This window comes from Triturus cristatus, chromosome 12, assembly GCF_964204655.1.
Source record: "Triturus cristatus chromosome 12, aTriCri1.1, whole genome shotgun sequence".
Taxonomy (NCBI): Eukaryota; Metazoa; Chordata; class Amphibia; order Caudata; family Salamandridae; genus Triturus; species Triturus cristatus.
In genome coordinates, this window is record NC_140595.1 from 156,568,524 (window position 1) to 156,712,702 (window position 144,179).

At 43.4% G+C, this 144,179-nt stretch overlaps 1 protein-coding gene across 1 annotated transcript; it reads left to right on the forward strand.

Annotated features, from left to right (window-relative positions):
• Positions 1 to 31,038: 31,038 nt before the first annotated feature.
• On the forward strand, positions 31,039 to 97,100 carry LOC146772962 (toll-like receptor 2). The gene is made up of 3 exons (XM_085636965.1): positions 31,039 to 31,413; positions 77,418 to 77,478; positions 90,192 to 97,100. Exon 3 carries the CDS (start codon positions 90,224 to 90,226, stop codon positions 92,681 to 92,683), a length of 2,460 nt encoding a protein of 819 aa, XP_085493091.1. The 5' UTR covers positions 31,039 to 31,413; positions 77,418 to 77,478; positions 90,192 to 90,223; the 3' UTR covers positions 92,684 to 97,100.
• The last annotated feature ends 47,079 nt before the right edge of the window (positions 97,101 to 144,179 follow it).

Below are 144,179 nucleotides of genomic sequence, written 5' to 3' on the forward strand. Positions count from 1 at the left end.
CAGTTTTCTGCTTATGAGTGCGTGGGTGACGGGCTTCCTGGATTCAGGGGGGGGACATTTGAAGGTCTTGCGGAGGATGGGGAGGGTTTGAAGCACGTGGGAGACACGGCGTTGATCTGTCGGTTCATGGTCAGAGAGGAGTCGAGTATGATGCCAAGGTTACGGGCGTGGTCCGTGGGAGTGGGAGGGTTGCCAATGGCAGTGGGCCGCCAGGTGTTGTTCCAAGCAGAAGGGGTAGATCTGAAGACGAGGACCTCCGTTTTCTCCAAATTGAGCTTCAGGCAGCTGCTGCTCATCCAGGATGCGACGTCTTTCATTCTTTACTGGAAACTGTGTCTGGTGATTTTGGGTTCCTTGGAAGGAAGAGGATGAGCTGGGTGTCGTCGGCATACAATACTATGCTGAGTCCATGCTTTCTGACGATGGTAGCAAGGGGGCCATGTAGATGTTGAAGAGCGTGGGACTGAGCGATGATCCTTGGGGTACCCCTCAGCTGATCTCTGTGGGTTGGGAGAGTAATGGCGGGAGTCTGATTCTTTGGGTTCGGCCGGTGAGGAAGGAGTGGATCCAGTCTAGGGAAGTTCCCTGTATGCCGGTGTTGTGGAGGCTGGTGGTGAGTGTGTGGTGGGAGACGGTGTTGAAGGTTGCTGAGAGGTCTAGAAGGATGAGGGCCGTTGTGTGGCCCTGGTAGAGGAGAGTGCGGATGTCATCTGTTGCGGCTAGGGGGTCTGTCTTGTTGCTGTGGTTGCTGCAGAATCCAGATTGGGAGGATTCGAGGATCGAGTTGGATTCTATGAAATTTGTGAGCTGGATGTTGAAGATCTCCTCAGTGACTTTGGCGGCGAAGGGGAGGAGAGAGATGGGTCTGTAGTTCTTGAGGTCCGTTGGGTCTGCAGATGGCTTCTTAGGGAGAGGCTTGACTTCTGCACATTTCCAATCATCGGGGAACATGCCGGGTTTCGAAGGTGAAATTGATGGTGCGTCGTAGTTCGGGTGCTATGGTGGCGGCAGCTCTGTGGAAGAAGTGCGGAGGGCAGGTGTCAGTGGGGTCTCCTGAGTGTATGCTCTTCATGGTCTTAGCAGTGTTTTCTGTGGTGACAGGGGTCCAGGCGGTGATAGTAGGCTGGCTGGCATTGCTGGTGGTAGGTGCAGTGTCGGTGCCTTGTTTCTGTTCATTGAAGTTGTCGTAGAGAGACTTGCTCTTGCGATGGTAGTAGGAGCCGAGTTTGTTGGAGAGGTCCGGGGAGGGAGGGGCGTTTGAGGTTTCGCTGGGGGGTTTGGTGAATTCTTGTACGACGATAAAGGGTTCCTTAAGGTTGCGGGAGTTGGAGATGATTCTGTCCTGAATGAAGTCCCTCTTTGTGGATCTGATGCGTTGGTGATGTTCTGTCATGGCGATTTTGTAGGTGGTGCATGCTTCTGGGGTTTTGCTGTTCCTCCATGCTTTCTTGAGATGTCTGCACGTGTGTCTGGATTCTCTGAGGTCGGTGGTGAACCAGGTGGATTTCGTGGGGCGTTGTCTGTTCTGTCGGAGGGGGGCGAGTGTGTTTGCGCACTCGGCGATCCATCTTTGGAGTTCGTTGGATGCGAGGGCGGGGTTGAGGTGCTCTTCGGTGATCTTGCTCCAGTTCCTGCGTGGGGGGGAGATGTAGTCTTGTGTGTGGTGGGGTTTGAGAAGGAGAAATGTAAGCAGTGGTGGTCCATCCAGAGGGATTGCATGGTGTGACTGAAGCGGATGTTGTTTCCTACTGCAAAGATAGAGTAGAGGGTGTGTCCTGCCTTGTGGGTGGGGGTGGTGACAAGCTGTTTCAGTCTGATGTTGGCGAGGTTGTCCAGGAGGGCGGTGGAGTTGGGGTCGCTGAGGTTGTCGAGGTGGAAATAAATTTGGATAAATACTAATAAGATGACCAAAACATAAACATGTATAACTACAGACAAAAATGATGAAAAACATAAATATCATCAAACCAGGAGCCCTACTTATGATTAAAATGAATGCCTTCACCATCCATGTGGAGCAAGAAAAATATCCCATACAAGTTACACCTAGAGAGAACTGGGAAGATTTGTCTTTGTCCTGAAGAAGGTAGTTGTTTTTGAACTACAAATATGCCATCAAACATATGTCAAATTTTTTTTTTTTTAAATATGACGTCTACTTTCTGGTTAACAGAATGTAGCAAGAAGCATTTTTATATTATCTCTCCTGCATTTGGGATTATGCTCTCGGACAAAAAGCATATGTTTTTCATATTTTCTAAATGCAGCTTATAGTGTGATATTTTGTTTTGTGTAAGAGTGGGGTTAGTTAAAGAAAATAACTTTGTTCAATACACATTGTTTTAATATGTAAATTAAAGATGTTGTGCTAATTACAACTAGTATGGTCAAATGCTTATTATAACATGGGAATTATCTTTTACATTTTCTTTGAAACAGTATAGGTGTGTATAGGTTTATAGTTGTATTGTTACATTCTTTCTGTCTCCAGTGCTTCTAATCACAGTGTAAATATGAAATGGATACAGCCATACCTGAGATACAATCATACCTGACTGAGTGACCCTTGCTCCACTGTTGGACATGGCCCTTTCTACAGAGTCATCCCAGTATTAATGCCTTTGCCCTCTACTTGTTGCTGATTTCTGACAGCTGCCAGTGTCCTCTGTTGATTACTGTCTTTAAGGACAGTTTTCGTTGGGTTGGGGACAGAAGTTTGACCCAAGGGGTGGAATAGGCAACATAACTTTGTTGGCCATAGTGGTACTGTCTGCCTACTGTGATGCATCTGTGAGAAAGCTAAGGTTAGGTGCTGCACAGATGGGGTCCACAGATAAAGAGAAGGGTTCTCCATGGGTCAGTTCAGTGGCTCAGGAGAGTACAGACATAGGGGTCAACAGAGTTGAGAGAGTCGTAGAACTGACAAGTGCCCCTGCAATAAAGGGCCATTGTCCACGTTCTATCGCCAAAGCAGGGACGTCCATCAAGGTATTGATTAGTCTCCCCTGGCTTTAGGCTGGAGCAGCGTTGTGTTGGACTTGGCCCTTTCTGCAGGGTCATACCCAGCCTTAATGCATCTGCCCTCAACTTTTTGCTGAATTAGTTCTTGCTGGCCTTAGGACTCTGTACGATTTCCCACTGCTAACCAGTGCTAAAGTGCTTGTGCTCTCCTCTTAAAACATGGTAGAATTGGCTTTCACCCAATTGGCATATTTCATTAACTTATATGTCACTAGTAACATGGTACTACATGTACCCAGGGCCTGTGAATTATTTGCTACTAGTGAGCCTGAAACACTGATTGTGCCACTCATTTAAGTAGCCCTTTAAACCCATCTCAGGCCTGCCACTGCAGAGACTGTGTGTGCAGTTGTAAAGTGCCATTTCGACCTGGCCAAATAAGCCTTTTGTCTGGCCTAAACCTTCCTTTTTAATGCATATAAATCACACCTAGGGCATGCCCTGGACAGCCTAGAGGGCAGGGTGCAATGCATTTAAAAACCAGGATGTATATATTTACATTTTGTATGCCCTGGTAGTGAAAAACTCTTAAATGTGTTATTCACTACTGCAATACCTATCCCTCCTATAGGATTATCTCGGAGTTGCCTTGTTACATTATATAAGTGTAATTTCCAAATGGGAAGAGATACCCAGTTCATGTTTGGTATCTCTGGACGGACTGCATTCCGACGGTCGAGTTGAAGCCCAGAAGATTGTGTTGCACGGCGAATCGGCACATCTCTTAAAGTCTTTTAAAGAAGTCTGTAATAATTTATACCATGCAATATTTAAGACATCACGAGAGTCATCTAATTCTCCAGAGAACTGCATACCGAGCCGACGGTATATCTGTCTAGTATAGGAAACTCATGTTGACAGCCTAACCATTAAGTCTGGAGCACTAAGAATGGCCGCATAAAATAATAACAAACGAGATTGTACTAGACTGCTTAGGTGCAACAAGGTAGTGTTGGAAAACACCATAGCCGTCTTAAATACTATATCCATCAGATAACTGCTTATATACCAGTACTATCTGTACCCCTTGATTGTTGTGCGAAACCATACTATTTGGGAAGGTCCTGAGGAAGGTGGTTTTCCATCTGTCATACTCCAACGAAATGCGCGTCACCCTTATTGTTACAGACCCTGTTGAACAATTCCATCCAACATGGTCGTGGAGACTTATTAGTTCTATGTCTCCATCTGAACCAGATGTGTATGATGGTTTGGGTTATGTATGAGTGTGCCAGGTTAGATTGAGTGAGTCTGACAATTGTGATTTGTCTGTATTACTTTTTTCATTTAGGGGTCCAGCGCACCGTGTTGCATTTTAATATGTCTTCAATGCATTGGTTTGTGTACTATTTTGCATAAAAAGACAAATTTGCTAAAAATAAATATGTATTTTATTCTATGAAAAAAAGAAAAAGTGAATGGATTTTGATACAACTGCTTTGAATAATAAACTATGAAAAACGAAATACAATGTTGATTTGCTCTGATATTGTTTATTAATATGTTTAACCCATGCTAAATTTTTTCTATAGAAATATAGGTCGTGAGGAAGATATCATTGTTTATTATATTGATTGTTGTTTCCCCTCTTCTCCCTGACCTTAATCTCCCTTAGAGAGGGTCCTCTTTTCTACATCAGTGGTGGCTCTGGAATCACAATTTAAAATCCTAGCTTATTGTGATGTTGGATTTTGAATTGCAATTCTGAAAATTACACTTTTATAAACTTGGAATTCTCTTGCCTCATCCATTTAGTGCCTGTAGTTTGTCTCTGGTCACATGACTGGGTGTAGCTGACAGTTGTGATTTGTGAATTCCTCCTAGACAGCCACACACAATGGGGAGCTTAGGTGTGCCTGGATGGGCCATCGCTGGCAGTGTGGGAGGGAGGAGCTGGGCATAGCCCTACTTTCACCTGAATAGGCTGTGTCCTACCTTCACACAAAGGGCTGCATTCCCCCTGTTGTTAATCTGGAACCAGGACAGGGAAGGCAGGATGTCTTAGGACTTCAAAGGGAAACCTCTAGAAGTTTCTCTCCTCATTTCAAAGGCACAACTGGGTATAAATACTGGACCTCAGACACCAGCTCTTCAGTACACTTCTGTACCTGAGGATACTCTGCTAGGAAGAAGGGCTGCTGTACTGCTACAAGGACTGCCACTTTGCTGGACTGCTGCTCTGAAGGAACTGCTGTCCTGCTGTGCTACCCTGTTGCCTGATGCCATCTTGCCTGGGTGAGAAGAACTGGACCTGCAGCTCTTGAACCCTGAACCAGAGTAACCCCAAGGGCTAGTTGGCTGGCCTCCTAATCGGAAGCCTCAGGGACGTAGCAGGTTTCCAAGAACATAGCATCTGCACCTGGACTTAGCCATCTGTGAGTCTACCCTGCCAAATGGTGCCACCCCAGTCTGGACCTTGAAAGTAGGCTTAGGAAGCTTTGCCAGCAATTGTGGTACAAGTGGAACTGACGCATCTTCTCTGCTGCTCAACCCCGACCAGAACCAACGCATCTCTGTTGATGTGTGGATTGGACCGGCTGCAAAGACTTGTATCGCAACCACAGCCCACATTGCCTTTGGAATCGCCACTGCAGATGCACCCTTGGTGCAGGCCCTTGCATCTGACATCGAGAGCAGCCTCAACGACAATGCCGGACTACGTATCACAGCCGTGCAGCTCTTTGGAACCAACGTAGTGCCCTGACTGAATGCCACATCCTCGATGCCAGATTTCGCACTGCATGCCCCGTCGACAGGATCCTTGATCATGACACAGGCCCTCTCCCCGTAGCCTCGCCCCATCTCGGACCAGACGCATCACTTTGGCTGCGCATCGCATCTTTGACGTGGACCCCAACAACGCTCTGCAAACAAGGAATAAAGGCACTCTGTTCAACGGGCCGAACTGGGTCCCTGTAGCCAGCCCGTCCTCCATTGCAGTTGGTCTGAATTTTATCCTGGTCTGGCGCAACCAGAAATGCACAGTTGGCGCTTTACTCCTTTTGGTGCTATTTTCTCTGAAAACCTTTAAAATTCATAGCTCCACTTCTACCAATTAGATTTTTGTTTGTTTTGATCTTGTTTTTTTTATTAAAGGCTCTATTTTTCCTAACCTTTTCGTGTGGTGTTGCCACTGTGTTACTGTTTGTAGTGTCGCACAAATATATTTCACATTGCCTCTAAATTAAGCCTGACTGCACTGTGCAAATCTACCAGGGGGTTGAACACAGGTTAATTTGGGGTTTCCTTGTGCTTTCCCCTGACTAGGATTGTGGTTGCGGCTTTGTAGGAAGGTGGAATCTGACTGCATAGTTACCCCCACTTTTTTCCTGTTGTTTTGCTGGTTTTTGACTAGTCTGACTGGGATCCTGCTAATCAGGACCCCAGTTTATCTGCTTTCTCCCTAAAATTGGTTGTGCATGTACTTTAGGTACACTACAGATTGGATTCTGGGGTATCCTTATCAGTCCCTAGAGTATGGTACACCATGTAGCCAGGGCATAGGTACCCCAGAGGCCTCCCAGGGTCTGCAGCATGTATTATGCCACCCCTGAGAGGACAATCAAAATGACACCACAGGTCTGCTACTGCAGCCTGTGTAAGGTGGTGCATGCACCCCTTACTTAGATATAGGTTCACTATATCTATTCTAAATCACTGCGCATATAAACCTAGCAGTCACCCCTATGGCAGGCCTTATCAATCCTGAAGGCAGGATGCTGGGTTTTATGTGAGAGGGTGCCCTGCATGAGCAGAGCCCCTATGCAGCCTTCGGAACCTATTTTCCGGGGTGTGTTTGTGATGCAGCCAACCATATATATTTAAGTGCATTATAACCTTACGGTAAATGCTAACTTTAAAACGGCTGCTTAGAAACATGTCGTGTTTGGTGTCAAACACCTTGGAATCATACCTCTACGCCAGTAACTGGTGTGGAAGGTATGATTCCTTCCTTCTAGAACCCGGTACCAGCTTTATCGACCTGGGCATCACTAAATGGATGCTGCCAGCCACAGACACGAGTCTGCCCTCCTGCTGCTGAGCCAAGCTCGAGCAGGGGAAGGCCTGACAATAGGTGTCCTGTCACAGAGCGGTGTTACCACCTCCCAGACAGGCTTTAGTGTATTGAGGCTGGGTGGGTGCACTCTGAGAGTGCCAGAAATTCTGTACTGTGGGCACATTTGGTATCTCTGTGCATAGTCTAGCTAAAACCAGTTGCAGGAGCCATTTGCTACTGCTCTGGTGCGAAACTGGACAAAGGACATGGGTGTAGCCACCCCTCTGTCCTGTCCCACCCCTTCCTTGGGTATAAAGTAGGAACCCTGACTACAGGACTTTAGTTTTTACCTGGACTAAACTCTGCTACAGAAACCAAGTACTTCGACGATCTACACTTTGCTGGATGACTGAAGAATCTCCCTTGGAGTGAAGGAGTTTCTCCCCTGCAGCAGCAGGCACCTTAACGCATCTGACCGGTATGCATCACCCAAGCTCCTGAGGACTCCGAAGATTTCTGCAACACAGGAGGTGGGTTCCTGAGCGTCTCTTAGGTCAATCTGCTCTCTCAGCAATCCTGAGACCAGTATCCCTCGTGGGGACAGTGCAACCCAAACCCCTGTGCACCGTGTTCTTTTGCAGCAGCATATGCTTTTTGGCGATCCCTGAGACTGTGCTTTAGGCTACGTGTGGTCCTGACCCCGAGCAGTATTTCCACTGAAGATTTCCAGCCTACATTCCATGAGTGTTCCCTGGGCTGGCATTTTGTGATTCAGCTCGAGGTCCCTTCGCGATCCCTGGTCTGTTGGCCTGTGGTTCCCTGTGAACGTAACTTTGACTTTCCTTGGGCTTTCCTGGTTGCTCCAGACGTGCCCTGACTCTCCATTGCTTGGAGAGTCCCCGGGACCTTGCTGGTCCTCACCGTAACCTGTTTCCTCTGCCCCCGTGGGTTGCAGTTGCAATGGCTTGTTGGTGTTCGATCCGGACACTGACCCCTCAGCACTCGACATCCTTTGTGGGACAGGTCACCTCTGGACTTTGGTCATCGTCGACATCTCCTGGTCCCCGTGGCTGCAGAGTCAAGCATCCAATCTTCCCACCTGAAGCACCCGACATCGGTGGGCATTCGTCTATCGTGCCCCTGGTCACTCTGAAGTGACCCAGACTCTGCCCCCTCTGCTTTCAGGTTCTTCTCACCTCGGATCCAGGCTTGGATTCCCCTGGACACTTTTCATCTTCCCAACAACAGCACTTTCTCGCATCACGCCATTGAAAACGACGAGGGCTTCCGACACCACTTGACCCCTATGCACCCGGCTCCTCTGGGATAGGTAACACGGTTACCTCAGTACACACAAGGGTGCTGGCCTTAGAAACTTCTATGTTCCAAAGGGTTTGCTTGAAGTCCTCTCCGAAGTGTCCTTAAACTGTAAATTTCCAACCGCGACTTTCCCATAGAGTTGTACGGAGCTTCGCGCCTGTGTTCTCACACTGCACCCGTCCTCCGTGGGTCCCCTGTGTCACTACTTTGGGTGGTTCCTTGAGGTCCCAGCGATTCTACGTGCTCTAGGCACTGTGTCTAGTGAAGTCGTGGTTGTTATACCACTTTCTTAGTATATAGTTCGGTCTCCCCCGGAGCCCGCTGTGTATTGTGCTATTTACTGTTGTTCTATTGATTTAATATTGTGTGCTTTGTGCTCTAATCTCATAAAAAGATTAGTAGAGAGTGTTTAGTAATAAATACTTATTTTCTATAATAACACTTGTGTGGTTCTCCTTTCATTTGGTCATTCAGGAGGTTCTGTTCTGGTAAAACAAGCTGCTTTACATTCTTTCGAGACTTAGCCTGAAGGCTGCTCTCCACAGCTACCACTAGGATAGCTTTCTATAAAGGTTGTCTTTAACCTAATCATCAACAAGCATTGGCATAGCCAATAGGTCTCGCCTTTGGGACCTTATAAGTGTTTAGCCATGCAACAGTTGCATAACTAAATACTTATAAGGTCCCAAAAGCGAGACCTATTGGCTATGCCAAGCGGCCGTGCGGCCGCGAAAGTGAGCGCGATCGCGATCAAACATCAAAGCGGCTGTGCGGCTGCGAAAGTGAAAGTAATAGCGGAAAAGCGCTGTGCACGCGCCCGCGCTCATGCACTGTAGCTCTAGACTGGCCTGGTAGCACTTTTTGGAGCCCTCTCAATAAGTCTCGCCATACCAGCGCATGCGCTGGGTCAGGCGAGACCTAAAAAGGGTTGTTTGGACTGGTGCAAGGTGCCCACTTTAATTAGTGGTACACAAAAATATAGTCACAGTGGAGACATATTTAAAGGAGTAAAAGAGCATACATTTGTTAGTGATTCGAACAAATTTAACGACACCACCTATTTTCTGCATGTATGACCATAATTTAATCGATTATCCAGAATTTCAGTCAAAAGGAAGATCAGCAATTTAAATCAAGGCCAAATGCATCACAATGTCAACATATTCAAATACATATAGGTGTAAGGTACGTGATAAGTGCAAGATTTGGGGATGAGTGCAGGACGTTGTGAGGGAGGAGGGTTGCGTAAATATAGGAACATCCACAGTTTGTTGCAGAGCCTAACCTGCCAATTGAATGGCCACAAAACTTAAATCAGACAACACAAAATTAGAAAGCAGTTGTGCATTCACTGACAATCTCCTGTGTTGATTGTAGACAGAAGTAAGTCGACGTTTCGACCCCTGTTAGAACCAGCAAATTGGTTTGCTTGGAGTCGGGGTCTTCATCAGGACCAAGGGAATGGGCTTACACCTAGGGGCAAGGGTCAAAAATGTAATGAAGTGAGGTGTGTCTATCATAACCATTATAATTAAGAAAAAGAGAATAATAAAAATTAAAAATTACCAGCATCAGCAGCATGAATCAAGCTGGAAAATTGGGAAGGGGCCAATCAGTGCTCCTGGGAAAAAGGAAAAGAGACGAGGAATACCACTGAAACCGCAATTTAAAACCACACTAAGTGTCGAAGATGCCTGGGTGACAAAGATACTCACCCAAGGTGTAGTATTCACCACTCGGTAAGTGAGTCCGGGAAAGGCTGAATTAATCAGCATAAGCAAGGATCCGTTAATGTCCCAAGCTGAAAGAAGGGGGGGTGGGGGGAAAAAGAGGGAGGAAAGGAGAATTAATCTCCAACACTCGGATCATTAATTTCTATAAACATGTCCGAGAGCGCAGCGCATATGGAATGAATTGAACCATTAATTGTAATACGCGGGAGAGAAGGGAGTTGTGAACCTATCACTCGGATTGGAAAGTCATTAAGAGCATGTCCGAGATCGCAGCGCATATTTAACTCGTCATTGGTCATTACTAGAACATGCGGGAGAATGTACATGAAACCTTGGAAACTAATCTCCACACAGGGTGTTAAAAACCGCCATAATGCGATGACTGGAGAGAGGGAACCACTGAGTCAGCAGGATGTAACATACCTCAAGGGCCGCGTCGAGCGTTCTGACAGCTAACCCTGGTCTTGGTCACATGACCATTAAAATACCAAACAGACGCGCGCACAACCGGAAGGATTGCGCCCTGATTGGTAGGAACTAAGGGGTGTGTGTGGCTACGTGTTCGGATGTGATTGCACATTTAAACAGAGCCGGGGGTTCTTCAAGCCGCAATAATGCGTTAATAAGAGAGAGGGAAGCGAAAAAACTGAGGCTGCAGGGTGTAACTTACCTCTGGGGCCGCGTCGGACAGTCTAACAGCTAACCCTGGGCTCGGTCACATGACCTATTAAATACCAAACAGACGCGCGTACGCCCGGAAGGATTGCGCCCTGATTGGTGGAGACTCGGGGGTGTGTATTACTGCCTGTTCGGATGTAAACTCAAGCAAAGCAGGGACCAATTGCTGGTTCTAGGCTCATAACCACAGTACAAAAGATAATATAATCACTGCAATGAATGATACGAAGACAACCATACCATCGAGCATAATTAATACAATCCTTGTAAGTGGTAGAAAAGTTGTTGCTGATTCCCCAACATACAGAATATTATAGGTCAACGGAACATCATTAAAAGACTCAGCGATTAAAGTGCGCAATAAGGTTGTCTTATGATGTAAAAAGGACACAGAACATCACCTATTACTGTATACAGTGGGGTTGTCTATGATGTGAAATGGGCAGTGTGGGATGCATAACCCTCAGTATTGTGATGCTTAGCCATTATTTAATAAAGATAGTTGAGTGTAGGTTGCATCAAGTTCATTAAGGCCACTAAGGACAGAATCAAACCGGTCCATCCATTTACACTCCCTGATGTTAAGAATTGAGCCAAGGTCACCACCCCTAATGCCCAGTACAATGGCTTCAATTACCAGCCATTTTATCGATTCAGGGGAATGGTTGCATGTTTTAAAATGGTCGACCATGGGTGCTCCAGGCGTGGTACATCTTATCCTGCTGCAGTGTTGGAGTATCCGGCATTTCACTTTCTGGGTAGTCTGGCCTATGTAAATCTTATAGCAGGGGCAGACTATTGCGTAGATGACGTTCTTAGTATTACAATTGGTGAGCGTCTTTAAATCCACCGTACAGTTGTTATGTTGGAACGTCTTTGTTTCAATGGTCAGATTGCAGGCTTTGCACTGTCCACATTTGACATGGCCCGTAGGAGCGGGAAGATGCCAGAGCGATTCAATGGTTGGTCTAGTAGGTATTTCCAAGAGAGACTTGACCACATGGTCACGCACATTTTTGCCCTTCTTGAAGGAATGCATTGGGGGTTCGGTAAGCTGTAGTTCTGCTGACACCAAATGCCAATGTTTATTCACAATCTGGCGGATATCGTTACTTCTGGTGTTAAAAGTAGTAACACATATCAGTCTGTTAGGATCATCCGTCCGTACTTTAGGAGTAAGGAGGAGGTCTCTATGGTTGTACCAGGCTCTCTTGCGAGCCCTCTTAACAAGCCTCCGAGGATAGCCGCGTTCGATCAATCTCAGGATGAGGTCATCAGATTCCGTGAAGAAATCATCTTTTCTGGAACAGTTCCTCCTGATCCTAAGAAACTGGCCGAAAGGAAGGTTATCGCGTAGTCCTCTGGGATGGTGACTTCCATACCTCAATAAGGTGTTTCTTTCCGTAGTTTTACGGAACAGGGTTGTATAAAGACAGTCATCCATAGCCTTGATGGTAATATCAAGAAAGTCAATACTAGACTTGTCCTTAGTCATAGTAAACTGAATATCAACCAATCTATCATTCAACCAACGGAAAAACTCCTCCAATTCCTGGTCATTGCCTGTCCAAATCATCAGGACGTCATCGATATAACGTTTCCAATACGTGACCTTTTGACTGAACGGATTTGTGATGTTATTGACAAAGGTCTGCTCAAAGTTGTCCATATACAAAATGGCCAGGTCTGGGGCAAAGCTGGCACCCATCGCGACGCCTTTCGTTTGCATGAAGAAGTCATTTTGAAAGAAAAAGAAAATCTGTGTCATTGCTATATTGAGCAATCGAATGATGAAATCCGAGGGCACTTGCATCGGTTGGGTTCTTGTCTCCAAATATTTCAAAGTCACCTCCAAAGCATGTTGTTGAGGGATACTAGTATACAGTGACACGATGTCCAGTGTCACTAGAATTTGGGTGGCTGGATCGAAAGGCATCCCATCAACTAGATTGATAACTTGCATGGTGTCCCGCAGGTACGAATCTGTATTTTCTGCCAAGGGCTTCAAGAAAAAAATCGATGTATTTACATAGTGGCTCAAGAATTGAGCCACACCCCGAGACTATGGGGCGGCCGGGTGGCCTTTCCTGGTTTTTATGTACCTTGGGTAAGGTGTAGATTGTCGGAAGACGAGGCTGAGGCTGATTCAGAAATTGGAACTCCAGGTTCGCCTGGAGTTCCAATTTCTGAATCAGCCTCAGCCTCGTCTTCCGACAATCTACACCTTACCCAAGGTACATAAAAACCAGGAAAGGCCACCCGGCCGCCCCATAGTCTCGGGGTGTGGCTCAATTCTTGAGCCACTATGTAAATACATCGATTTTTTCTTGAAGCCCTTGGCAGAAAATACAGATTCGTACCTGTGGGACACCATGCAAGTTATCAATCTGGTTGATGGGATGCCTTTCGATCCAGCCACCCAAATTCTAGTGACACTGGACATCGTGTCACTGTATACTAGTATCCCTCAACAACATGCTTTGGAGGTGACTTTGAAATATTTGGAGACAAGAACCCAACCGATGCAAGTGCCCTCGGATTTCATCATTCGATTGCTCAATATAGCAATGACACAGAATTTCTTTTTCTTTCAAAATGACTTCTTCATGCAAACGAAAGGCGTCGCGATGGGTGCCAGCTTTGCCCCAGACCTGGCCATTTTGTATATAGACAACTTTGAGCAGACCTTTGTCAATAACATCACAAATCCGTTCAGTCAAAAGGTCACGTATTGGAAACGTTATATCGATGACGTCCTGATGATTTGGACAGGCAATGACCAGGAATTGGAGGAGTTTTTCCGTTGGTTGAATGATAGATTGGTTGATATTCAGTTTACTATGACTAAGGACAAGTCTAGTATTGACTTTCTTGATATTACCATCAAGGCTATGGATGACTGTCTTTATACAACCCTGTTCCGTAAAACTACGGAAAGAAACACCTTATTGAGGTATGGAAGTCACCATCCCAGAGGACTACGCGATAACCTTCCTTTCGGCCAGTTTCTTAGGATCAGGAGGAACTGTTCCAGAAAAGATGATTTCTTCACGGAATCTGATGACCTCATCCTGAGATTGATCGAACGCAGCTATCCTCGGAGGCTTGTTAAGAGGGCTCGCAAGAGAGCCTGGTACAACCATAGAGACCTCCTCCTTACTCCTAAAGTACGGACGGATGATCCTAACAGACTGATATGTGTTACTACTTTTAACACCAGAAGTAACGATATCCGCCAGATTGTGAATAAACATTGGCATTTGGTGTCAGCAGAACTACAGCTTACCGAACCCCCAATGCATTCCTTCAAGAAGGGCAAAAATGTGCGTGACCATGTGGTCAAGTCTCTCTTGGAAATACCTACTAGACCAACCATTGAATCGCTCTGGCATCTTCCCGCTCCTACGGGCCATGTCAAATGTGGACAGTGCAAAGCCTGCAATCTGACCATTGAAACAAAGACGTTCCAACATAACAACTGTACGGTGGATTTAAAGACGCTCACCAATTGTAATACTAAGAACGTCATCTACGCAATAGTCTGCCCCTGCAATAAGATTTACATAGGCCAGACTACCCAGAAAGTGAAATGCCGGATACTCCAACACTGCAGCAGGATAAGATGTACCACGCCTGGAGCACCCATGGTCGACCATTTTAAAACATGCAACCATTCCCCTGAATCGATAAAATGGCTGGTAATTGAAGCCATTGTACTGGGCATTAGGGGTGGTGACCTTGGCTCAATTCTTAACATCAGGGAGTGTAAATGGATGGACCGGTTTGATTCTGTCCTTAGTGGCCTTAATGAACTTGATGCAACCTACACTCAACTATCTTTATTAAATAATGGCTAAGCATCACAATACTGAGGGTTATGCATCCCACACTGCCCATTTCACATCATAGACAACCCCACTGTATACAGTAATAGGTGATGTTCTGTGTCCTTTTTACATCATAAGACAACCTTATTGCGCACTTTAATCGCTGAGTCTTTTAATGATGTTCCGTTGACCTATAATATTCTGTATGTTGGGGAATCAGCAACAACTTTTCTACCACTTACAAGGATTGTATTAATTATGCTCGATGGTATGGTTGTCTTCGTATCATTCATTGCAGTGAATATATTATCTTTTGTACTGTGGTTATGAGCCTAGAACCAGCAATTGGTCCCTGCTTTGCTTGAGTTTACATCCGAACAGGCAGTAATACACACCCCCGAGTCTCCACCAATCAGGGCGCAATCCTTCCGGGCGTACGCGCGTCTGTTTGGTATTTAATAGGTTATGTGACCGAGCCCAGGGTTAGCTGTTAGACTGTCCGACGCGGCCCCAGAGGTATGTTACACCCTGCAGCCTCAGTTTTTTCGCTTCCCTCTCTCTTATTAACGCATTATTGCGGCTTGAAGAACCCCCGGCTCTGTTTAAATGTGCAATCACATCCGAACACGTAGCCACACACACCCCTTAGTTCCTACCAATCAGGGCGCAATCCTTCCGGTTGTGCGCGTGTCTGTTTTGTATTTTAATGGTCATGTGACCAAGACCAGGGTTAGCTGTCAGAACGCTCGACGCGGCCCTTGAGGTATGTTACATCCTGCTGACTCAGTGGTTCCCTCTCTCCAGTCATCGCATTATTGCGGTTTTTAACACCCTGTGTGGAGATTAGTTTCCAAGGTTTTATGTACATTCTCCCGCATGTTCTAGTAATGACCAATGACGAGTTAAATATGCGCTGCGATCTCGGACATGCTCTTAATGACTTTCCAATCCGAGTGATAGGTTCACAACTCCCTTCTCTCCCGCGTATTACAATTAATGGTTCAATTCATTCCATATGCGCTGCGCTCTCGGACATGTTTATAGAAATTAATGATACGAGTGTTGGAGATTAATTCTCCTTTCCTCCCTCTTTTTCCCCCCACCCCCCCTTCTTTCAGCTTGGGACATTAACGGATCCTTGCTTATGCTGATTAATTCAGCCTTTCCCGGACTCACTTACCGAGTGGTGAATACTACACCTTGGGTGAGTATCTTTGTCACCCAGGCATCTTCGACACTTAGTGTGGTTTTAAATTGCGGTTTCAGTGGTATTCCTCGTCTCTTTTCCTTTTTCCCAGGAGCACTGATTGGCCCCTTCCCAATTTTCCAGCTTGATTCATGCTGCTGATGCTGGTAATTTTTAATTTTTATTATTCTCTTTTTCTTAATTATAATGGTTATGATAGACACACCTCACTTCATTACATTTTTGACCCTTGCCCCTAGGTGTAAGCCCATTCCCTTGGTCCTGATGAAGACCCCGACTCCAAGCAAACCAATTTGCTGGTTCTAACAGGGGTCGAAACGTCGACTTACTTCTGTCTACAATCAACACAGGAGATTGTCAGTGAATGCACAACTGCTTTCTAATTTTGTGTTGTCTGATTTAAGTTTTGTGGCCATTCAATTGGCAGGTTAGGCTCTGCAACAAACTGTGGATGTTCCTATATTTACGCAACCTTCCTCCCTCACAACGTCCTGCACTCATCCCCAAATCTTGCACTTATCACGTACCTTACACCTATATGTATTTGAATATGTTGACATTGTGATGCATTTGGCCTTGATTTAAATTGCTGATCTTCCTTTTGACTGAAATTCTGGATAATCGATTAAATTATGGTCATACATGCAGAAAATAGGTGGTGTCGTTAAATTTGTTCGAATCACTAACAAATGTATGCTCTTTTACTCCTTTAAATATGTCTCCACTGTGACTATATTTTTGTGTACCTATCTATACCCGAGTCCAGTGGTCTACCGGGTTACCCCATTGATACATAACACTTTAATTAGTGGACAGCATATACAGTGGAAGAGGTGTGGCGCCGTGGCCAGGGCGAGTGACTCTGGGGATCACGGTTCGATCGCTGGTGCCGGTGGCAGATTAGCCCAGCACCATGTGACTCTGGGCAATAGCTTGCTTAATCTTCCCGACGGCGCCTAGAGACCCTTATGGGTGATTGTTCACGCTTTACAAATGTGGATTATATACCAACTTCTCACAGGCTTGACCAGGGCTCACACCCCAATTTCCTACATCCAATTATCAAGTAGAAGACACTCCCTGAAACTACATCCCTGATTATACCTGAAAACTACTCATGCCACAAGAACCGTCAATGTGTTTTCTCACTCTGCGCCCCCTGCAAAAATCAATCATTGAACTCGCTGTGCAGAGCATGCCAGCAAATGCCAACTGTAGTCACCACACATATCGTAACCATTAAGAACGGTGCTCAATCTACACATAGGGTGACCTCTAGGAAATGTAACCCATATGCTCATTTTATACACACCAAGGCCCGTATCAAGGGCCTTCTCAACATATAGAGGATCTAGCTAGGGGCATGACACGGGCCCCTGCAGAACAGGGGCCCCTCAACCCATCAGAGAGTCCATTTAAGCCCAATGCAAATGAATATCTGTCAGATACGGAAGACTCGTGCCCCCTCATCCCATTCTGCGGGGGGTGGGTCAATCTGCGTATTGCCACAGGACAGGGCGTAGATTACGCCGCCACTGCAGCCAGACAGGTGGTGTCTCGCGCAACGGTGCGGTGCTGTGTGTTTTTCCGTCATATGGACTTCATTAAGTCTGTGAGCCACGGTCATGTACTAATGTGTAAAACGAAACGTGCTCGGAAATGCTGCTCTGCTGCATTTTTGGTCGCGCGCTGAGCTGCGTGCTTCCCTTCCCCTCCCCCTCTTTGTTGACCCGTGGTTCTCCTGGAGACTCAGCCGCGCAGCACAGCAACACTGTTCCCTGCTGCCTCCACTGAGGAATGTAGAAAACGCGGTACTGTCCCGGTGGAGGCTGCTTTTCTCAGTGCTGGCCTCTCCACAGGGTCGGCCTGGCCAATCGGGCAGCCAGGCAGTGCCGGAGGCGCTGGTCTGTGAGATCACTGTGTGGGCTGTTTTTTTTGTTGTTTTTTTTTTAGCAGCTTGAAGGTCTGTTTTATTGACAGGTGGGGCGGTTTTACTTTTGATTCCCTTGATATTACCTGTTACTACCACAAGTATTGCCTGCAGCAAACACAAAAGAATGCAATCTACCGTGCCTTGCAAACTACCCATACAGTTTGTCTCCACCAGCTCAAAACTGGCATGATTTGTGAACGTGGGCCACTATACTTTTTTATCTATCTGGTTGACTTTTATTTCTGTGCCCAGACTTATTTTTATTATTATTACATTTATATTTTATTTATTTTTTGTCCCAGCCCGATCCTGCCTCTCCACTCACCCTTGCAAACAAAGGAAGCTTTCAAGTAGACCACAGGCTGAAACATAAGCCGATTGGCCCAGAGCTTCTCAATTGTTTTGAGAACAACAGACAACGGTCATATATATTGCACAGCGGGTTCAATCAATCAATCAGTACTTGTTAAGCGCGACTACTCTCACTCGCCAGGGTCTCAAGGTAGGTTAATATTCCTGCTCTAAAGATTTACAGTCACCCTGCTGGCTACAACAGATCGATTACGTTTTTACTCCTTTAAAAATTGTTCAAATGCATTCATAGTTAGTTGTCTAATGTAAACACTTTGAGGGCCTCATTTACAAGTTTTTGAAGCACGGCAATACAATAAGTCACTTTGCCGCTCTGCCCCGCGTCAAAAGGAAAGCGTAGGAACGCTTTGTATGTATGATATACAGCGCATTCTTGTCCTTTCCTACAGCGCTGGTACAGTTTTGACTGCCCTGCGCCAACCCAGGCATCCTTGTACCATTGCGCAAGAGTGTCTGCGTTGTAGGAATTATTGATTTTGTAGGGACACGTTCCTGCACAAAAACAATTCGTGGATGCATTGTCCTCCTTCTATGTGTGCTGCAGAATGCAGCACACATGGAAAAAGAAAAAAAACATTTCTCCTCATTACACCTGCTCTGAGGAGGAGTAAGGTTTTGGCGCTGTCCCAGGTTTACGTGATCTTGTAAATCTGGGGCAGGGTCAAAATTCATGGATGTTTGCTTGGGTACACCCACCGCAACGCCCATGGAACACCTCCTTGAAGCAGAGTTAGGCAACACAGCACTTTGCGCTGCCTTGCCTTAATCCATATCTATGAGGCCATGCAAAGCCACCCAGGGTGGCTTTGCATCACCTCCTAGATATGGCTGAAAGGTCCGCACAACCAGAGTATCACAAAAAGAGATGCTCCGGCATTGCAGGCCTCTTGTAAATCAGATCCTATGTTTATACTACTGTCAAAACGTGACTGTGAGTGCAGCAAAACTATAAAGAAATAAGTTCGAATCATACCTCCTTAAGCAAAAAGGATCGAGGAACTCCCTCTATCTAAATATGAATTTGATTCCATGCATCTACCTCCTTACCTGTGAAAATTAGAAGTGATTTGTAAAAAGGGTGCGTGTGTGATGTACATACTGTGCCTGTTGTAGAGTGATGTGTCGCAGTGTCGTACAATGCAAATGCATAGAGTGCATTAGCTTAGAATGGAGTAGAGTGGCGTAAAGTGAGTGGTGCAGAGTGCATTAGCGTAGAGTAAATTGTTTCAGAGTGGAGTGAAGTAGCGTAGAGAGGAGTAATGCAGGGTAGAGTGCAGTGGCGTTGTGTAGAGTGGCGTAGAGTGCAGTGGCATAGAGTGGATTGGCATACAGTGCAGTGGCGTAGAGTGGATTGGCAGAGAGTGCAGTTGCATAGAGTGTATTGGTACAAAGTACAGTGCAGTGGCATAGATTGTAGTGGTACAGAGTATAATGCATTGGCATAGAGTGTTCTGGCGTAGAGTACAGTGGCATAGAGTGCAGTATTGCAGAGTAAAGCGGTGTGGAGTGGTGTAGAATAGAGTGAAGTGGCGCAGCATAGATTGTTGTGGCATAGATTGCAGTGGTGTAGAGTGAGTGGCGTAGAGTGCTGCCGCGTAGAGTAGATTGTTTCAGAGTAGAGTGAAGTGGCGTAGAGTGGAGCGGTGCAGGGTAGAGTGCAGTGGCATAGAGTAGGGTGGTGTAGAGTGCAGTGGCATTGAGTTGAGTGGCAAAAAGCACATTGAGGTAGAGTGCAATGGTGCAGAGTAGATTAGAGTGGCGTAGAGTGGATTGGTGTAGGGTGCAGTGGCATAGAGTGAAGTGGTGCAGTGTAGAGTGGGTGGACTGGAGTCGAGTGGTGTAGAGTGCAGTGGCGGACAGAACAGTGGTGCAGAGTAGAGTGTATTGGCATTAAGTAGAATGGTGCACAGTAGAGTAGAGAGGTGTAGCCAGAAGTGGCATAGACTGCAGTGGCGTACAGTGGAGTGGCATATAGTGGAGTGGAATTGTGTAGAGTGGAGTGGGGTAAAGTGGAGTCTGCATGGTGTGGTAGCGCACTGCAATTACAGACCACACATTTTCAGTTGAAATGACCATTACATTTGCACAGACGTACAGTCTTCCTGATAAACGTATATAGCGCACAAATGATAATGTGTGTAAATATCATCACCTAGTGCAGGGATACTCAAAGTATGGCCCGGGGGCCGCATGTGGCCCTCCTGAGCTTTAAGTGTGGCCCCCTGGTGAACAGCAGTACTGGGCTGCCCCCATTCTTTAAACAATGCCATTAGTGAACTAAGAGACAAGTCATTTGTCAGGTGCACCTTGTGTGTAGCCTTGGTTTTTATATAATTGGAATAACATTATAGTTTAGTTTTTAAGTAACATTATAGTTTATTAAATAAAACACAAGAGAAGGTTCTGTACAGCACTCATCCTGAACTCGTATATTTTAAGGGGCTCTCATATGTGGTAATGTAGAAATAGGAGACAAAATGAATTTAATCAATTGCCTAGGATCACACAATTTGGTTAATTGGGGAAGCCAGGACTGATACCAGGTTTTCTGGTTTCACGTTTTTCAATTCAGCAACCAGATGAATATCTCTTTCCCTTTCAGGATTTACATGCTTTGACTTTAATTCTTGGTGCATGAGAATAGAGCGTTGGTGACAGACAGAAGTCACACGAAGGCTTGGTTCATTGTCTACACCATTCATCTGCTTTGCGTCCCCCTATGCCCACCTTTCATCACCCCAACCCTCACATTACTGGCATCAGTGTGGCCCTTGGGCATGCCACAGACAGTGCTTTGTGAACTCTGGGGAAATGTTTGCAAGTACCCATAATCTAATGTATTTATTTGTTTTTATCATATTAAAATATTTGTTTCCACCACACTTCAGAATTACACACAAAAAAGTGATTCATTTGTGCTTTCCTATTTCTGATATATTCTGCGATATCTGCACAGTTAATTTACAGATATTTAAATTGTGTTGTGTGCTAGAAAAACCTTTCTTTCACAGCAAGATTGTCGGATAAAGCCTCTCACTTTGAAGTCAGAGAAAGAAAAGTAAACATGAAGTCCCCTCTTAGATCTCTGTCTTTGAGAGCAGAACAAATGTGACAAAATAGGAACACGATTTAAAAGCCTGTTTACAGAAAGGGAGCAATTAAACAAATAAAGCCAACAGACAGAATTTAAGCAAATGTGAGTTACAAACCACAAAGCCAATGGTAAGCAATGGGCGGAATGTATTCCCAGGGAAGGTTTCTGAATGTTCTCTAGATGTCTTTAGCAAATGGTCTGGTACGCTTTGACATAAAATGTGCACATTCAGTGCTTTTTGAGAACTCTTTACTCCACTGCATTCAGTGCTGTGAATACATGTATTTTGAGTGCTTTTAAAAGCGGGAGAGTCTACAATCTCGGCTTTTTAGGTCTCGCCTGACAAAGCGCATGCGCTGGTCTGGCGAGACTTATTGAGAGGGCTCCAAAAAGTGCTACCAGGCCAGCCTAGGGCTACAGTGCATGTGCGCGGACGCGCGCGCCACTTTTACCGCGATTACTTTCACTTTAGCGACCGCACGGCCGCTTTGATGTTTGATCGCGATCACTTTCAGTTTTGCGTTTGATCGTGATCGCGATCACTTTCACTTTTGCGGCCGCACGGCCGCTTGGCATAGCCAACAGGTCTCGCTTTTGGGACCTTATAAGTGTTTAGTTATGCAACTGTTGCATGGCTAAACACTTATAAGGTCCCAAAGGCGAGACCTATTGGCTATGCCAATGCTTGTTTTCATATTGGTTCCAAGAATATCTACTTGCACTTTCTCAATAAGGTACGTTTAGCTGGAGTTAGGGGAGCTAGGATAATAAATCTATACTTATCTTTACAATACATAGGCAATTGATATTAATGGTCCAATATGTGTGCAGGTTGATATTTATGTCCTAGATTTTGTGGCATGCAACCTTCATACAAATGGAGCTCATTACCCATAGTTCCATGCTGCTTGACCTCAGAAACCTCCTATTTAGCCGCACTTCTCCAAGCACTTGGTGCATCTTGGCAATTCCCACTTTCAATTAATGATGCATCATTTGAACAGGAAGGGGTGCAGGAGTCAGCAGGCTTGGTTAGCGAAGGCAAGAGACATGTGCCCCTATGTCCGTTAGTTAGTTAGTGAAAAGCACCCACCATTGGGCGCCAAAGTCCCGTCACAGCCCTATGGGTGCCTGTGCCACTGCCCCTGGTCCACTGTTCATAGCCATGGCGCTGGATTGTAGGAAGGTATCTGGAAGGTGCAATTAAGTATTTTACACCTATGGCTGTACATTCTGCTTTTTTTAAAAAGACGTGAACAAAATATGGAGTAAACTATAGTACAAAGGTGTGTCCTAATGATCATTCTGCCATCTCTGGATCCAGAAGACAAGAGTTCAAATCATCGCTTCCCCTTTTTATTACCAAATTGTGTGATCTTCAGCACTGGCATATCATTTTATATCCCATATGTGCCAAAAATGTGGATGCTTAGAAATAAGCTAAGTATGCTGGTTACAATGGTGTATGGAAAATTATATTAATTCTAAAGGTGACAAAACTAGCATCTGGAAATATTCCCTCGAAAAAAATAATTATTTTATTTTATGTTATAATATGTTATATTAGTATATTATATATGATCCTTATACAGGGCTTACTACCCTGGTTAAGGTGCTTTATGAAATAATAGCATGCTACTCCCTGGGTGTCAAACATTGGAGACCATGAAACACAAGTGATTGCGATTGCTCATGCTGCTTATCACGTATTGTCTTACAGTTGGTGTTTATCATACAGTTTGCTGTTCAGTTTGTTAAATACATGCTATTGGCAATTGTCATACGTATTGAATTAAGTGGATGTTTATGACATTAGGTACTTAGGGCCAGATGTATGTAGCTAGCATTTTGCGATTCACTAATTGCCAATCAGAAGGATTCGCAATTAAGAAATCGCAAAATGCAATGTATGAAGGTGTATAGTACACCTTTTGCGATTCCTAAGGGGTCGCAAATGACGTAACTCATGAATATTAATGAGGTAGGTCACAATTTACGACCCCTAGGAATCGCAAAAATCACGGGGATGTTGGCCTGCTGAGATCAGCAGACCACCATGTCCGTGATTGCTTTTCAGTAGAGAAATCTTATTTTTTGTAAAGCAGCCTGTTTTCCTTAAAGGAAACCACAGGACCACTGCCTGTTCTTAAAAATAGTTTTAGAAACATTCAAAAAGGGGAAGGGGTCCCTTGGGGACCCCTTTCCAATTGGGAATGGGTTTCCACCTACTTGAAGTAGGTGGTAAAATGCAAATGTTTTGCGACCGCAATTGAGGTCAAAAAACATTCATACATACCGATTCGATTTGGTATCAGCAAGGGACGCCCTAAACACGCCATTTCCTAATACCGAATCGCAAACCCATTTTGCAATCCGGTAACAGGTTACTGAATCGCAAAATTAGGTTTGCTGCATCGGAAAAGCAATTTTTGCTTTCGCAAATGGGCAGATTCTGTGAATCTACCTTTATGTGAACTTAAAAATGCTTGATACATCTGCCCCTTAGGCCCTAATTACTGGCCGGGCGGTGGCGGTCCAGCCACTACCGCACCTGCGCTCTGATTACCCAATTACAACTTTGGCAGTCGGAACGCCATTGCACCGCTGCTACCATCAGGAAACTGACATTCAAGGGCTCAGCAATTTGCTGGTGCTGCCGCTGCCGCTGTGGCAGCGCCATGCATATTACGAGTTTCAGGACTGCCAACTATGACATGGAGGTCTTTACTCCATGAAAAGGCTGGTGATCCTGTTGCCCATGTGCATGGGGATGCATGCAGGGAGGCACAACATGTACCCCCGTGTGCATGCACCCCAGTCCCTGCACAGCATGGACTTTACAGTCCATGCCATGCAGGAACTGTTTTTGGCGTTCCCACGGTGGTGTCAGTTTTCAGAGGCACCGCCATGGGCTCACCAAAAAAAGCCTGCCAGACATGGGAAAACTCGTAATCTGGTGGGCAATGCGCACAAGGGTTTGGTGTGCTGGAGCAGGCAGCCGGTGTGACGGACGACTCCCGCACCACCAAACTCATAATCAGGCCTTTAGTCATACATTAGTAAAATATATGTTTCGGTGCATATTTTCATTCTACATTGGCTGCATAGGTGTCATTCACATGGTTACTCAAATGGTAGTTCATGCTTAGTGTGGCCTTCTTCAGACTCATGCAATTCTGTTAACTGGATCAGCATGGTTTTGGGTCATGGGTGGGTCACGTATGGGTATGTTTTGGGTCATTATCACACACAATTGCAATTCAGTAATAAGAAGTTTATTCTTGTGAAGCAGCATTACTCTTTGAGGTCATCAAAATTTCTTTCTTTCGGGTTACCAAAAGAAATACAAAAAGTACATCATAAGTCAATGATTCATCACACCATCCAAACAATCGAATCACCAGTACCCAATACATTATCATACAATGCATAAAACAGATAAATGGTATTATTATAAAATATTAAATAAAATCACGTTAAAAAAGTTTTAAAATGTTTAAAAACTTATGGCGGTCCTCATCAACCAGACCAACGCGATTACTTCAGCCACTTTTGAGTTGCTTGAAGTGGCTCCGTATGGAGAATGATCTTTACAGTTCTTCAAAGAACGTTTGTGCTGTGCATTGATTGTTAATGAGTAATACTAAGTAGCTGTGGATTATTCATTTCCTCAGAGGCAAAAGGGTACATTTTTAACATCCTTCTGAATTTCACGTGGTTGCTAAATGGCTCTTATCCTTGTTGAAGTGGGTTACGTAGTGTGAGGCTTGCACTGAAATGTAGGTGCCACCTGCAGTTTTTTTGTAAGGTGGTATGGTTATCTGTAGTGTCAATCTGGTTCAGATAGTCTTTTGAGTTTTACGTGTAGAAAACTGTTCCATCCCCTAAAGCAGTGTATCTGGAAAGTGGCTATCCTAGCAACAGAGAGTTGGTGAAGACACTTCAAAACTCTTAGGTTTGCATATAGGGGAAATATCGTAGCTGTGTTCTAGATTCTTTGTAGGCTTCTTTTAGTTGAAACTCAAACCCAGAACTACAGTCTTTTAGCCTAGGTCAGTTGTGGTATAATGAGGAATGTGGGGCGAGGAAGGATCTTTGATCGAGATTACAAGTAGTGCAAAACACGGCGGCCTGTCTGGCTTTGAACAAACCTCCTCTCACACCATCGGCCCCGCTCCTGATAGACTTACATTGGCTGCCGATTAGAAAAAGGGCTCTCTTCAAACTCCTCTGCCTAGCTTTCAAGGCACGGATAGGACAAGGACCGACATATCTCACGAATAAGCTGGCCTGGCACTCTCCGGCACGTTGCCACAGATCTAGCGGCCAAAGATTGCTCCAAATCCCTAGAATCAGGAAAGCGAAGATGGGTGGGCGTGCCTTCTCCTGTCTGGCACCCAAACATTGGAACTCGCTTCCTTTTGAGCTACGCTCCTGCACAGATCTAGCGCTCTTCAAGAAACATTTAAAGACCTGGCTGTTTATATAAACTGTTGGGTTCGACGAAGTCTGCCTCCACGAGCGCCGAGAGATCCCTCTGGGGATGATTCGTGCGCAATATAAATATAAATAATAATAATAATAATAATGTGGTTGCCAAAATCGTTTGAGGGAACCCCAGAAGTAACAGATAATTCTAAGTCCTAACATAGTGTCACAACTCGCTCCCTGCGTTCTCGTGTCCACCACCAGGGGGCTGAATTGTGGGAGTCTCCAGTGTTCTAATACGCTTCTGGACCCCTCCCCCCTTCATGCATATACTGAGTTCCAGCCATTTGGAAACTATTTATTTATTTATTTATTAAGGAGTTTTATATAGCGCTAGCCTGACCCGAGGGTATCGGAGCGCTTCACAACAGTTTTTGAGCAAGATTCATACAATAAGCAGTATTCAACATATAAATTCGGCAATTGCCATGTATTCCCAATTCATGCCCGGTTTTGTGGAAGCCAGCCTGCTCATGCCTGAAACTCCATTCCCTAGAATTTTCTGCTCACTGCTTCATCTCCACCCCTGCAGGCCAAGGATGGGTGGAGAAATTCATCCTGGGGCTGGCTGCTGCTGGCCTGCTCACACCTGATGCATGTGATTACTGTGAGCTCTTTAAGCACCAGCTCCCTTCAGTCAAAGGTTGGTCATTGTAGCTGTGCTCCGGAGAGACCGATCCTTGTTTCCTGAGCTTTTGATATCCTTGTTTCCTGTGCTTTCTATGTTCCTTGATTCCTGCGCTATAGCTATTCCCTGTGCCTAAATTAGCGCTGCCTGCAGTGCTACCTTGTTTCCTGAGGACCTGAGCTTTAGTTCAGTAGCCGCCCGTCCTGTGCCAAAGTTGGGGGGGGGGAGGTCAAGAGGAAGGAGGTGTGGAGGAGGGAGGTGGGGAGGGTTTGGGTACAAAAAAGAATGGAAAATCTGAGCGGGATTATTTTGGAAAAGGCTGTAGTTTAATCCACCCTGTGCTAATTTGTTCTTGATTTGAGATTTTAGGGGTGCTTTGAGATCCTTTATGGTGAGTTTTTTCCACTTCCTGTTAAATGTGGAGAAAGGGGGTAGCAGAGTTAATGAGTTTTTATTGGATATGATGCTTGAAGGGGATGAGAAAGTTGTCATTCAAGAAATTGAATCAATTATTTTGATTAACTATGTTCCAGAACTACAACCAACTTTCTAAGTATGTGCTGCTGTAGTTATAGGTCCGTGATAAATTGGTGGAGAATGGTGATTTGTATTGTGCTTTATGGTCAGCTCAGTAGCTAATATCATGTGAGTTTCAACTTCTAGCAGTGTAGTGTGAGGTCTCACTTTGCAAGAGGTGTTGCCTTTGACAATATGTTTAAGCCATGTTGTACACCAGCGTGACTGCTGTTCAGCATGGCTTAAAGTTAGTGGGGTAAAGGAGGATGGAGTGGAGTGTTGTACAGTGGAGTAGAGTGAAGTGTTATGCAGTGGTGTAGACAGTCGTGAAGTGGCATAGAGTGGCGTAGAGTGGTGTAGAGTTGAGTAGCACAGAATGGAGTGAAGTGGAGTGTCATGGAGTGGAGTGGTGTAGAGTGCTGTGGAGTGTCATGGAGGGAATAGAGTATCAAAGAGTGGAAGGGTGTGGAGTGAAGGTAAGTGGCTTGGAGTAGTGTTGTAGAGTGGAGTGGCAAAGAGAATGTTGCGTAGAGTGGAGTAAAGTGATGTAGAGTGACGTAGAGCTGAGTAGATTGTCGTAGAGTGGAATGGCATAGAGGGGAGTAGTGTAGGAGAGTGGAATGAATAGAGTGTTGTAGAGTTGAGTGGCATGGAGTGGCATAGAGTGTCAGAGTGGAGTTGCATAGAGTGCAGCAGTAGAGTCGTGTAGAGTGGAGCAGTGTGTCATTGAATAGAGTGGAGCAAAGTGGCATGGAGTGTTGAAGAGGGATTTGCGTTGAGCATTTGCAGAGTGGAGTAGGGGCATTGAGTTACATAGAGGGGAGTAGAGCGCTGTAGAGTGGAGTGGTATAGAGTGGAGTAGAGTGGCATAGAGTGTAATAGAGGGAAGTGGCATAAAGTACAGTGATGCAGAGTGGACTGGCGTAGAGTAAATTGGTTTTGAGTAAAGTGGTGTAGAATCCATTGGTGCAGAGTGCAGTGACGCAGAGTAGAGTGATGCAGAGTAGATTGCAATGGTGTAGAGTGCACTGGCGTAGAGTGGAGTGGCGCAGAGTGGAGTAGAGGGACGAAGGGTGCAGTTGCATGGAGAAGATTGTTTCACAGTAGAGTGAAGTGGCATAGAGTGGAGTGGTGCAGGGTAGAGTGCAGAGGTGTAGAGTGGCGTACAGTGCAGTGGCATAGAGTAGAGTGGTGCAGAGTGCAGTGTCATGGAGTGCAGAATAGGTTACAGTGGTGTGGAGTGATGCAGAGTACAGTCTCATGGAGTCTATTGGTGTAGAGTACAGTAGAGTGGCATTGAGCTGAATGGTGCAGAGTATAGTGCAGTGGCATAGAGTGCAATGGTGCAGAGTAGAGTGGTGTTGAGTTCAGTGGAAAAGAGGGCAGTCTTGCAGAGTAGAGTGTCATAGAGTGCAGTGGCATAGAGAGCATTGTCATAGAGTGCATTGGCGTAAAGTGGTGCAGAGTAGAGTGATACAGAGTATAGTGATGCCGTGGTGAACAGTGCAGTGGTGCATAGTAGAGAGGGAAAGAGTGCACTGGCATAGAGTCAAAGGGTGCAGAGTGTAGTATGCATGGCGTAGACTGATGTGGTGTATTGTGCACTGTCATAGAGTGCAGTGGTGCACAGTACATTAGATTGGCTTAGAGTGTAGTGGTGCAGTGTGTAGTGGCAGAGAGTGCAGTAGAGTGTTGCAGAAGAGAGTGCAGTGTCATAAAGTGTAGTGACACAGAGTAGAGTGACATTGAGTTCAGTGGCAGAGAGTGCAGTGTTGCAGTGGAGTAGAGTGTTCTAGAGTGCATTAGTGTAGTGTGCAGTGGCATAGAGTGGTACAGGGTAATGTGAAAGCGTGCAATGGTGTAAAGTAGAGTGGCATACAGTTGAGTGTTGCAGGGTAGAGAATAGTGGCTTAGGGTGCAGTGGTGCAGAGTAGATTGGCAGAGAGTGCAGTGGTGTATAGTGTATTGGTTTTGAGTGTAGTGGCATAGAGTCCAGTGGTGCAGAATGCAGCGGTGCAGAGTGAGGTAGATTGAAGTGGCGTAGAGTGAAGTGCCATAGAGTGGAATGGCGCAGATTGGAGTAAAATGGTGAAGAGTAGACTGTTTCATAGTAAAGTGAAGTGCCGTAGAGTGCAGTGGCATAGAGTAGAGCATCGTAGAGTGGCAGAGAGTGTAATGTTGCAGAGTAGAGTGGCAGTGAGTGCAATAGTGTAGAGTGCGTGGAGTGCATTGGTGTAGAGTGCAGTGGCATAGAGTGGTGCAGAGCAAAGTGACGTAGAGTGCAATGGTGTAGGGTAGAGTGGCGTATAGTGCTGTGGCGTAGAGTACTGCGGAGTAGAGTGGACTGCCATAGAGTGCAGTGGGCACAGTAGAGTAGCAATGGCATAGAGTAGTGTGGTGTAAAGTAGATAGGCGTGGATTGAAGTGGCTGAGAGTGGAGTGGTGCAGAGTAGAGTAGCAATGGCATGGAGTAGAGCATTGTAGAGTGCAGTGGTGCAAGTAGAGGCGTGGTGTGAAGTGGCATAGGGTGCAGTGGTGCAAGTAGAGGTGTGGAGTGAAGTGGCATAGGGTGCAGTGGTGCAGGTAGAGGCGTGGAGTGAAGTGGCATAGAGTGCAGTGGTGCAGGTAGAGGCATGGAGTGAAGTGCCATAGAGTGGAGTGGTGCAGGTAGAGGCGTGGAGTGAAGTGGCATAGGGTGCAGTGGTACAGGTAGAGGCGTGGAGTGAAGTGAAGTGGCATAGAGTGCAGTGGTGCAGGTAGAGGCATGGAGTGAAGTGGCATAGGGTGCAGTGGTGCAGGTAGAGGCGTGGAGTGAAGTGCCATAGAGTGGAGTGGTGCAGGTAGAGGCATGGAGTGAAGTGGCATAGGGTGCAGTGGTGCAGGTAGAGCCGTGGAGTGAAGTGGCATAGAGTGGAGTGGTGCAGAGTAGAGGCGTGGAGTGAAGTGGCATAGAGTGGATGGTGCAGGTAGAGGCGTGGAGTGAAGTGGCATAGGGTGCAGTGGTACAGGTAGAGGCGTGGAGTGAAGTGGCATAGAGTGCAGTGGTGCAGGTAGAGGCATGGAGTGAAGTGGCATAGGGTGCAGTGGTGCAGGTAGAGGCGTGGAGTGAAGTGCCATAGAGTGGAGTGGTGCAGGTAGAGGCATGGAGTGAAGTGGCATAGAGTGCAGTGGTACAGGTCGAGGCGTGGAGTGAAGTGGCATAGGGTGCAGTGGTGCAGGTAGAGGCGTGGAGTGAAGTGGCATAGGCTGCAGTGGTGCAGGTAGAGGCGTGGAGTGAAGTGGCATAGAGTGCAGTGGTGCAGGTAGAGGCGTGGAGTGAAGCGGCATAGAGTGCAGTGGTGCAGGTAGAGGCGTGGAGTGAAGTGGCATAGAGTGGAGTGGTGCAGAGTAGAGTGCAGTGGCATGGGAGCGCACTGCCATGACAGACAACACACCTGCAATTGAAATAACATAAGATATATGTTGATTTGTAAAGGGCACGTTCACCCTAGGGTATCAAGGCACTGAATAACAGAAGTTTATTGTTACCCAACTCAATGGTACTCATTTCATCGACCTCAGGAGGATGAAAGGCTGAGTGGACCCCTTGGGATTTGAACCTGTGGCCATGATGCCTAACACATGCCTCCACGGTGAAAGTAGTGGTCCACTAAGCAACCAGCACTGGCTCCCTTCAACCCATGACCATTACATTTCCACAGGCATGCAGATAAAAGTATACAAACGAGAATGTGAGGAAATGTTCCCCACCTAGCGAATTCATTTGTTTTGATTATGTTAAAGTTTTTGTTTCCAACACATTTCGGAATTACCCAAAAATGTGCGTCAAAATTAATTCATAAATATTAAAACACGAAACCAAAACAAAAAGCCATTCTCATCTTTTAAATGTTTTTTCTAGATATAGATCGTCTTTAACAAAATCAGGACTACCTTTTGTATATTTGGACTTCTTAACGGGAGGGCGCTTTTCAAATTCTAATACTTTAAATGAAATCCACCTTAAACAAATAGCTATTTCTCGTGCCAATTGACTTGTTTTAGAGTCGGGGTTTCGGAGCTGGTTCCCCCAAGGCTCCCAGCACAGAAGGATGTTCCGGTCCCCAGATCCAGTTTAGAGCGACACAGTTCCAGTCCTCAAAGACACGCCTTTCTTTAAATCATTTCAGAAAATGTTTGCTCGCCCAGCCGGGCGCCCGCAGTAAGCCACGCCCTCCCCAGAGGTCTCAGAGAGTGTGAGATTCCGCGAACTGTTCGCAGCCAGGAAGAGCCCGTCCGAACTCCAAAGAAAGTGCAGATCTGTGCTGCAATCCGGGCAGGCTCGCCCGTGCCGCGTGGATGACTGACCAGCACCCGTGGGAGGGAGAGAGCTGGCCCAATAAATAGACCCCTCGGCAGGCCCCAGGAAGGAAGGCGCTATCCCAGTCGGTGTTCGCTGCGCCGCCGCTCGCTTCTGGCTTTCAGATGCTGCACGAACCATGGAAACGGGAGAGGGAAATACCAGTTGCGGCTTAAAGCAGGTCAGCCCCTCGGTGAATGGGCAAGAACCGCAGCTGCGGCCTCCGAGACTTACGGAGTGACAGCCATGCCCTGGGTCCGGTAAGTAACTCCCGTTCAGTCACACAAATGTATGACTGCTTGGAAAATATTGGGGGCGAAGTAATATTTAACATTCCGAAGTGAACGTGTTGCTGTTCAGAATGTGTATAAATGTGTCCTTGTGTAATGTAACTGGTGCTCATGTAAAGCGCTCCGAACCCTTCGGCCCAAGCTAGCGCTTTATAAAACTGCAAAATAATTGTGTATAGTTAGGTAATCCACAATAGCTGCCAATGTTCTAGGGTCAGTGCGTGCTGTTCCGTTAGCTTGCATGTTGTTGTGTTATTTTATAATTTAAGTTATGTTGCATTGAGCGCCTTAGTACTTTGGGGTAGGAAAAGGGCAATTTGAAGGGAAATTTTGAAGGATCTAAATAATTTCTCAAAATACCTAAAGAGACAAAAAATCTAAATAAATCATAATGTTAATTTCTTTTGTGGGCGGTTATGGAAAGGGTGTTGTCTTTAAATCTTCCTGCCTTTTAATATACTTTCATAGAGAGATTTATTCCATTTTAGCCCTACCTTCAGGCTTTCAAATTAACAGTAACTTTCCGTTCAATCCTTGCCTGTTTACCGTTTTGGGTTTGCCCGAACACCACCATTCAACTTTTTACCTACTTACACATTTTAGTACGAAAATATAAAGTTTTGATTTTTCTTTTCTTTTTGCTGTTACGTTTGTATTTTTAAACTTTGACAAAATATGAGGTTTGTTTTCAATTTTTGTCTTATGGATAGTGTTTTTTTCTATGATGAAATTGGTACTAATTTGAAAAGCTCTGTGAACATTCAGTACCAATTTACAGGTATAACTGGGGCCACGGGAATTATGCGGCAGGAGAGGACAAATTATGAGGAAGGGTTGACTAAATTATGCAGGAATAAAAACGCAAGTTATGCAGCATAATGTGGCCCATTTCTTTGATAGTATTACTCCATTATTTTGTCATTTCTACATATGTTAACTCTGTCTGGACAAAGGTTTCTCCTCATTAGTTCAAGATTGACACATAAACACTTCGATAAGCAATTTTAAAGTGACCAGTCAAAACTTTCAATGGCCTTCCTGATGCTCAGCAACACGCGTTGCTGCCGTTTCAGTAATTTTTGATCCATTTGAACTAGAAATTATTTTTTTTGTTAAAATCTCCAGATTATGAAGTCGATGATGGATTATATGGCAAATGTGCCTAACCTGTAATTATGAGGAAAACTCTGGAGATTTCATAAATTCAGTGGCTTTGGGTATAACCAACAGAAAAGGGTAGGTGGTGTTGCAGCTGTGCTCATCACCGATGTGGTCACGTGCATTTTACCAGACGCAAACAAATCATGCCGTTTGCGACAGGTAAAATGCGCTTTGGTATGTATGAATTCCAATTTGCGATTCGGTAACATGTTACCAAATCGTAATTTGGAATTGCAAATACATACCGATTCAGTATTAGGAAGATACGTGTTTAGGGAGTCCCTTCCAAATACCGAATTGCAGCGGTATGTAAGAATGTTTTGTGACCGAAATGCGGCCGCAAAGCATTCACATCAATTCGCAAATGGAAAGGGGTCCCCAAGAGACCTTTTCACATTTGGGAATGGTGACGTAAACGTTTTTTAGATGCACCAGTGGTCCGTCCCCACTGACCACTCACTGCCTGCTCTAAAAAAAAAAAAAAGAAAACTTTTCATTTTTCTTTTTTAAACGCAACCCGTTTTCCTTTAAGGAAAACGGTCTGCATAAAAAAGAGTGCTTTATATAAAAGCAGTCAAGCACGTGGTTATCTGCTGACCCCAGCAGGCCACCACCCCCTTGAATTTAGCGATTCCTAATGGGTCGCAAATTGCTACCTACCTCATTAATATTCATGAGGTAGGCCGATTTGCGACTAACTAGGAATAGCTATATCAAACTCATGCGGCCAGATGCATCAAAGGGTTTTTCCCATTTTGTGTCTATGGGGAAATGTGTTGATGCATATGGCCCATGGAGTTTCATACATTAGGGATAGCGATTTACTGATTGAGATTCGCTGAGAATCGCAATTAGGTCATTGCTATTTCCACTAATGATACATACGGCCCAAAATTTTATAAATTAAAGATTAAGAGTTATTTTTTAAGAGTTACTCCTTGTATTCAGGAGTAATATAGGAGTACTGTAAGAGTAAGGCACAGGACATTTTTGTACATTGGGTACTAGGAGAAGCAAAACTTAGAAAGCATGTAGTGTACATTAATTAATTGTTGAGACTGACTGATCAGACTGACTGCGCGGGTCTCAGTGGGATTTTAAGATGAGCTGCCAGCAGTAGGCACTGGGTGTAGGCAGTGAAGGTAGGTGCGCTGGAGCAAGGGCCCCCAAGATGGTGCGCGATCTACAACCCAAGATTGCAATAACAGACATTCAGTTACGCCTGCAGTGCAAATGTTGCAGAAGAGGCCGTTTCGGTCCCTTTTAGGAAAAAAGAACCGAGTCTTCAGAGCAGGACAGGCAATGTTGAAAGTGAGTTGAATACTTGAGTTAAATTCCAGTGGGTTCTGAGGTAAAACTAGGAGCAGATTTTAAAACAAGCTTTGCCAAAGCAAATAGTTCTGATCTTGGCCAGCCTTGCAACTTTTTAAAAATGATTTCTTTGTTTTTGCAAGCACGTACAAAAGAGTTTAAAAGTGTGAAAAAGGTATCAAAATACAAATATGAAAATGTGTAAAGGTGGTGAATAGATTGTGCAAAAGAAGTAAATGAAATATGGCTCGTCACAAAAATACGTTAAAAAACCGAACGCGGAGTTTGGCCTACCGACCTGGTTAATGAAATTGGCTGCTTTCCAGATAAGTGGGCATATGTGCAACAGAAACATGCAGTGAAGAAAGTCAGTGGCTGAAGTGTGCTGCCCCATTGACCAGTGATGTACGCTGTGGTGGGTGGAACAACAAATATGATTGCGACTCGAGCAGACTAATGAATGGAGAGGGTTAACTGAGAGCCTCTCCACACATTGCGTCGCCTAAAATGGTCTAAGGTGAATTCGGATCAACTATATGATAAGATCCATAAAACCTGTGCCCCCGAGTTATCATTATGTGTGTCTTCTGTATCCCTTCCCACAGATATTCTCTTAGCATTTGACGGGATTGTCTTAAAAGTAGGCGAAATGTTAACTGTACCAACGTCGGGCCCTCTTTGTAGGGACCCGAAATGGTTTGACCATTCCTGCTCAAAAGTTGGTCGAGAGTTAAAGGCGGCTTTGAAGATTAGCCCCAGGGATCCCACACTGATCAGGTCGTTACGCCTGTCCTATAAAAAGGCCTTGGCAAAGCGCAAGGCAGAAATAAAGACAACATTTGGCAAGAACTGTTAGACCCCAATATCCTTTGTAACAGCGAAAGATTATGGGGTATTATCAACAAACCCGTGTTTGATATGGTAGGGGACAATTCAGTTGGCACCAATATCACTGAAGATGAGTGGGTATCCCACTTTAGTTTCATCTTCAATAGCAATATTCCTCAGATAGAGGTGGACAGAGGTGATCAAAGTGTAACTCTACCATTATTTACAATTAGCGAGGTTGAGAAAGGTATCATGGGGTTAACAAGTAATAAAGCTCCTGGCCCAGACGGTATGCCCCCGGATTTATTTAAATCCAAATTATCTCTTTGGGCGCCAGTTCTTACTGCTATGTTTAACGCAGCTGCAGAACATGGCTGCCCCAGGTCTTGGGGGACATCTACGATAGTGCCAGTATTTAAGAAAGGTGACCGTAATAGAACTACCTGTTACAGGCCGATCTCGCTCATCGATTCTGTGGTCAAGGTAGTGGGTGGAGTAATCCTGAACAGGTTAACAGCCTGGGCCAATGAGCACGGGATCATCTCCAGAATCCAATATGGGTTTCGGCCTGGCCACTCAACAATAGCGCAATGCCTTAACCCCTTCCATGCTGCGCAGATTCCGCCGCTGTGCTGACGGAATCTTGCGCGGGCGTGGTCATGACGGAACGGTTCCGTCATGAGCACAGCTCAACCGTGGCTCATGACGGAACCGTTCCGTCATGAGCACCGAAGGGGTTAACCTGTACATGGTCCTAGGGAAATATACCATGGCTCGGCAAGGCACCATCCACATGGCATTCATGGACCTTTCCTCCGCGTTTGACTGTGTCAACCGGGGGAAGCTCTGGGAGGCCATGGGAGCCATGGGGGTGGAGCCTAATTTGGTTAACCTTCTGAGGGACCTGCATCAGGATACTAAGGCCAATGTGAGGTATTCACAGGATCTAAGGGTGTCAAGGGATTTTAGTGTTCATAGGGGTGTTAGGCAGGGCTGCATTTTGGCCCCCTTTCTTTTTAATTTATATATTAATAATGTGGAGGAGTTTTTATTAGATACTGGTACCGATTACCCCTATGTCGGCCGCAAGTGTCTGCCAGTATTATTATATCCGGACGACGCCGTCCTCTTGGCTAGGACCGCAAGAGGTCTCCAAACCCTATTAAATGCTTTTCATAGTTTCATGGAAGCTCGTGACTTATCGATTAACAACACCAAGGGGCATATGTATCAACATCACCATTTGCGATTCTCAAATAGCGATTTTTAAGGAATCGCTATTTGAGAATTGCAAAACGGGATGTATTTAAAAAATTGCAAACTTTTTGCGATTTCTTAAAATTCCTTAATTGCGATTAGCAAATTGCGAAATCGCAATTAAGGAATACCTGCCCATTCATTCCTATGGGCCAGGAGACCTATAGGAATGTATGGGAAGTAATTCTCAAATTGCGAATCGCAATTTGCTAATCGCAATTTGAGAATAATTTCAAAGGTGCAAGGGTGTCAAGATGACACCCTGATACACCCCTGAAATTAGCATGTGTGGTCATATGGCGCACATACATGCCCTAAGGGCATGTATGTGCGTCACGTGGCACTTTGTAAAATTACAAAACGTGCATTTTTAAAAGAAATCGCAAATTAACACCAACTAGTAGTTGGTGGTAATTTGCGATTTCTTAAGGATTAATCGCAATCCTTTGGTGAGTGTTACATCTCATTTAAGAAATCGCAATTTGCGATTTCTTAAATGCTTACGCAAACTTAAGAAATCGCTAAATTAGCGATTCCTTAAATTTGCGTTGGGATTTGCCTAATACATCCCGTTTTGCGAATTTTTAATCGCAAACGCTGTATTTTGCGAATCGCAGCGTTTGCGACTAAAAAGTCGCTTCATACATATGCCCCCAAATCTTTTATAATGCAGGTGGGGCAGAGCCCTAAGAAACCGTATTTATTCAGGGTTAATGAGGAGAAGGTCCCCACAACGAGAACATTCTCTTATCTGGGAGTGTTGTTCGATGATCAGTTGAAATGGGGACCACTACTCCAAAGGAAAAGGGGGGAGATAACTCGGGTTAACGCTGCAATATTTAATTTTGCCAGGAAAATGGGTAATCGACCTATTGCTGCACTATTAAAGATCTATCAGGCAAAGAGTGTGGCAATAGGGAGTTACGGCAGTGAACTTTGGGGGTATGCGGCTGTTAATGACATCGTGGTGGCAGAAAACATCTTCCTGAAACAATTGTTGGGGGTTCCAAAGGGGACTCCCAACCAAATAGTGCATGAAGAAACTGGTTACACCTTTTATTAGTGACATTCTAGCACTACGACCACTAACTTTTTGGTTAAAATGTTGGCTAAATAAAGATCTGATTTTAAATCATCTACTCCTAAGGGAAGCAATATCTATGGATAATATGCTCAAAATCCCTTGGCTAAAATATCAGAAAGACTGCTTTTCTGCTGTGGGGCGCTCAGAACTTTTTTAAAATCCTGAGTCGATTACACTTGCTGATGTAGAGTTTGTGAGGAAAACCTTTTCCTCATCACGACAAATAAATCGTGAAGAGGTGGAATTAAACAAACCGAGTGTCCGAAAACATGCCACGTTGAAAACTACACTTTTAATGGAGCCTTATTTATCTTGGCCCCTGTCGGGCTTCGAGCGATATTTGTTAATTAGGTTCCGGCTGGACTATTTTCACCTTCTTTTAACTTTTCCAAGGGGTTGTCATCGTGGTCAAGTGCTACCAAACTGCGGCTGCGACAATGAGTCTCCGCAGGATTTGGTGCACTTTTTATTTATTTGTCCCTTTTACGATTTACCCCGGAGGTTCTATTTAAAGCCCCTATGATACATGCTTAATTGTGTCTGCTGTTATTTTTACATATTTTAATACTTGGGTATTTTATCTCTGTACATCAAGTTTTCCTTTTGTGCATTATGTTTTTATCTGTCATTGTGCTTTTATGGTTCTTTCTGTCTGAAAAACCGAATAAAGATTTTCTACTACTACATTGATATGTAATATATGCTGTACAGAATTTTGTTATTTTTTGGGGAAACGTGAGGCTTTTGAAACAGGTAAGACAGGCCTAAAAAGGACGGAACCTGATAGCAGTGCTATCACAATAAAATACTATTTGTAAGGGACATTTTCTGAAAACGTTAACCTGCAGAGGTTTTGAACATTACCCTCAAGCACTTAGTTGAAAAACACATTGATTAAAAACACAAGCAGAGCGTTTGCTAATACAGTAAGTAGACAGTGCAATGGAGTCACTGGCTGGAATGGGCAGATCCTTTGCCCCATGGGAGAGGAGTTGGCCTAACGATTAGGGCGCTCAACCTCGGACCTGGAGAACTGGGTTCGAGTCTCTGACGCTGAACATCCTGTGATTCTGGGCAAATCACTTAATCTCCCCTTGCCTAACAAAAAAAAATGTGTGCCCTCATGTAACGTAACTGGTGCTATGTAAAGCGCTCTGATACCCGATTCGGGTCAAGTTCGCGCTATATAAAACTCAGCAAAAAAAAAAATATGCTGTGGTGGGTGGAATCAAAGTTTGACTAGCACCAATGAATGAAGAGACCTGACCCAAATCCCCTCTATTTATGTAGAAATGTAAATATTTTTAAATATGATTATTTTTTTTTTTTACATGAGGCTGGCCAGGCTTAAACAAGAAATCTTGCTAAACCATCATGGACTCTTACTCCAGTTTTACAATTTATTAGTTAAAGAACCTATAATAAACAAAGAGAAGACCCAGCACCCAAAGCAGTGACACTGCTTCATTGAGCCCATTCCGCTCCCAGTCTCCCACAGTGAGTTTTGCCCCATGCCCACCTGCTGTAGATAAACCCAGTGTTGTTTACTACTTTTTAGGTCTCGCCTAGGCTGCGCTTGCGCTGTCTCTCCGAGACATGCTGTATTCCGGATATGGGCGTAAAGCTCCTCCCACTTTCCTGCTATCTTTTTAATTGGCTCCTGTCCCTGTCCTTTGTAAATGGTGGCTTTTCATTGGTCAATAGGTTTAGTAGTCCCTCCTTAGTACCCTCTTGTCTCTTCTTGTAAACTCCCTTGAGAACACCCCCTGTTACATGTGTTATTACTCCCAAGGTGTTAATTACAGCCTTAAGACACTATTTTCTTAAAAGGCTTCAAGCAGAACACACACTTGGTCCTAAACTAGGCTGGCAGTGGCTACTTCACTCACTAGAACATCTCACATTTATATGAGACCGTCTATAAATTTCCCATTATCAGCTCCACACAGAGTACAGCCTAATCCGAAATTAATGTAATAATTCTTTTGTCACATTTCAAAGCTACTAATTGTATATATGAACATAGCTATTTGTATCAAATATACTTTATTTCGGTCATTATGACCATGAAAGTGCAACGCATGCAGTACAATATGAATAGTGCAGGCATATAAAATCAGCAACAGAAGGTTAGTCAAGACTATTTGAATGTCCTCGTAGTACTGTCTTGCATGCAATGCATTATGGGTAGGGTGAATTTACCATTTCTTCTGTAGGGTGCAGTACCATATGTGACCAAAGAAGGTACCCTTTTGCCACATATGGTACTGACCCTGCAACATGGCTAGGTAAAAAACATTGCCATTTATAATGCAATTAATCCAACTTTTTAGACATGCAGTGCTGGTGCCTTGCTCACTAGTGACCTCTAGGAACAGCTTGCGGTACAGTAAAGAGACATGCAGTGCAGGTGCCCTGCTCACTATGGACCCCTAGGAGCAGCGTGCGGTACTGCACCGAGAAATGCAGTGCTGGTGCCTTGCTCACTATGGACCTCCAGGAGCAGCTTGCGGTACTGCACCTAGACATTCAGTGCTGGTGCCTTGCTCACTAGTGACCCCTAGGAGCAGCTTGAGGTACTGCACAGAGACATGCAGTGCTGGTGCCTTGCTTATTAGGGACCTCTAGGAGCAGCTTGCGGTACTGCACCTAGACATAAAATGCTGGTGCCTCGCTCACTAGGGACCTCTAGGAGCAGCTTGCGGTACTGCACTGAGGCATACAATGCTGGTTCTTGGCCCACTTCGCAAGCATTTACAATGCACTAGGTCTTGCATTACTGAAAGTATGAGCTATTGGCGTTGCATTATTATTTGCAACGTCAATACCTAAAACTATCAGTAATGCAAGACCTATTGCATTGCAAATGCTTGTTATTGTTTGAATCCCTGCAGCAAGCCTGAATGGTAGGCCAGATCAATGGCCTTGGAGGTGGCATTTAGCACCTGGCTATCAGATATTGACAACTATACTTCTATGGTTCATTATCTAATACAACTGTTTAAATCTAACAGCCAAGAGAGACATTCTTTGCAAGCTAAAATGTACAGAAAACAATCATTGTCAAAGCCAGTAGGTCTAGAGTTGGCTGCTGATTTTTTGTTTGTGAGTGTTTTTTTGTTTAAAGACTCATAACAGGGAAGCAGCTGGCAGCAGTGTGTGGGGATCTACCAGACCCTTTCCTAAGTCAAACAAAAGTTAACTTTATTTTTAGGTTGAAGACTACTAGACAGTGCACCTGTCCGGTTGTAAAGACACAATCTGAAAGCTTCCCTAGGAAAGCAATCAGCCCATCGCTTAGCATTGGCCTTTTGGTTTTTGTCATTCACAGATGCTTTCTTTCCATTCACTGGCTCTATGTCTTTTAGCACTTCCAGCACATGCTTGTTCTTCCCTTAGAACATAGCTTCTTTATCACCTCTCTGATTGTCTTCTTTATTTCTCCCACAAGTGCTTGCTTTTTGGGAACTCTTTTTAGGTTTCGCTGAACAGCATGCATGCGCTGTCAGAAGAATCTATTGATAACCAAAAATACGCTTTAAAAAAGGGCCAGGAGCTTGCCTATTACTTACTGGTTGTCGGTTTCCATGTCACTCTTGTTTTCTTGCTTCTGTTTGGCCAGCTCCTCCTGCTCCTTTCTGTTTTTACAGGTGCTTATGGTGCCGGTCCCTTACATGGAGGATGGACCTACTACAGTTTCCTCTCTTCAGCCAGTGTCCTTCCACTGGCTGTAGGCTCCTGCAGGAACTTTTTTTTAATACATTTGTACATGCACTCTTGAAAAGTGTATGTCTGCAGTCCCTCTCCCACTCCTTATATTTACATGTTCTTGCCAAAATGCATGTGAACAGAATCCCCAGTCTTTGTAATTCAAGCTACCAGCATTTTGGTGTTCCTCGTCACAGTTACAGAGTGGGATGTAAAAGAGATCTGACATCCTAATTAGAGTACTGTCTAAAAGTGGCCTGCGTCACAATAACAGATCGGGCCAAAAAGTGGCACAGCAGCATAGAATCAGGCCTAACAGTGCCCCGGTATCATGATTATAGTTGTTTTTAAAGGTGCTCCTGCATCACAAAAGCAGGCTAGGGCCTAAAAGTGTCCCTGCATCACAATGACATTGTCGGGGTCTAACAGTGCCCCCGAGACACAAGCAAGCATTGGAAAAACCAATAGGTTTTCCCTATGAGAGATCTATTGGCTTTGTCAGTGCTATTTTACAAATGTTGCACAGCAGTGCGAGCTGCTCTGCAACATGGCTTAAAGTAACGAAAAAAAAACATAACGATGCGGCCAACATTAAGCCCGCCATAGAGCTTTTTTTCTAAACGTTGAGCCTTGCTGAACAGCAGTCCACGCTGCTGTGCAACATGGCTTACAAAGCATTGATGCAGCCAATAGATCATGCATAGGAGAAGCCTATTGGCTTTGTCAATGCTTGTTAACCTTTCCCGAAGCACTCCATAACAGTGGATTATTAGGTTTCGCCTAGACGGTGCATGTGCTGTCTCTGCGAGACATGTTGTTTACACACAATAGGCTTACAGCTCACCCATAGCTTACCATTTGTTAACTTCAGCGTCGTTCTCATTTCCTTTTTCCCCGTTTCTCACGGCATGGGAACGCCATGTCTTCTTATGTTTGGCCCTCCCCCGGAAAAAGGACGGGGTACTTGTGTCCATTCACAGCTCCCATTTTTGGAACTACTTTTTTATTTGAGTTCAAGCACTCCAAATGAGTGCTTGTGTTTTTAGTCTGTCTCCCATATCCCCGTCCATGCAGCTTCTTTTCCCTTCCACTTGCCTACCCTGCACTCTACACAACTGCACTCTACTGTACACCACTCTACTCTAAACCTCTGCACTCTACCCTACACCACTGAACTCTTACCAGATCTAGTTTACTCTGCACCACACTACTCTATGCCACTGCACTCTGCATCGCTGCACTCTACGCCACTGCTCTCTACTCTACGCCTCTACACTCTATTTAAAACCACTTCACTACACACCACTACACTCTACTCTGCACCACTTTATGCCTCTGCACTGTATGCCACTGCACTCTTCTCTGCACCACTCTAGGCCAATGCACCATACGTCACTCTGCTCTACGCCGCTGCACTACATACCACTATACTCACTCATTGCACTACACGCACCTACACTCTACTCTGCACCACTCTACACCACTGCACTCTATTCTGCACCACTCCATACCACTGCACTCTACTTGGCACCACTCTGTGCCACTGTACTCCAAGTCACTGCTCTGTACACCACTCTGCTTGTCGCTGTACCATGAATTTGTTCTCACTGCACTGTGAGGCTTGTAAGGTGATTGACAAGGATGCCGGCATAAATGTTATTTGGGCTTAATGTGAGCATTGTGAGGCACAGCTTTAAAAGTATCAGTTTTTAACAGTAAGGGAATTACACCTGAACAGAGTTCTAACACAAACTCGTCTACCACATACAATCCATTTATTCTCCAACTCCGCAGTTGATCTTGCCCTTATTTTTCCTCTGTTTCTGTCCTGTGCATTTCCGATCTCTGAGAGTAGTACTGGCCTTTGTTACCACCAATCTTTTGAGAACCTACCGACCTCGAGAGATCGCCCAGCTCTGTGCAGAAGGAAACACAGGCAGCCAATAGGAAATAAGCCTAAGCCCTTAATGTTTGTGCATCGGTGCGAGGGAGGCACATAAAATATACCCTGGGCATTTGTCTGAAAATATGTGTACTGAGGGTTATGTCGTAAAAGCTGGTTGTGAGGAAAAGCTTGGACAGTGGGGTGAGTGGCGCCAGACTTAGGTACTCTGGTATTACAGACGGGGCTACAGACGCATGCGCTCCCCCTTCTGTAATACAGATAGTGCTGGCACACATATAGCACCAGCCCTATCATTAGAGCATGTGCCCTCATTTACATGGGGGCGTGGCCCCATGCAAACAAGGGAATCACTTTGCCTCTGCGTCCGCGCCATATTATGGACAAGGAGGCAAACATACGTTTAGGAGGCGCACTGAAAGTGTGACACAAAACGATGCTGCACTTTCAGTGCGCCTCCTAAATACAGCCCTCTGGAGGGGAGAAAGGGGGTCCCATGGACGTAAGTGCAGTCACTCATTGCACCCACCTTCAAGGGATCTCTCTCCCCTCTTGAAAGTGCAGGCACTTTGCTGTCTGCACTTTCAAATAAGGGGTGGCTTTGAAACAACCACTCCGAATTTCACTTGAATGAGCCGTCCCCAGCGCAAAGTGCGTTCACGGCTGCCCTGAGGGCATCGTCTACACCATAATAGGATCACTTTCCCTGTTTGCACCCAGTGCACCTGTTTTAAGTTGTGCTGTGGCACAAACAGGTAAAGTGTGCCCTGAAGGTAATACATGCCCAAATGTTTCCGGAACGTCTCAGATGCAAGGCTGTTGATTAATTTTCGTCATGGCCACTGAAATTATGTGACAAAGATGGCGCAAATGAAACATCATGGTTGAATGAATTACATGTCACGAAAAGCCAAACTATTTGTCATACACAAGTTATATAGTATACTTACCTGAATTACGTACCATATTTGACATTTGAACACACAGTCCTTGTTACACAAATAGATTGCAGTGCTTTAGAATAAAGAGGTTTACTAAGAAAGACAACTAAAGACATTCCGTTGATACTACACAAAATGATATTGTTCAACAAATGATATGTTGCCTTACATTGAAGCACTGTAACACAATGTTATCACTGCTGTGCTTAGAACCTCCCAAAGTTAAGTAGTTTGGATACAATTTTTACAATCTTCACTGAGCAGGAGGCAAAGGCCCCCTTACAAGCCACTTTTGAAGTAGCGATTCATCTCTGGAGGACATCTTTCGAAAGAGGTCCATTTTTAAAGCAAAAATAAATCAATAATAACACCTTGATGTCAACCAATGTCGTTCATGTTAAAACACCCCATTAGGGGTAACAAGCGCTTTATAAATGCAAAGCACTTCTATCCCGTCGCACTCCTTCTCAATTCAAATAACTTACTAACATCCACCACTCAAATTACTTTCATATTTCACTATACTAATTCACCACTAATCCAGTTTGGGTTCCGGAGTCGCCTGCTACTTGCCAAAAAAAGTGCTTTAACACCCCATCGGGGGTAACAAGCGCTATATAAATGCAAACCTTTTTCCCTCTTCGATCTCGCCGCTATCCTCCTGAATCCAAATAACTGACTAACCTATCCACCACTCAAATTCCTTTCATATTTCACTATACTAACTCAACACTAATCCTTTATGGGTTCCGGAGTAGCGTGCTACTCGCTGAAAAAGCGCTTTGACGCCTCACCTGGGGTAGTAAGCGCTATATAAATGCAATTACAATACAATACAATACAATATACCAAAAGTTATGCCTCTTTTACATTGCTCATTCCTACTATGACTTAAAACTTTGCACTCGGAATTCTTTATCTGGTTTATTCAGTGTTCAGACTATGGGGTGTCTAACAGACACCTCAGCTAATAGCGATTTTGCAAACTGCTATTTTACCATGAAGTAGGTGGAGGACTGCAGTGACCGCAATTTCTAACACAAACACAGCTTCGAGACATTCTGTTTACTTACAGGGGGCTTAGAGCCCACCCATTGCTTACCATTGGTTGGGTTCATTGTCACTCTCAATTGTTTGCTCATCTTTGGTTAGTGCATGGCAGCTTAACTTCCTCTTCTTGGGTTTGTCCTCCCATAGAGCATGGCCCAAATACTTCTCCCTTGCCCATTGTCCTTTCACTGTTCACACTTTCACAGCTACTTTGTTCTTCTTGTAAATTACAATTTCTTTTATTTATCTGGTTTGATAATTAACATACAAATTAACCCCTTCCCTGCTCATGACGGAACCGTTCCGTCATGAGCCACGGTTGCGCTGTGCTCATGACGGAACGGTTCCGTCATGACAATCCTGTCGGCGGCCGCTCCGCCTGCGCGACGCTGTTTCCCCGCCTGTGCGGGGCGACAACGCAAATGGGCGGAGTCATGACGGAACCGTTCCGTCATGAGCACAGCTCAACTGTGGCTCATGACGGAGCGGCTCCGTCATGAGCACAGGCCCACCGCGCTGCCCCCCTGCCCCCCCCAGCGCTGCAGCGGAATGTCCGCAGCAGCGAAGGGGTTAAAGGCATTGTTATTTACAATGCCAATAGCTCAAACTCTTGTAAATGCGAGATCTATTTATTTTCAAAGAAGCAGCCGCCATTGTCCGGGGCAGCTCACAAAGTGAAAGTGCCCATGGCGTGCTGAATGTTGCTGAATGTTGCAGGAAAGCATGTTGTGCCTGCAGGAGGAAACACTCATTAAAGAAAATAGTGCTTACAGACTAAATAAGACATAATCAATCAATTAGGGAATTGTCAAGCGTGCTACTCACCCGGTAGAGTCTCCAGGTGCTGGGGGGGGGGGCGGGGGAGAGGGGGCTAAGCAGCTCCAGTCAGTCTAAGAGGTAGGTCTTGAAGGTCTTCCTGAAGATGTGCAGAGAGGGGTTGCGCTGCATCTGATGTCAATCGGGAGTTCGTTCCAGGTCTTGGCCTTGATGTAGGAGAAGACATACTGTGTAAGAACAGAAGTAAAAGGGCCAGTCCTCGATGGGAGGTTACAAATGAAGACAGGGTGGTACTAAGGAGGGACTTACAAACCTATTAACAAATCATAAGCCAGCATTTACAAAGGACAATGACACAAGCCAATGAAAATTATGGGCGGAGCGTGAAAGGAGCTTCAAGTCCATACTCAAATACAGTATGCTCGCAGAGCAGTGCATGCACTGCCCTGGCTCTACCTAAAAAAAAACCTTATGACATGGCCAGCGCTTTTTTTCTAATGTTACTCTTATTTTTTTTTACTTAAGCTGAGGTCCCTTCCCCATTGTTGCTTGTCACCATCCCCTCCGACCCACATTTTTGTGTGCCCCTCGAACCATCCTGCCCTGTCTGCATTGTTTTTAACCCCTACTGCTCTCCCACATTTCTTGCCCCTTTCGGCAGTGTATATATATATATATATATATAAAGCCAAATAACTCGCAGTGAACGACAGACGTCAAATGTCAGACTCTGTCTTCTGAGGAAGCTTGGTGTTTACTTTTCTTTCTCTGACTTCAAAGCAAGAAGAGGCTTTATTGACAATCTTGCTGGCCACCGGAGGTGTGAAAGGAACTTCTTTTTTCTAGCACACAATAAAATATAGATGTCTGGTAATGAACTGTGAAGATAATACAGAATATATGAGAATGTGGAAGGCACACATGAAGCACATTGTTCTGTTATTCTGGAAACAAATATTTGAATACGATCAAAAAAATCAATCCATTAGGTGATGCCATATTCTCACATTATTGTTTGTGCGCTGTACAGTTTTATCAGTAAAACTGTATGTCTGCGCAAATGTAATGGTCATTTCAATTAAAAAGGTGATGTCTGTTTTGGCCATGTGCTACCACACCATGCTTACTCCACACTACACCTCTCCAAAACACTATACTACAATCTATGCCACTCTACACCCTTCCACTCTGCTCCACTCTACAACATGCCACTCCACTTTACAACACTCCACTCTATGAAACTCCTCTCTACAATAAATCACTTCACTCAAGGACACTTCAGGTCACGCCAGTCCACCCTGCGTCAATCTACTCTGTGACCCTCCACTCTACAACATGCCACGCCACACCACTCCATACTGTGCCACGCCACTTCTCTCTATGCCACTCCACTCTACGATACTCCACTCTACGAAATGCCACTCTACTCTAAGTCACTCCACTCTATATTCCTCCAATCTATGCCACTCCTGTATACGCTCCTCCACTCTGACACGCCACTCTACAACACTCCACTCTACTGACATGCCACTCAGCCACACACTCTAAGACATGCCACTCTACTGACACGACACTCGACTCTAAGCTATTTTGTTCTATGCCACTCCATGACACTGTACAGCATGCCATGCTACTCTACGACATCCCACTCTAATCTAAGACATGCCATTTAACTCTACACTACTCCACTCTACTCTATGGCACGCTTTTCTACTCTAAAACACGCGACTCTATTACAAATCACTTCACTTGACGCCCTTTCTCTCTGCACCACACCACTCCACAACATTGTATGACACTCCGCTCTATGCCACTCTACACCACCCCACTCTGTGACACTTTACTCCACTCTATGCCACTCCACAACACTTTTTTCTTCTCTACAACACTCCACTCTGCGCTTCTCTACTCTAAGACACTTTATGCCCTCCACTCTACAACTGTAATCCACTCTATGCCACTTGATGACACTGTACTCCACTCTAAGACATTCTACAACACTCTACTCAACTCCCTCCACACCACTTTGTCACTCCACTCTATGATACTCTATGACACACTACTCTATGAAACTCCATTCTATGACACTCTACTCTGCTCAATACTACTCCACTCAATGTCATTCCACTCTGCAACACGCCACTCCTCTCTATGCCACTTTTCTTTACAACACTGTACTCCACCCCATGCCACTCCCCTCTTTGACTCTCTACTCAACTCTACGCAACGTACTCTATGCCACTCCACACAACTTTACTCCACTCTACACCACTCCACTGGGACACTCTACGATACTCTATACCACTCAACTCTATGACACTCTACTCCGCTCTATGACAGTCTACTCCGGTCTACGCCCCTTCACTACCACACCCCTCCATTCTATGACACTCTACTTCCTCCATGACACCCTACTCACCTCTATGCCACTCGATTCAACAACACACTACTCCTTTCTATGCCACTCCACTCTGTCACTATACTCTATAACACTTTACTCCACTGTACACAACTTCCTCTATATCACTCCAAGCCACTTTACACCACGTCACTCCACTCTACGGCACTCTACCCCATTCCACTCTACGTCACTCTATGCCACTCCACTCTACGGTACTCTACTCCACTCCTCATCACTTCAGTCTACTCTGCTCTATGCCCCTCCACTCTATGCCCTTCTACTGTACAACAATGTACGCCACGCCACTCCCCTCTATGCCACTCCACTCTATGCCACTCCACAGCACTCCATTCTAAACCATGCCACTCTACTCTACGCCACTAACGTTTAGCCATTCGGAACAGCAGACACCCTGGTGTATGACATGGCTAAAACACTTTGGCAAAGCCAACAGCTTTTTCATAGGCGAGTCCTATTGGCTGATATTACCAACCCACTAAGAAACTTATTAACACAAGGTGCATTGTATGAATTGAATGATGCATGTCAGAGTGCTTTTGATGAGGCAAAATGACACATAGTTTTTTGCCAAACTCTTGAGACCATTCATTATTAGAGATACTAGCATGATCATTACGGATGCTAGTTATTTTGGCTTAGTATCCTATATTGTCCATACTGAGCCCAATTTTACCTTTTTAGTACTAAGGGTGGTTGAAAAGCCACTCCTAGAATTGCCAAATCCCAGTACTGTTAACAAGAATACAACTGTGGCATTGAATATGTGCCCAGGAAGAGGAATGTTGTTGCAGATTTTTTATCCAGGATGTCACTGGATAAATAGTTTGAGTGGGAGTGTAAAGAAAATTAGAGAGTATGTCAAACCTATCAGTGGGATGACATATTGCATGAGACTTTATCTGAAAATGAGTGGAGAGATATTTTGGCTGAAGATAAACAGCTGAAGAAAAATATTGGCATGGGTAGTTTCAGGTTGGCCCGGTCCAAGAATATATCTAAAGAAGTCAAACCATTTGCACAAATTTTGTCTGAATTGACACTTGAGGATAGAATCCTATGTAGGCTAGGTCAATCGGCTGTGCTGACTTTGAGGAGAAAGATTTTAGAACTAGCTCATGAGTGCCTTAATGGGATGCGTGCCATGAAAGGGAGGGTGCTTGAAGATTTTTTCGTGCCTGGCATTAATAAAGCCATTGAAAATTTTGTTAAGGATTGTGGACATTGCATATTGCGTGATACATCTCAGGTGACTCTGCCATTGCCTGTCTTACGTGTAGATTTCCCTACTATATTTGGGTTGAAATTCACCTTGGATATTACTGGTCCCATAAGTGGTTTGGGCAATAATTCTAAATATACCATAGTTTTGATAGGCTACACGTCTAAATGGCCTGAAGTTAGCTTTGGGAGCAACATTAATACCAAATCCGACATTCAAGTTATATGGAGAATATTTATTAGGGAAGGATTTCTAAATGATTTTGTAACTTCTTTCCACCATCTCAGGAGCAATTGTTTTGTAGAATAGTTCAAACGCACTCTGAAGGATCAGTTACAGTTGGCGTTTCCCAGCAAGTTAGATTGGAAAAATGTTGTGGAAGACATGTTACGGACCTACAGAACGACATCCAATATCTTCACCGGTGTATCGCCATTTGTACTATTGAGGGGTTGTATGTTGGGCTCCAAATCAAACAGGGAATATATGGGCCTTGATGAGGTAGATACATCTCGGTTGTCAAGTATGTTGGATGTGAGGAAAAAAGTTCAGGGTGCATATGCGCACAGATGAGGCAGAGACCTGGGAATAAGGGTAATGGGGGAATAGGCATACAGCAGGTGGTCTGGCAAAGGAACAGTCAGAGCATCCAAACCCAGGCCCCGTCCTGATGAGAGCGAGAACAAAACCTGGGAACCTGTGCATTTTGTCGGGAAGCAAACAGGCCCAAGAAAGGCACACCAAACCTTTTGACAAAAGACCTCTGGGTAAGAGCCAACTTGTAAGAGGGAGAGAGAAACTGACTGAGGGCATCCGCCACCCCATTGTCCACTCCTGGGACATGCACTTCAACCAGAGACTGAAGATTCCTCTCCCCCCAATGGAGTAATAGCTGAACCACCACATTGAGAGACCTGGAATGAATCCCGCCCTGATGGTTCAGATAAGCCAGTCACCTGGTTGTCTGACCGAACAACCAGGTTGTGACCCCCCAGAAGATGATGACAGCTCATGACAGCCCTGGAGACTGCCATTGGTTCCCTCCAATTTTAAGAATGTCCCCCCTCCTAAAAATAATAATGTGCCTGCAGGGATTTGTCCCTCAGAGTTGAACCCCAAACAAACCCACTGGCATGTGTGAGGAATGATTTACGAGATTTGTTAATTGGCCAGTGGGTTAGGATTAAAAAACCTGATTTAGTGGCAAAAGGGGTATCCATGTTTCCAGCTCCTGTGCATGGTGAACGTATTAGTTCTAATCACAGTGATGGGAAGTTTTGAATAAGAACAAAGTTGCCTTAATACCCTGTAGTGTTGAAGAATTAGCATGTGGTCATTTCAGTAAAGAAGTAGTAAGAATGGATGAACACAAAGCACAACATGTGAAATCAGGGAGACACATTCCTAAATGTTATAAAGACTTTGTGATGAAGTGAATTTGTCTTGAGTTCCTGGCACACTGATAAATGTTCAACATATGTTATCAACTCTAATGCTTTGGAACACATTGTGTTTGCACACTTTCATGTTAATTATGTTTTTTTTAATTTGCTTGCTGTTAATAACAATTTTACTTGTTGATCATGTTACCTCATGATATTGGATACAGATTTGCATACATTTATGATTCTTGATGACTTTCTCTTGTTTATTGTCTAATTCTCTTCTTTTTGTGTTATCCTCTTTTGGGCTGTACACTGTTTGTGTATTAAAGGAAGGGAAGAAGTGTGGGTGTAGGCATCTGCGCAGCTTACTAGCCTGGTGCAGACTTGTCCGCGTGGATATGGCACCACACTGGGCTCCAGGATTCTAAATCTTGCAGTTTCTAAGACGAGGTACTGGTGGTTGGGTGCGGTGGCTTATCTTCTATATCAAACTTACTCTAAGCCAATAATTCGTGCTTCTTTTTAGCTGTCCTATTTATTTTCATTCAATTGTATTTGAGAGTTTAATGAGTTTTATTGCTTGTTTAATTAATGATGATGGATTCATGTAATGGTTTATGGCCTTTTAAAACGAATAAACTAATAAACTTGAAACATCAGCAGAAATATTGCATAAGCAGTTAAAGGATATTTTTAATTTTGGCATGTTTTGGTTATTATTATGACTGTTCTCCCCACTTTTTGTAGTGTTAATTACACTTAGTAGCCCCTGGAATAGGGAGCAGACCTGAAAATGAAGCTCATCAAGCTAACCTATGAGTTAGACCTACAGGGTGGGTTGAACAGGAATATTCCCTTCTTGCTTTTAGCTCTTTTGTAATTTGTTTTCCTTCTTGTAGTGTGTTCCAAGTTGTGATGCATTCCTTTGCTCAAAAGAGTTTGGTATACACTATTTTAACTTTTAAACCAAAGTAAAATAAAATCAGTTGTTTAAGTTATGTACATTTTAGGTTGAAGCCTAAGCGGACAGCACAGCTGTCTGATTTGCTATCAGCATCATGGAGACATTCAAAAAGCTTCCCTTTGAATTCATTCCGCCCATTGCTTACCACTGGATTTGTGGTTTGTAACTCTTTCAATTTGCTGGCTTTATTTATTTCAGGCTGTCCAGCTTAAGGGTGTCCCTCCCTTTGTCCAAACATTATTTACTGTATTCTTCCACCAGTGCTGGATTTCTGTACACAGGCCTTTACAACTTGTTCTTATCTTGTCACATTTGCTGTGTCTTCAAAGGCAGATGTCCAGTGTCAGGCTCTCTCTTTCAGGGAACTTGATGTTTCTTTCTCTGACTTCAAAGTGAGAGGATTTATGTGGCAATCATGCTGGTTCATGGGGGAGTGCTTAAGTAAGGATGTGCAATGATATATTTTGTTTCTAGCACACAACATAATTTGAATATCTGTAAGTGAACTGTGCAGATATTTCAGAATATATCATAATTTAAAAAGCACAATTGAAGCACATTTTTTGGTAATTCTGAAGTGTGGTGGACGCAAATATTTGAATACGATCAAAACAAATCTATACACTAGCTGAGGACATTTCCAAACCTTATTGTTTGTGCACTGTATACTTTTATCTGTAAAACTGTATGTCTGTGCAAATGTAATGGTCATTTTTGTTGAAGACATGCAGTCAGTAATGGCAGTGTGCTACAACACCATGCATGCTCCAGTCTATGCCAGTGTACTCTACTGTGCAGCACTTTATTCTACGGCACGTCACACTCCACCTCTATTCATCACCACTCTACTCTATGCCAATACACTCTAACTCTACACCACTCAGCACTCTACCCTACACCACTATACTCTACTGTACACCACTCTACTCTGAAAACTCCACTCTGAAACAATCTACTCTGCACCCCTGCACTCAGCACCACTGTACTTCTTTACAGATCTGCTCTCTATGCCAGTGTACTCTACATCACTGCGCTCTATGCCACTCTATACTAATATACTCTACCCCCCAGCTCTTTAAGATACTGTACTCCATACCATTGAACTGTACACCACTCTGCCAGGGATGTGGAATTCCTATAGCCCAACACATATTGTTTAGGGTCAAGGGCAACACGTTTTAATGTGTATTTTGTCCTTGGGATAAGTAGGCCTAACCCCCTACAGCACAGATCCTTTGCCTGCCAGTTTACAGTACCACACTATGGATCAGGGAAAGGCACTGTCTGCAGTTAAGGTAATATTTGTGTCTGTGTGTTAATGCTGTTCAAAAACTTGTATTTATGGTTCATTAATGCAAAGCCTTTATTATTAGGGTGAGTGCTCCAAGTAAATGTTGTAAGCTCAGACTGCACTACTGACAGTAGTTACAGTATAAAAATGTGTACACATGTTTTCAATGGTTAGCAATATGAGGCTATGTATAATACTCCCAGAATGCCCTCTGATTAGATGCAAATATTTGTAGAAGCTTGAAAGCAAGATTGACAATTCTTTGCTTTCAAAATAAAATGTTCACAAAACAAAATGCAAAAACATTACACTAAATTACTGTAACATTTTAAGTACCATTTCTTTGCAGCATCATTTAGTAAAATGTGTTGATGTATGCTAGTATTTCCCATAAAATAATTATTATGGAAAATTAGTGTAACCAGTTTCAATAACCAAGCATTGGTAAAGCCAGTAGGTCTGAAATTGTTGGTCTGCCTTTTGGTTTTGTCAATGCGTGACTTGTTTTGGCATGGTTTTTGTAAAACCTTATTCGTGTGGGAGCTTCTGAGCCCTCACCGTTATAACAGACATTGGCAAAAGCAAAAGTAGTTTTTGTCTCAAAAAGCACACATTGCCACGGTAGTTCCTGGCACTGAACAAAACTACTGTGTCGATAAGCTCTTTGGGAAGGAACAGAATGCTGTCACTCACAGTGAAGCTAGCCAATAGATAGAGGGAGAGACAGAATTTTAATAATCACAAAAGGTAATGGTTAACACCAGACCTAATTAAGGGCCCAATTATTAAAGTCACAAAAGTGCACCCATGTCCTTGCATTAAGTGCAGATATACAGCTTTAATGAATTCACAAGACTTTACTGAAGTAGGCCAAGAAATAGTACTCCTAGAAAATATTTGTGAACTGCATTTTAGCATGAGCAAATATGGAGGTATAGATTTCATCATGCGAAAATCTGAGTGTTTGCAAGTTCACTTTCCCTCCAACCACTTTTTTCACAACACTGGAAGAAGTTTTATGTCTGCCACTGTCAGGAGTGAATTTCCAACCTTTCTCAGTAGGGAAAAAGATTAGAGAAGAGATGGTGAAAAAACCCTTAAAACATACAAGTTAGTAGGTTTGCATAGACTCAAAAGGGCATTCCAACCCTGGAACTGTCAGTTACCATTACCTTCAGCCCCAGTATGTAGGTCTGTGGAAACCTGGCAACATAAGGGAATTGCTAGTATTCAATTTGTACTATGGAAGGAGCCCTTGCATAATCAGAGAGGCTATTTCAGAGCTCTTATATAATGAGATTGCTGCCACAATTTGTTGCCGCATTACATGGCACAAAAGGGACAAGTGGATTTTGTTACAGGAAAAGTAGATTTATGAAGCAACCTGCCCCGTGGACAAGTAGTAGATATTTTATTAAATTCCACATCCCTGCACTCTGCTATAAACCACTGCACTCTACAGTGGTCTACTCTGCAAAACTGCACTCTCTATTCCACTGAACTTTATGCCCCTTCACTCTGTGCTGCGCCACACTTTGCCACGCTACTCTGCATTACTCTATGCCACTGCCATTTACAGCACTCTATTCTAAATGACTGCACTCTACAACAATGCACTAAACACCACTTCACTCAAAATCAATGCACTCTCCGCCGCTGAGTTCAATGCCACTTTACTCTGCACCACTCCATCCTAAGCCCCTGCATGCTATACAATTGCACACTACCCCACTCTACACCATTGCGCTCTATGTCACTGCACTCTATGCCACTCTGTTCTACTTTGCATTACTGTACTTTACGCCACTACTCTCTGCACCTCTCTGCTTTGCGCCACTCTACTCTATGCCACTGTACTCTACGTCACTCTGTTCTGCACCACTGCACTTTGCACCACTGTATACTATGCCACTCTACACCATAGCACTCTAAACCACTGTATTCTACTCTGCACCACTGTACTCTCTACCACTACTCTCTGTACCACCCTACTCTACTCCACTCTGCTGCACTCTATGCCAATACGCTCTAGGCCATTACACTCTGCATCACTCCACGCCACTCTAATATATTTTGCACCATTGCACGCCACCACACTCTACTCTGCCCCTCTGTATTCTACCCTGTACCACTCCACTCAACCCATAACCACTCCACTATAGGCCTCTTGACTCTACTCTGAAACAATATTCTCTGCACCACTGCACTTTACGTCACTGCACTCTACTCTGTACCTCTAAGCACTACACTGCACTACACTCTGAGCCACTCTACTTTTAGCCACTCCATTCTATGTCACTGCACTCTTTGCCAATGTACTCTACACCACTTTACTCAAAACCAGTGAAATCTACGCCAATCTATTCTGCACCAATGTACTTTACGCCACTTCACCTTACCACACTGCACTCTCAGATACTCCACTCTATGATGCTGTACTCCATGAAACTCTACTCAACTCCTATCTGTGCCACTCCACTCTACTTTATGCCACTCTGAAACACTACTCCACTCTACCACACTCTATGCAACTCACTTTATGGCACTCCATGCCATTTTACTCAACTCTATTCTATAACACACTACTCCACTCTACTCACTCTATGCCACTCTACTCCACTCCACAACAGTTAAATCCACTCTATGCCATTCTTCTCCCCTACACTACTCACGCTATGCCATTCCACTCTGACAACCTACTTTAAAACACCCTACTCCACTCTAAGTAAATCCCTCGACGCCACTCTGCTCTACACTACTCACAACACTCTGCTCCAGTCTATGCCACTCAACTCAATGCCCTTCCAATCCACGACACTTTACTTCCTCCACAACACTCTACAACACTCTATGCCACAACACGCCACTCAACTCTACCCCACTCGAAAGCATTCCACGCTATTCTATTTTACGACACTCAATTTCATGCCACTCTCCTTTACCCCACTATCTTTAGCCATGCTGAACAGCAGCCACACGGGTGTACAACTTGGCTAACACAAAATAGCTTTTGCATAGATTAGACCTATTGACTTTGTCAATGCTTGTTCCGTTATTTCATAAGTTGTAAATTAAAGAGAGCTTTTTTTATTTTTGGGACACAATAGCACTTTTGAAAACTGATTAAGAAAAATTTTAAAACACAAACTACATTGCACCTCTAGTAATATACTACATTTTTCCAGACTGTTATTATATGACTCATTCCAAGATTTTGGAAGCCTGCTAAGGTGACTAAATGTAAAATGGACTACTATGAGCAGCAAATACGATAACTGAGTGAATATAAATTTCAAGCTGTCATTGAAGGTAATTGCTCGCAGCTGCTTTTAATTACCCAACTCATAATTATACCAAGTATTTATTATATAAATCGATTAAAATTGGCCTGACTGTAGGTAAGTGCCCATTAAGAGAAAGTGGGGAATTTACAGTGGAATATTACCAGACAGTAAGGTTCTTAGCACCACTCTCGACTCTAGGACCGGAAGTTACCCATCACCCTCCACCAATCCACACCGTCCGCTAGTATCCCACACTAACTAAAACCCAGAGGCGCAACTAGAGGCACATTTCGGGAGTGGGAGGGGCTACTAAAAATTTCGGGGGGAGGAGGGAGTAATTCTTCCAGCAATAGGCAGAGTGGAAATGCAGGGGCTCTCAGAAGGGGTTTAAAAACATCAAAGCCTTTAAAAAAAGTTAATGGTTCTTTAAAGACCTTTGAAGTACTCGGGTGCGGCTGCAATAAGACGGACGCCAGACCAGCCAGCCCACAGCAGCTCAAAAACTGTCTGTGTGAGTGCCCGGGAAGCTGTCTCAGCCCGGTCTGACACACACGGGGGGGAAGGGGGGGTGCTGAAGCCCTTTGAGCCCTATAGGCGTTGGGCGCCTGCTAACAACTATCACAAAGAGGTCCATTAACCCCAAATGTCAACCCTGCCTTACCCTTCACATGCACGGAAGATAGGCTGCCACTACCTAAATTGTCAATTTTAGTTTAGTTTTACCCGACAAAACGTTTTCATAAATAGTAGCGCCTAAACACATTCCAAAACATTTCACCTTTTCTTCTTTTAGTAATAAACATCTTATCCCTGTCCCACCTAATTCTCACTCATTTTATCACCCTCGGTGATGATGACACGTTTGGTGGACTCGCCAAAATTCACGCCAAAACCTGTGCCAATATGTTGCACATGATTGCAGGAGGGGTTGCTTTGATTACTAGCCTTTCTTATCAACCTAATAGAACAAGCATTTACAATGCAATAGGTCTCGCAATGGCATTCTGCTGTTTTTCTGGGATAAAGGGGTAAAACATTTTAAGAACATCTGGTCTCATTTTTTTTATTTGCCTACTCTCCCACACCCCACCCACGACCCCTCCCTTTGCACGCATACATGTTGGGTGCTGAGATGGAGACCAGTGTACATTGTTGTTGGTGGTACAGCGCTTTTGAGGAGGACATTCAATGCTTGGCGCTTTGCTTTAGGCGGGCATCATTTCTTCTGCAGCAGCATCAAGAGCTGCTGTACATCAAGGGCTACTCCTAGGCGCATGGGGCTTTTGATGGGCATAGATGAGGGACGCCATAGAAGCACCTGCCCAGGAGCACACAAGAAGGCAACAATGCATACATGACTAGCTCATGGTTGTGAGTCACTTCATCTCACCCATCGCACAGCCGCGCAATGTAGGCGGCGCACTCAAACATATGGTGAGTGGAAATTTATTTAACACACACGCATAGGGTGCACAGGATAATTCACTTGCCTCTCGGTTCACTAACGGTGTAGTCAGGGCGAGAGATTTTATCCTAGTTTTACATGACGCTTATTGCTCAATTTACATGTTAAATATTTTCATGGCTCGGCTGCTGCTTGGGCTCTTAGAGCGAAGCCAGGCCCTTCGCTCGGCTTCAACTGTAAACGTGTTGACTTGCCCACCTTTAGTTCAGTTGTTTGCTTCCAGGGACAGCAGCACGGAGGCACAATGTGAGGACATGAGCGTTTATAGGAGATATCGGTTATCAGCATGTCCTTTTGTCTTCAAACAAACAACATGCTGATTAGTTACCTTGTGTACACAATCCATTTTTAGGGATCGCGCATGCGTTGCAGTGCGTAGCACTGCTCGCGCAGCGAGAGCCCTTTTGTATGGGGTTCTGAAAGCTGCTCACACGCTAGTGCCTGTGATCAGGCTTTCGCCGGCTGCCATTGGGTTTAGCATGTTTTTTTAATAAAAATAATGCACGCAATTGGGCAAAGGCGGGCGCATGTTCCGCCTTTGCTGCGCCCATTCCCACCAGTGGCCAGCACGCGCAGCAGCGCGCGTTCGCCTCGCTGCCAAGTTCCCTCCCCCGTTCCTCTGTGGTGCGCTCGCACCACTACTTTCGATTCCCGGCCCTGCTCCTCTGTGGTGCGCGCGCACCACTGGTTGAAAGTACAATTCCCATTTTCCAAGTTGTGTTCCAGGAGCCCATGAACGATTCCTACAAATAGCGCCCGCCGGCCTTATGCGAAACCCGGATGAGAATGAGCTTCACCTTCCTCGTCTGCCCAGGAGAGCGAGGTCAGTTCTTTCCTCCCCGCACATTTATTCAGCTCGCGTTCCATCTTCTGTGAACACGAGCCCAGGCACATCAGTATTCCCACCTTCAAAGCTGTTTGCGGATGTGAACTATATGTTATAAACTGACAACCGTGTGTTTAGCACACATGATAGCAGGTGCGATTTCGTCAGTGACTGCATGAGTTTAAGTGACTGAAGTCCCATGTGTACGTATTCAGGTGAGTTGGTGTTTTGCTTCATTATGCGAGTGACTGTTCACGTGTGCAGAACAAGACCAGCATAGTTAAGCCCGTGATTGTATTTGTACAGGTGTCCACGTGAAACTGCACGAGGACAGCATGGGTGACGGAGCGAAATCACTGGTAACTGGTGCATGTACGTGATGTCACATAAGTACAAGACGATTGAGTAAAACTGTACATTCTAAGTGTATATGCGAGCATTCATCAGTACTGCATGGTTGAGTTGCTGCATTCGTAAATGTGTGTGCCTGAGACTGAACGTGTTCCACGTAGTTGTTACACTGAATTCTTGAGTGAGGTGTGAGACTGAATGATGAGCACAGCACTGATGACTCTGACTGCCTTCATAAGTGTCTGTATCTACGTGAGGCTGCATGAGTACAGCATGGTTGAGTCACTGACTGTTCATAAGCATGTGTTTGTGAGGTACTTTGTGTATTTTGCGCAGTTCAGTCACACTGCATTCACAACATGAGTGAGACTGCATAAGTATTGCATGACTGAGGCGGATTGCCTTCATAAGTGTCTGTATGTAAATAAGACAGCATGAGTACAGTATGGCTGAGTCTGGCTGCATTGGTATGTGTGTGAGACGGATGTATGTCGTTACAACGCACACTTTTACAACGCATTTTTTACAACGCAAAATCCATTACAACGCATTGCATTACAACGCATGACACTACAACGCATTTTTAAAAACTACCTTTACAACGCATTCCACACAACGCATACTACCTTTACAACGCATACCATTACAACGCATAATATTAAATTGCATTTAAGGTAAGTATTAGATAGTATAGGGGTAAACATTACTTAATAAGTGTTGGATAGTATAGGGGTAAAAATTACTATTCTAACTCCAGAGGGTGCAACAGTAGGGTAAGTGTTGGATAGTATATGGGTAAAAATTACTATTCTAACTCCAGGGGGTGCAACAGTAGGGTAAGTGTTGGATAGTATAGGGGTAAAAATTACTATTCTAACTCCAGGGGGTGCAACAGTAGGGTAAGTGTTGGATAGTATTTGGGTAAAAATTACTATTCTAACTCCAGGGGGTGCAACAGTAGGGTAAGTGTTGGATAGTATAGGGGTAAACATTGCTATTCTAACTCCAGGGGGTGCAACAGTAGGGTAAGTGTTGGATAGTATAGGGGTAAAAATTACTATTCTAACTCCAGGGGGTGCAACAGTAGGGTAAGTGTTGGATAGTATAGGGGTAAAAATTACTATTCTAACTCCAGGGGGTGCAACAGTAGGGTAAGTGTTGGATAGTATAGGGGTAAAAATTACTATTCTAACTCCAGGGGGTGCAACAGTAGGGTAAGTGTTGGATAGTATAGGGGTAAAAATTACTATTCTAACTCCAGGGGGTGCAACAGTAGGGTAAGTGTTGGATAGTATAGGGGTAAAAATTACTATTCTAACTCCAGGGGGTGCAACAGTAGGGTAAGTGTTGGATAGTATAGGGGTAAAAATTACTATTCTAACTCCAGGGGGTGCAACAGTAGGGTAAGTGTTGGATAGTATAGGGGTAAAAATTACTATTCTAACTCCAGGGGGTGCAACAGTAGGGTAAGTGTTGGATAGTGTAGTGTAATATTATGCGTTGTAATGGTATGCATTGTAAAGGTAGTATGCGTTGTAATGGAATGCGTTGTAAAGGTAGTTTTTAAAAATGCGTTGTAGTGTCATGCGTTGTAATGCAATGCGTTGTAATGGATTTTGTGTTGTAAAAAATGCGTTGTAAGTGTAGTGCGTTGTAAAAGTTGCGTTGTAAAGGTTGTTCCCCGTGTGAGACTGTTTGAGTGCAGCATGGCTGAGTCTAGCTGCATTGGTATGCGTGTGAGACTGTATGAGTGCAGTATGGCTGAGTCTGGCTGCATTGTTATGTGTGTTAGTAGACTGCATGAGTACAGGATGGCTGAGTGAGTGACAGCATGTGTTCAGCATAGTTAAGTCACATTGCATTCATAAGTGATGCAGTGTGAGAGCATGAATAAAGCATGGCTGACTATTATTGAATTGGTATGTGTGTGAGGCTGCATGAGCACAGCATGACTGAGTCTGGCTGGAATGGTATGTGTGCGAGGCTGCATGACATGACTCAGTCTGACTGGAATGGTATGTGTGTGAGACTGGATGAGCATGGCGTGACTCAGTCTGACTGGAATGGTATGTGTGTGAGACTGCATGAGCACAGCATGACTGAGTTGGCTGCATTGTTATGTGTGTGAGGCTGCATGAGCACAGCATGACTGAGTCTGACTGTAATGATATGTTATTATAGTGTTTGTATGCGCTGTACTTAGCTGCAGGCGGCCTGCCAATGTTTTTTATTATAGTGTGTATGTGCTGCACTTAGCTGCAGGCCGCCCGCCGTACTTTTTATAGTGTTTGTATGTGCTGCACTTCCGGGCAGCCGCCGCTGCCTCAGGGCCCCGACAGCGCCACTCCTAGAAGTCCATCTTTTGGCAGACAAAGTGGGTTGGAGCCATGCCGGAACCTGGCTGCCACAGTCGGACATCGACAGTGTTCTCTGCTCTCCCTGGAGCATGTGACATGCGAGCAGCAGGATCAGTTAACCCCTTCGCTGCTGCGGACATTCCGCTGCAGCGCTGGGAGGGGCAGGGGGGCAGCGCGGTGGGCCGGTGCTCATGACGGAGCCGCTCCGTCATGAGCCACAGTTGAGCTGTGCTCATGACGGAACGGTTCCGTCATGACTCCGCCCATTTGCGTTGTCCCCTCGCACAGGCGGGGAAACAGCGCCGCGCAGGCGGAGCGGCCGCCAACAGGATTGTCATGACGGAACCGTTCCGTCATGAGCACACGGCAACCGTGGCTCATGACGGAACGGTTCCGTCATGAGCGGGGAAGGGGTTAAACTTTCAGTGCCCAAACCCTTTGGAATTCGATAACAAAATGAGCATTGTCTTGAAGCTGAGATCGCGCTCCACGAGTGCAACAGACGGCGCTTGGTAAGTTCCTCTTTACATACCTTAAGCTCATTTTGTATCATGTGTTATTTCTCTCAAATTAAACAACTAATGGAACAGGGGAACAGAGCGATAAGGTGACGTGCCCAGGATCACACCATTTCCTGAAGCGAGGAAATGAGTATGAGAGTTTGGTGCAGCTTTTCAGTGTGAGGCCCTGCCTTCTGTTAATGGCTCGAAGTGTTTGTAGCTCCAGTTTGCACTTTGGCAACACTTTCTCAGTCTAACGCATATTGGAATGCACATAAACGTCCTAGATTTGCTTTTGACTCGGAACAACATTGCTTTTAATATCAGGCCTCAAGGACAAAGCGCCTTCCTTGCTATTTTCCCGTCACCTTCACACTACATAGCATACCCATTTTCTTTGCGTTGGAGTCTGCTGATGTAAACCAAGTTGTTCTCAAATATAAAGCACCAGATTACTGTTAGTAACGAGAGCACAATGTAAAAAAAATAATTAAAAAACGATATATTATATGTGTGCTCAATGCTGGAAATCATTAGACTGGAATTAGCTTTAATGGAAGCAACCACAGCTGCTCTCTGCGATTCTGGGATGATTGCTTTATCTTATGCATTCTGTGGGTCCCCCTCTTGGGCTATTGGCCTTTGCTGAATGGATTAAACTGATGGGGCAATATGGTTATCTTGGCCCATGGGCGATCACGATTACTGCAAAGCTGATGGGGAAGTATGATGCTTATATATTCAAAATGATGTGCATCAAAGCCATAGTTGTTGCTTATTTGTCTAATGCAACTAACAACCATTGACAAAGCCAACAGTCCCGGCTTGTTGTAGGTGTAATGTTACTTGTTGTATCTAGATGGAATGACGAAGCCGCAAAATATCAGTGGGGCAACGCACTATGCTAAGCACGGGTTTTCGGTTTGTGGTTTTAAGCAACGCCCTTCATTACATCGGGCACGTCCCTTTCAGAGCCCCCCCAAAGCCGTTTCATTCCACTTAAAGCCCTGCCTCCGTTATAGTGACTTCCTGCTGTAGAGGGAGAACAAGTTCACTCAGGCCATCATACCTGCCAACTTGTTATGAATATTGCAATTAATATTTTAACAACAAACATCACATAAAAAATAACACTAAACAATTTCTTACTAATATAAAGATTACACAACTATTACCATACCCAATACGTATCACCTTCACATTCTTAAAAGTATTGCATAACTGTTACAGTATTCAAATTACAACTAATTCCATTTTTTTCAGATATTTAATATCATCTGCATAACCTGCTATATCTTTTTGCATTTCTGACAATTTTTAATAGTTTGCTTTGCTTATAAGTACTTCATTTCTTAATGCACGTACAAATACAAAAAAATAATAATCTCATTTTCAGTGCCAACAACTCAAACTTTAACAATGTGAGACCAATTGCATTGAAATTGCTTGTTTTCCTTGTTTATTATCCCTAAAGATACCTCGGCTCTACCGATGAATCTAGACTTCATTTGGACCCGTGCTTTCGTGGTTTGTCTGCATGGAGTGTGTCACATGGCAAAGGCGGTTCCAAGATTACATGTTGTGAAACTTTGCCTTCTTGTGGCGCCACATTCAGTCCATGGGGTCAGTCCTACCCCCCCACACACACACAAACACACAACCTCAGTTGGCCACCAGCAGACAGTGTTAACTGCAGGTAAGCTACGCCAGGCCCAAGCAGACTGCCTATAGCAGGCCTCCCATTTCTGCATGTGCCTGCATGGTTTCCAGCCGTACCGTGCTCAGTACTGCCCTCTGCTGGGCTAGCCCTGTATTGAATGCCTCCTCTACCATACTTAACAATTTCTATTAGTTGTGGTGTGTTAAGGATCCTAGTGCAGGGAAGGATAGCGCCCTGTTCCTCCCTCCCCTCCCCCCGTCCCCTCACCCCGTCAGCTGTTTGAAGGCTGAAATACAGCAATTAACAGGGTTCAGTGGTGGGCCCCTCAGGCTTTTGGTCCCCGGTGCATCTGCACCTGCTCCACCATTGGAAGCTACGTACCTGGCATTACCCCATACGCTCCACGCTTTCTGACGAGCAATATGCTGTAATGGGACTTATTTCACCTACTGTTATCTCAAGATTAATAAATACTCTTGTACCCCAAAATCCAAACTCATGTCCTCTGCTGAAGCCCAAAGTATATTTCTAACTACACTGCTGATTGCAGGTGGCACCCTTCAACTGGTGCCGTGGGGCATCACAGGGCATTCTATAAGGGCATAAGTTGTGACACGCAGTCTGGGCAGTTTGAGGGAAGTCGGGCGGGATAGGTGGTCACCTTACAACATTCGTCTTCACGTGTGCACTGGTTTAGTGACTGACGGGGCTGAGTGAGACTCCGCTTCTGAGTCTGAGGCCAGTGATGTGGGAGTCAGTGAGAACCCAGAGCTCCATGTGTGGCCGCAGGTAGGAAATCCGTGACACTCCACTGCAGGGTGACAGGCCAGAGGGAGGGAACAAGGGACCTACCGCTGCAGAGCGAAGCCAGCGCCTGGAGAGTCAGTGCTACCCACGTGCAGCCAAGTGTGCCCTGGCCTGGGGTCTCAGTGCACGCTGGCGATACAGGCCTCCTCCACAGGTTGCTTAGTAAACAGATCACGTAATCAGTGTTCAGTGGCATCTGAGCACAGGGGTCGGTAGGAAATAAGCGACTTTGAAGTATGTGAGAGAGGTGCAGGTCGGTTTATATCTGAGGTGAGGTTCTACGGAATTAGGTGGTCCTGCACAAATGAGCATAGGTGCATCAGTACATCGAAAGTTTATTTATTTTATTATATTTAATGCGTTAACCCGAAGGTGTCAGAGCACTTTACAAAAGGTCCAGTTACATTACATTAGGACTTCAGAGTTCCCGCCGCACGCGGCCGCCTCTGCCTCGACTGACACTTTGACTGTCCGTAGTTTCCAGATTGTTCTCTCCACTATTATTAGAAACTTTTGTGTCCTAGGGCCATGGTCGAGCTGGTTACATGTGCTCCGAGGCGGGGGGAGGCTAAAGCGAGGAGAGGCTCCCTGAGAGGACATGTGCTCCGGGGGGTGGGGGGCGCTGAAGGGAGGAGACCTCAGTGTGCAGGGTAGTGCCAGCAGACTTTCTTATCTTTAGGGGGGGCATCTGTTTCTAATTAGCATGGCCACGCTAAGGCCATGCTAATTAGAAACAGATGCCCCCCCCCCCTAAAGATAAGAAAGTGATTCACGACAGCCGTGAAGCAGATGACCCAGTCCGCATGGGCCGGACGAAAGGGAGAAAGTGCAGTGGCCAAAAAGCATCATTTTCAATGGGGAGCCAGCGTTTAGCATAAACGCTGATGCGACTCAATGAAAATGATGGGCGGAGCTTCAAGTCCCCTTCTGAAATCTCCTCTCTCACTATATGTCTTGCCGAGCGAGCAGCGCATGCGCTGCAACGCTAGGCGAGACCTAAAAAGCATTGGAAAGGCAGCATGTCCCACCGTTTAGAGTTGTAGCCTTTTGTAATGCTTTTTGGTGATGCTGCACGGCATCTGTATGAAGCAAAATGCTTTAATGCTGATTCTGGGCAGCATCGGCAGAGAAAAAACAAAAATACATCATGACATGATGCACATATAGTGCGTACATGTCATGAAAGTACTGGCAGTGCATCATTGCGCACATGCATGCGTGATGCTGTATGAACAAGCATATCTATATCTGTATATCTATATCTATGTATATCTATCTATATATATCTATATATATCTATTTTTTATTTTTACTTGCGCCTCAGGCAGCGTGATATATCTGCTAAACTGGGGGTTTCAGTGTGCACATCAGGCATCTGTTTCCCAAATTAAAGTCCAGAAAACGTAGCAGAAGCGGATTTTCAAGCCCTGTCCCAGCTTCTGATAGGGCTGTGCTTCTAGCCTTAGCAGAAGCTAGCAGTCGACATGAGATGGGTCTTCTTGTTAATCCAGCCTCTGCTGTTCTGGTTCCTCATTCCTCATTTCCAGCACAGGAATCATGTTGTGCTGGCTCCTATGTCCAAATCTGGATCCCTGTCCTATTGCTGCCATAGTGGGGTTTTCAGAAGAGGAAGCAAGGTAAGTGAAAAAAAAGTGTTACTGCTGTGTTTATGTTTGAGTGATATTGCAAGTGGGTGTGTTTGGGAGTGAATGACATTAAGGGCCTGATTATGCATACGTCGGTCCAATGGACCACAATAGCCAGGGTTGCAGTGCGGACACCGCTGGTCTAACCGCCTAATTACAAGTTTAGTTGTCGGCCCGTCAAAGGACTGCTGCAATCAACGGGGATCCGTAATCCCTCTGAGGTGTGGCAGCGGTGTGAGGCCACAATATGCTGAAAGAGCCACTGTGGCACCACCAAGCATATTACGAGTTTCCTGTCACCCACCCTTTTCATGGCAGTGATCCCGCCATGAAAAGGGGGGCGGTGAATAAACTAGGGAGTCCTACAGGGCTCCCTGTTGCCTCTGGGTCATGGGGATGCATGCAGGATGGCATTTGGTGTCCCCCTTGTTTGCATGCACCCCCAGTTCCAGCACGGCATGGAATTAACAGTCCATGCCGTGCAGTAACTTGCTTTGGTGTTTCCATTGCAGTGCCTTTCACAGGCTCATCACCTGGGCCGGCCGAAGCACCTCCCGCCAGGCAAGTAGAAAACTCCTCATCTGGCAGATGGTTGACAAACTAGTTTGATGGTGTGGGAGTGGAGCACTGGCATGGCGGCCTGCACCCACACCGCCAAACTCATAATCAGACCTTAGCTCACAATCAGCAGGGCTCTGAGTGATTGAGTTTGAGTGTTTTGAAAGTCTGTGTTTCTAAGACTGTGAGAGTGAGCAGGTGTGAGTATGAGTGAAAATGAGAGTGAGGGAGTGTGGTGGAGTTTGAGTGAGTCAGATGGAGTGATTGAGTCAGTGAGTGTGAAACAGTCAGTGCAAGTGTTTATGTTAGTTAGAATTTGTGACTGAGAGTGAGAAGGGAAATGTAAATTAGGGACTGAGTAAGAACAAGTGAGGGATAAATGGAGTGAGTTATTGAGTATGAGTGCAAATGAGTGACAGTGAGTTAGTGAGGTGAGTATGGAGAGTGGGTTACATAGAATGAGTGATCGAGAGTGAAAGTGTGAGTATGTATTAGGCATGTGAGTCTGCAGCAGGCCATGGTATACCTAAGGTTATTCAAGGCGTATTGGACACTCATGACAACAATTTTGCAGTGGCATATTGGGGGTAATTCCTATCGTAAGGTAGGGCATCTGTTGGCAAAAGGCAGGCCTTTTCATACAAAAGGTAATTTTTGTCATATGGAGCGCCCAAGGCAAAATTCAGGGCTTGGCATATTGTAGGCAATTCTAGGTGTGTGGGTCGTCTTTGGCAAAATGGCGATGGTGGCATATTGGAAGTAATGCTTGGGCTGAGGGATGGTAACCATGACATAAAAGGGATGTGGGGGCACGGGAGCGCAAACCATGAGAAAATGCTGGCCATGGCATAGTGGAAGTAATTTATGACATATGGGTTACCCTTGGCATCAATGCAAAATTCTGGTAGTGGCATATTGTACATAGTTCTTGGCATAAAGGGTTGCTTCATGACAAAGTACTTGCAATGACCCACTGGCTACAATTCTTAACATATTAGTGTGGCATATTTTGGGTAAAAAACTGGGTTCAACTTATGGTAAGCTTTGGGCTTCTCTGGCACACCATGGACGGAATAGAATGTTTCATAATTGCCCTCTGAAAAGTTTATGTGAAAATGTACCTCGTGTTTCAGCATAATTTAGTCAAACCCTCATCATAAATTATCCCTCCATTGCAACTAAATTCCGGGATTCTGCTTGCAATATAGGTTTAATTGTTCACTGAATTTTCTAAGCTTTTTGTGGATTGCCTTAAAACTACTTGCCTGGGTGATTGCAGTAATGTACCAAAAACAGGCCAAGGGAGCACCTTTTGGTTGTTTACGGGCAAGCTAATATGTCTGATACTCCTTTTTATTGGTTCATCTAGCAATTGAGAGCCATTCTATTGGAGAGGGTGAAACCCCGTTCGCAAAGCTTTTTGCTCTCCTAAATTTGAAAAAAAAAGATTGATTTATTTCATTATTTTGTATAGTGCTTGCATGATACCAAGGGCCAGATGAACTAAGAATTGATTCGCAAAAAGTGGTCACAAATTGTGCGCGGACTTTTTGTGAATCAAATCTAATTTTGTGAAGTGACCTACGTACTAATAGGTTGGTTTAGCAATATCACCAATCCGAATGGTCGCAATTTCACCTTCCTCATCAGTGTTCATGAGACGGGTCACAAATTGCAACTCATTATGATTGGATGCTGTCACACAAATGGCGGCCTGCTGGGATTAGCAGACCACCCTCTCTGTGATTGCATTTGAATCAAGCCCTTCTGTCCTGCAACATGAACCCTCCTGTAAGACTACACCATCTCTCCCACACGGACTGCAAACACTCACTACCTTCCCTTTTTTTAAACTAATAGCAGGACACGCTTACATCAGACTATCGAAGATCCTGAACTAATAGCTATTGGTTTTAGAGTCTTTTATGGACACACAATTTCATGACATTTGCCTTCGACTGGCACTTATATTTGCCTTGAAAAATCCCCAGGCCTACGTTCAGTTAAAGAGGCAAAACGTGTTGGCTGGTTCATCAGCTTTTACGGAATTCTAAATTATGTTTAATACAGGTCAACCTATTACATTATGAATGTATCATTGGCTAGGGATTAATGTCCGTAAACATTGCCATAACTGTCTACCCAGCATATAAAACTTTTTTTAGGTTGAGCCTAGTGGCAGCGTGCATGCGCTGCTCATTCTGCGAGGCATGCTGTATTAGAGTATGCACTGGAAGACCCCCCCCACTCTCCGACCATATTTGGCATTGGCTTGTGTCATTGTCCTTCGTAAATGCTAGCTTCTGATTCGCAATTAGGCTTGTTAGTCCCTTCTTGGTACTGCCTTGTCTGCATTTGTTACCGCCCATAACATCTGGACCTTTTATTAGGCTTTTTACACGGTCTGCATTACAAGTGGGTGAGCACTATTTTGTTTAATGACACTGATGGGGACAATGGCGGCCGCTTTTCTCTTAGAGCGCTATGCCGCTCTAACTTGCATGCTGAGCGCGGTGCCCACTTTAGGGACACCACCCTCAGTTTAAATATTTGTTTTAAAACTTTTATGTTGAGGGTGGCGCCCGCTTCAGGGACACCACGCTCTGTTTATTTTGAATTTTTTTAACTTTAATACTGAGCGTGGCGGCTACTTCAGGGACACCGCACCCGGTTTAATTTTTTTGGGGGAAACTTCAGTAAGGAGCGCGGCTTCGCTTCAGGGACACCGCTCTGTTTCTTTTCTTTTTTTTTTTTACTTTAATAGTGAGTGCGGCACCCGCTCCACGGGCACCGCGCTCTGCAATACAGTAGGTATTGCTTTTGCAAAACTTTTAACGATTGGTTTTGTAAATGACAATGCCTTATAGTATTATAAAAGGCATTGCCATTTACTGTGCCAATAGCTCAAAAACTCGCAATTGCCAGATCTATTGCATTGTACATACTTGTTTAAATGCAGCTGTCTCTTAAAGTAAACTGGTCTGCCTTTAAGTAAAAAAAAATAAAAAAAAACTTTTTACAGTTTAAAAAAAATACGTTTCAGAGCCGACAGTGATCCCTGTGGTTACTGCCGACCCCAAATAAACGTTTTTTTCGTTCACAAAGGGGAAGGGATCCCATGAAAGCCCTTTCCTCTCTCCATATAGGTTACGCCATCGTTTGAGGAGTTTTTAACCTATCAATGATTTGACCGAAACTGCAGTCATAGACCATTGATGCTTAGCATTTCAAAACACAGTATGGGAGGGGCACCTAAACACGCCCCCTCCAAATTGCGATTCAGAAAGTATTTCTAAACCTGTAACCGGTTATCAAATTGCAAAATGGGTTTAGTACATTAAAAAAAAACCACTTAGCCACAAACCCAATGATGTAGCATATTACAGGCTTTGTGACTGCTAAATGGCTTCGTACATCTGATCCCAGAAGCCATCCTGATTCCCAGAGTCATGGCACTTGACATTTTCCTGCACAAAGTTCGTTTGTAAATGCAATTATAATATAATGCAAGACAAATCAATATATTTTACATAATAGTGATATTCCACATTTATTATGCAGGAGAATGGGAGTGAATGTGAGCAGGCGTGTGCTGGGGAAGGGCGTCGGGGGGAGACTAGGGACTAGGGAACGAAACCCCTATGTTTTGATATTGCCCCATTGTTTCCTTTTCTGTAATGAAACATTTCACTTAAAATCAATAAAATGAATCAAAAATTGAAATGCATGCACTTATTCCTATTTCCTCATCTCCCACTTTAAATGGGGATATAGAGAGAACCTAATAGAAACAAGGACAAGGGAACCTCTCCGATGTAATCTAATTTACTCCTCCCCCATAGTAAGTGTGTATGTAAAGCAAAACTAATATTAACAAGGGGAAAGGCACTTCTCAGAGTTACTCTGATTTATGCATTTTCGCTATTATTTTGGGATGCAGAGAAAACCTAAAAGAAACAAGGAATAATGCATTCTCCGATTTACTCCCCCCCCCCCCCCCCCCATAGTAATTTGGGATGTAAAGCAAAACTAATATAAAGAAAGAGAAAAGCACCTCTCCCATTTACTCATGCAGAATATCCAAGCGACTTGATATTGGCATGGGCGTATTGTGCACATGTGTGAGTAATGTTATGAGGGACCGTTGCTGCCATGATTTGCCTATCCTTCGAAAAGCGAAAACATGCTCCAAGTAATAAATGTAACCCTACATAAGTCACCATTTGACTTTTTTTTTTAGTCTTCTGTGATGTGAATTTGGGGAACATATGACCACCACTGGTCACAGACTGATTTTATAAATATATTTGATTTCGCTCTGCATTCAATGAGTGCTTCTCGTGAGAGAGGGCCATGAGTATTGCACCTGCCAATGCAATGAAATTCAGAATTGAATTTCAGAAACATTATGTTTAAAAATATTCAATTTTGCTTCAATAATCCCTAAGAAGCCAATATGGGCTGATGTAGCAGGGTGGCAAGGGTGAAGATGCTAGATGTGCAAGAAAATAGGAAGGATGTGAAGCAACCAGAGAGCACATTTTATTAAAAGAATGTGGCATGGAGAAAACAAAAAGAAGTGAAAGAAGGTTCACTTCCCCTTTCAAACAAAGTGGCTGACTTAGTTCTTGGCAGTAATGATACTCCATTGCAACAGCGACGAAGTCTCCTCATTGCCAAGAAGCGATCCGCCTGCTGCATTTAGATGTGGGAGGACTTTGTGTTAATCACAGTGGAAACTACTCAGTCTCTGCCGGGATTAACCCCCTCCGACCAGTGCTTAATTTGAGCTGGTGGTTGTTGTTGGGAACACCAGCACTTATTTTTCGAGGTCAGCACGTATCTGCATCAGGCGTCTATTGCGAGCAGAAGACACATGTCAGAAAGATGGAGGATGAGAAAGACGGAACCGCGTCACAACTCAACGGGGGAACGTCTTATGTCTTCACTTAAAAACTTGTCCATCTCCGCTCTGTTTTAGAAAGAATCTTAAGACACAGTTTTTAAATATTTAGTTTGTAAATACTGCACACTGTATCAATTTTTCTGTGATAGACTAGTGTCAAGATGCCCTTGGGCATTCGAGCGCTTTACAAAACCTGTTTTCATTTCACAAAGGGAGAAAGCAAAAAGCTGCAAGAGTGAGCTGAAGGGGCAGGGAGTGGCTGTAAGTGGATTAAAGGGGCCCGATATGGCTTTAGGATTACACTGCCTCAGTATTCTGTGCCCACGCATTGAATTGCAGCAGCCGTGTGTTTCAGAGGACAGTTTTTGGCACCGGCACGTTTTCATTTACAAATTAAGCACTATTTCCTTTGTCTCTGGGAGCAAGGGCTCTCGGAGAAATAGCTACATGTCCACCGACCCAATTTGGATCGGCGTTTATGTAGTCATTTTTTTTGCTTTTTCTTACCACCAGGTAAAAGCTGGCGGTAAGGAACAGTTAAACATTTTAATGCTCCCCCTCCATGGGAGCAGCTTCCCATGGAGAGGGGAGTATTACTTTTTTTCTATACAAAAAAGAAAATCCTGAAATAAGATTATCTTTATAAAAGGAAAAAAAAATTCTGTTGCAGGCCGTGTCCTTCCAACGCAACACTGTAACAAATAGTACAATGCATTGACAAGAACCGCTGTGACTGCGGTTCCAGGCAGTGCCTTTATAAACTGCCTGCCTGATTGGCGGTTATGTATACATTTGGCAGGAGGAGTAATTTTGACCTGTCGGACATGAAGTCCTCCGCCAGGCCAATGGTGACTACTTCATTCCCCAAAAATTGAATCAAGCCCAAAGTAACAAACTGCAAAAAAATCTAAATTACCCCCAAAATCACAAAGTTAGAACAAACCAATTTTAAGTCATTGTATCTGTCTTTTTGCTTTTGTGTCCATAGGTCTCACAGAGAGAGAGATTTAGATGTCTCTCCTGCCTCATACTATTAAAAATACATACATACATTCCTGCAAAGATGGTCTTTGCCAGCCCTTTTCATCTATTGTTGCTAAATTGTCATGGGCGTTCTCCTTCCACCCAATCCTGCACACAGCATGGACCCTACGGTCTGAACAATTCCGCCATGGGCGCTCTCATGTTGTGAGGGAAGGTATTTTCCTGGTTGTAATCTACATATCTTACAAAAAAGTAGTGCAGTTGTAGTCTAGGGCTTGTGGGGCAATCATTTTTTCTTTCATTTTTTTTTGCTATTTGTTTTACTTTTGTACTTTTATTATTTCATATGCTGTCAAAACAAACCCTGGTGAAGGCATTAGGTCTCGCCAATTTGACCTCTTCAATTTGCCAATGTTGTTTGCAATTGCTGGGCACTATTGCCCAAAATTGCATAAAAATAAACAGGCACTGGCCAAGCCAATAGTATTGTGTTGGCCGCCAGGGATTTGCCTGTGGCAACTCTTATTTTGTTCTGTAATGGTTTCTGTAAAACTTTACTGTTGTGGATGCTGTCAGGCCATTGTCCATCTTAAAAAAAAACATAGGCTAAAGTTAAATGTTTTTTTGTTCTCAAATAGGCACACATTTCCATAGTTAGCACTTTGCACTGAAGGGAACTACATTGTGTCGTAAAATGGCACAATGCCGTAACTCATAGTGAAATCAGATCATGGCTGATGTGGCTGACTCGCTACCCATGATGCATACTGGAGTGGGTGAAAGAAGAATGTGAATGGCGCAATAACAGACTAATGGATGAAGTCTGGCTAAAGACGCTAGTGCCTAACTATAAGCAAAATTAAAAGGTCTTGGCTAACACCAGACATAAAAAAGCCAATCAGTCTTACATTGTCTGCCAGCTTCCTGCCTTTGTTAGTACAGTCTTATTTTTTTTTTTTTATTACAAATAGAAAGAGAGGGTGGAAAAGATAGTTACATAGAGAGGATTGAAAATCAGATAATTAAAGAGGCTTGCGAAGATAGAGTTGTATTAAAAGATAGATATTGTTGTATAGTTTGATAGGAATCTAGATAGACAGATAGATAGTTAGATAGACAGCCGGACAGATCAGACAGATAGATAGATAGACAGGCAGCTAAATAGATTAGACAGGTATACAGACAGGCCGATAGATAGGCAGATAGACAGCTTGATATGCAAACATATAGGTAGACAGGCAGAAAGGCTTGCATAGATAGGTAGATAATTGGAATAAGCAGTACAGCTTGAATTGGTACTATAATAGTTAATTGTCTCTCTCAGAATTTCACACAAGAGCAATGACAGCAAACAACAATGCCATGCAGCAGGTCACACAGACTACATGGGTTTGCAAGTATAACTGTGGTCCTCCATTCTAAATGCACTTCATTGCTTGCATAATAAAAAGAGGTGCTAACTGTACAAAAAACAGGTTCAAATTAACACAATCTGGCATGCTGTGAAATTGCAGCATTAACAGGAGAGAGGGGCTGATAAGCAGGAAATACCATGTGCAGCATGAAGACCTTGCAGAAAGCGTTCTCCTGTCACATCAAGCTCTAAGCAAAAAGGCAACACTAAAGTAATAATAAAGTAAAAACAAAAGCACTGGAATGGAAGGGAACTAACTACCTTTTATATGGATGTGCCCTTTGTGAAAGGGCAAAATGCTGTTAGAGAGAAGTTAGACGGCGGATGAAGTAGGCTGGCCCATTGCCCCATGCTGTATTCCGTAGAGCAAAATGTGAATGACACAACACCAGACTAATGGATGAATAGGGTTGGCTGAAAGTCCATCTTAACTAAATATGTTATGCAAATTATTTTAGTAAAAGGAAAACAAGGGGTAGAAACAACAAGAACTGGGTGGGAGCAGATCATAAGGGAAAGGCAGAGGAGAAGAACACAAATAGATTGAAACAGCGAGGAGGGGAGTTTGGTGGGGGAAAAGCACAAGAGCGAGAACATCACACCAGCGAGAAAGCAGCATGGAGCACAGGAGTTGCAGATATTTGTTGAGGGAGAAGCACATGAGGGAGATAGATGGAAAACACATGAACTCTCATGGTGTGCTTAAAAACCAGGAAAGGAGTAGTTGTATAAACGTGAGCAGTGGAAGGTTACAGGGCAGCCAGTCAAAAGGATGGTAAAGAGGCTATTCTCTTGGGAAGGGAGAAACAGAAGGGGAGGACGATGAGCCATTAAATGAGATGCAAGCAAATGAGTGGCAATATGGGCTATAAGCCCACTGAAAGTTTTAGATAAGCCCACAAAAGGTCTTTTGCAGGTAATAATTTGCAAGATTGCAAAGGCAAACCCATTTGGCTTTGTTAATGCTTGTATTGTTAGGAATTTCACACACATATTCCTTCTTTAAAAGTTGTAATCTAATTTTCTTGCCCAACATATTGTAAACCTTACATCAGTACCCCGTACTCTGTTAACAACTCTTGTTCTTCTACTGTTCTGTCAATAACAGTATCCCATGGCGTCTGCATCTGTGTTCCCCCACCCAGCTAGTATATAATAAATTCAAATATCAGATCAAAGTCTCTACCTCATTTCTACCATCTTTTGCTTCTTTGACAATCTACGAGTCTCAGCTCCTGTGCCAGGTGGTGCAGATCATAAACCCTTCATACCCCATCACTGAATTCGTTGCTACCAGACATCACTGTACCAGGCATCAGTATGACTGTGCTCAGACCTAAGTGGCAATTGACAAAACAGCCATTCTAGGAGGACAGCCAAATGAAACCATTAAAATGATATAGTCCACCAGTAAATTCGGCATAGATCTACTAATTGCCTTTTCTTGATTGAATAGGCTACTCTTTTGAGAGAAGGGAATTCATTTTTTAAATTTATTTCTAGAAAACCTCACAAATAAATTATGTTGGGGACATTGTGATATTAAACCACGGTCTCTAGTCTTTTCAAGCGCCTGGTCATTTTCTACAGGCAACACAGTCTTATGACTCCTTGAAAACTTCAACCTGATTTAGAGTTTAGTGCGTGTGTATTTCATCACAAACGTGCTGGTTCTCCTGTCGCCTTATTACAAATTAATTAAGATGTAACTCACTTGTAATAAGGTGGACAGGCTATTCGGCATGTTTGGGACGGTCTACCCATCTGCAATACTCTAGATCAGGCTCTTAGATTCATCTGCCTTTTGGAGTTGCTCGTCACTATATCGAGGTCAACAATATCAAGCTATTAATAATATTGTATCCACTTCATCGGCCTACCACTACATCATAATGTAAGTATAAAACTACTGTTTGTAACTCCACCTATACTTTGCAAGGTAAGCATAAGTGAATCAAGAAAAGCAATTATATACTTACCTTGCAATACAGTGGTAGGTGGATGTAATGTATAGGATGTTATTGCACTGTGATATATGACATGCAATTTAGTGTTCATTGGGACTGATGGCATTGATTATATAGATGATAGCCATTTAGGAGCCCATCTTTGGTACCAACCACACTAGAAATACACATTTGCTTGCTCCCTCTGTCCACCCACTCCCCAAAAATAGCTCCTAGTTCCTAGTAATAGGAACTCAAGCCAGTTTAAAATGACCAATCTTTTGAGATGTTTGTAGTTTTACAATGTGTTGTTTCATATATTCCATATCTTAGCCGAGTGTTTCAGTCACTACCACCTATTTAACAACTGTGCCTTAATTCATCCATGCCTGTATTTGAGTTTAAGAGAACCATCCTCCCGCAGTGTGAGAAATTCTTGACTTTCATGGTGAAATCAGCATTTTCTTGTGACTTAATAGGTGTAACAACATGAATAGCTTTGTTTTAAGTACTTCCCATATATATTATTTATTTAGTGCACTCTATGATGGATTGCCTGTTTTACCTGTAGCATGCTATATCTGTAGGTATTTTGCCCTGCTAAATGGACCTCGAGGAAAGAACTCTAGACGTTCATCAAATCCATGGCCCTAGGTAACAAACTGAATGCAACACATTCCTATTTGACTTCCACACAGCCAAAATGGTTGCTGCTCACCAAGCTTCTAGTCACTTACCTGTGATGCAAGTACGTTCATCGGTATCCATATCAGGATGATTGGTTATTCATTGCAACTGTTTCACGATGGGCTTATTCACACCAGTTGACTCATTTGGATTGTCAGTCATCTAATGCAGGCTGTCATACTCGGAGATTAATTTCAACTGTTCAGTAGTGAATGTCAGCTCAAGCTCACTTGGCCTTCTTAAATCCCTTATGAGGAGGCAGCTGACAGAAGCTCAGTTATCTACTTGGAAGTGATTTGCAATCTGTCTGCTTGTGCTAAGGGTTACGTACATCTTATGGAGTGTCAAATGAGGAGGCAAACCTGCTCCAAAGGAACATGGCTACTTACAACGCATGCAAATACATCGCATGCCATTACAACGTGGTTGTTACAACGACCGCGTTATTAGAACACATACCATTACATCGCAAGTCATTACAATGACTTGCTGTAGGGGGCGCGCTAGACTTAGGAATAGTATTATTTACTATTCCTACTCCAGTTTGCTCAACAGCAGGAGAGGTGTTGGATTTTAAATACAATACCAGTTGAAACGACTTGCGATGTAATTGTATGCATGGTAACAATGCGGTCGTTGCAGCAACAGCGTTGTAATGGTACCGCGTTGTGGAGACAGCGTTGTAAACACTGTTTCCCCTCCAAAGTAGTCAGTAGTCAACTTTATTTGTCCTGCAAAATGCCTATTAACAAAGGGACCCTCTGTACATTGATGTATTATTTGCCATCAGGGAGAACTACTCTTATTCATTTCACAGCTTTTTTGTATTTCTCAAGTCAATGTGTTTTATCAGTTCATTGAAAGGGTCTCATTAAACATTTGATCCGTCTGGTGATACACAAACATTTACAGACATTTTGTGATTGCTGTTACATTTCTTGTGTTCTAATAGAAGAAAATTGGCCACTATATATTTATATTTTGTTGTATTGGAATGCTTTATTTCAAGAAAAAGTGTACAAGGTAGAGGGCACCGGATGCTTTGCATAGCCTTACTTTGTCGAACAAGTGACCCACACAGCTCATTGCTGTGAGCAAGGCCATCTAACGACCTAACGTGCAAATTCAGCCTTCACTAGAAGTAGCATAGTGGGAATGTTGAGAAAGAAGTCAAAGGTACAAGAGTTCCATTGGATGGTATTACGGTCACAGATGTTCACAATTTTCTCACTCAACCCATTCTTCAATACTGAAACACATACTGTTGTGTCTCTTTTAACAGGTGTTTTTTGACCCATAACAATGGATGGGGTAGTGGCTGCTTGGTGTTTACAACCAATCAGGTAAGTGAAATCATAGTTTAGTAGTAATGTGTAAGTGTGGTGGTCAAGAATGGGCTCGAGGAACTCTTTTTGCCTGTGATTTATTTGATTTTACACAATTGTGTCTTCTATGCACTGGCATATTAACTCAGTAGGGGGTGAATGCCTCTACCTTTCTTTCTCCTTGAGCTGGAACTAAAACTAGCATCCTGTACACCCAGATAACCCAAGTGCATTTTTCCTCGAGATGGGCTCTGTCTTACTGCACTCCATCACGCTCCTCTTACTCAGTCTCTCTGCAGCTCCTGTGGCACATTTAGGTAGTGAAAGCAGTGTCGCCTTTAAGTTTAGCATCTTCTGTGTCACTCTCTATCTCTCTTTCTGTTTCTCTCTAGTTCAGGGTTCTCCACCTAGAACTCTAACCCCACACAGTGCTATCACCGGTCAGATCTCAAGCTGAAATCTAGCGCTCCTGCACGGAGGGCCCCTTTTCTTCGCCTACCCCAGCAACTCGAGTTCACACTGCCACCCAGGACAGCAGTCAGTACTGTGAGTGGAAGTGCCTCTCACCTGCCAATAGTGTCTACCCACCACTGTACTGCAACTGCCTTTGCTGACATTTTGGGTCCATGTGAAAAGTTGGCACTGCTACTGCCCATGTGGTACCTGTTCTCTGTGTCTTAATAAAGCATGAGAAAAGGTTTTCACTCTACAAGCCAAAACTATTGGCATTGTCAGTGCTAATTGATTCTTGGATATACAACAACACAGGTAAGTCTAATGGAGAGATATCTTATGATGTAATGGAAGGCAAGTTATTTCAATTCTGCTAGCCATCACAAACATTTTAAGCATGATTCCTGGGGCTATAGATACACCCTTCAGTTTTTAGCTTGAAATTTGGGAGCAATCAACCTGCATGTCAGACAGAGCTCCACAGCTACATTTGAACTGGCTTCCTAGAAGCAAAAAGACATTATTATACTGGACATTCAGAAGAGATCCCCTAATTGATTGGAAGAATGGAACACATCCATGTGACTCCACCAACTTAATGATAGCTAATCACAAGCATCAATTAAGTAGTCAAAAAATACTGCGTACAATTCTTAGGAGGGGGTGTGGGGATCACATAGTTGTGCTGTACAGTTCCCTCACAATTGAAAACATTTTTACAGGCAGAAAATTAGAAGCGCTTTGAAAGTTAACAACAATATCTTAAAGTATCAGGAAATACTACAACTGAAAAAAGAACTATGGTCACCATTGAGAAAAATACAACTTAAGCAACAACAGCAACAATGGACAAAACTTCATGAATCTATTATAAACAAAAACTCAAAGAAATTTTGGTCATTAATAGGATTAGGCCAGGACAGGAAAAACAAGTCAGGGTAGTACTCTATTAATCACAATAAGTGGAAACTATACCTTGCAAATCGGTGTGGCTCAGCTGATCAACCTCCAATTACGCTAGTTGCAGTTGCTCAATCATTTAACTTTTGAGGAGAGAAGTACATGTATTACATTGGTCAAAACCTCTTGTGGTCCTGATCCCAGTGGTATCTCGAACACCATAATAAAGAAAAGTGCATGCAATTGGTTTTAACTTCCCTGTTCAATGTCATTCTGTCTATCGGTAATATTCCTTTGTCTTGGACTGGATCCATTTTCCATTTGTTACACAAACAAGGTCCTAAATAAGAACTAAGCAGCCACCTTATGATAGCTTTACTCAATGTGCATGGTAAAATCTTCAGCAAATTAATGTCAATGTACCTATCAACACAAGAGGATAGTTCTTCGCTAATTTCCTCTCATCAGACTGGTTTCAAATCAGATTGTTTGACAATTAATAATATTGCAGCCATCAATTTTCTTGTCAAAAATACTTTTTATTTTAAAGGCAGAAAACCTATACGTACATTTATTGACTATTCTAATGCCTTCGACAGGGTGGATCATAACAAACTTTGGTCAAAATTGGTGCTCTGGGAGATTGATGAAACACTCCTGAACTTGATAATAGAGTTATATATTAGGAAACCTGGGTTCAGGTTAGATTAAGCAATGGTAGAGGGTTGACATCCAGCAAGAGAAAATGTAATGGTTTAAAACAAGATGTATTTCATCCCCTTTATTATTTGCATGATACATTGATGATGTATTTGGGACTGCAGACAATAAGGAAACCATGTCTGAAACCTGGCCACTCTACAACTCTGTTTCTTGTCTATACTGATAACCTGGTTTTGTTTCCTAAAACTCACTTAGGCCTTCAACTGCAGTTATTTCACCTCAAGGGTGATAATCAAACAAACTAAAAAGTAACTAAGAGAAAACAAAAATCATGTAGATATCAAAGTTGTCCTTCATGAGGGTGATGGATCAACAAAATATTGAGCTTATGAAGAAGTACACCTACCTTGGAGTAGAACTACAAGACTCTCTGCACTGGTCACAGCATATTGATAAACTGAATAATGTAGTAAATTTTCAACTGTGTTATTAAAATGTTGCCACAAAGTATGAAGTAGGTGCCATTGGTCCAACCATTATTGGTATTAAGTCTAAAATAGTTTCTTCATCTACATATGGTTCAATTATAATGAATTCTGGATTCTTAAGGAAATTATATTGGGCCAGAGGTACGACCCATTTTAGCGGTCGCAAACTGGAAACTGGCCCATTTGTGACCGCTAAAAAGGGTTGTGTGTATGTACAAACACTATTTTGTGAGTTGGTAACCTATTACCGACTCACAAAATATGGTCTGTATGTACGATTGTTTTGTGACCATAAATGCAGTCTTAAAACAATATCAGTTACCACCCACTTCAAGTAGGTGGTAAGCCAGTCGCAAACAGGCAGAAATCCTCAGGGGACCCTTCCCCTTTGTGAATATTTGCAAAAATATTTTTTAAGAACAGGCAGTAATTCCACAGACCACTGCTTGGCCTTAAAAAATTAAAAGGAAACTTTTCATTTTTTCTTTTAACCGCATCCTGTTTATTTTAAGGAAAACAAGCCGCATTTGGAAAAATAGTAGCTTTCTTTAAAAAAGCAAACACAGACATGATGGTGTGCTGTGCCCAGCAGGCCGCCATCCCTGTGATGTGTGAGATTCCTAAGGGGTTGCAAATTGCGACCTACCTCATTAATATTAATGAGGTGGGTCTTTAGCAATCCCATTCAAAATCGCGAACAGTGTCTGAGACACTGTTGTACATTCCATTTTGCTAGTTGTAAATTGCGAGTTGCAAAACGTAGCAATTTGTGACTCGCAAAATGGAATGCTCGTATATGTCTGGGCCATTATATTATATAATTGTGTTAAGAAATTATCTAAGCTGCATGTTAGGCCGCGTTTGGAAGTGGGGATTCTGTCAATTAACTCACAGAGTAATATTAATTTATTAGAATTTATCTTTGATTGTGTGTCATCTTAAGAATCCACAGTAAAAGGTATGACACCTTTACTGCCCCAAATGGTTCAGGTCTGATTGGCTACCTTCTAGTAGATGTCAGAATGTGGTCATTGGTCAAGGACATGAGTGTGAGATCCAGACACAACAGTAATCACAATCCTCTGGAGTTGGTGTTGGATTTGCTAATGGATTCCTCCATTAGCCCTATGGATGAAAGGTGCTGCCTAACCCATAACAAATGGACAATCCACTTGTGCTCAATGATATGATCAGATCAAGCAAAGAGGTCCATCTACACCCATGTTGAGCGGTCACTTGTGAAAATATGTAATTTAAAACTGGTTTTTACTCTAGATGATGTTCAGATAAAAAATGGAGAGATACGCCAATTCCTATTCAAGAACTTAAAAAATTAATTTTTCAAGCCACCCAGGGCCCAGAGACAAAGGAATTTTGGTATGTCGTGCTATAAAAGTTAGTGAAGGAGAGCCAAAATAGCCTTGGTTCGGGCAATCAAAACTTAGAACAAGAGGAAAATCCTTAATAGTATAGCTAATTATGAAAAGGGAACAAGCAAGGCTAAAAAGGAATGGGATAACAGGAGGTGGGTCTAACTGCTTGAAGCCTCTAAAGATAAAAACTAAACACTATTCTGGAACTTGGTTGCAACTGAGTATGCAGAGGGCTCTATATCAATTGATAATAATATAGCAGGAGAAGCTTGGATAGATCATATTTCTCGTCTGTATTCTTTAAGACCAGGGCAAGATGTGGATTCTAATAGTCTTGGGGCGCTAGCTTAGCCAGCAATGCAGAGAGCTATGCTTACCACCCTATCAATCCTAAAGAGATTGAAGCAGCCATTAGAAAGACTGTACCTTATAATGCCCCTGGAATTGATAACTTCCCAGGCGGTTTGTTCATATCTGGGATTTACATCTTGGACCCATATTTTACGTTAATTTTTAATGCTATCCTAAATGGAATGAGTGTTCCCGATTTGGAGGCGGGTGCTGACATTATACCTATCTTTAAAAAGGGTTCACCTCTGGACCCTGCTAATTATTGGCCAATCACCCTTATTGACATTACCCAAAAACTCTGAAGCAGGGTAATACAAAGTTGCAGCAATGACTGAATGATAAGGCAGTCCTGAGCCCGCTGCAAGTGGGCTTCTGGACAAACACACCGAAGATAGGCTAACTTTTTAGACTTCATTTGATCTACTGGAAGACAGTCTAGAATGAGAAGGGTAGGCTCTATGCAATATTTCTAGACCTCAAAGTGGAATTCAATGTGGTCCCAAGACATAAGTTGTGGCTGGTAAATAGAAACATGGGAGTTCCCAAATATCTATGTAATATCATCGCAAGGCTACATGAAAACAAATTTGCCCAGGTATGTTGTGGGAAGTTGGGAGAGATGACTGCCCAATTCCCAGTGGGCAAGGGTGTTAGACAGTGATGTGTATTGGCTCCCAGTTTGTTTACATTGTATATAAATGACTTGGTTGAGCATCTAAATGTAGTTGATAATGATGCCCCTAAGCTGGCAAATATGAGGGTTTCGGCCCTCATGTTCGCTGATGATACCTCTTTTTGGCAAAATCCCCAATGGGCATACAAAAGACCATGGACGAGTTTAGTAGATTCTGCACCAAAAGAGGACTGGAAATTAATATCAATAAAACCAAATACATGGTATTTAACTCTTGCCGTTCATCGCAGTCGAATCCTATACTTAATGGTATCCCCTTAGAAAAGGTGCATCTTTTTGATTATTTAGGAATGACTCTTGATGAGAGTATGGATTGGGGACACCATGTCATTAGACGAAAACTAAAACTAGGCCACCAGATAGGGGGATTATTGTAGCTACATAAAGGGTCTTTTAGTAAAGGTGTCTCCCCAGTAATACAGGTATATACCAGAAAAGCCCTGGGGGCTGCTCTAAATGGGGCAGAGATATGGGGACACAAAAATCTAAAGAGCTTGAGTTGGAGGAAAATTGTTTTTAAGGTCAATAACGAGTCTCCCAATTAGTACCCCAACGATACCTCTAAGACTTGACACTGGGTTGAGACCAATTTCTGATCAAATAGTTCTAAGACATTTATTGTTCTGGATAAGGCTCTGGGCTACCCCAGAGCTGTCCCTATACTGCAGCGGTCTAGTAAAATTCCTTAACAACCCATGCTCTGTTCGAGTTCCCTGTATTAAGCACATATGTTAAAGTCTCAAGCGGTGGGACTCGTGACCTCTGGAGTGATCCAGGGGCTTCATGTCTGTGTATAAGTGCACAGGACCTAAAAAATAAAAACAGGTCTTATAAGCTGTCTAATCGTTTAGCCTCCTATGCACATGGCACTTTATCCTGCATCTTTTACCAGCACAAAGATTTTTATTTAATAGAACCATTCCTTGATACTGTTAAACCTAGGATGGCTAAAAAGCTATATGTACCATTAAGGTTCGGTACGTTGCCTCTTCCTGTATTTATGCCGGGCCGGTCAGGAGCAGATAACCCCAAGGACCAGAGCTCCCCTAGCTGTTGGCATGACAAATAATCTGTGCCCAATTTGTGTTTTTTCCTACCCTTGTTATAACAAACCCAGGTCGAAACGGTTAGCTCTCATTTGCAGGAACCTTGGCACTAGAAACCATGAGGTTGCCCTTAGCATCTTGCAAACTAACCCAGCCCCCCTCTGGTTTTTGCTGTTTTAATATTTTATTTTTATTTTTTTATCACTCAATACAAAAAAAAAAACGATATCAGCAGGTATACAAATATATATCCACGGGCAGCATTAGGCATAAAAAAGCAAACAATACTTCAGAACCCGGTAACTAAGCTAAAGTAATATTCAACTTAACATTAACCCGATTTAAATCACATTTAGGGCTAGTTTATAGCATTAAAACACCTTAAAACTCATTTATCCATGCAGTTAATAATCCCCAGATCATCCTTCCTTTTCGTTTAGCCTGAATACCCTTACGTTTATATAGGGCCATTTCAAATTGATATACATGCAGGAAACGGCCTTTCCATTGCTGGAATGTCGGAGGAAGTCTATCCAGCCATGCAGCAGAAATACACAATCTATACACTGACATAGCTATAAAAATCAATTCCAGCCCAGGTCCTAAGTAGGTTTTGTCTACTCCCAAAAGCATAAGCTGTGGGGACGGAGTGATGACGCTTTTTAAAATCGCCCCTAAAAAGCCCACAATCTGTAACTCTATTTGATTTAAACTGGGACAGGAGTAGAATATATGAACCAGGTCTGCCCCTGGAGCATGACATCTGGGGCAGTTTGTCCCAGCCGTACCGCCCCATTTTGCAATCTTAGCTGGGGTTATATACAAGTCATAAACCGTTTTATAGTGTTGCAATTGCAAATTCGAGGCATACATCACTGTCCCCCCTAGCTCCAGTGATTCCAAAAACCCTGAGTCGACCAAGTCAAGTTTCTCCTTCCATTTCGTATCCTGTTTCTCGAGGTCGTCAGGGACCAATTCCAATAAGAAGCCATATATCTGAGAGATGGAGGGGATAGCTTTTTTTTATGATAACCTCCAATACCGGTATTTGATCAAATCCTGCAGACCCCCCTACTTTCTTAGAAAAGAAATCCCTGATCTGTAAATATTAAAAAAAATCTCGCGATGGGATATTAAATTTGCCACAAATCAGTTCAAAAGGAGCAAATGAACTATCTACCAAAAAGTCTCCCAGTCTGCTAACCCCGTTACACCCCCATCTTTTAAAACAGCTGTCCTGAAATATACAGGGCAGTTGCTCATTTTGTATCAGAGGAGTGTATCGATTATACCTGCCCACCCCTGCTTTTTTCCTAACCAATACCCAATTCCTATAAGCTGCATACAGAGTCTTAAAGCGGGTTCGTTTAAAGTTGCTTTGCTCAGAGAACATCATTAGACACCCCTGAGCAGATTTACCAAGCAATAGCTCATAAATGGAGGGTACCCTGATGCTGGGATCCTGTGCAGTAGTACGGCAGCTGAACAATATCTGATAACACTGCAAGACTGCAGAGAGATAATACAGCTTGAAGTTTGGTAACGCCCAGCCACCCCTACCTCTAGGTAGACACATAAAAGTATTCGCTCTTCTAGTCTTCCCGTATGCCCAGATAAAACTAGCTGTTATCCGGTCAATTTGTTTAAACCATAAATCATTAATTTCTAGTGGGAGAGATCTAAACACATATAATACTTTTGGAAGAAAAATCATTTTTATTAAATTACATCTTCCCATTATTGGCAGTCTCATATTATCCCATCTTTTAAAATCAAGCTTGGCTTTTGCCAAGATAGGGGACAAATTATTATCAACTATCAGTTCTACCTTTGAAGTAATGCGAATACCAAGATACGTGGCCTCATTTGTAATCCTAATATCTGATGCTAACGTGTGCCTATTAATTAAAATTTGGGTTTTATTTTTGTTCAAGAGGAATCCTGACCCCTTTCCATATACTTCAGCCAATTCCTCCACAGCCCTTATAGCCCTATCTGGGTCACTTGTAATTATGGCAATGTCGTCGGCATAAGCAAGAGTCTTGGTATCCCACCCCTGTAATGTCACAGGCATAACCTCTTGCGAAGCTTCCAACATTCTAATAAAGGGGTCAATAAATAGCGCAAAGAGTAAGGGAGACATAGGGCAACCCTGTCTTGTACCCCTCTCTATTACAAAAGATTCAGTTTGTTGTCCCATTATACTCAAATAGGCAGTAGGTCTTTTATATATTGCCTGGATTGCATTGATAAAGTTTATCCCCAATCCAACACGCTACATCGTTTTCCAGAGAAAGGCCCACGACACACGGTCGAAGGCCTTTTCAACATCCAAAAAACAGACCCCCATTGGTGTAGACAAAGCTTCAGTTGCGTCAAACATCGTTATAACCCTTTGGATATGGTCTGTAGTTCCCCGTCCCAGGATAAACCCATGCTGTTTATCCGAAACAATCTGGTGTATGACCCCAGCCAATCGGGTAGCGAAGATCTTAGAGTACAGCTTTCCGTCACTATTTAGCAGTGTAATGGGTCTGTAGGAGCCAAGCGCGGTGGGATCTTTATCTTTCTTTAAGAATATAATTATATTGGCAACATCCCATGATCTAGGCGGTAAAATCCCCTTACTGACTCCATTTACGAGGTTCAAAAGAACCTGCTGAACTTCTGCAAAGAATATTATATAAAACTCTAATGGTATAGAGTCTAAACCTGAAGCCTTACCTGAGGGCAGGGAAAACAAGGCCGATTGCAGCTCTTCTAACGAAATGTCTCCGCCTTATCATTAACCTATGTTCATCTGTAAGTGTAACAGAGCACGGAGGGCAAGATGAGTGGTTATCTGGTGCTGCAGAGCCGGGTTCTTTATACAGGTTTGCGTAAAACTCCCTAAAGGCCTCCCTAATTTCCCCAGGTTCTGTGACTATATTTCCGCTCATATTCTTAATTTTATCAATATTAAAATCCATGCTCTGCTGTTTGGCCCTGACTGCCAAGTACCTCCCAATACGCTCATTGTATTCATACCGATCCTGCTCGCTAGCAAGGAGTTCCCCATCAATTTTCTCTGCATGATGTTCATTTAAGCGGGCCTTAAAGATGGCTATCTCGTTTAATACAGGAACCGGATCTCTTCCATTTTGGACAACGCCAATTAATGTAGTTTCCAAGGCGCTTAAGGTACGGTATAGTTCTTCCCAACAATCACGGGCCTTCTTCTGTTTAGCGATGCTAAAACTCAAGGTTTCACCCCTTATACCTGATTTGAAGGAGTCCCAGACGAACCTTTCTGCGGCACTGCCCTTATTTATAGAAAAAAACAGCACAATCCAGGACCGCATATGTTCAACATAATCAGGATCCCAGAGCAGCCCTCTTTCAAACGACCACTTTCTAGGTACACAAGTCAGACCGGCAATTATTAGCTCAAACACAATCGGATTATGGTCGGATACAGCTCTAGGATATAAAACCACCCGTGCCCCACTGACCAAAACAGGAGTAACCAGGAAGTAATCCAACCTAGCAAAGCTGCCATGCGGAGCTGAGTAGTATGTATATCCTGGATCTGGTGCCCTTAAGGCATGCCATACATCTACCAGACCAAGCTCTTTACGCAGGTGCCCAAGTGCCTGAAATGATTGTGGCTTTCGTCCAACATAGTAGCCTTCTATATTGCAGATCCCCCCGCTTGAACCATTTAGATTAAGGTCCCCACAAACAACAAAAGGACCAGGCCACATTAGTAATTCAACAGCCAAGTAGTTAAACACACTTGGATCATCCAACACTGGGGCATATATTACACATAGTGTAAAAGATCCACTGCCAGCCTTGCATTCGTGTATCCCCCATCTACCAAACTTGTCGGCCGCGCTGCGGCCTGGAATAATTTAAGTGCCTTTCACTAAGATAGCTACTCCCCTGGTCTTAGTCTCTTGTGTTGTATGGCAAATAACTTTTGAGCCAAGAGTGTTCAACAAGGCCCTATCTTCTCTAGCAACATGAGTTTCTTGAAGGCAGTACAGGTCTGCTTTTAAATAACGAAACTCTTCATGTACCCTCCTTCTTTTAGCCTTATCATTCAGGCCGCAGATATTAATAGAAGTTATACGCAACCTAGCCATAACTCAAGGAAATAGACTCAATCATGCACGATAACCTCCAATTAAAGCCTGAAGTCTTATACCAATGTGATACCACTAAAGCCACCCCTATTTCTAAAGTAGCTACTGCCCATTCTGTCTCCCCTCTAATTTCATGTGCATCAAAACATTTCCATCCCCAAGCCATAAAATGCTGCACCAATAATGCTGTTACCACTACTTGCTGTATATCGTATAACGTGCCGTTGCTCAATCTACCTTCGCCCCTTACATTACCCCAACCCCAAACCTCCCTCCAGCCTGCGACCAACCCCCCACCACCCGTCCCTCCCCGCCACCCCCCCCCCATACTGAAAACAGTCAGACCAACTGGTCTGTGTGATGCAACCCGTCTACCAACTTTGTGGTGCTCCCCCCCTCTTAACCTGTGTTGTCCCCTTTACTCCTAAATAAAGCCACCATTCAGCAAAGAATCAGATCATTGCCCTAACTTTTGCCATAAGCAAGGGAAAGAGATTTATCTAAATGTCAAACAAATTTAAATTTCCGCCCCCACCATCTCACAACCCGATATCGTCCTGATCTTCAAGTATTATTATCGCTCTTTAAGACCTGTTTTAATATTTTTAATGAGTTCCTGATTTTTCAGAAGGCGTAACATTCCTACATAATTGGGGCTAGTTTTCCAAGGGGTGCATGGGATTTCTAATATATGATTAATTTTAACAATAAAAATAGAAAATAAATAGAAAGAAAGAAATAGAAATATAAAAATAGAAATAAATAGAAATATAAACAATAAACGATTACAGTTACAGCTCTGTGATTCAATTTCAATAATAGCCCTTTTGCATTACAACTCTACATAATGACACGGAAAAAAGGATTAGATTTTTTTTTACAGCAAATTCAAAAAATTGTCTTGTAAAATCAATCCTGTGCAGGAGTTTAAAAAATGTGATTTATATTTGGGTGGTGGGTGACTACCCAACTTAAAGAATAAACACAACTCGTATCAGGGTGAACCTTCAAAGTTACTAAATTAACCTGAGCTCAGCACCCTGGTAGCTATGACACGGAACAGACAGGCTTAACTTGGGGTAAAGTGTACAATTTTAAGAACAAAATGACATCAAAATGAAAAAATCCAATAAGGCAAACCAAAGATATGAATTTTCAAAGTTTTATGTACGAATGGTGCAATAAAGAACAAAGTGCCAGTGATAGTCAATGGTCACAGTATACTCTAACCTAGGTGCAATTTGAGGCTCACTGCATTAGAGTACAGGTTAGCTACATAAACCAGGTGCGTCCTGGTCAGCTATTTTACCTTCTGATTTAGTCTTTCAAGTCCTAACCCACCACATGAGTACACCTTTGAAGCCCTAGGACCTCAGAGGAGGTACTTAGAGACTCACAGGATATACGACACAGGCCAACAGCAGGGCACAGTCTCCGTCTAGTTGCCTCTGGTCAAGTGGCTACTTCCAGAAAAAGGGCTCTTACACTTGTTGTCTTCCTGTGGCCCCACAGAAGGTCAGCCAACTGACCCGAGAAATTAATTTCTTTGTCCTAGGTACATGAGAGAGCAGGTCCAGTCCGTCTGGGCTCCTTTCTCTTTGGATCTTCTGCAGGTCTATAAAATGTTCTGAAGTGGGTACCTGGAGGTGCCACATTTATGTCAGGTCCTTCCCATAAGAATCGAATAAAAGTTCATGGGGGGCAACCCTACCTATTTTTCGGTAGTACCTATTTGACTTAGTGCAAACAGGCCCAAAATGCAATGTGTCACGGCAAATTCAAGATCGTGAAAGTCTTCACCACACTCAACTTGGGCTCTAAGGGTGTGTGTGTGTGTGTGTTACTATGGTAATCCTAGTACCCTCCCACATCTAATGACAACATTTTGTTTGAAGCAGCTCGCAACAAAGTCAGATACTGAAGAAGATTCATTCAGAAACCAAATTGGAAATACACAAGAATTATCTTGGTATCTTATTTTCTCACTTTCAAGTGCATGCCAAGTGTTATTTGTAACCCAGAGACAGAGTTCTGGTAGAAATCAGTGTCCTTCGCAACCGCACAAGACATCCTCAAGACATATCTTTGCATCCTTTTATCTATCTGTAAGTGCACCCAGGAACGATTTGACACTGTACATAGCCCCCACTCTGCCTATTCAGCTGAAATTAGAAGAGTCATTTCTGCCCATTGAGGTCAGCCTACAGTTATTTCCTAGGAGGCATTTTGTACCTTTTCCACTCCTATTCATGGCTCATCACTAACTGGGAGAAATTGGAGAGCCAATGCAAATTAGCCTTCAGGAACCACTGACTAGCAGGGTTAAAATGCACTGAGTTCTAAAGTCAGCAAAAATATAGGGTCCAGCAAAAGGCATACAATCCAGAATGACCACACAGGTAAAGTGGATTTCACAGAGGGAGTATGAAGGGATAATGATTTGTAATCTCACTTTTTTATTATTCCTATATATGAATGCCCTAATGGTCCCGTAAAGATTTCTAGTAATTGTTTACTTTTTCACAGACCAAGAATTGATCAATTGCTTTCTTCTTTAATTCAGTTATGAAAAAATGCATTTGCTTAAATCTATCAAGTTACTTTTTAATTATTTTGACCTTTTCTTCCCCCAACAGATTATTCATTCCACGGTGTGAAGAATGTGAATATGGTCCAAAGCAGTGGGAAATGGCTAGCACTTTTTATTCTGATGACTGGAGTGGCCAACGTCGCACAGAGCCAGATGCCTTGCACAGTGAATGAGAACAATGTTGCTTTGTGTTCTGGCCTGAGCCTCAGTGAGGTCCCTAAATATCTATCAACTAGCATAGTAGAATTAGATTTGTCTTACAATAAAATTCAGAGTATCAGCGAAGAAGATTTTTCTGCATATACAAACCTTATAATTTTGAACTTGGCCTTCAACAACATTTTCAGAATTGATCACAACTCTTTTTCCTCAAATCTCCTTCTCAGAAAGCTCAACCTCTTCAACAACTCTCTGACGGAAATCCCTTCCCTGGCGATAAGTCCTTTAAAACACCTGACTGAGCTGGAAATGAGCAACAATTTGTATTTGAATTCAACCCTTGATGATGTTTTTTACACCTTTAGAAGCTTGATGGTACTGTCCATGGGTGGAAGTGAGATCACATGGATTAGAGAAAATGATTTTCTACCCTTGCAAAATATTTCTTTACAGAAATTTGCATTGAAGACAGCTTCCAGCCCTAAGCAATATGACAAGGGGACGTTCGCTGTGCTTAACACCTTTTCTCTTTGGTGCGACTTTGCATTGGACACAAATCCTTCTGTACTACCCTTGATCCTGAGAGATTTGCGTGGAAAATCCATAAAACTCCTTCGTCTACGCAATTTGTTTGCAAACTCTTACTACACAGATGACATGGACTTGTTCAATGGTCTAGCAGACACTGGTCTGAACGAACTTATTTTGTATCGGGGTAAGTTCAATGAGAACTTACTACGCCTCTTATTAATAAATGTGCAAATATCAAATGTGACAAATCTGTGTTTGATTGCCATAGACTTTGCAAGGTCTCTGAATTTGTCTGCATCAAATGTCGGGATATCCAATTTGACGTTGAATAAGCTTCTGCTACAGGACATCAATAACCCAGACATTCTGAGGTTCGACTGGACGTTCACTTGGTTCAGCAAAGTGAGCAATCTTCACATCATAAACGTCAACTTTAATTATGTTCCCTGTGATGCATGGGATGAGATGAAAAATGTTATTGTGCTGAACATATCAAACAACCGACTGACCAACGAATTTATATACAACCCAACATGCAAAAACCCATCATTGCCTAAACTGAAATGTTTTAACGCCAGCAGCAACAAAATAACTAGCCTCAAAATTATTTCGTTAATAAGCCTTAAATGGCCAAATCTCCAGGTTGTTGATCTTAGTCGCAATGGCATCGGATCAAACAATGAGTCCTGCAGCTGGGGACCTGCCATTACAAAGCTAATACTGCACCATAACATCATAAAAAAGATAATATTCCAGTGCCTCCCTACAAGTCTGCACTACTTGGATTTGTCAAATTCTGAGTTAGATGGGTTGGACACAAACTATTTCACCAAGACTACCAACTTGAGTGAACTGTTTTTGAGTAACAACAGAATTAAATTCATCCCCTCTTCCTGGGAGAGCTCCAACCTCCGGTTCTTGGCTATTGATGGTAACTCATTTGGAGTGATCACTACAGGCTCTTTTGATAGCATGCCAAAACTTGCAAAGTTGAAAGCAGGCAACAATCCTTATCATTGCACTTGCGAGCTTGCCATGTTCATTGAGGAGACCAAGCAAGATGGTGAACTTGAGTTTACAGATTGGCCACAGGACTATAAATGCTATCATCCAGAATACCTGCTCCGTAACATGATCGAAACTTACAATCCAGGGCGGCTGCAATGTGATGTCACTCTAGTTGTGATTATCTCTGTCACAACAACTGCAGTTGTGATCATTATTTCTATGCTACTCTGCTGGAAGTTTGATGTTCCATGGTACATAAAAGCAACATGCCAAATCATTCAGTCCAGACACCGATCACGTAAAGGCATTCCTTGCAGGACATACAGTTACCATGCCTTTGTCTCCTATAGCTCCTCAGATGCAGATTGGGTTAGGAGGGAATTGCTGTACCGTCTGGAACAGTGCAACCCCCCTTTCAGTATCTGCATACATGAGAGAGACTTCATTCCGGGTAAGTGGATCATTGACAATATCATTGAAAACATTGAAAAGAGCCGCAAAGTCATCTTTGTGTTGTCCCGTAGCTTTGTCGACAGCGAGTGGTGCAATTATGAGCTGTACTTTGCCCACCAGCGTTGCATTGGCCATGCTTTTGATGACGTCATCCTGGTTGTTAAAGAAAACGTCAGCCTGGATTCCCTTCCAAATAAGTTCTGCAAACTGAGAAAAATGCTGAGCACAAAGACTTACTTGGAATGGCCTTCTGAACCAAACAAACAGGTCTTTTTCTGGGTTCAGCTGAAGAATGTGTTAGGGAAATGCACCCTGGAGAGTGATGATCAACAAAGAATTTCTTGGACCAACAACAGTGCTATGTCCGAGTTGCCTGTTGCATCATGAGCTACGCAAGTTTACTATGTAAATGTCCATACTTATTTATGAACCTCTAAAGAGAATGGTCTTGAAAGTGTTTAATGTTGTGCTCCCTTATGCAAAATAATTTGTTAGCCTCACACCCAAAATTGACCAGCATATTTTCTCACAAATTTTATATGAAATGTTAAGTACTGCAAGCCGACTAAAAACTGTTTCTTGGGTTGTGAGAGCCCGCACTCTAATACATACAGATAAAACTAAGACACTTTAGTACTTTTCCTTTTATATCATTAAATATATGTAGCATAAAACATTGCCAGCCAAATTTTTCAAGTGACATCACAAGGTAGATGCCTAGCTGTCAAATAGCCCCATGTCCTGTATGACAGAATCATATATTGCAGCTTGTAAACAAAAAAACACTTTGCCTCCTGTCTTTATTGTGTCCATAGCTACGGTGTTATAAGCAGAACTACAAATTCCAAAATACATCATTTTTTTGTTTGAGATACTAGAATTTTCTGAAAGTGTGGCACAAGACATGGAATCACTTGGTGGTAATGAACAAATTTAACATTTCAAACATTTTAGTTATGTTCAGTTATTCCTTTTAAAAGCATACCCAAATGCATGGTGCCAGAATCACCAAGAATGTACTGTCAGTAGGTATTATCAACTCTTCTAATCCTTATGACTTACTCCGGATTCCAGAAGTAAGTCAGAAGTACCACTGAGAAGCTCACATCAAACTTTTTGTGGATTGGGCCCTTGATTACCAAAATGGTGTTTGCTGATCTATCGCCCTAAAAATAATCATTCATTGGAATTAAGAGATTGAGACAGGATTATTTGTAGGGCCTCGTGCTACCAATCAGGCTTTGACTGACAAAAGAGGTTACTGATCACCAATTACAGGCTAGCTCATGGTAACTCTGTGTTCTTTCACTAAATACAGCACCTTAGCATGACGTGTGTCGGCATTCACGTAGGACATACTAAGGACTCCTCTTGGTTCCTTCACATCCCCTTGCGTGCCACACAGTCTGAAGACCACAGGTGTAGCGGACGGCGATGGGAGCGGTAGTCTGTTAGTTAAATCATCAGTGTTGTAACAAGAAGTACGGAGGTCTAATCATTGCCTTACCACGAAAATACATGGATTCGTGGCAAATAATGATAATCTTTATCAGCGTCAAATCTGAGTCTGACATTTCGAGTGAGGTAGTAATTTTGCTTCAACCCTTGAGTTTTCCCCACGCATACGCCTGCAACGTTTAGTGGGAACATAGGTCTCTATTCCTGTTTTTGCAGGTCAAAAAGAGAGAAATCATGCAGTTTCACTACGCTGTAAGTCCAAAACAGCATGCAGTCTTTAATTTTGACTGACAGAACTCTGAATGGAGCGGTAAATTCACCCCAAGGAAAAACACAGTGTGCGGTAGTGTTTCTCCACAGTTATTTTTATCCCCTGATGTTTCTCCAGGACCCAGGACGAGGCTATTAGTATCCTATTAGATTTACTGTTATTAGAAGAGAGTCTTCTGGATTGCATGCTTACCCAGAGAATTGGATCAGTATTGAAAATAAATACTTACATCATCTGATCTGGACACGCTAGTAGAGATATGCCATGGGTTATGTTTAAAAAACGCTTAATCGATATCCCACATTTTAGTTTGCCTTAAGTCTACCCAGATATAAACAGTACAGTTTTATTTGATGTTTGCCTGGTTCCTTTCTTGACACAAAATGCTGTCTGGTTTTGTGTTGCACTTGGATCCTCCAAAGGTCTTTTTGATGTATTTTCAGTGCTATTTGCTTACCCCTAACAACACAGTTGACGAGGCAGGCATATAAACGAAACATTGGGAAATCCACTGGTAGGCAGGTGGTCAGTAAGCTGCTTTCATTGCTGGATGGAATATGATACCCTCAGACTTTGGACCCTGAGATAAAAGCACAGCATATTCTTATAGAACTTGCATGATTTATTTCTGCAGTAAAATAATGCTCCTGGGTTCTCTGTCAGATATTCAAATAATGAAACATTTTAATAAATTTCTCTTCAGAGATACTTGTGAAATGTTAAATTTATTTAACCAATTGTTTTGACAATTGTTATGTGAAATAACTCATTTGACCCTATTTTTTAACAAGCATTGGCAACGCCAAGATGGCGTGCCTTTATAATGCAAGTGCTGAGCTGTTGACTTTGCCTGTGTTTGTTTGTGAAGCATTATTTGACAAAAAAGTAAACCATTTAAAAATATTGGAAGAAAAGTAAATGCATATCTTAAGGTATTTCAAAGTTGTACATTAAATTCAATATTTTAAATAAATAACCTGCATTATTTTTCCAATACTTTTCACTCAGCAAACTGAACATAATTTAAAAAGAAGTGACAGAATTGAATAGAAAACACTTGCCAAGGTCTAATTTACCTTCCACCGGACTCTCAACTGAAACATATGCCAGACATTTGGTCCTCGGCAGTAGCCCCGGAAGCAGATTTATGAGCCTCCAGGAGAAGACACAGCCCCTTTTCAGTCATTCTAAGAGTAAACAAACTGTTTGCCTCAAACACCAACTGAATGAGTGCAGCTGCCAGTCCCTCCAACAGCACCATAAAACCATTTAGATGCTAAGTAGTACATAGAATTCAGGACATAAAACAAAACCAAGCATTAAAGTCTGCTCTTTAGTCATAGCTGCAATTTTACAGATATTTTGGGATGGGTGGGGAGCAAGGCTCAGAGTAAGGTGGAGGCAGTTGCAGGTAAAGAGGGAGCAGTGTCCATGGGGTGGAGCTAGAATGGCTGACTTATAGTTTGTGGTGGCATTATATAGTTATGCACTTGCATATATAACCATTATGGCACACAAGAATACTAGGACAATAATAGACAGCAGCCAACAGTACATTGTAACATATACATCTTAAATTCACGTGAGACATATCTGCTTTGAGGATTATCCATCACCAGCACTGTACAGCCAGAAAACCAAACATCACCAAACGAACATCAGTGGAGTAATGCAAGAGATCTGTCACACATTGCTGGCAAATTCGGTGGACTTTAATATAATGCACAACTGCAGGCCTCAAATATTCATACAATCTGACCGGCTTCTTTCCATCTCACAAAGACACTCAGATATGGGATGATAATGCAAACGCCCCTCCCAACAAATCGCTCCACTTCTCTTTCCCTCCAACCATGCCAGCTCAGGGCCACTGCTATACACAAAGTCTCAAAATGGACAACCATGTGCAGTAACCCGATAAGCAATTTATATCATAAGAAATACCATAATGGGACATGCAGAGCTATTCAAAGCTATCAGTATATTAAAAACCCTAAACCTGTGTGTCTGTCTCTCACACTTCATCATCCAGCACAGTGCTACGTGCTGCGTCCCTTAACACAATATCCATACCTTGGTGGTCATCACACAACATGGAAACACTTTCCACCTAGGATAAAAACAAAGGCAACATACTTCCAACCACACACCCTACATGCTGTAGCATGCTACCTATGTAGGCAAGCACTTCAGTGCCTCATACAAAGGTAGTAAGCGCTATGTATAAATACCTCAATATAAAACAATACAATGCAATTAACAATAGTACTCCTTAAAAAGAAAAGTAAGATAGAAGAAAAGAGATTTTTCAGACAGAAAGCAGATTCACATCCTGTGCATTATTTCACTATCTAGTATTTTGGTCCGGAAGTGTATTTAGCTGTAAAGGTTTGTTTAACTTTGAGTATAGACCAAGGCAGACACATCATGACAGTCACCATAAACCCACAATGCCCATTACATGACCTCCATTTAGATTCCATTTTTCCACTAGTGGTTTCATACGTATTTCACATGAGCTTAGAAGAAAAACATTGAAAAATTGGAAAAGCTTTGAGAATTCAGCATTGGATCTCATCAAGCCAGACAATATTTAAAATCAAGGATGTCAGTTTTTTAGTAGAGGTTTTCGATTAGGTCAGAAACTGATTTTTTGGAACTTTGTGGTCTTTGAGCCCCTTTAATGTCATCTTGTAGTATGATCGGTCTTTTTTTAATTTCGCCCTAAATTCAGTTGAAAGTTTGCTGTTAATAATTAGGGCCGGGTGAAATCTACAGTATGCTGGTGTAATTTTGGGAGTGTAATGTTACACTTGTTATGCTAAATTCCTGAAATGATGCCTCAATTAATGGAAACAAGCATTGGCATAGCCAATAGGTCTCGCCTTTGGATCCTTATAAGTGTTTAGCCTGAGCTATTGGCTTTGCCAATGTTTTTAAGCTATTTCGTTGAACATTGTGGCTGCTGTGCAGCATGTTGAAAAGTTATAATAAAAAAGTGTTATAAGCATTCTTGTTAACTGCTATGTAACCAAGAAGACATTATGTACAGCTGAACAACCCATTAAAAAAAGAATAAACATTAAAAAATGTCTTGTAGTTTTTTAGGTCTCGCCTACGCAGTGCGCTGCATAGGAGTGCCTTTAGCCGTCGCTCTGCTCATTTTCAAGTACACACTCGTGCTTGTGGCGGCATCCACGTTGCGGGAGAGAGCAGGGGCGCGCCACAAGCACGAGTGCAGTGGTTGAAAATGAGCAGACTGTGCACGCACGCACCACTCCCGGGCTCACCTCCTGCTCCCCGTCTCTCTCATGCGCATTCCTTGTTTTGTCATCTTGCGGAGAACTCATCTCCCCGATTTCCCGATTTAACTTTATTAGAGACAGCACTTTTTAATCAATTCCCTTTAGGGAAATTAAAAGTGAAAGTCGTTAATTTTTCAAGCAGTCAAAATATTTGAAATGCGTTTCATTTGTATGTGTCTTTTTAAATAGTATCTGATATTTCACTCATAGGGTGGAAGTCGGTGGAAGTTTCATTGAAGCAAATGTCCTGTATCACCATGCTGTATGGATCCTAACGGCAAATGTGCAGCTATTTGAACACCACGTCCACCACGTCCACCACGTCCACCACCATGTCCACCACCACCACATCCACCACCACCACATCCACCACCACCACGTCCACCACCCCATGTTCACCACCACATCCACCACCACATTCACCACCATATCCACGACCACCACATCCACCACCACGTCCACCACCATGTCCACCACCACCACATCCACCACCACCACATCCACCACCACCACGTCCTTCACCACCACATCCACCACCATGTCCACCATATCCACCATCACCACATCCACCATGTCCACCACCACCACATCCACCATGTCCATCACGTCCACCACCATCACCACGTCAACCACCACCACCATGTCTACCACCACGTCCACCACCACATCCACCACTACATCCACCATGTCCACCACCACCACGTCCACCACCACCATGTCCACCACCATGTCCACCACCACGTCCATCACCATGTTCACCACCACCACGTCCACCACCATCACCATGTCCACCACCACCATCTCCACCACCACCACGTCCACCACCACGTCCACCACCACCAGCACGTCCACCACCACCACCATGTCCACCCCAATACATCCTCCACCACCACCACCTGGTCCACCACCACCAGCGTGTCCACCACCACGTCCACCACCATGTCCACCACCACATCCACCACCACCACGTCCACCATGTCCACCACCACATCCACCAGCATGTCCAACACCACATCCACCACCACCACGTCCACTACCACCGCATCCACCACCACCGCATACACCACCACCACATCCACCACCACCATGTCCACCACCACCATGTCCACCACCATCATGTCCACCACCACATCCACCACCACCACATCCACCACCACCAGGTCTACCACCTCCACGTCCACCACCACCACCATGTCATCCACATCCACCACCACCATCATGTCCACCGCCACCACGTCCACCACCACCATATCCACCAGCACATCCACCACCACGTCCACCACCACAACGTCCACCACATCCACCACCACATCCACCACCACTACGTCTATCACCACTACATCCACTACCACATCCACCACCATGTCCTCCACCACGTCCACCACCACCACATCCACCACCACCACATCCAGCACCATGTCCACCACCACGTCCACCATGTCCTCCACCACCACCATGTCCACCACCACTATGTCCACCACCACTACCACATCCACCACCTCGACCTCCACCATGTCCACCAACACATCCACCACCACCATGTCCACCACCACCACATCCACGTCCACCAGGTCCTCCACCACCACGTCCACCACCACCACATCCACCACCATCACATCCACCACCATCACATCCACCACCACCACATCCTCCACCATGTCCTCCACCACGTCCACCACCACATCCACCACTACCATGTCCACCACATCCACCACCACCACATCCACCACCACGTCCACCACCAATAAGGCCACCACCATATCCACCATATCCACCACGTCCACAACACCCACCACCACGTCCACCACCACCACGTCCACCACCACCACATCCACCACCACATCCACCAACACGCCCATCACCAACAAGGCCACCACCACGTCCACCACCACATCCACTACCATGTCCACCACCATCATGTCCACCACCACCACCACATCCACCATGTCCACAACCACCTCCACCACCATGTCCAACAACCCACCCACCACCACCACCACATCCACCACCACCATGTCCACCACCACCACATCAACCACCACCACCACGTCATCCACCACCACGTCCACCACCACCACCACATCCACCACCTCCACCACCACCACCCATGACAGATAAAGTGTCAGGGGTAATAGGAGTGTCAACCCCGGCTGTACATGGGACATTTAAGGATGCATTGGGTGCAAGAAGACGGGAATAGAGGCTAGAAGTATTACACCAGACCCAAGATACATTTTGAAGAGGCGCAATGTCACAGTGGCTCCTGTAAAAGCACTCGCAGCATCTCTACCTCACAGTGGCACACCTGCACGAGCCACTCACTCAAAACAAGCATTGACATAGACAATAGGTCTCGCCTTTGGGACCTTATAAGTGTTTAGCCATGCAACACGTGATGTTGCACCAAGGATATTGCGCTGGATAACTAAACACTTATAAGGTCCTAAAGGTGAGACCTATTGGCTATGCCAATGCTTGTTTGTTCTTGCAATGCTGGCAACTTCTTTCTGTCTATTCTAATGTTGAGGTGGTGTTTAGTGATGCTGAGGTGATGCTGAGTGATGCTGTAGTGTTGCTTAGTGATGCTGTGGTGGTGAGGCGGTGGTGTTGCAGTGGTGCTTATTTGTTGCTAAGGTGGTGCTGAGTTCTTTTCAGCTGGTGTTGTTTTGAGATAATGCTTGTTTGATGCTGATGTGATGTTGCGCTGTAGGATATATTTTTTAAGAGAGTGGATAAATGACACAATACATCATTTAAGCGCTGAAAGGGAAGCTCAAAAGAAAGTACCACTTCCTCCAAAACCCTCTCTGTTGCAGGAAAACAGAAATGATTCTGAAAAGCCTTAAAATGAATCGGCTTGCAAAACATCTATTTTTCACTCAAGATCAACAACCCATAAAAATTGTGATTAAAGCATGCTCACACAAAACAGACAGCATAACAGGAAATAGCGGGCTTACTGCAGCTCTGTTCTTGCTATGAAAGACTTCTATCCTATGCACCTATTCAATGCTCCCCCCCAAAGAAATGTGGGGCGTTTTTCCCATGTCTTGTCTGATAGTTAAGACAAGAACATCATTTATTTTCATTTGTTTGGGTTTTTTGTTGGTAAATAGTGCAATCTCGAGTGGGCCCAGTTGCTTTCTCTTTTTTGAGGAGGGGGAGTTGCAAAATGCAGACAAAGTCATATTTTATTATCTCACTCACTACCATTCATGTTTAGACTGTTGCTTGTAGGCTGAAGGTTGTAAACGTCTAACTGCAGAAGTGGTCTTTGCAGAAGAGCAGCTGGCAATGGGTTTGACAACTGATTAAGGAAACGTGTTAGAGCGGTTGCATTTTGAGTAGTTGGGAATGCAACAGCAGTGTAGCTTTGGAAACAGTAGCTGCATGTGACCCTGGAGGTCTTGTTGTGTATGTGAAACGCTCCCAGCCCTCTTTCCATGACGTCATGCTCTGAGGCGACGGCTCCATGCTGTTATTTCTAAATGTTTCTGCTCTTGTACTGTGCACGTGCCCATCCCCTATTCAAGCTCTCAGGAGCGCATGCCACAGCTGTACTGTACTGCTTTTGTGCCAGCGCACGTGCAATACATTGAAGGAATGGCTTATTTGTGCCGAAGTTGGCTGAAAGTGCGCACAGTAGAGTTTTAATGTCCACCATGTTTCCCATGGAGTATTGAAGAGACTGAGAAAATCTGAAGGGGAGGGAAGACCCCCCCAACAAAAGACCAGAGTCTTCCAAATCCGAAACTCTGGTCTATGTAACTTGAAACTGTCCATGGAAAGTGAGGAAAATAAGGAGCTGTGTCCATGAACGCGGCCAGGGGCGGCGCCAAGAAAAAGCGCAGATCTTTCTAAAAACAAAGTCAACTGATGACGCTCTACTTGTACTAAAGTTAAAGGTATCATCAATTTTTATTGTAATTTATTATGTTTGGGGGCTTTAATGATTTTGTATTCATTATGTTTCATAGCGTCAAGCCGGGGCACTTCTATTAACGTAATCAAGGTGTCACTGCGAGGAGCGCAGTGCAGAAACGCTGGTACCACTTTGGTCCAATCCAAGTAGGTAAACAGAAGCTCCTGAGGTCAGCCGTCTTCGCGCACGAAGACTGCACTGCGTAAAGCGAGCCATCTCCTGCTTCAGACCCCGGTGAGGGGGACTTGCTAGTGCGCTCTGGGTGCGCTTGACAACGTACGAAACAAAGCGAGGCTCACTTATGCACAGAGGACAGAGGAAGCGCGGCAGCCATGAAGCGGACACTATGCTGAGCAAAAGAAACAAAATGGGAAGTGCTTGTACACAATTAAACCAAGTGGGGAAAGAGTGAATCAGAATAATAACACCGCGCCTAAAGTAAACCACAAGAAAGCGTGGCGGCTGTGTAGAAAGATCAAGCACAGCAAGGAAGCAGGCGCACAAAGAAAACAAAACACAAACACTACTCACTGCAATCCAAAAACACGAGGGGAGGCAAGCAAATAATAACAAGCTTTGGCATAGCCAATAGGTGTCGCCTTTGAGACCTTATACGTGTTTAGCCCTGCACCACATTATCCTGGGTGCTGTGCCACTAGGGACGGAACATCTAATAAATTACTGAACACTGGGTCTTGCAGTGTGAGTCAGGAATGCATGCTTGCCTTAGGAAACATTTATAGGCACATTCCTAGGCTTTTTTATGCACAGACAGAAAGACAAGTGCCTCAATGCATGTGAACAGCACTATAACATTCTGTGTGCGACTGCAAAGTACTATGAAGTAACAATATTATAAAATCATGTATCTTCCCTCTTCTGCATCACTTTGGATCGTTGAAGCAACAGAAAGGCAGTAAAAGTGCTACCCAAGTTCCAACACAACGCACAGAGAAAAGTTATTATATTGTCAGCTTATCATGGGCCGAGAGTCAGTTTTATGGCATCTGCTGTTTCTATGTAAATTGGTAATGCAAACAAAACCCGGCTTTGAATATGGCGCTCTGTGTTTGACATGAGACTTTCAACAATGTGGGTAATATGCTGTTCTGTGAATGAAGTTAAAAACAATCATTCCCCTTGAAGAAAATGTGCATATAATGTAACCAATGTAGGCAGAAGGCAAAGTGAATTCGAAAAACAGTAAACATTTATCCCCTACCAAAAATAAAAAGAAATTTGAAAACTGCACTCTTCTCAGTGTTGACTGTTGTATCAACACTACAGTCAACACTAAGGGGAGCGCAACGCGCAAAGGAGCAAACCTTTTCCCTGCCCAAAATGATTTTCATGACCCCCTGTATTATTTATTACATGTTCCTAATATTGCTTTTTGTCAAAATTGCATTTTGGCCCATTGATTTCATTTCACTTCATCCGGCCCGAGCCGAAGAGTACGTCCCGAGCCCAAGGGTACGGCTGGAGCTGGAGTGTACGGCGCGGGTGTGGAGAGTACAACACGGGTGCGGAGATTCCGGCCCGACTGCGGACGTAAAGATATGACTCGTAAATGACCTCTGTGAATACCAAAAGTCATAAAGTTAGACTGTTGTCTCAGATTGCCTTTGTGAATCGGGCCCATTGTGTTTAATACATTGGTGAATATTTTGGTTCTGTACTTAATGCTTTCAAAGTTAGTTGCTTTAAAAAAATAAATGTATACCAATATGGGAAATTACAGCCTAGTACCTCGATACAGCCTTTATCACCTCTGCTTTGTCACAGCAGGCCTGTCTCCATCCTGTAGCACCCACTACATAGTAAAGTGTTCTCAAAAGTGCCAAATGACTTGGGGACATTAACAGCTTCACAGCAACTTCCTGATCCACCCCTGCATGCTGGGATGGACTGATGATTTTTGGGGGAGATATGCAGGGCCTCGTAAGTGGCATAAAACAATGTACAACTTAAAGAATTATGTGACAAATGAGAATGGTGCTTGAGATGGGCTGATAAGTTTGGTCAGGCTTGATAGGTGTTCATAAATAGGTATGGAAAGTGATACGTTTGAAGGAGCAGTAATGTAAAGAAGACATTTCACTTCCTTTGATAAGCTGGAAAGGCTGGTGTTACGTTTGACACTTGTGATGGAACTGGTACATGTGCATAGCAGATAATATTGACAAACTTTATAAGTAAATAACATACATATGCATTTTGCTACAGGCGGTGTAGTTGTAGAGTTGCTCACTTGTGTTAGATTGAATGCGCAATTTATGAACTGTGTTTACGTTTTAGCGTGCTTTTCCTATGCCATGCCAACACCCCCCCAACACCCCCAATTAAAAAAAAACAGCCATGCCCCTACTTTGGACCTGTGGAACCTAGTTAAATGTACAGAGTGCTCTTCACGTGGGAAAGTCCCTAAAATAAATATAGAGACATACTAATATTCAAATTGAAAAGACCGTAAGGTTTGTACAAAGATTGTTAGGCCAGCGATGTAATCAGTTGTTATGTTTTTAAATGTATTGAAAGGAGCAGAGTTTCAATGAAAACAATGAAGAATGCTTTGGGGAAAGGATGTAACATACCATTCAAAGCGGCCGACCGTTAAGCAGGGGCGCAGTGGTTAATGTTCAGTGTGCTCTCCTCGTGCTAACCAAGGTCAAAAATAAATGGCAAACTCCTGCCAATAATGCAACAATAAAGTCTGATTGATTTTTACAGGGCTGGTAAAGGTGGGGTTTTTTCATGTGTTTGTTAGACATAGCTGACAACTTGAGAACTGTGGAACTGCGTTCAATTTGTAATGTGCTGCCCATGTGCCAAACCATTACAAATAACAGAAGCTTGGCATTCTTTCACCGTGCCACGCCAAGCCAAACAAGTCCTGTTGCAGTTTGGGACTGTGGCTTTAAAAGTGCAGCCCCCTTGGGCCCCCACCGCATTTCTGCTGCCAAATAAACACACAGCACGCAGTGTGGGGAGAGATGAAAAGGGGGAGGGTGGTGTAGAGGCCTCGGGGCAGGAATGTACGGGTTAAAAAAATTGAAGGTGAGCACAGGGAGAGTGGAGAAGATATGCAAGGGAAGCCTGAGCTTTCACTTGGTTGGTTATTTGCAGTGTTCAAAAACAAAAGAATGCATTATATGTTATTTCCAGGTCAACAACAATCAGCATACTGCAAAACAAATTCACCCCTGCTGTCAGGCATTTCTGTTCTTAACGTAATACCTTTCTGAAACTAACACTGTCCTACGGCGACTAAGTAATATTAAAAAACTGTCACCAATTTTTTTTTTAAACTTACATGTTTCCGAAGATCTGAACCACCGAGGAGCTTGTACTTGGCTGCCGGCAATCCTGCTGGTCGGTGTTTTCCTGCAGGCTTTTCACTCCGTCCATCACCGCCATGGCACACAGACTTCAGAGCGGAACGACATGGAAAATCGCTATTTTACAGATCAAAACAGAGTACTCATGTAATAGGCCATCACGGAAGTATACTGTTTTAGTAAAACACAAGGTATGTCGTGAGTGAGAAAAACAACACCACAATCTGTTCTAGAGCTCTCCGCATCTGTTGACCAAACAAGCACACAGCGACTCAAAACAGGAGTGCTCGTGTTTCGTCCAAAAGCAAATGTTAAAAAAGAGTGCGCCCCAAGTATGAAATGGCCTTAAGCGAAATGTTCCATGTAGCAGGGCCGGTCGCCATGGGCGTGACAAACACACAAAATGAAGAGGCAAATGGCACCAATTCACCACACAAAAGAAAGGCAGTTGGATAGGTACAGGAGGGAACCAATTAAAAGTGGTGGGTGTGGCCAAAACCCACAGACAGAATATAGCATGCCTTGCAGAGCAGCGCATGCGCGCTGACTCTAGACTCGACCATAAAAGAGTGCTCACAGTGTATCGTAAATAACAGAAAGAGTAAGAGCACATGTAACGGGTAGTTCTCGTGGGAGGGTGTAAAAGTCCAAAAGAAGGGACTATTAATCATATTCACCAAACAAAAGCAGGCATTTATGAAGGGCAGTAATAGGAACCAAAGTAAAAGAAGGCCGGTGTTTGAAGCCCATATTGTAGATACAGCATTTCTGGAAGAGACGGCCTAAAGATTACTGCAAATCAGTATTCACAGTTAAAAAATGTACTGCGAATGTACAGTAACAATGGAACTTGAGTCAGAGTTGTTTGCTTGCTCCAAAAATTGATGCGGGGATGCATTTCACACAAATATATTGCATGAATTGATGAGTTTGCATTTCACACAATTTTGCTGACATTTCACGCAAATTACGCAAAATCAAATTATGCGAATTTCACATACCACTATTAATGTGCACCTGGCCCGTATGTACTGTCTTTCAAGAGACCATAACATCAAACAATCTAGAGAATGGTCTCTGTTTATGCCAAAAACTTTAATACACAATAATTTGACAATGCTGCCTTATTGGGCAAAGATAGAGAGGTCTGGAGATATACATTAGTAAAAAAAAATGATTTGATCATGCAGGGCATTGGTCTCCTGTCAGAGGAAATGGTCGATATTCTTGTCTCTGAGGAGGCACGGGGGGGGGGGGTAGTTTTTGCACTGTCAGATCCCATGAACATTTTCTTTTCTTAATTAATAACCCAGGAAGTCAGTTCCTGAGAAATGTTTCTATAACCAAAGAGGGGCTGTGAATCTACTGTGTTTCCAAGTAGTGGACATAGTGGACTTTTTTTTTTACTTCTGATATTAAATATTTGAAGATGACACCAAAGAGGTGCGGATGGTCATCAACATAAACGATTAGACTGAGCCACATCACAGGACTACCACCTTCAAAGTCAAGCGCAATGAAAGATAAATGCCCATCTTGACAAAAAGAATACAACTGACTGTGATGGCAGCCCACTTTAGAATAGAGTTAACTCATAAATACCTCTAACTGGGCGATTGGCAGATATAAGTGAGTTCCATCCATCAATGTCACAACAGCATTCAAAGGGTACCAGAATTACTGTACCAGCCAAGATTACTAATCAATTTGAAGAAATTGTTCATTTTACCGCAAGAAGAGAATACCTTCTTAGAGGCAACTCTGAACATACAGCTAGCTATCACGCTTTCTATATTAATGTAGATTTTGGCACTTTGGGACCAAACTTGTCCTTAACAGTTGGCTCCACCTCTCACAGTGAGACCACTGATAATGTTACTGTGAATCATGACATTATCCATTCAAATCTGTATTCGATTCAAAGAATCATCAAAGCATTTCTTAAAAATATAAAAAGATTTAAAAAATACATAAAACGTGGATTCCACTTATTGATACATTATAAATCATCCTCTTCAGTACAAGTGCACTATGAGTCAGCGAGGTTACATTTCCAATTTCCTATTCCCTCTAGGAGAATTTGTCCGTTTACATAAGGTGCAAATGTCATTAGGAAGACTTCCCAAGAGATCAATTCAGTAACAGCTGTGCATTTAGTGAAAACAATTTAAAAAGTGAAACAAAGACAAAATACTGGAGGCCTATCATTTCAAAACTACAGCCTGGTGTAATCATCATAACAGAAGCATCATTCTTGGTGTGGGATGCCATCTACCCAGGCTAAAGATTAAAGGACAATGGTCAGAATAGGCAGCAACAAAACATGTAAACTATCTAGAACTAAAAGCAATCTTTCTATTGATAAAAGCTCTCCAAAGTCAAATCCAGGGCAAGGCAGTGTAAATACCAACAGACAATATCACATCAATGTTTCATCTAAGCAACCAAGTGAGTTTTATCATCATCATCATTAAGTCTTTATTTCGAATAAAATTCATAAAAGACAATGCCATTTAAAACCAAATTTAGACATCAATAATACAACCAAATATAACTATTACAGATACTATAAAATTCATCAAGGGCGTTTTAGCAAAAAATATACACATGAGGTAAGGACAAGGAATCACGGTCCACAGATAACAAATTTAAAATTAATAAATAGTAGAATTCACACAAAAAAAAACTTAAAAAGAAGGAATGACTCCCACCAAAATTAACATAGCAGAAATATATTCCTATAAATATGCATCCATATTGGATGCCCTACTATTGGGTAAACATAAGCCATTTCGTTATATGGCCCCATTGATATGCACGAGTAAGGGCTAACAATGCCTCCTCTCCTTGGCACGTATAGTCCAAGTCCAACTTAAAAATGTAGCGTCAACAATTACAATGGATTCATTCATAGGGGTTTTTAAAATCCTAAAGGCTTCGCTACTTAGCCTGGTCCCAAGAATTAAACAGATGGGTTTTAACCATCTGTGTCTAGGTATTTTATAGGCTGGGCAAGCAAATAAAATATGTGCCAATGATTCGTTCAAAGTGGGGCAAAATGGACATTTGCTGTTATTCGAAGCGTTCCACTTCCTAGCAAACAAATTGGTGGGAAGAGATCCCACCCTAAATTGGTGGTATAGTTTCCTATCTTTTTTGGAGGTAATAAAATCCCAGTACTTTTCGTACTCTACCTCATGCTTAAGTTCTAAGAAATCTCTAGATAACGATGATCGTGTAAAGGCAGAGAAACGCTTAATCTTAATCATGTTCCAATATACTGCCTTAAAATCACTCTTGGATGGAAAAGAGTTTTCCATGGGATTTACCCACAGTCTACTCATCCCCATCTCTGACAGAATACTTTTAACACGTCTCAGCCATGGAATTTTATTCTCGCTGACAGCCTCCCTGACTTCCAAAAGTGCATGAGCATACTGGGACATCGCCGGGGTAACCCAGAGTCTTCTCCGGTAGGCTACTGGTCTAAATTGTGCTGTATCTTCTATGAAATTACACCCAAGATCTAAAAATAAGGGCAATAAAGGAGCTGACTGGGGAAGACCAGTTAATGCCCTCCTAAATTTATTCTGGGCTATAGTAAGGGGGGCAAGATTGTCACAGCCCCATAATTCAGCACTGTATAAAACCGAAGCACTAATTTTTGTATTGTAAATTTTTAAGACTGGAGCAACAGGTTTAGTATACGAAAATCGCTGCTCCTTCAACAGGGCACCTGACAACTGAGCATGCCTAAGGGTCAATAGATTGATCTGGGGCTTCCAGCTGAGTTTACTATCAATAGTTACCCCTAAATAAGTAAAATTCTGGGTCTGTTCCAGAATACCTTCTTTCATTTCTACTCTACCATTTATCACCCTATGCCTGTGTAAGACCTTAAATTTCGTTTTTTCCACATTCACAAGGAGATCATGGTCCTGGCAAAACTCCTCAAATCTCCCCAGAGCAGATTGTAAACCCTTCCGAGTCTTGGAGAGTATTAGGGTGTCATCTGCAAACATAAGCAGGGGGATCTTCAAGCCTGCTAGAGTGGGAGCGTCAGTAGGGAAATTCTGGAAATACTTGACTACCCTATTGATGTATAATGAAAAAAAGGGTTGGTGCTAAAACGCACCCCTGGCGTACCCCTTTGGCTATTGGAAACCTTTCCATAACACTCCTTAGCATATCCCAAAGTACCTGTGCAAAATTTGCATCGTGAAGAGTAACTAAAAAAGCCAACATTTCTGATGGCATACCTATTGCCAGAAAAGTTCTCCACATTTTGGCTCGGGGAACAAGATCGAAAGCCGACTTGAGATCTACATAGATTGTACCTCCACCTAAAATTACCACACGCCAATAAACCAAAATAAATCTAAAAACCTGGTCGATAGTACTGGTACATGAGCGGAAACCCGCCTGGAGTGGTGACAAAATATCAAATTCCTCAATCCAGGCCTGAATACGGCGCAGTACCATTCTAGCTGAAACTTTCTGTATGCAATCGATGAGGCTTATTGGCCTATAATTACCTGGGTTGGAACGATCTGCTTTTTTAAAAATCGGGAGGATTTCTGCTCCTGACCGAGTATTAGGCATAGTTGCTCCACTAGCAATAGCATTAACAAGGAGCTGTAAATAAGATGCCCAATTATCTATATCGTGAAGGAACAGATCCGCCGGGATACGAAGGAACAGATCCGCCGGTTTAATATCATAACCACTCTTTAGGCTGGCACAAGATGACTAGCCCTGCGTGAGTTGCTGTATCCGAGTTTGAGCCGGAGCTTCACCGCTCGTGCTGTACAGAACTATTCCAAATATTTTGTGTTCTCTCTGATTACTTTAACGATTTGTTTGATCTTTGTTTTTGTGTTTTCATGAATTGGACCTGCTACAGGCTCTTAATCAGAAGGGCCCTAGATTATGCTTCTTTTGCCCCATGATACTCTTACTTGCTTCAGGAACTTAGATTGTTTTTATCTAACGGCTACCACTGCTGAGGAAAGTGTGCCTTCCATGGATATAGTACACCCTCTAAAGAAACGGATGTGAACTCTCTGCATCTTCCAGTTGTTCAGCTTGGATGGCCTTTGCCATCTTATATGTAGCACGTCTAGCGCCCTGAAGAAGGTTGCATAATCCATCAAAGTGTGTCTTATGTACTGAAACGCGCATCAGCGCAATTGCTCTTATTGCTTGGTCTAACCTTTATGATTGTTAATGCAATTTTCATTGTTAACAGACATAGGTATTGTCTTAAAAAAAGTAAAAAATCACTCTACATGTATATTTATGTCTATTGATGCCAATAGGATATTGGTCAATTGATATTGCAATGGACAGTGCATGTCATTTCTGAATAATGTTTTTAATGTTTGGTGTGTATGGGTTTTTTGAGCACGAGTGGGTATGATTGACTCCAATTGTGAGCATGTGGCTGCCTTTTGGTTTTGTTAGGTGGCTCATAAGTATCTGTATGTATATGTTTGAATTGATAAATTGATAAATGTATATGAATACATATTGAAGAAATAAAATACAAATTGAATTGGTCTGACTTATGAATTTAAATAATTAAAGAATAACTCTAACTTCAAATTCTTTGGAGAAGCGTTTGTTTGCTTCATTGTGATTGTTTTTCCCCCTGAGGTGCCTCTCCCTATTCATATTTACAGGGGCCCTCTTCTGTCTTTATTTGGGCTTTTTCCATACATATAACACAATTGACAAACTATGTACCAGGAAAAAGAAAACAACCAAGATGACTTTCGCAGCAGACAAACGGGAGTATCCCACAAATGGAATATAGCAAATAAAAATAAGTCCCGGCTCCCCAAATGGAGTGCAGGTGTCCACCACCTGTAACCACTGGCACAATTTAAGCACTTGAACATATCTGTGTGTAGATGTTTAAAGAGCCTGTCTACTCATATTTTATTAATAGTTTACTTTGGTGAATAGAAAATCTTAAGACTTTCATGTTTACCCATTGTTATACTAAGATCCCAATGTGACATAAAGGTTTCATTGGCACTGTTTCAGTACCTGAACCACTGCCAGAATACAAGTTGCAATTATGTCTCAGAACCCTTGCTCAGTATGTTTCCTTAAACTCTTGGGCTCAGTTATATGAAAAGACGTTTGCTAACAAACAGCAGCTGTGTTCTTGTGTTGTGGCTAGGTGCTAGTGCCTGACTGGAGAGAATAACAAGGGGCATTGTTGCTTGACCTTATCTGTGGTGTTCAGACTTAATCCCAGGAAAAGAACAGTACACGAAAACATATGCAGGGCCCATGTGAAAGTACAATGTAGCACAAAAGCAAGCATGTTTATATAGTAACTTGTGCAAAAGAAAATGCGGCCTACACCATGCACAATTAGGCTAACATAGGGAAAACTACAATGGGCCATGCGCGAAACACAAGACAAAAGTATACGTTTTAGTAGTAAATGGGGAGGGACTGGAGGGTGTAGTTGGGGGATGCAGGCGTCCGGGTGATACCAGAGGTAAGCGTACTGGCACTGTGCACGAAAGAAGCCTTGGACTCCAAAACCGCTGCGCTCACAGGGAAGAGTCATGGTGTCCCACTTAATGTGGGGCCAATGCCCAGTCCATATCAGCTGTAAGAGTAGACTATGGAAGATTAAAAGTGGCATACGAACAACTAAAAAATGGGATTAGGGAGGAGTAAGTGGGGTTTAAAGGAATGTATGGGTGGGGTTTAGGGATGGACATCACCTTCTTGCAAAAGAGTTATTCAGTTGCAATACTCTGCGAGCTAAGACATGTACCTTACACTTTGTAGTAAGTTTACACTTGGAGTTTGTGAATAACGAAAGTAGTAAACTTACTATGAAGTCTAAACATTCTCTAAAAAGTAACATACCTTTGTAAATCAGGCCCTGAATTTCAATATTAAAGAAAACACATAAGCACTGGTGGCATTACCTACATGATTTAGGGGTAAATGATAATGACCCATCCTCCCATAACTTCTGGAAAAGCTACACCCAGCAGAAAATGCACGAGCTGAATATAATCCACCATTGTATGCATGTGGTGGAGGAAATTACACAAGCTGAAGCCCCTTTGGTTTTATATCTCTGCCAGAATTCAGAGGATTTTCCATAACCATCCAACTGTAAGTCCAGCCAATCATCAGCACACTTCCCTGCCACACCACAAAAGAAACAATGGTAATGACTGTATTTAAAGACCTCAGTGTTTTTTAAAAGTGATTTGAGGCAAGTTACGTGATATGCTATGAGCTGGAAAGAAAAATCTACATTGATGGAGAATGTTAATGGGCATTTTCCTTCTCTGTGGGATACATTGGTGCCACAGTTCCAGAGAATGTATTTACAATTAATAATATTTATAAAAAATTGAGAAATGTGCCTGCATTGTCACATTGATGTACACTACCCTGTTAGAGACTAGCATAATAATGAATATCTTGTTTGATACAGCCAGTGTTACATTTTGCAAAGGTGTGATTTTTGCAGAATGCAGCACACATAGAAAAAGCAAAAACAAGGAGAAAAAAAAGTATTTCTCCTTGTTTCGCCATTCTAACTCCTGCTCTTGCATACCATTAGTTTTTGGCGCTGCCTCAGATTTACACATCCTTGTAAATCTGGGGCAGTGTCAAAAAGCAATGGGTGTTGCGGTGGAACGCCCTCAGCAACACCCATTGTACACCCCTTTCACACAGAAAACTGAGTGAAAGGGTACCATATTTACAATGCTGCGTTAATCGACAAAAGCGGCTTAATTGTAAATATGGAGAAGGGCATAGTGCCACCAGAATATCAATAAAAGTGATGTTCTGGGGCATTATTAGACAAAGTGCCCCGGGAGCGCAACAGGCGTTTGCGCCGGTTTTGCACGTCTCTGGGGCACTGTGGTATTACAGATGCTTGCGCAGTCCCTTCTGCAATACCGATAACACTGTGCACATCAAGGGTCAGTGCTATCTTCAGGGGTTGTTGCCTCATTTGCATGGAGGTGTGCGATGTGGGCGCAGAGGCCAAGAAGCTCTCAGAAGGAGCACTGACACTGCGCCCCCTGAGAGCAGCCCTCTGGAGGTGGGAAAGGGGTCCCGGGGACCCCCCATACATTGCCTTATATGCGATTGCAGTCACAGACTGCACCTGCCTGCAAAGGGATCTCTAATTAGATCCACTCTACGCCACTCTAATTTCTGCCACTTTTCTCCACTCTATACAACTCTTCTCCACTCTATGCCACTCTGCACCATGCCAGTCTATGGCACTCCACTATACCACTCTACTCTACATCACTCTATGCCACTCCACTCCCCTCAATGCCACTCTACTCCATGCCATGCCATGCTACTCTATGACACTCCACTGCATGACACTCCACTCTACTCTACACCACACCACTCTACTCCATGCCACTCTACACCACATCACTCTACTCCATGCCACCCTACTCCTCTCCACCTCACTCTGTCACTCTACTCCAAGCCACTGTTCTGTCTGCCACTCCACTCCATTTTATACTAATCTACTCTACACTGCTCTACTCTACGCCACTTTACATCCCTCTGTGCCATTCCACGCACTCCACTCCAGTCTACGCCACTCTACTCTACACCACTCCACACAATGCCACTCTACAGCACTCTACTCCACTCCACTCCACCCCACTCTACGCTGCTCTGCACCACTCTACTTTACACCAGTGCTCTATACGCCACACCACTCCACTCTATTCCACTCCAAGCCACTCTACTCTGCGCCACTCTACTCTACATCAATCCAATGTAAGCCTCTCTGCTCTGTGCCACTATACTCTGCGTTATTCTACACCACTCTGCTCTCCTCCACTCTACTCAATGCCACTCCACGCCACTCTATATCAATCAACTCTAAACCACTTTATGCCACTGTACTCAATACCACTCCACTCCAGTCTATGCCACTCTTCGTCACTCCATTCTATGCCACTCCACTCAGTTGTGGAGGAAAAAGACAAAAAATGCCCCAATAGAACGAGACAGGGATACTCTTTCGGATCTTTTCAACGGGACTCAGGAGGATCGATCGCCGAAGACCACACCTAGTTTTCACATAGGAGAGCCCCATTGGCTTTTCCAATGCTTGTTTTAAATGGACTACCACTAGCCTGGGGTTTTCTTTGCTCCAGAAGTTTCTGATATTTTCAGAAATAGCCAGCTTCCTAACTAGATACTTTGGTGAGTTCAGGTGCACAGAATTCTGTGTCGGGCATGCTGTTTTAAAGGGACATCTCACAAGTGTTGAAAATTGGCAGACTATTCTTGCCCTCTTTGAACAGAGTTTTCAGATGCATAAAATGTCACAAGCAAAAGTAACATGCTGAAATGTATTTGTACGAATAATATAATCAGATTTATGCCAGATTCAAATGAGAAATTAGTGGCATTTGATCAAGACCACACTGAATACCTTTAGACCAGTTGATACCTGAACTTTGTAATCATTATCAACAAATAACTTTATTCAGTCTAAGTTGGACCATAAAGGTACTTAATAACATCAGTACATTCATCAATCAATAATAACAAAATACAGCAGCATTTATTTTAGATAAATCAATAAAATAAAAAAGTGAATAAAGGTTAACGCAATCCGATATTAGCTTAACAATTCATTCCTGAGCTATACATAATTAAAAACCGAATGGACATATTGTGCAAATTAGCCAAAAATGAGAACCATCCAGGTGATTTAAGGACAAAACAGTACATACTAAACTAAACCCCCCAAAAACAGTATCATAAAAGCAACAGATCACATAAAAGTAAATAACATTTGGATCCATCTAGCCTGACAGGGCACAAAACAATTATAAGAACTCTCATAACAACTGTAAAGTGCATACTCTATAACATACCAGGTCACCCCAAATCATGTATCAAGCATCTTTCACATCCTCAGCTACAAGGCCAGGAAGAAAGCAACAGCATAAGTTGTATGAACATCCAGAAGTAACTGAGATACATAAGAGCATGCTTAACCTGAACAAAATTCAAAGATTTCAACAGAGGTACTAAAATAGCCTTATGAGGAACATCATGAAAACCATAAAAGAACACAAAGTGCACAATATCCTGGGCAGAAACATTATCATAGATGAAGGGCCTCAACTGCATATTCGCAGTACTAGGCCTAGGGAGAGCCAACAACAGATGAAATTGATTAAACCAGAATCTAGTGAGGAAAAACAGTTGATGATCATTGGACACATTTGAGCAAATAGGGGTCAATAACAGGCCCTGATGAGATCTGTATATGTCCTCGCACTGAAGGCTTCTTAAGTTCTACACCCTCTGTCACTGCCTTCCGCCATGACAACAAGTTCTTCCATGTCCAAAGAATGTCTGTCTTCAAAATATTATGTGGAGAATAAAATAGAGTTACTCTGCCTAGCTGAGCAAAGGTGTCCCGGATATATGCTAGCCATTTCATTGACCTCTACCGTTGAAGCCGCATACAGTCTATAAGTATCTCTCTGTTGAAGTGATTCTTAGGCCTCACCCAAATGGTGAACTACCTAATCAGGGGATGCAGGGCAATAAGGTCTGACAAGTACGGCAACACCAGCTCCTCATGAACCATAAAAGCAGGGGTAGATGCTGGGGCTGCTGAAAGACCTCTACAGAACCCCTTCTCCTCTGCTTGAAGCTCCCTGGGTCTACATAGCCCCACAAATCACTGCTAAATGTGGCTACTGAGACCAATTTAGCTGTTACGCTCCTTCCTCTCCGTGCCTTACCTGACCCTCGGCCTCCCCTGAATGGGTCACGAGAAGTCAAGGCGAAGGCGCTGTTGGGGTGGCTAGCCGGATGGTGGAAGCGGAACGAGAACGAAGCGGGAGTTAGTACTTCAATTCCCATGATCCCCGCGCTTCCGCCACCAAGTCCGGTCACGTGGGAGGAACCCGGAAGAAGTAAACCATTGAAAACGCCGCTCGGCGTTTCACTCGCTGCTGATTATTCTCCTGAAGCAGCCGAGAACCCCGACGTCTGCTGTTCGCCCGTGTAGGGTAAGGGTGCACATGCACCACCCGGATCCTTGAGAGACGCTGCTCTCGATATTGTTATCGCGGAAGCTCCGCGCTCATGCGTAGACCTTCCATGTGTAGCGTGGGAAACCCTCGCCTTTCTGTTCCTAGCTGAGTGTTGTATTCTTGCTACGTGCTACACAACGTTCTGGTGTACCATTATTTTCACAATCCCTGTGTGCAAATTCCTGGGTGCTATTAGGTGTTTAGTCGTACCTGAACAATACAGATGCCCTGAAACCTTTACAAACTGTTGACATTCAATTTAGTGCTACGGAGTTAAAAGAAGCATTTTGACTCCTGATCCTTGTATATTAACAGGGGGCCATGAGGCGGCAGTCTGCTCATCCCCTGTGAAGCGAAGCTCGACAAACTATATGGTGTGTATGGTAACGTGCATGAGATAGAGTGTTTGCTGCCTGCCTGACCACAGAGTGTGAGGAGCATGTTTTCATGTTGCCTTCCTTTTGTTTATAGAAACCTCTATATCATTCAGAACAGGGTATTGCTTGTGTGAGGATCCAGGATGAGTACACCTGGAGAAAACATGGTTTAAGTTTATTTACAGGTACGCATCCCTCATATAGATTGAGTTGAACCTGACATACTATAGGAGAGGCTAATGTATTGAGTGTCCTTCCTTTTCAGATCTCCCTCCCTGCTGTTCCCATCCTTTCCTTCCCCCGCTTGACCATCCCACTCTCCTGTGCTTTTACAGCATTCAGGGTTGGGGCTGTCGAGAGGTGGACCCCTTTTGGCATCGATCCGCTCCCGAGGAATCTTCGAGTCAACATTAGCCTGGTAAATCTTAATCAGTGCACCCAGTGGCTTTCTGCCAATTGTAGAGGAAAAAGAAAAAAATGCTTCAATAGAACGAGACAGGGATAATCTTTTCAATAGGACTCAGGAGGATCGATCGTCGAAGACCACACCTAACGCCTAATATGCTTGGCGGTACCGCAGCAGGATATATTGATGCCTCTACACTGCCGCCACACCACCAGGGAATGGTGGTTCTGTGGCGGCTACGGCAGGCAATGGCGGTCCGACTGCCCTTATTGTAATAGGGTGGGCGGGAGATCGCCAGCACGCGCTCCCATGAGTATAGTGGTTCATTGGTGGATAGTTGGCAAGGAGAGCTCATGATGGACATCACTAATCGAAGAATCATAAATGTCCTCAAAATGGTCAGTCCATTTCTCCAAAAGCATATGCGAAGAAATAGTATGGACCTCTTTGTCATTAAATAATGCGTGGTAAAAACCTCCCAGAATTTGCTACTATCTGCCCTGAGTGAAGCCTCCATAGGATCAGCCCAGGCTTCCTCTTGGAGTGCACTCTTCCTCAAATCTAGCACCTTCTTATAAGCAATGCACCTAGTAGTTATTAAACAACCATCGTTGGGCTGGGCTTTAAGTGCAGACATTACCAAATTGTGTGCTTTTGAGCCGACTTTCTTAAACCAGCGAGGGTTACTACTAGTTGCCGGTTTAGGGGGGAGTGATAACTTAGATTTAACCTCATTCCCAATCTGTTGATAAGCTTTCAAAAAAGCGCTAAAAGCACATAAGTCCCCCAGGCATAAATCAAATTCTCCATGCTTAGTTCCCACACGGCATTTCAAAAAGTCCTCAGGGACAATCTTTGACCACCTTAATCTTCTACCCCGATCAGTCGCTACACCATTCAGATGCATCGACGAACCCTGTGTTGGGGCTCGCACAAGCAGATCAGTAATACTAACAGGAATACAATAATGATCACTAAAACCGGACACTCCTATACCAAAACGATCTAAAAGAAATCCTGCAAAAAAACAGAAACAAAAATGAAATCTATTATGGAGTGTGTACCTCGTCCAATAAAATTGGGGGCAAAACTACCATCTGCGCTTTGAAACATTTTGGTCATGGCACACTCCGCATTAAATTCAGTAGGATATTATTCAAAAAGGTGCAGAGATGACTATGTGCCAAATCAAAGATTTGGTTGCACGAAGTAAAGAGATGTGCACAGATGGATGTGATAGTCTCTCACTAGGATAAATCCACCTTTTACATTACTACAGATATCAGTATTCAACATTTGTTCCATGGGAGTGGAACGTGTGTCACAAAAGGTAGGACCAGTGGCGTCTTTATAAACATTTAACAAAACAAAGTTACGGGGAAGGGAAACAAGATTGCTTGCATGTTGGCAGAACTTGTTGCCATGTTCTTGATCCTACGATTTAAGGAAAGAGAAACCAAAATCAACAGACCTTCCTTTGGCTGCTCTTGTTGAAGGCACGGCAGGATGAAAATACGATTTGTAGCCTTACTGAAAAAAAGAACCCTCAACATCCCACGTCTCCTATAGACATACTAAGGCAAATGATCTGAGAAAAGCCAGCCAATCAGGATAATTTATTTTGCTATTTATACCTGCTGTGCTCCAGGATGCTAACCTAAGGGGACTAATGATGGGATCCCCATTGGTTGTATGACTTTTCAAAGTGTCATTGATACTGCAAAGATCATTCCCTACTGTGGTGGGATTTACACCATTTGGTATGCTCCTCCTGGTGGCTGACAAACCTGCTTTCCCAGAGGCGGGCACCTCAATCCATGTCCCCCTCCTTATAGTCGTTGCAGGCTGGACACCAAGACCGCCCCCATTATTAAGACGGTCACCAGGGCTATTGCCATTCCTGTATGGTCATTAATAGCTATCCAAAGCTAAAGTGAGCGTCATACTAAGCCTGTACATATCCGATTCCATTGAAATTAAAGCTGCCTGGGACGACCACCTACCTCATCAGAAAAACCCACATGGCTGTAGTCTGGCGACAGATGTTGCGACTTATGCGGCTCAAGCAAAGAGAACCTCCTACATCTAACCTGCACCTGCCCCGAGATAGGAGTAGAGAGGAAGTGCCTCCTGAATCCTTCACTATTAAGGACCAGGATTCGTACATGCAGGCATGCCGTCATATTATGTCTAGAGCCCGATTACGCCATTCTGATCTGTCGCTTCGTGAAATTTTTAAACAAACACATTGAGTTGCAGTGAAAACGAATGCCAGCTGGGAGCTGGTTATTGACACAAAAACATCTGGGCCAGGCTGCTAGCCGGGAAGAAGACACTAACATCAAAACCTTGGTCTATCCTGGCCACTTGGAAACCCTCGATAAAGTTGCTTGTATTAGACTGAACACAGTTGCGCGAAGTTTCCAGTCTTATCAAACAGTTCATAAAAACATACTTCATCTTGGATACCTGCTTTCTAAATCAGATCTTTGGGAGGCCCTCAGAGAAGTCCTGGGCTTGACAACCTCCTGACAGCACCTATGCACCTTAAAGCTTCTAACTTGCACCTTAATAACACTCTTGGCCCCCAGGACCTCCCTTATAAGTCTCAACACATGAGCCAGGTTGCCAGCCAAGGAACAGACATTAACATCAAAATCTTGAGAAACTCCGGCAACTGGGATCCTTTTGACAAAGTTGAATGCTTCATTCCAAAGACAGCTGTGTGACTCCTTTTAATTTTTTGAAGTAGTCTGATAAAACCCTTTATCCTGTACACCTGTACTTTGACCCAGCGTATAGGGAGGCCTCTGGGCAAGCCATGTGCCTGACAAACTCCAGAATGCACTTATGGGTCTTATATCAGTTTTTTATCTTGCTCACAGCCTATATTTTGTCTTATGAATTTTAATTATTGTTTTTTCTTTTTGTAAGATTTTAATTATTCGAAACAAAGTTACTTAATTACTTAATTTCTTAAAGACCTGCACCAGGGTTATTGAGCAAAATACGGGGGCATCTCTCCTTTGAATCGAGATGTACTTTGGTCTGCAGAGCCCATTTTTCCGCTGTCTGAATTAACACCCTGCTATCCCCAATCCCAGAACTCTCCATAATAAACTGCCTCTTATCATTCAAACTATGCATTCAATTGAGTGAATCTGCCCCAGAATCTCAAATTATTTTATGACAAAGTCACTAACCTTGGGTGGCCTCATAACCCCTTTGCAGGTACTTTTGGTGCTGTCACTGGTTCACTCTTGAGTTTGAGCAGCCAACAGTCGATAAAAATATTCAAGTGGAAAAGCCTGGATAATAGAATCATGGGCAAGCCGCCTGGCAAGTTTCAAGACCATTGAGACAGCTCTAGGACAGTCAAAAGTAATGTCTATAAATCCCTGTTATAGATTTTGAGAGTCGGTCCAATCCACCCTCCGGGCCATAATAAGCCTGTTGGCCAAAATTCACCCTTCATCTCCCAGTTGGGACAACCAATAACGTATTATATTTCGTAAACTAGAATAATCTTCTCTGACCCCTTGTTTCAAAACAGGGACCATGGTGAGTGCCACAACATAGGGGGTGAGGCTACTTGCAACATCCGGCTCCCCTAGAAATACATAATTTGCTGAGTTGCACCCATGACCTCCCAAATGAGCTGCAAACATTGGCTTCGCTAAAACACCAGACGGCGAATTCTCCTGACAGTCAGATACAATTAGGCTGGAGGCTGGAAAAATGGGGAGCTGTAAAGTTCTATCTTTGGACAAACTGGATTAACCTGCTGACTCCTGTACACGTCCCATCACAGTCTTTTGACTTGTCTGCCCCATCCACCCAGAATCATGGCTCACAGGACCAGACACTAAACCTGGCATTGGCATGTTGGCTTTGCAAAATAAAATTAGATTATTTAAACTGCCACCAATGGATGACAATTTCTCTAGACATTTACCAACTGCAGCCTCTGTCATGAACTGGACCTTAGGGACATAGTCATCAAATTAAAATTGACAATATGATTTTGGACAGTTTGTGACCATTGTCCTTTATGATTGATGAAGGAGCTAATCTGCCCTTAACTTTGGACCCCAACTTCACAGTAACTGCATCAGACGTTTTGCTTTTTTTATGTTTGATGGCCAGGGAGCTACAGTCAACCGGAGAGTTCCTGACCACAATCTCGGTCTGTGTTTGGTGAACATCTGCAATAGCAGTTACATCAGTAGCCCCCTCTGACTGTAGCACACCACTCTTCCCTGTGGCGATATCCCATGTAAGGTCAAAGCAAGACAAGGGGGCAGCTTCAAGACAAGGGGGCAGTTTCAGGCTCCAAAGGAGCGGATCTTCTCATCCACAGTTCAAATTTCATCATTAATTGCACTCACTGCTGTTGCTAAATATAAAAGAATTGAACACTAAGAAAGTCAATTAGAGACCAAATCCTTTGGAACTACACCAAACTGAAAGCCTCCCGCCTCTGCTGAGATATTTTTGCGGTGAGGGTAACAAGCGACGTGCGCACCGGTGTACGTTCCGGGTTAATTATTTCCAAGGCTCTGGTCATGCTCAACTATATGTGGTCACATCGCAACTGAGCCACGAATGACAACAATAATTCATGCAAAAGGAGCATGTGAATAATTCTTCAATATAAATAAAGTTCAAAGCTGTATACTCATTTATTGTCTTTTCTTAATACATTGCTCCAAGAAAATCCACTGGGAGTCTTATCAGTTGGAAAACCAATTTCAATTTTATTGTTCAATCCAATTTCTCAACATCAAGGTATATAATCCTATCAATCCAGCCAACGCGTTTCATCCTAAAAGGATATCATAAGGGCTGCAAATTGAAAACAAATAAATTAATCATTGTTTTTTTCACATATGTATACACACATTCATATAACATGATGCTTAAATCTTTCCCTACATATGTTCCATGTCAGTCTCCCTGCCTATATCCAATCTAGTACCAATGGACAATGTTATTAACATCATTTACACACTTTTTTCAAACAACCAAGGAATATGCCAGATTTGTGCGAAGCGCGGTTCATGATCTCCCCATATTGACTGTCATGTAATTGCTTCTTCCATAATACAGTTTCCTCAAGTCCCTAATTTTGGCTTATGTGACTGGTCCTTAGTACCCATTTAAGTTCTATATCATGCAAAAGACTACCATGTTACCTTCCAATCTCTTGCCACCCATACGGCTTGCAAACGTCTACAATGTAAGAGAAAAACACCAGGTTGCTCTAGTACAAATGCCACAGTTCAGTGCCTATGGACAAAACAAACATACAGTCCTGTTATATCAATTCACCACTTCCCATGTTATTGCTGGGCCCCGTGGTCCTGCTGTATAACGAGGACCTCAATAATATTAGTAAAATTCCAAATCCCACCCCATATTCCTTAGTCCGATCACAAATCTATAGTCAAGTGCTCTGTGGCCCTCCATTCCCGCTCTGTCTCATATTAAATGTTCTTCTCCACCCTGTATCCCCTACAACTATTCAATATGGCCCCATGCACTCACCTATTACTTTCTGCACTTCCTTCTAGCGCGTATCCAAATCTGTCATTCCATGGCTTTCCGTTATTCTTCCACCTGTTTTTCGCTCGCTCATTTATACTCCATACCCACCAATCCGTGTCCATTCAAGAATTAGCCCGGGTTCCCTTTCTGGTCCTCTCAACTTCTATCCAATCAAAACCATTATTCACCACACTATTCAAATCTGTTCTTGATTCATTTCTTGCTAAACTGGACATGATTTCCGTTTCCCCCATTCATATTCCGTTTCTACCAATCGGCAATCGCTCTGTTTCAAAACTGGGTTCTCTTTCTGGTCTTCGCATCCTACAACCATTTGAATCATCACAGCCTATCTCTAGCACCTCATCACGCCTCTCCTGCATGATTCGGGGCATGGCCTAAACATTCATTTTACGTTCCATGAGTCTACTGGTAATACCCATCTACTCCGTGACCAAGCGCTGCCCCCTGTACGCTACTACAAGACCTGTAGCGTATCCTAAGACCCCCATGAGTTTAACCGTCATATTCCAAACAAAGTCCTTAATAATAACATGGTGTTACTATGTGAGCACATGGCCCATTACCATTCCGATCACAGTCCCCACATCCCAAATCCAGTCCAATTCACAATTTCTTCATATTAAATTCAGTGCCCTGACGAAAAATGTTAATACCCGGCAGTCAAGGAAAAACAATATGTGTAACAAATAATCTACGAGTGCATGGTCCAAATGCCGGTCAAGATGTGATCCAGCTATAATTCCCACACGTCTAGAGCGTAGCCCGTCCAGTATGTAGACTACCAAGTATTCCGCACATCTTTCTTAGGACGGGGATAACCAAACTTCCAACTAGCCATCTTATTTTCATCTAAATACTGAGGTCGAACTTTTTTTCAGCCCCGTGGTTCCCTGTTTGTCCATGGTACTACATTTAGCACCATTTCCAATAAAAATATTCCATTTATAACTATTCTTGTAGGGATGTGAATCCCTCAATTTCAAATTATTGCTATCGTCGTTCAAATAGCCACTTTTCCATAGACCAACCTTTCCAAATACGATGCCCATTCTTGTTTAGCGCCGTAGTTCCCTGCTTATCTGTGTCATCGCATTAAGTGCCATTTTCAAGAAAGAGAATCTATTTCAGAACATTCTGTTAGGAGTGTGAATCCCAATTTCACAATCTTACTATCGTCATTCAAATAGCCACTTTTCTATAGACCATCCTGGTCAGATTAGAAGCCCATTCTCACAAAAAAGGTCCTTAACCAACATAACCTGATATTCCAGTTTGCTCATTGTCATCGGTATGCTCAACACCATGACTGTGATTCCTTCATAATTTGCCCCTCAGGATCACCCAATTGTTCCCACTGTACTCAGTGATTAACTCACAGGAAATAATGAAACTCATTATCACTGTTCAGGCCTTTCTCTACCGACCTTAATCAACTTATCCATTTAGCTTCTTCCTGGCATATTTTCAATTCCTAATCACCTCCCCTTGTACCAGTCATGACGCTCTGAATTACATGAAATTTGAAACCAGTCAAAGATGGTTGATTATCCTTAATGTGCTGAAAAAAAGAGGATCTGGGGTCACTGTTTAAAATAGCACGGTGTTGTTCCTGAATCCTGATCTTCAATGCCCTTTTGGTACTCCCTGCATACATTTTACTGCATTCACATTTGACCACATAAATAATGCTACAACTATTGCAATTGATGCATTCATTGATACAATATTGTTTGCTAGTATTATATTTAAAATCTTTCAAGCGGTTAATACCCCAATCACAGGCAATGCATGACCCACATGTTTAAAAACCTTTAGGTTGACTGGGCAGCCATTTGATAGCTGAATCTTGTACACATTCCAGATAATTTATGGTGATCATATTCCCAATACTAGGGCTTCTCCTATATGTCACTACTGGATTGTCAGAAATTCTGTCAACTGGACCTTGAACCACCTTAAAGAGTGCCCAATTTCTGCTCAAAAGTTTTAACATCTTTTTATGCTCGGCTTTGAAGGTGGATACAAAAGCTAACCTCTCCTGTGATTGTTGTTTTGGTCTCTGTAATAATGTCTCCTCTCTCTTGATTCCATGCACCCTCTTTCTTGCTTTATCCAGACTTGATTTAGTATATCCTCTTGCCATCAATCTCCTTCTCAGATCCTCCAACCCCTTCTCAAAATCTTCCTCCTGGCTGCAGATCCTTCTAGTTCTTATCATCTCACCGAAGGGAATGCCTCTGATAACTGCAGGAGGATGTGCACTATCTGCTCTCAAAATGTTATGAGTTGCAGTGCTCTTTCGGAAGAGTTTACTCTGAATCACATTCTCTACTACAAATAAATGAGCATCCAAAAAATCTATTTTACCCGAGCTGTGACACATCGTGAACTTGACATTGTGACCATTAGTGTTCAAAAAGTTCAGATATTTCCTTAATTCGATACTGGTTCCTCTCCAGATAATCAAGATATCATCGATGAACATTCCCCGAAATAGGATCAGGTCCATCCATTTACTTGTTTTCCTTGACCAGGAATGCTCCCTCTCAAACCACCCCATGAAGAGGTTGGCATAAGAGGGAGCAAACCTGGATCCCATCGCTGTACCTCTGATTTGGTGGTACCACTCCCCTTCAAAAAGAAAAAAGTTATTCTTGAGTACCAAGTCACTAATTTCCAGAATCATATTGGAATGTTACTCCAGACTTGCGCTCAACCTTCCTAGGAAGTGTCTTAATGCTAGTTTCCGTTTGTCATTCTCAATACAGGTGTATAGGCCCACCACATCTAGTGTCACAAAGCTCATGTCCTGGTCCCAAACCACATCTTGCAATTTATTAAGGATGTCCATCGTGTCTCGGATGTAAGAAGGTAAATTAACTACCAAAGGTTTTAAAAACAGATCTACAAATTCCGATAAACGTTCTGTTAAACTTCCAATACTTAAAATAATGAGTCTCCCTGGGGGGTTCTACAACAACTTGTGAATTTTAGGAAGTGTATAAATAAAAGGAATCTGGGACTGGTATTATTTGAATATTTAAATTCTTTTTATCCAGCAATCCCAGTTCCTTCCAAGTGTACAATTGTTCAGCAACTAGTCTGCCTGCTTCCTTGGTGGGATTGCTGTTCAATTTTCTATAACAGGTACTATGACTGAGCTGTCTCAAGATCTCATGGCTATAGTCTGTTCTTCTCTTTTATCACTATATCTTGTTCATCATTTAGATTAGCAAGAGATACACTCTCCTCTCTCAGGATGATAGCCCTTCCAGTCTTCTGTACAGCACTTGGACGCTGTCTCTCCTTGTGAAAAGTTGGATACTGTCATTTCCTTCAGTATTACGTGGTGGCCAGTTATGTGCTTTTCACCCTCCGGCTGATCGCGTGACAAGCAAGCAGTGCAAGCGCGGTGCGAGGCGAGAGGAGCCGAGCGGGACAGAGGAGCGGAGGAGTGGAAGTGGCGCTAAACCCGCCGGGTGATAGCAAAGACCGTCTCGGAACGCCGTTGAAGAACCGCTGACTAACCGGGTGTGGGTAAGCGTCCAGGCAGTGTGCACGGCCACCATTAGTGGTAGGCGCTGAGTGCGAGCCTGACGAGTCCGCGGAAGTGGCCCAACTAAGTTGGGTGTGGCTTGCGGCTTACCAAGAGTGCCCTGCTCCTGCCTCCTCCGGCTCATTCTTTGCCTGCTTTCTGCCAGTTCTCCACCCCTTACCGCCCCATCCCAATCAGCTTTCACCTCTGCTCAGTATTTGAGTCGGAGTTTTGAGCCACAGACCGGCTTTAGTTACAAATCGTTTAGAGCACACAGGTGCTGATTTTGACATAAATTATTCTGAGCACATAAGTGCAGATTTGGCGCTACTTCCCCCCTAGCTGGAGCTTCGACTACGGGACAACCACGACCATAAGGGCATCATAAGGACAACATAAGGCCACTTGTGATAGGGTGCTCTAGTACAGAGGTACTATCAACCCCAAAAAACTCTCTGCACATTTACCAAAACTTACTCTACCCAGGCGGGGCCCACTTACCCGCAGAAGAGGAAATGGGAAAAAAAGGCTAAGTGTTGCGATTCAACCTGCAATCAGTGATTTTAGGTGGAGCTTGGGGGAGCATTATAAGAGATTTAGCTGCAATACCTGCAACTATATTATACTACTATACCAGCAACTCGTATTTTACATCAGCTCAAAAAATTTCCCTCCTTCCATCGTACCCAGAGACGACCAGCCATCAACTGCAAAGGGCAGAGCCACAGTGAACATCCAGGAGGACAGGCAAACCCGTGCAAAGTGCAGGCCAAGGAAAACGCAAGGAATCAAGTTGCTCAACAGCGCTCAACCAGCTTTCTGGAGACGTTTTAAGCAGGAACCCTCTCGAAGGGAAAAGCGGACCCAGATTCCGTGAACCGTGAATCGCGAATCAAAGGAAGCGCGAGTCCCCTAGGGCAGTCTGGGGCAGTCCTTAGTTAGAAAGTAGAAATGAGATCGGGGAGAACAAGATTAGAAGTGAAGCCGGAGAAAAAAGCTAGCCTGAATATAAGGAAGACCAGTAAGGGACTCCCTGTTTCACCGACGGAAGAGACACAACCGGAAACATATTTGGAACCACCAACAAACTTGTCACCAATGTCAATAAAAAAACAGTAGGCAGGAAGTCAAAAATGTCAGACTTCCTAATTTTTCGAGGGCTCCGAACTCAGGACTCTACAACAAGAATGTCATCTCCAGCGACATCCATATCAAACAAGCCGCTCGCACAGACTAACAACCCGCCAGAGGTTAGATTCAGCACCCCAAAGATCTTTAAAACAGTTGGCAATCAAGTAACTATGATAGCACAAATCAACACAAATGCAAACAAATCACTACAAACACCACAAATAAAAGCAGCCAAAGCATCTCTAGAAGCATCACTAGCACAACAAATCGAGAGTCTTTTATCACCTCCTCCCCTCAACCTGGGGGCAAAAATAGGTGAAAGTCAAGCGCTGACTCTGCATAGGGACAACACGGTCAACTACTTTGCAGCAACTGAAGATGAAAATGCTGCAAGGGGTCAGTTACAGGTTCTTATAAAACCTGTATTGGAAACACAGAAATTCTTAATAAGTTTGTTCGGGCTAACACAGGAAGCTCAGAAGGAAGAAACTCCTGCTCTTAAAGTACAAAAATTTACAGGGCCCCTTCACGACTATAACACCTTACTTTCTCATATAATGTGTCGTCCAGGGTCTGGTCTGAATATTCAAGCGAGCTCCGGCCCGGAGGAGGACGTCACAGAGAACCTCATGATTAACTCTGGAGAGGGAACCCTCTCAAGTCAGCGAACGGATGCCCACCAGGCAGACCATTTCTCACCCCATGAAGCTCCATTATTGTCCCCTTTCATCAACATCATGGAAACTATTTCTTCAGCATTATTTCAGCTCTCAGAAAAAATTAGAGTTGCAAGTCGACCTCTTGCAAGCCCTGGCGTTTCACGTTTCTGCCGTAGAGAAAAAACTTCAAGAACTAAATTCCATAATGCAAAAAGACTCCCATACAACATATGAATGTCAATATTCCAGCACTATGAACCAACTGAAGACTATCCCGGTGATTTTAACAGATATTCTGGTAGAATTAAAAGACCAATGAATATTGTTACATCAGCTAGCGCTGCTAGCGCATCTACCAAAATAGGTTCTAGCCAACAGAATCTCACTACTTCTTCGTGCACTCTGGAAGCGTGGACGAAATTGATGGCAGCCTAAGAAACTCAGACTCAGATGCCATTCAGCCAGAAACTTTGAATAAGACACGCATGCAAAGCAATCAACAATGTGGCACTTCGTCGCTCAATACAGCAGTATTAATTCCGCAGCAACAAAAATCCAGCGAACCATTAACAAAAAGGGAACGCAAGAGACTAAGAAAATCAAAGCTTAACAAACAGAAGAGGTGCCAAGTTATAGTACAGACTCGTCAAAATCAGGCAAAACAGTCACCCACCACACCTGGTCAACACGCGAGCATGCAAGAGGCAGACTTTGGACATGAGTTCATGGGAAACAAGGCTAACGCGTGTTCCCCCGGAAACATGTCTGAACCCAGATCTCAAGCCGATCACTGTGGAAAGCCCACATTCCAGCAAGCCTCAACAACATCAAAGGCAAGCAGCCACAAAGTCCACTTGTTATCCTCCTTCTCTACCCAACTCCAAAAAGAAGATGGCCCCTCCTCGCAGGTTTCCCGATTAGAACAAACAAGTGTATCCCAATACTTCCCTAAACAATCAAATATTCATAACAGAAAATGTTTTGTTGAAATGCAGCCACCGCCTAAAACAACACAATCATTGGCAAATTATGCCGATTTGTCTCTTACACTAGGCAAGCATGTTGAGACTCATAAAACAAAAACCAGTGCAACAAAAATTACTCGACTTGAAATTCTAACCGAAGGAAAACTGTCCACAGGAGAAAATATATTGAGTGGAACCTCTGCAGGGTTACATCACCACAGTGCCGACACTCCATCAGACAATGAGGGCAGCATATTCTCAGAAGGTTCATTAACGCTAGAATTGATTCCCCATTACAATTCAGGAGGATGTCATGATATTCTCAATCACAGTTCAATATTAAAGCTCTCAAGTACAATAGAAACATTAAAACATCTAAATACAAATCACATTGAAAGTGTAAAATTCAAACCAATCCCAAGCGCAAAAGGGAGAGAAATGACAGTGGTAACCTGGACCGATCTAAAAATTACAATGGACTTCTGATACCACAGAGAAGTTTTTGCAAAATAGGTAATTGAAATAAAAACAATCGAAACAGAACGGTATCCTGGCACGCTATGTCCAACAACAGAGTCCAGAATGGCAACAGCCAGCGGATTACTCCGTGGGACAGTAGGACCCATCAACAGTGCCCTGGAGAGCTGGTTAAATCTACGCATTATCCACCAGGCAGCACCAGGAGCAGCCTGTCAAAGCAGAAAAGGTATTTTTTCTATCACTCTGGGCATCGAGACCAAAATAAGCGAGGCATGAGTAAGTAACTTAAAATTGTGCTCTGGGAACATCAATGGCATTGGCAACAAAACAGAGGAGGTAGACCTCTTAATCTTTCTTAAAAAATGTGATATCCTACTCTTCCAGGAAACATGGTCAATGGCACCAACACCGATTAACGGCCAAGGGAAAAGCAACAGGCAGAGTATCTGGTGGCCTATCAACTTACCTTAACACTACCATACCATGGTAATCTGAATTGATTGAGTTAGGACACACTTGATCCCAATGTATTAAAATCTCACTATCCCAACACCCTTCTAATGAATTGTTGCATAAACATGAAAAAAAATCACTATTAATATGTAATGTATACATTCATCCGTGAACAAAGGCAAAACTGGAGACAACTGAGACCTTAATAGCCCTGCTCAAATCATTGCAATCTACCTTCCCTCAAGCAGGCATTGTGCTGTCAGGCGACTTCAACATGTTTTTATTACTAGAGGACCCAGTCCAAAGCAAACCACAAAACAAATTTAAAGGGAAAGCACCTATTCTGTAACTACAAATCACCCCAAAAAAGACCGTTATGGCACTCACTCCACCTCATCATTAGCCAAAATAGGGATGCTACCTTTAAATGGACGACTACCATAAGATCAACCAGCTGCACCCACCAGAATATCCAAGTATGTAAACTCTATCCTAGACTACATAATAGAGGACATAGAGTTACTACAAATGATCTCCAGTTACCAAATCATTCATAGATTGGAGAGCGATCATAGCTCCCAGCCAATCGACTTGCGCATCCACACCGCAAGAGCGGCTCAAAGTAATGACCTGCTGGAAGTACCTAGCCTGAACAATCTAAAAAGGCTTGCGTGGAATGACAAAATAGCCAGCGAATCAATGAATTACTTTCAAAACCTAAAGACGGACACCCATGCGCAAACTACAAATCGGTCATGGTCAAACTGGGAAAATATGATTATGATGCTTATCTCCAAATTTTCAGCACATAATAAGCAGTATGAAAATAATCCCATGATAGTAACCCCAGAGTCCGTCAGCTCGTTAGCAGGGGGAAAAAGGGCACTAAATCAGGAAAAAAGAAAACTACGCGGAAATGCCCTAATAACGAGCCAAGGTGCAAATCAGCAAATCCATCCGTTAAGGCAGAAATACAAACAGGAATTATGGACTGCAAAGAAAGCACAACAAACAAACAAAAACTTGGCTAAAGTTGCTTCAGACAAGTAAATCAAATAACAGCAAGAAGTTCTGGGCAGAAATAAATAATATAGCAAATGGCTCCTACCGCCATCATAATGAAATATCTTAGAGGCAGATTGGATAGCCCATTTAGGTCAAAACAACAAGCATGTAATTATGGAAACTCATCTGCAAACCAAGCTCGTCCCAACAAATGATCACGTTAAAATAGATGATAAGGGTATCAAACAGGTGGCAAATCTTCTAATTGAGCTTGAAGACTAGGTCACCGCTAACAAGATTCTTCCAATTTCCCAAACAGGTTTCAGACCTGGAACATGTACTATGTGTAACCTCCAAGCCCTCAATCTCCTCGTTGAAAAAACAAAGTGAAAGTCCACCAAACTATATACATGTTTTGCTGATCTGAAAGCAGCGTTCAACATAGTACCCAGAGAACTCCTGTGGCAAAAGATGGCAAAATGGGGCATCCCACCACGACTACTATGGGCCATAGTTAACCTGTACTCAGCGACTTGGGTCCAGATAAAATTAGGAAACGGGGAAAGAACCACAGTGAGGATAACAATGCACATCGGTTTAAAACAAGGATGCGTGCTGGCTCCCAGACTTTTCAAAATATTCACCGCAGACATAGATAAAAGGCTTACAGAAGTTCACAGCGACCCTCCAAAGCTAGCTCACCGCCAAGTTAGAAATCTGCAGTACGCAGATGATATTGTTCTATGTAGACAGACTCCAATAGGCTTTTAGCGCCTGATCACAAAGCTGTGTGAATACACAGAGGAGCTTGGCCTGTCACTAAATTATAACAAAACCAAGGTCATTTGTTTTTCAGCAAATACCGGGCCCAATAGGAAAAATATAAGTGGTATGCAGCAGGGAATAGAATAGAGCAAAGTGGCTCATACAAATATCTGTGAGTAGTGGTTGATTCAAGACTCACATTCAAAGAACATTTAATCAAAAGAAGAGCGCAGGCAAAAAATTACGCTTCGCACTAAATACTCTAAAGCAGAAGCTAAACTGTCCATCAAAATCCCATTTACTAAAAGTTATTGCGGCCAAGTTCCTTCCAATTCTTACTTATGGCTCAGAATTACTTAAGGGCCAAGACGCAAAGTTTCTGAATCTCCAACAATCAAGCCTCTTTAAATTAGTCTTTCGGATTCCGCAATTTATATCTCAAGCACAAGTGTGCTTGGAATTTGGGTTATCAAACCAAGTCCAGGTAAGGCAAGCAGCGATAGTAAAATTGTGCTGGAAACTGAAGGCAGCCCAAGAAGATTCCTTGCTTGGGCATTGCTGGACGGAACTGAAGAACCAGCCAAAAGGTAAGAAAATTAGCCAACAGCACTGGAACACGCGCTAACCATGTTAAATCTGCATGAAGTGTGGGAAACAAACTACAGCTTCTCTGCGTTCAAAAAAATAGCTAACAAAGCTGCAAAACAAAAAGCCTGGCAATTGGATAAAGCTGTTCTAACAAAGAAAAAACACGGCCTGATGGTTTTATCCTCATATGACAGCCGGACCCCCCAGCCGTACCTTGTCAAACACATAACTCCATCTGTTCAGCATTTTGTACTTTTGATTCGGCTGGAAGCCTTCTGCTCTAAAGATCTGGTCCCAAAATGGAAACAAATATGGTCGACCACCCATTGCAAACTTTGCGAACAGGCGGAAGAGACACTCTTACACCTTTTGTGCATTTGCCCAGCTGTGAACAATTTGAGACGGCATTTTTTCTACTCCATGCTTTCCGTTCTCTTCAAGTTAGATCATGCTGACCAGCTGTAATGGCATTATTAAACAGCCAGAATTTGCAGATTTCATGTAGGGCAGCTACATTTTTCCAACAAGTCGGCACACTATTACAAAAAACAAACAAAGAATGCCCATTTTAGTACGTATTTTCATATGGCTGCCACATCATACTTGTAAATTTTGCATAATTTTTATTTTGGTAGACCCTATAAAGGGCTCAGCGTAGAAGTACAGCCTGTATTTGGCAATAATAAGCATGCAGTGCATTTTTCTCTATGTCTAAATTCCATTGGTGATAAGTTGACTCTAGACAGTTCCATGTTTACAGCGTTAAGCATATTTGTATTTTTGCACATGAATTCTAATTATGAATAGAGGATGACTAGCACCCAGCGCCAATTTGTACATACCTCATATTTCTCAAGTATTTTAGATGCTTTTTTGATACTGAAAATGTAAATAGGAATGCTTGTCAAATTGATGATTTTAAGGTAAACTTGGTTTTAACTAACTATAGACAATAAATTACTTACTTATTTTGACTTACTCTGTTATAAAGTGTACGGTACTTCCTAGATTCCAATCTTCCAATTTATGTAATTCTTCCACTGTTCTCTTAATAAAAAGATCTATTGCTGAAAATTGATATCCTTGCGGTACAAACTTGGAGGGAGGTCTCAAACTGCTAGTGTATCCATAATTAGCCTGGATATTCAACATGGTAGATACATCCTCCACCCCATATTCATCCCCCTCTGATAATGATAACAATAACTGTACATCATGCACGAGAGCTATAGTTAATTCTGATCTTTTTATTACATCTTTCTTAACATTGGCAAATATTCTTTTACCTGGACTGAATTTCATACGGAATCTTAAATAAAATAGCTCAGAATAATAAGAGGCAGAATCCGTGGTATAAGAGGTTTCTGAATGGGCTTTATTCCAAAATGGCCGACTCGAGTCGCGGCCTTCAGGTTCCGTCACCACGGGGGTTCAGGAAGTGAAGTACAATATTTTATTGACAGGAAATTGCTTTTATAGATCATACATTACAATGAAACCAATGTAGAAGGCGTAACAATTGATAAGAGAAACGATGTTATGAGTGCGTAACCGAAAATGGGCGTAATAAGGAGTAAAAAGAAACATGATTGGTCATAATGTTGTGCATAGGTGGATCTATAAGATAATACTTGGCATAGATGCGCGCGCAGCAGCATGACGTGTAATTGACGTGCAACTAGGGGGTGAAGGGGACTTGACATTTAGCTCTACATGTGGAGACAAAAAGTCTAGGGGGTCAAGTCAACCTAATCCCAAATCATATCTAACATCCTATGTTTAAAGAACTATGTTATCCACAAGGAAGGACTCTCGGACAGAATCTATTCTATACTGACTGTGTGTGTGCGTGTACAAGCGTCTAAGTGTCTATATGAGATGCGAGAGGCAGAAACTTTCCATGGCAACAGGGCTATGATTTACTTGCATGAGGACAGAAAGGCCGAGCCCTTTGCTTGGGAGCTAAAGGAAATGTTTACCTAAACTACTAGACAGGAATGCATCGGCTGAGGAGCAAAGTAGATAATTCGAAGGTGAAATACAGCTTCTTGGCAGGCAGGCGAAACTGGCCGAGGCAGGCACCGTTAGCTGCACAGGAAGTAGGACAAAGTTCATGGATACAGATGCGGGCTCAAACTGATGCTGTCAGAGGCAGAGAGCAGGGAAAGGCTTCGAGGACAGAATCGGGCCTACTCTGCCTGAACTGTAAAAATGGAGTAACTTAGCCATAAAAAGTCGGTGGCCTTTCATACTTAGGAATTGAATATCCAGCCCATTGATGGCGGATCTGACAGAGGACATGTTGATGGTGGACGCACATGTGTTTGCGTCTTCGAAACTGGAACTGGAGGGAACATACATGTGCTTGTAACATGCACATAGAACCGTTGGGGTCCAAGATAGGGGACATAACTGATCAGGAAAATCCACATTTCCACATTCCCTCCTTGTCCCCTACTTGCCCTTCAAGAGATATCGATCTTCATTAATCCATCGATTTGCTCATGGAGCATCATTTCTTCTTCTTTCTTCTTCCGGGATTTTGAACGAAAACCTTGATATGGAATACACGATGTGGCACACAGACCACAAATCGCTGGTCCACATTGCAGGCATAAGCAGCAACTGAATAGTATAAGAAGGCCAATACCTAGGAAGGACAGAACTCTCCATCCCCAGGCTGATATCACACTCCAAAACCACCCGGACCACGTCCAAGTGCCTGGATTCTCGTGTATCTGGCTCACAATCTTATGAAGGCGTGTTATAGCTTTATATACAGATGGCGAATTTTTTGGTATGAATATACAGCAGCTGGATCCGATGACCCTACAAGCTCCGCCCCTATCGGCCAGGATGACGTCAAGGACAAGACGATTCTGAAGAACAACAATTCTCATCACCGATTGCTCCTCTGTCAGATTGCCTAGGGCGGCTATAGTCTCATTCACTACAGCTTCAAGAGTCTTGGTTAACCTACGTATCAGCTTACTATTTGAAATTGTACCTATATAGGGAAAGATACCTTTATTGAAATCTACATACTTGTCCCATGCCGTCTCAGTATAATCGACAACTGGGAGATCTCTTCGCTCTCTATTGTGTACTAAATGAACATTTCGATAATAATCAGGAGGAGCTAGGAAAACAGGTGGCAAAAGGAATGCTATGTAACAGGTACCATCCCAATCTAGAGGCAGACGCATATATGCGGTCTGACCACATATAAAGTGGGAATGGCGAGAAGCTCTAAATGAAGATTTACCTTGATCACTATATTCTACTGTAGTAACGCATTTGCTATGGCCCATATGTATGGAACCAACTTTTCTTACACATAATTCACCCTTAACTGGAAATACTGACATAGTGGGCAGAATTAGTTCAACTTCGGATTCGACATTCAGAATCATAAGATTAGGTGTAAAATTACCTAATCCATACACTTCATTTTCTAGATCAGTTCCTGTTCTACTGGGGTGACCCTCCTTATCTGGGTAACAGACTTTGAACAAAACTAGATTCAGATTTCCCCATATCCAATGGTGTTGATAAACTGCTGTGTCTGAGTCTATGGAATTTAGTAAACTAAACCATGCTCCACAGGAGCCATTATGTGTGAACGGATGGGGGAAGAAAGGCAGAACTCCTTTGTTATTCTGATAGGGAGGAAGTCGACCACACACCCAACAATTAGTGGCATTACTAGTCTGATGGGAATGGTGTAACATACTAATGAAAGTGTTATTACGCAGCGCAAGTCTATAGGATAATTCATGTGGGGGTAGGTCACTAAAAGAATGTTCATCAGTTATATTGAAAATATGTTTAGAAACAGGATAATACATATGCAACAATATACTTGCAGTAATTATTATAAAACTCAAGAAAAACAAAATTAATAATGTCACTATACAGTGGCTACGCAGTGCTTTACAGCATGCATGTCGTTTCAACATTGTTCTTGATTGTTCATGATTCAGACCTAAGGGATACATGTCGGGACAAATTCAACCGCTTCACCTAGGAGAGGACTTAAACAATCAAATCGTCCGACGGCCTGGGTCTAAGTTTTAGTTTGTAGAGGTCTGTGCTACTGGCCTCAGCCAGAGGTAACTTTGAGTCAATGGGTGAAGACACACGAGGAGGACTGTTTATATCTGAAGGAAGTCCATGAAATTTCTTGATGTGGCTTGAATGGATCCAACCTTTTCTTCCTTCGATCTTCACGGCTGTTCTTGTGGTCAACAGGACTAGCTTAGGTGTCTTCCACCTGGGCTCCAGTTGAGTCTTTCTGTCAAAGTTCCTCACAAGGACATAATCGCCCGGGATTACATCATGGGGTTTCACCTCAGTGTTGTCAGGAAAGGCTGCAGCTACCTGTGAACGACAAGATTGTAGTGCAGACATCAAGGAAGCCAGGTAATCTGTCAGCATATTACAATCAACATCAGTTATTTTACGGGGTATAGGCGTCCCCCACATATTCGGTGGTCTGCCGAAGATCACCTCATACGGGGATAGCCCTGTTCGAGAGTGTGCTACCATTCTTATGTAAAATAGTGCAACTGGTAAGGCTACTATCCAGTCAACACCTTTCTCCTTACATATTTTAGACAATCTGATTTTCAAAATTTGATTATGTCGTTCCACGAGACCTGCTGCCTCGGGGTGTCGGACACAATGAAACTTCCACTGATATCCCAACAAAAGTGAGACATGTTTCATTAATTCGGATGAGAAAGGCTGGCCGTTATCTGAATATACAACACGTGGTAAACCGTACCGTGGGAAGAATTCTCGAACTAGCTGCTTGGCAGTGGTCGGGGCAGTGTAATCTGATACTGGGTACGCCTCAGTCCATCGGGAGAGAGCGCAGACAACTACAAGAACATATTTGAATCCTCGACATCGTTCCATCTGGATATAATCCATCTGGAGAGCTTCGAAAGGATGATCAGGAGTATGAAATCCACCCTGTTCTACGGGAACACTTTTTCCTGGGTTGAACTGACAACATATCATACAGGTACGGACTTTTTGTTTAGCTGCTGCTCGTAAATGTTTATTGAACCAAATGTGTTGAATGCTATCTAGCATAGCTTTCTCTCCTAAATGCGCCGGACTGTGAATTGTAGCTATAATGGCTTGGACCATAGAGTCAGGAAGAAACCATACAGATTTCTCCTTCGTCATCCATCCCTGATCTGTCTGGATCCCTCCTAGTTCAGTCCATTTCTTTATTTCTTCTGTTGTGGCATGTGACTGTATGTCAATTATATCAAGTGCGGGATCCTTAATTGTCATACACTGTGTCGGTGTCGGGACTATTGGCTTTGTCATGTCGGATGTGTGAGTCTGAGCAGTCTGTTTAGCTGTTCTGTCAGCTAAATCATTGCCTTGAGAAATGATATCAGTAACCTTCGTGTGTGCTTTACATTTCATAATCGATATAGCAGTGGGCAGATGGATTGCGTCTAACAAAGCATGAATGAGAGACCCATGCTGAATATGGGTCCCATGAGAAGTTAAGTAACCCCTCTCTCGCCAAAGCACCCCGAAGTCATGTACGACTCCAAATGCATAACGTGAATCCGTGTATATGTTAACTTTCTTATTTGTGGCTTGAATACAGGCTTGTGTTAGAGCAATAAGTTCTGCTGCTTGGGCTGACAAAGTATCTATGCAGTTTGTTTCAATAACTTCAGTGTCTGTTGTAACTGCATACGCGGCCACTAAATCTCCTGTACTTGTTCTCATGCACGATCCGTCTACATACAACGTCAGGTCTGGATCTAACAATGGAACGTCTGTTAAGTCTTGTCTGGGTTTCGTCTTTATTTCAATAACTTCAACACAATCATGAGCTAGTGGGTCTGTTCCAATTACAGGTAAGAGTGTAGCAGGATTCAATGTATTACAACGTCGGATCTCTATGTGTGGCTGAAACAATGTCAGTTCATAACCGGTAAGTCTTGCTATGGTCAAGTGTTGTGTTTGCGTTCGGTTCACAAGGACTTCTACTGCATGTGGTACTTGTACTGTCAATGGATGTCCTAACACTATGGCATCGCTTTGTCTGATTGCTAAAGCTGTTGCTGCCACTGATTTCAGGCACGCAGGCAAAGCCTGAGCTACGGGATCTAATGTACTGGAAAAATAAGCACATGGCTTGCTTGATCCTGCTTGTTCCTGAGTGAGTACTGACAAGGCAGTACCTTCGCGTTCTGTAACAAAGAGTGTAAAATGTTTGCTGTAACATGGTGTCGCTAAAACAGGTGCTTGACATAGAGCTTTCTTTAAGCTTTCAAAAGCTTGTGTGTGTTCCTGGGTCCAAGGGAGGACAGTCGATGTGGCTGCCTCCTGTGTTGTCAACTGAATGAGTGGTTTTGCTAGAAATGCGTACTGAGGGATCCACTGCCTACAATATGAAGTGAGGCCTATGAAAGCCCGCACCTCCTTTTGTGTCTTGGGTATTGACATGTTAGCAATTAACTGAATGCGATCTGGTGTAAGCTGCCTTCCCTCCTTGGACAGCGAGTGACCAAGATAAATAACTCGCTGGACACAGAATTGCAGCTTAGAAGGAGACACCTTGTGCCCCTTGTCTGCTAGAAAATGTAAAACTGTCAGTGATGCTTTCTCACATTCGGGTTCGCTTCTCGCGGTGATCAGCAGATCATCGACATATTGAAGCAGGGCAGTGTTAACTGGCATGTGGATACTGTCAAGTTCTCATTTCAGTGCTTGGCTATAGATGCTGGGGCTTTCTGTAAATCCTTGAGGTGCGCGTGAGAATTTAAAACTGCGCCCATTTAAACTGAATCCGAACAAATATTGACTTTCCGGATCTATGGGGACGCTGAAAAAGGCATTCTTGAGATCAATTACAGTAAAGAATGTTGCTTCGGAATCAATGGCTGTCAATAATGATGAGATATCGGGGACCACAGGAAATTGTGGCACAATGCACTTGTTTAGTTCACGCAAATCAATAACCAATCGATATACTGGCGGAGCAGTAGGATCAGTTCGTTTAAGAAACGGAATTATCGGTGAATTACATACATTGGAGTCTGTTTCTACAACTACTCCTTGGGCAATTAGCTCGTCAATGATTTTCAGCAAAGCCACTACAGCATCTTGCGGTAACTTGTATTGTCGCATTCGTGGTAGTACCACTCCTGCCTTTAATGTGACTCGGTATGGTGTAATGTTCATGCAACCAACATCAGTAGGGCCTTGTGCCCATAGATGTGCTGGTAAAGTCTGTAATCGGCGATCCATGTCTCTGGATACATAATGACCTTTAAAATCACGTAAAAACAATCTTACTCCTTCCGGAGAACAACAGATAATAGCCCCTAGGGCTTTTAATGTCTTTATACCTAACAAGTTTTCTGGACAAGATTTGGTAAGCAATAAATCTGTGGTTCGTGTCAAGGGACCAATCGTAAGTGGAAGTGGCTGTGATACCTCATTAACAATAGGCTTTCCTGAGAAACCAAGGGAAACATTTTGAGAGCCTGAGAGGGGTGCCCCTGGAACTTCACTACGCTTTATTGTTGTTCGACTTGCCCCTGTATCGAGTAAGAATTTTCTATCTTGACCTAATAATTCACTATGTACATAAGGTCCTTCTTGATCTACAGGAATCTCAATAAGTGGTAAGTCAACTTCCCTCTCTAGGCTAGTTCATGCGTAACGCTGATACTCAGGATATTCATATTGGGCAGTCTGATACATTTGTCGTGTTGTGGTTTGTGTGGCAGTAGCAGGCAACGGTGGTGCAGCTGGCACAAACTGTATGGATTGTTGTGAGGCTGGCATAGACTGTTGCTGAGCTGGCATGGACTGTCCATGCTGCGTAGCTCCTTGTTCATTCTGATCCTGTCTGAGTGGTCGTGGTCTTTCTTTTGCAATACCTATAGCTATATTACGCTTCAGGACTTGACAATCGTGTACATAATGGCCTAGTTGTTTACAGTAATTGCATGTTCCTTTTACAGGAACTGCTGAATCTCCGGAATGTGTCACACCCTTTTTGTGACCATCCGCTGGTACTGTCTGAGAAACTAGCATTTTCATTTTTGTATCCTTCATACGTCTTTGTTCGTGTTCTTGTTCATCTCTAATTCTATTGTGATGATACTGTAACATTTGTAGCATTTGTGACGGAGTGTTACTTTGCCAGGTACTCTCGAATTTCAATATTCTATTCTTCACTGGAGGCAATGCATTTTCCACTAATTTTGTCACAAATAAATGTGGATACGACTCACTACTTGCTTTTATACCACTATTTATACCAAAACATTTTTCAAATCGGGCATAATAATCACTTGTGTCTTCATCATGCTTTTGTTTACAGGCTGAGATTGCACCCCAATCTTCCTTTTTCGTAGTTAATAAACGTGGCAGTACTTGTACTAGTAAACCTGGTAATGCTTTAACTTTATCCCCGAGCCCTGAACCTGCAGTTCGGGCCCTTTCCTCTGCTTCTAATGCTGTCCAATCTATTTTTTGGTCTCCCACTTCCCACTCTTTTTCTTTCAGCTTTTCATAAATGCCAGCAGGCATTAGTACCTTTAATATCGTCATAATATCAGGATAGGTATACTCTCCCATCAGTAACATGTCTTTAATTTCTCGGTGAAAACCCGCTGGGTCTTTGTCATGACTGGGTACTACTTTCTTCATTTCTAACAATTCAATTTTTGTTATGGGTGTGTATACAAATACACGGTGAAACTGATTGTCTTCGCCTTTTATTGGGTGCACTTCTCGTAGGGGATTTTGTCTATCCATATAATACGGCATTCTTTCCTTGCTGGGCAGCGAGAAAGAATCCGGACTTACAAAAAGGACGTACTGTTTACGTGACACTAAGATTTCTTTAATTAACTTGTTACTAGAACCTCTCCATCTATTCGTGAGTAGTTCCGTTAATATATCAGGTAAAGGACCAGGATCGGCATGTTGGCTCTTATATAATATAAGGAGTTGCTGAATCATATAGATTCCAGCTAAACGTTGTTCATCTGGACTGAGGTTAAAAAACGTGTGTGCTACGGTCTCATCACCGTATTTTCCAGGACTGTCAATCCAGTGGACGGCTGATCTGGCTAATTCTTGCTCATCCATGGAATCGAGGAGGTGGTAACCCCTTCGTTCTCGGAGTATTTTATCTGCGGCTTGAAACAAATGTTCAGGAGACTTCAGATTTATTATAGGCGTCGGATACGTTCTGCTATTATTTGGACATACAGAGTGTATTGGATCAGAAAAACATCTAGTATTATTACAGGATCTTCCTCTACCTACATAGGCTATGGTGTCTGACTGTCTTACGGAATCCCCTGATTCGGACACTTCATCTTGCTCGAACTCGTCTGTTTCCAATCTTTCTTCATGAATACGTTCTATTTCTTTACGGATCTTTCGGCACATGGCTATTATACAATTTTGCTTATCGTGTCTCCCTTCTGATATATTCTGGCTCCATCTTGTAAGAATAAGCATTGCATTCGGGTCTACCCCCGGTCGGTCTTGATTTCTGATCACACAGTTTATGAGGAAACGTAACAGTTCCCCCTGTATCTCTACTTTCTGGAATTCCATAGCTCTATTAATACATTCTGGATCTCGCCCTGTTTGAACAAAATGATATATCTTATCTAGGTGCGCAGTCATTCCTGGTAACTTCGCTAAATACCCTGCGGCTCGTCTGATGCGTAATGATGCCAGGACCATTTCGTCCTCTTTACCGGCCACCGGGTCATATCTACAATCTATAAGAAGTTCCTTAAGCGCACGTTCACTTACGAATTTGGGTGTACGTGAATGCGCTGACTCTTGAAAAACAAGTTTATTTATTCTAGGTGGCGTAAAAGTATTGCTAGCACCTCCCGTGGCCCCATCTGGGGTGTCGGGGGTGAATGGATTCGTCGAACGTGACACAGCAACTATAGGTGTGGACACCACTGTAGAATCGGTTGCGGAGACAGATGCGGAAACAGATGTGCTTGCCGGAACTTGTGACTCGACTTGCTGTTGCACAGGGACAGATACCTGATCCTGACGTTGAACCCCCCCGCCAGACAGTCTATGTGGTGCGGGGTTAGCATACTCGGGAGCTGCGTCATCTAGATATGAGGAAAGAAAAACATCTTCTGCGGTTCTGGGATGTCCTTTAGGATGTACCTTAATTGGAAATAATGGGGGTGGCAAGTCTTTTGGCATCTGTGGAGCAGCCTTAGGTAATCATTCGGCTAGAAGGGGATACATACCATTCATAAGGGCATTTCTTCGTCTATCTACTTGTTCTGATTTCACTCGGATACCTTCCTCAATTAATAGATTTTCTTGAACTTTATTTGAACTTTCTTTACTCCTCTCTTCTTGTCTACGTGCTTTTTCTGTACGTCTATGAGATTCTTTACGCCATAACTCAACAGCGTCTTTCTGTGACTGTCTGACCTTTCTTTTCCATAATTCTTCCTCGACTTTCATGATGCACTCTGCATCCCAGGTTCCCGCTGCGGGCCACCTTTGACTTTCTGGCAATCCCTTGGTATAATATACCCATAAATCAAGAAATAATATGGCATCTAAGCCATGCTTGTGATACATAAAATGCCCTGGAGTGTCCCTAGGAGGAATAGGAACTGCTTCTTCAAGCACCCCTTTTCTAGTAGTAATCTGTCTTAACTTCGAAAAGAGCGGCATATTGGCAACTGATCTGGTACCTGGTCTTGAACACACTTAAATACGAAAAACACAATAATGAACAATCACTCATACCACAATATGCAGGACATTTTAACACATTAAATATTGAACATAAAACATTATTAAAAATGACCAACAATGATGACAGTCTGCATAACTAATCACCAAGCAGAATTCTCGACAATAACTAGATACTTCGGAATACTTGATATACTGCTAAACAGTACATATACACTGCTAAACAGTGCAGACCGGATTTGTGTACCCAAATCCGTCTTGACCGGCACAACCTATGTGCGCGTCAACACGCCTCCCCGGCGATGGTACTCACCGGGTAGCTCCTTGAAACGGAAGGCCTCGGAGAATGGACTGGACTCGATGACTGCGGACATCGGACCCTCTGGACATCGGGACTTCGAAAACCTGGTGGGCCTCTGTATACCTCGGATCTTGCTCTCTCAACTAGGCTCTGGTCGGGATACTTCGCACTTCTCACCGCCTCGTCTGGGTTGATCGCAGCCTCAGTCGCCCCCGCTTGACCGGAGGGAGCTACAGGAAATCCTGCTGGTACGCGTTATGGTCCGTCCAGCTGTGGCAGGAGACCGGGCCTGCAACGCACCGCCGGCGCGTGAGATGAGAAAGTGTCCCTATTCGGGCGCCATTATGTGGTAAATATTCTTTTACCTGGACTGAATTTCATACGGAATCTTAAATAAAATAGCTCAGAATAATAAGAGGCAGAATCCGTGGTATAAGAGGTTTCTGAATGGGCTTTATTCCAAAATGGCCGACTCGAGTCGCGGCCTTCAGGTTCCGTCACCACGGGGGTTCAGGAAGTGAAGTACAATATTTTATTGACAGGAAATTGCTTTTATAGATCATACATTACAATGAAACCAATGTAGAAGGCGTAACAATTGATAAGAGAAACGATGTTATAAGTGCGTAACCGAAAATGGGCGTAATAAGGAGTAAAAAGAAACATGATTGGTCATAATGTTGTGCATAGGTGGATCTATAAGATAATACTTGGCATAGATGCGCGCGCAGCAGCATGACGTGTAATTGACGTGCAACTAGGGGGTGAAGGGGACTTGACATTTAGCTCTACATGTGGAGACAAAAAGTCTAGGGGGTCAAGTCAACCTAATCCCAAATCATATCTAACATCCTATGTTTAAAGAACTATGTTATCCACAAGGAAGGACTCTCGGACAGAATCTATTCTATACTGACTGTGTGTGTGCGTGTACAAGCGTCTAAGTGTCTATATGAGATGCGAGAGGCAGAAACTTTCCATGGCAACAGGGCTATGATTTACTTGCATGAGGACAGAAAGGCCGAGCCCTTTGCTTGGGAGCTAAAGGAAATGTTTACCTAAACTACTAGACAGGAATGCATCGGCTGAGGAGCAAAGTAGATAATTCGAAGGTGAAATACAGCTTCTTGGCAGGCAGGCGAAACTGGCCGAGGCAGGCACCGTTAGCTGCACAGGAAGTAGGACAAAGTTCATGGATACAGATGCGGGCTCAAACTGATGCTGTCAGAGGCAGAGAGCAGGGAAAGGCTTCGAGGACAGAATCGGGCCTACTCTGCCTGAACTGTAAAAATGGAGTAACTTAGCCATAAAAAGTCGGTGGCCTTTCATACTTAGGAATTGAATATCCAGCCCATTGATGGCGGTTCTGACAGAGGACATGTTGATGGTGGACGCACATGTGTTTGCGGCTTCGAAACTGGAACTGGAGGGAACATACATGTGCTTGTAACATGCACATAGAACCGTTGGGGTCCAAGATAGGGGACATAACTGATCAGGAAAATCCACATTTCCAC

What these genes read in the sequence shown, in the direction of transcription:
- LOC146772962 (XM_085636965.1), top strand. Translation starts at nt 90,224, where the DNA reads ATGGTCCAAAGCAGTGGGAAATGGCTAGCACTTTTTATTCTGATGACT.